This window comes from Copadichromis virginalis, linkage group LG16 (assembly GCF_057382275.1).
Source record: "Copadichromis virginalis isolate Kocher_CV1m ecotype Utaka linkage group LG16, C_Virginalis_male_GT1.1, whole genome shotgun sequence".
In the NCBI taxonomy this organism is placed as follows: Eukaryota; Metazoa; Chordata; class Actinopteri; order Cichliformes; family Cichlidae; genus Copadichromis; species Copadichromis virginalis.
Genome location: NC_140633.1, coordinates 13,241,997 through 13,386,175, shown reverse-complemented (window position 1 = coordinate 13,386,175; position 144,179 = coordinate 13,241,997). Strand labels below are relative to the sequence as shown.

Sequence of the window (144,179 nt, the reverse complement as noted above, 5' to 3'; positions counted from 1 at the left end):
TGTAATACCTGTATGCAAAAATTCCACTCCGCCCAAAACATTTTATAGTTCAGCAACACTGATCAATCAAATAAACTTAAACCTACACCATCCTCCCTATTCTGGCATTTTAAAGAGTACTTACCTACCTAACTAGCAGGGTCCCAGTGAAAATATTAGGGAACCACCCCCCGCCCTTAATGGATGTAATCAACTTTCATTTAATGCAAGTGTAAAACAAATGCACAGAAATCAATTATTTTTCTACAATAATTTAATAGATTCCACATCTTTCTTCAACAGAATTGCAGACTTCCTTTCCTTCCCAAAGGAAAAAGTACTATAGCTTAGGGCTGCACGATTTTGCATAAAATGAGAATCACGATTTCTTTGGCTTAGAATTGAGATCACGATTCTCTTTTCCAGTATAAGTATTTAATTAACTTCATTTAACTTTAATTAACTTTATTTCACTCACTATGTAACTGTATTACAATCATTCACTGCAAGGTTTTAAAGGTACCGTATTTTCACGACCATAAGGCGCACTTAAAAGTCTTAGATTTTCTTCAAAAAGTGCGGCGCGCCCTATAGCGCAGTGCGCCCTGTGTGTTGTAAGGAGGACGTAGTAGAGAACACCATGAGAACGTTAAAGGGTGAAGTGTGGGCGTTGATCGTATATACCGGGACAATCGCACATACCTGTATAAAAGAACAGGTATGTGCATTATGCAGGACATCGTTGTTTTAACAACCCTGAAAATGGCAAAGAGACACGCTTACGAAGCACAGTTTAAACTGAAGGCCATCAGCTACGCGGAGGAACATGGAAATCGAGCAGCGGCGAGAGAATTTAAGATTAATGAATCGATGGTTTGCAAGTGGAGGAAGCTGGAAAACAAGCTCCGGCAGGTCAAGAAAACGCAGCTGAGTTTCCGCGGACATAAGGCGAGGTGGCTCGAGTTGGAGGAAAGACTCGAGCGGTGGATCATCGAGCAAAGAGCGAGCGGGAGAAGCAGTTTCGACGGTCACCATTCGGCTAAAAGCAGTTTCACTTTCACTTTTTATGAAACGGTGCCATTTTTCCATCCGGACCAGGACTACGATAGCGCAGCAACTTCCAGCGGATTATAAGGAAAAGCTGGCCGTCTTCCGCTCCTACTGCAGCAAACACATCGGTGACAAAAACATCCAGCCCAGCCACATCACTAACATGGACGAGGTCCCGCTCACTTTTGACATCCCGGTGAGTCACACTGTGGAGAAGAAGGGGACCAGCACGGTAGCGATACGCACAACGGGGTATGAAAAGTCTTCTTTTACTGTTGTGCTTGGCTGCCATGCTAATGGACAGAAACTGCCGCCTATGGTGATTTTTAAGCGAAAGACTTTGCCTAAAGAGAAGTTTCCAGCAGGAATCATCATTAAGGCAAATGAAAAGGGCTGGATGGATGAGGAAATGATGAAAGAGTGGCTGAGGGAGGTGTATGTAAGGAGACCAGGTGGTTTTTTCCACGCATCACCATCGCTGTTGATCTGTGACTCTATGCGTGCCCATCTCACAGCCGATGTGAAAAAACTAGTGAAACAAATGCACTGTGAGCTTGCTGTCATTCCGGGAGGCCTGACAAAGGAACTCCAACCGCTGGACATCGGTGTGAACCGCCCGTTCAAAGTAAGGCTGCGAGCGGCCTGGGAGCGATGGATGACCGGTGGAGACCACAGTTTCACCAAGAGTGGAAGGCAGCGCCGGGCGAGTTACGCCACAATTTGCCAATGGATTGTAGATGCTTGGGCTAACATGTCTGCTGGCACTGTTGTTCGAGCTTTCGCAAAAGCCGGCATCGTTTCCGAGGAGCCGCACGGCACGGAAAGTGACTCTGACAGTGAAGAAAGTGAACCTGGCATGTTTGATGGAGATTTAGCGCAGCTGTTCAGTTCAGACACAGAGGATGAGGACTTCGATGGGTTTGATTGATGATAAAAATGTGAGTACCAAACTCAGTTTTGCTCCTGCTTTATTTTTAAATATGCACACGTGTATGCTTGTGTGTTGTTGATGATGACGATTACCGGCAATAGAAATGTGAGTAAGGTACCGAACTCAGGTTTGCTCCCGCTTTATTTTTAAATACGCATATGGTACTTGTATGCGCCCTATGATCCAGTGCGCCTTATGTGTGTGTTAAATACAGTAAGGGCACACATAACTGAGACTGCGCCTTTTAGCACAGTGCGCCTTATGGTCGTGAAAATACGGTACAATAAATAAACCAGAAAAATATATTTTTGTTTTAGCAGCCACCTTTATTGTTCAGAGGAAACAGTATGGTACAATATAAAAACTGGAATCACCATGTATGACACCTGTAAATCAAATGCTTTACAACAGAAAAGCTCTTTGGCATGAATTACATGAGGTCCGTCTCTTTTACACAGAACTTGAAAATCATTGAAATGCTCATTGAGACACGCTGTTTGCAGTGCAAAACAATAACCTCTCATCCTTCACAACAACATGGTAGAACTTGGCATTTCACAATGGACTTTTATACAAACAACTAAATCTGCACAATAAATATTTCCATGGTGTTTTGCCCATCTAACATTTAACACCTTGGTGTTGATTGGTAGCTGAAGAGTCTCTGCCATCTCACAGCCCCAGTCCAACCCATTTCAAGAAAGCATGTTACCTGATCCAGTGGTCAGTCTCTTGGGGTCAAATGTCTGCCAACTGAAAGCAATAGGACTTTGATGTTTTGTTGCCAATATTTTAATTACATTTTTGAAACTTTTCAATTTTTTTTCTTTTTAAGAAGCTGTATTTTGCTTCATTGCGTATGCACCAGCTATGCAAAAGTGGTCCTGTTTTAAGTATACATGTAGGATAATGCATCATGAAATGATGCTTGGTAGCAGCTTCTTGTGTGGAAATAAACCTTTGAATAACCTGTGGTGTTTGGCGATCAGGTGTTTCAAGAAAATAGTGATACCTTTTGATAACACTGCTGAAAATACAATATTCACTATTTGAAACAACAGCAGTAGCAAATACCAGTGCTCAGTGCTGATCGTTTGGACAAACTAAGTCTCCAAAGATGAGTAGTGGATGCCGATGTAAACACCAGGACTGGATGGCATTTAACTCAAAGTCATTTGAGTCCTCTTCCAACTTCACTGTAGGTGGTTTGTTGTTTTGTTCCATTTAACCATAGTTAAAGCTCTTAATTCTCATGTCCACTTCCTTTGATGTTGTATACTGATCTATTGCATGTAACATAATCAGTTTCATTTCATATTGTGCAACTCCCTCCAAGATATTGTGCATAATATCAACAGAGAAATTTTCACATGTATTGAAGTACTGCATTGAGTTTAGAATCCAAGACTGTTTAACACCCATCACATAAGGCAGTCTGGGATTTGCCTCCAGTTTTTGGCAATGATCAGTATGAAGGGCTTGAGTTCGCATGATTATCTTGGGTCAAGGCTGGACTGGGAGAAAAAAAATCGGCCCACCAGGATAAAGATTTGAAAATGTGACGTCATTCAGGGGTAAAACCGCAAAGGATTCTGGGAACTTGTGGCAAAAGGTACTAGCACACGCAGGCTTTCAATTGAACTCAGTTACACAGCGATAAAAAGAAACACAAAAAATGGCAAGAAGCTGTTGTATTATTAACTGCAACAGCCGGTCGCATGACAGCCACAGGAAGCCGACGGGTAAAGAGATCGTTTTTTTTCAATCGGATTACTTCGTTGAAGAGAAATTTTTTAAGCCATGTTTCCGAAGTAAGAGCCGACGGATGGTCTGGATATACCAAATATAACGTCCCAGAACACTCCAGCTCACATGTTAGTCTGCTCCAAGCATTCCACAAAGGTCAGAGTTTTGTAGTAGTTAATGCGTCATTTTTCTTAACATAATTGGTGATACAGGTTACAAGCAAGTCTGGCGCTGAACAGAAATTGTCGCGCTATGCTCCTTTGTTTATTGTGCATAAATAGTGAATTGTCCTGACACAATATTGCGTTTTGCTTCTGTTATTACCATGGTACATTGACAAAAAAATATACTTTTATTCACAGGATAAAACAGTTGTTTTGTATCACTAATTGTCCAGTGCGATTACAACATACAATATTATTGTCACTGCTACATTTCTGTAATGCTACCAGAAATTATTTCCACTACTAATTAATTACCGTTGAGCTCAAAGGTCCTATTAATAAACGGTTAACAAATGTGTATTTATGACGACGATTTGTGAGACTGGTAAACTTACCTTTGTTCGTACGATGGTCTTTCGTTCTACACGGTGCATTTCAAGGTCCTGTACCCATCCGTCGGTAAACTGTACCTGGGCTTGTTGCAGTGACCTGAAGTTACTAAACTTCATGAGTGTATGTACTCACTCCAAGAACCGTATAATTATAAATCTGAGCGTGGTGAAAGTTGGGCAGCACGCTAACGTCTTTTGTCCACTCTGTGTGCTCGTAAGAGTCTGACCCTTTCACTCCTTTGATTTTTTCCTCGTATCTTTTCTTTGTCTTTTCGTCGAGTCTGTCTTTGTACGGACTAGTGATGGGATTTCCGGCTCTTTTTAGAGATCCGGCTCTTTCGGTTCGGCTCACTAAAAAGAGCCGGCTCTTTCGGCTCCGAACCGGCTCTTCAGGTTGTTTTGTTGCTTTAATTAATTTATTATTAACAATATTATAAAATTATGCACAAAAGGAATTACTAACGTAAAAAAAGTGGTTTTATCTATATATGTTTATATATAAATATATGCGGTGGTCCCTAGAGACAAAACACGTACAAACTCCAAGACACATTTCTAGCATGAACTGAACTTCCAAAGCAGAGCTACTAGATCACTTGAATGACACAATTGAAAGCATGTGTGTATTCTTTGTGTATTTATACACAAGCACTCATATATATTCAAATAATTAAAAAAAAATATTCATTTACCTGTTACTACCACACAGCAAATCCAGTCATTGGTACTTGCTGGCTTTGTGTAGTCACTCGGTAACAAAAGTTCAACACTGCCCCTAGCATCCTGGAGCACTTCTGTTGTCTTTTGTACGTGTTTTGAGTTTTTATGTGCTTTGAGTTTTTACGTGTTTTTGGAGTTTGTATGTGTTTTTACGTGTTTTGGAGTTTGTACGTGTTTTTGAGTTTGTACAGGCTTCAGAGTTCGTACGTGATTTGAAGTTTGTATGTGCTTTGTCTCTTGGGGCCACCATAAATATACTTTTATTTATTCACTCCACATAAAATGTAATAAATAAATCATAATACAAAAATCAACTATTCACATTTCAACTTTTAACTATTTAAATTTTCAGCTTTTTCCTTTTACAAATTTAAAGTGAAACAACACAAAACACTGCAAACCATAACACATATGAAAACAAAAAGAAACATGCACATTCTCTGTCATATGGACCTGCATGAATAAACTTTCTGAATCCTTTATCATCTGCAACCGAAAATAGTTGTGGATGATTACTATACCTTTCTAAAGTGATGTTGTTGTCCCTGGCTCTCTTTCCCCCTCTGGATCTGTTCCTGTGCTACTGAGTGTAATTACCGCCCCTCCCCCCTCTGCCCAGCGTAAAGCACAAGGCTCGCTTGCTGAGTGAAGCAGAAAAAAAGTGCGAGAGAGAGAGAGAGGGTGAGAGAAAAAAAAAAAAAACCACGTGACGGCTCGCGATAAGGAGCCGGCTCGTGTCGTTCACGTTAAAGACCCGGCTCTAAGAGCCATTTCGTTCGCGAACGACCCATCACTAGTACGGACCGGCATTGTTCTCCTTTTGTTTTGTACGTTCCTTTTTTGTGCAGCAAAGAAAAAACAAGAAGGTATTGGAACCGGAGAATGAACGTTTTGCGGTGCTGCAAATGCTTGCATTTGATGCGCTACTTCGATTGTTTTGCCACGAGTTCCCGGCATGCAATGCGCGAAAATCACGTGATTGCTAAACAAGGGGTAGGGTGCATCCGGCCTCCTCGGCTGTAATTGGTCCAGCCCAGAGTCGATCATGACCAATTGGCCAATCCAACACCTTTCATTATATATACCCTTCCTAAAAAAAAAAAAAGAAAAAAAAATCGCCCATAAAAACAAAAAGTCGCCAGCGGCCCACCGGGCAAATGCCCGGTATGCCCGATGGCCAGTCCAGCTGTGTCTTGGGTGAATCCTCTGTAAACACTTTCTGAAAGTCCTCTTTCTCAGCAAGACAAAAGTGGCAACAATATCTAGCACTAAATGACTCTAGAAAACCAAACAGACAGTGAAGACCAAGGTTGTCAGTAGTAACTTGGACAATAGTTCCATGTACTGGGTCATTATGCAGGGCAATCGTAATTCCATCCCCTCCAGGATTTTCATATCCTTCACAATTGGATCAAGTATCTTAGATCCAACGAGCTGGCCCCAGTGCAACGAGCTGGCCCCAGTGTTTTCTGGCATTTTCAACTCCTCACTGCAGACATGTCATGTGCTTGCCTGCTTCAAGTCCTCTACCATAATCCCTGTCCCCAAGAAACCTAGGATCACTGGACTAAATGACTACAGACCCGTGGCTCTGACATCTGTGGTCATGAAGTCATTTGAGCGCCTGGTTCTCTCCTATCTCAAGACCCTCACGGCCCCCCTCCTGGATCCCCTGCAGTTTGCATACAGAGCCAACAGGTCTGTAGATGACGCAATCAACATGGCCCTACACTTCATCCTGCAGCATCTGGACTCCCCAGGAACCTACGCCAGGATCCTGTTTGTGGACTTCAGCTCTGCCTTCAACACCGTCCTTCCAGACCATCTCCAAGGCAAGCTTTCCCAGATGAATGTGCCTGATCCCATCTGCCGGTGGATCACTGACTTCCTGACGGACAGGAAGCAGCATGTGAGCCTGGGAAAGAATGTCTCGGACTCCCGGACCATCAGCACCGGCTCCCCTCAGGGCTGTGTTCTTTCTCCTCTGCTCTTCTCCCTGTATACCAACTGCTGCACCTCCACCCACCAGTCTGTCAAGCTAATCAAGTTTGCAGATGACACCACCGTTATTGGACTCATCTCGGACGGGGATGAGTCTGCCTACAGGAGGGAGGTTGAACGTCTGGTGTCCTGGTGCAGCCACAACAACCTGGTGCTGAATGCCCAGAAGACAGTGGAGATTATTGTGGACTTCAGGAAGCACACAGCTCCACTCCCCCCCATCATCCTGTCTGACACCCCCATCACCTCTGTGGACTCATTCCGCTTCCTGGGTACCACCATCACCCAGGACCTGAAGTGGGAGCCCACCATCACTTCCGTCATTAAGAAAGCCCAGCAGAGAATGTACTTCCTGAGGCAGCTGAAGAAATTCAACCTGCCAACACGGACGATGATGCAATTCTACACTGCAATCATCGAGTCCATCCTCACCTCCTCCATCACCGTGTGGTACGCTGGAGCCACTATCAGAAACAAACAGAGACTGCAGCGTGTTGTGCGCTCTGCTGAGAAGGTGATTGGCTGCAGACTCCCATCTCTGCAGGACCTATACACCTCCAGGACACTGGGGCGTGCAGCTCGGATCTCAGCTGACCCTTCGCACCCTGGACACAGACTGTTTGACCTGCTCCCCTCAGGCAGGAGGCTCCGGTCCATTCGCACCAGAACCTCTCGCCATAAGAACAGTTTCTTCCCCTCTGCTGTTGGACACATGAACAATAACCGTATGACTGTTCCCACCACTAACACATGACCCTACGCTGTGTTCACTGCATCATTCCATGTTTGGCACTGATCACCACCTGCACTCATGTATATGTCATGTATATATCTATCTACTTAGCACTTTTAATTCTTATTTTTATATTTTTATGACAGTATGTTTGCACTGAAGCACCACAGCAATTTCCTAACGTTGTAAACCTGCTCAACATTTGGCAATAAAACCCTTTCTGATTCTGATTCTGAGAAGCCATATGTTTGGGATGTTGAACTTCTTGGCAACTGTGAACATAATAAAATTGCATTATATATTTGAAATAAACACCAGAACAAGGCAAAGAAAGTGAAATTAAATAAATTGAGCAAAATAAACCTAAACGGTTGGTATAGCAGACTGCGTGTTTCACACTATGAAATACACAGGAAATGTTGACGTTTTTTACTCAACACATGATCTGTAGGTCAGCTGGCCCTCAAAATTCATGTACTTCTGTTGTTCTCTGCACTTCACCTGCACAGCTTGCATCCTTCATGATATGAAAGGGATATTTTTAAATAATTAGATTTACTACAAATACTTACAAAATTGAACAAAACACAGGCACACACAAAACACATAGGGCTTAAGAAACATCTAAAACTGCACACTTGTGCAGGCTGCAACCATGTATGCTTTTCAATTCGAGTAAAACACACGTGCTTGCTAAACTAACAGCAGTACACATACAAGATTCACTCCATTAAACACACATGCTCCTAACCAAAGATCATGCGAAAACAGTCGTGTATGTGACTCAATTCAGAGTAAACCACACGTGCTTTCAAACTGAACTGGTGAAACATCCACAAACGTCAATCCTCGATAAAACACACATATTACTAACAGAACATCAGGTAAAAAAAGTCCATTTTCATGACTCAGTTTGGAGTAAAACACATGTGCTCACCGACCTTTTTTGGATAAAACATTGGTGCACTGGATTTGCTAAAAACACACTACTCTGGTCAATTATACTACCCAAAGCAGCTATTGAGCAATGCTAAACTTAGTTTAGTGATATATACCTTAATGCTGTCTGTGAGTAGTCTAATGACATTACTTTAGCAGAAGCTAATGTAAGCATCAACCTTGCCAATTATGCAACTTTTCAATTGTTTTTTTTAAAGAAGCTGTATTTTGCTTCATTGTGTATGCACCAGCTATGCAAAAGTGGTCCTGTTTTAAGTATACATGTAGGATAATGCATCATGAAATGATGCTTGGTAGCAGCTTCTTGTGTGGAAATAAACCTTTGAATAACCTGTGGTGTTTGGCGATCAGGTGTTTCAAGAAAATAGTGATACCTTTTGATAACACTGCTGAAAATACAATATTCACTATTTGAAACAACAGCAGTAGCAAATACCAAGCTGTAATGTTACTTACAGACCTTTCAGATAAACAGAAATTCCCCATTTTATTCTAAATTCTAAATCTGTAACCTAAAATGGAAACATAGTAATACGGGCAAAAACACAATATGTCCTGGCTCTTATAATGCCGATTTTTGTTGTTGTTAGAGTCACTGAGATCTGCAGTGAGACAGCTGTAACCTGAGAGCCCATGGCATGGGCCCTAGATAGCAACTCTTGCAATGAAGTCAACACAAAATATACATTCTCCTGCTAACTATTACCATTTCTAGTACCCCCAAAACCCGATGACGGTGCTAAATATTTAGTGCACTGAACACAGAAGAATAATAAAGACACAGAATAGGACATACCATTTAAGAATTGAGTAGGTATGATAAACAGAAGTCTAAATAACAGAAATAGAAGTTCTAATCTAAAGTAATGTGCATCACTGAAGAAGGCAAAATGGCTTGATAAAAAAGATTCAGATGGCCAAGCGGGGGAGGCAGCTAATGTTTAATGGGTTGGGAGCCCAGAAATTTGAGCAGGAATTGATTATTTAGGATGCCTAAAAAAAACTTACACAAGGTTCACAAATTGATTATCCTGCCCATGTCATGCAATTCCACACACAGTATGATGAGGCCTTTATTCAAATGTGTGATAATATTGGACCCTGCCAACCAGTACTGTCATCATATCCAAAGAATGAAGAGGGATGTGTCATGGCCTGGGTCTAGGGACCCAGGGCTCAGGCATTTTCAGTGTATGTTTATGTTTTCCGTGTGTTGTATTGGTTTGCTCTCCATCTCTCCATGTGTCTCTGTGTGAGCTTCCGGAGGTGTGGGTTCGCTGAGGAGACTGCGAACCCGGAAGTGGTCTACTCGAGAGACGGCCGCACCTGCCGCTCGTCGTCCTCTGCCAGCTGCAGCAGATTACGCTCGTCTAGGAACGGCATTTAGGACTGCAGCTGAGCTGAGGCCGACGCTGGATCCTTGAGTCAGAACTCGTCAGTACTGCCGTGAGCTTTTACGTAACCTCCGCGGAAACAGATCCCCTGCTAACCCTCTGCCTTTTGTGTTACCAGGAATCGGGAGCGGAGTACGCCTCTAAAGTCACGGTGTGGGAATTGGAGTTTTTTGGAGTCGCCACCTTTCACTTCTCACGGACATCTGCACTGTGTGGGATTCAGGGAGAATCACCACGGGACCACAGTGCTGGGATTTTGTATATAGTTGTGTGTTTTTCACCTCCTGTAAATAAATCCACTGTCCTTCACTTAGAGTCTCGCGTTTGGGCCCTGCTTTCACTGTCACTCCACGGTCTGCCATCGCAGCCCGTGACAGGATGATAATTTTAAAAGAAATGGTATTAGAATAATCCATGGCTAGAGTATTCTCCAAGTGCTGATGATATGTTTTGTTTCAGCTGCCATCTTTTCTTAAATTACAAAAAGTACACAAGTCACAAAACCCGGGAAACGGGTTAAATCGGTGGAGAAGGGCTTTAGAAAAGATTAAAGAGCATAGTGCCTCAGATTCTCACATGTGTGGTATGGTAAGGTGGAACTCATTAAAAAACAACAACCTTGAAGGCAGCTTTTAAAGTAGCTGACCAAGTGTCACAAGCTGCAAAAGACAAAGAGAGAGAGAGAAACAGAGAAATGTTGTCTTGTTTCATAGCCATCACTCTCTACCTTGCAAGACAGGGTACGCCTTTCAGGGGACATGATGAGCCAAAAATCGAGTTGAATTGTTCAGTAAGTATGACAGTGTGATTAAATTTCATGCCATAAAAGAGAGACAGGGACCTGGAAAAAGACCTCTCACTCCTCTCAAACAGAAGCCAAAACAGCATAATCAAAGCTTTGGCCACATCAGTAAGATGTGGCCAAAGCCACGCATACTTATAGTTATAGAATATTCACAGCATACTTCATACCGTGTACATTATAACATACCATAATAGACCCATTTCTGTAATATACTTTCATATCTATACTATTGCTAATATATATTGTAATATATCTATATCACTAAAGCACTTCTGGATGGATGCAAACTGCATTTCGTTGCCCTGTACCTGTGCATGTGCAATGAGAATAAAGTTGAATTCTATTCTATTCTATGTGTCATCCAAGAGTGTGAAATCTTTTCTATGTTGATGGATGAAACCACAGATGTATCGCAGACCGAGCAGGTTTCCTTTGTTGTCAGACGTGCACAACATGGAAAGTAGTAACCGCTTCCTTTAGGTAATTTGGAGTCAACAACTGGAAATTGCAAGAACTGCAAACATGAGCTGGTGCTTTACTTAAGTTAAGAATACAAAAAAAAAAAAATCCAAAGGCCTTATATGTCCACTGTCAGGCAAATTGCCTTAATCTGGTTTTGGTAGAGAGTCAAACGTGTTTTGTCAGCTTTTTCAACGTAATTGAAAAGCTTTTCACTTTTGTGGCCAACTCATCTAAACAACACTGTATTTAAAATGCAGGAGAAGTTGTACCATGAGCAGCACCCACTGGAGCTGTTAGATACTAGGTGGACTGCAGAGAAACTTTCCTCAACACAATGAGGAAGATCCTCCCAGTTGTCATGCAGTTTCTGAGGGAAATACTACAGCAAGATCCCCCCAGACTCTTCAGCAGGTGATGCAATGATCCTTCTCAAAAGCATCAATTTTGAATTCATCCTGTGTCTGGAGATCACCTGTCCCAACTTCCAAATGAATGCTACTGCATCTGATATATTGCAGAAGAAAGACATTGACCTGGCTGCAGTAAACAAGATTGTTGACGGAGTTCTGAAGAGGCTGACCCACACCAAAGTTCACAGGAGTTATTGGCCAGTTATGTAAATAAACAAAGATATTTTAACTTTGAACTGGATTCTCCTGTACAGGGATTTGAGGTTTAAAATAACTACAACAGTATCTACAATCATTCCAGAGCATTATTTCTGATGGCCAGGGGTGTTGGGTTTTTCTAAGAGAGAAAACAAAATGTTGAGTCTAGTTTTTGTTCATCTATGTCTCCTGATTTATGAGTCTTTTCCTGTCCTCTATGTAGTCCATTTTGTCCTCAGCGTTTTACTTTCAGTATGCCTGTGCGTTAGTCTCTCCCCGTGTTCCATGTTCTAATTGTCAACCTGGTCTTGTCATGTCTGTATCTCTCCATGTTTCCTGTTGCCATGTTTTATTTTTTTCCCTGTGGCATTATGATCGTTTGTGGCAGCTGTGTCTCCCCAGGTGTTTCCACTTCCCTTGTTACCCTCCTGTGTATTTAAGTCCTCTGTCTCCTCTGTTCAGTGTTGGGTTGTCTGTTTGTCTTGCTTCATGTTTCTCCAGGTTTTCTGCTCCAGTCCAGATTCATGTTTCTTGTCACAGTTTTCATAGTTAACCTTAGTTTATCCCAGGATAGGTTTTAGTTTAAATTTTCCCTCGTTTTCTGTTCATGGTATTCAGCCAAAATAAAGGCTCGCTTTTTGTTATAGTGTGTTTTCTTCCATGTCTGCACTTTTGGTCCGCTTTTTAAACACACGACAATCCCTGCTGTCACAATCTGTATCAGAATACACAATTCAAGTCATTTATTATTCAGGAACTAAAATTAACTTCTACAAAATAACCTAACAGATCTTTTGTCTCTGAAGGGACGGAAAAAAATGAAACCAAACAAACACACTGGATTTCTGCATACCCTAAGGCTACATTCAAACGTACACGGGTATTTCTGAAAACTGAGATTTTTGGTTTTTTGTTAAAAAAAAAAAAAAAAAATCCCATCCACACGAGCAGTTTAAAAAAAATAAAATAAAAACTGTCCACATGAAATTGAAGTCAAACGCTGTCAAAAACATGCTAACTGTGTAGATATGTCACAAATCACAAGTCTAGAAGAGTGGGAGGGAAAGAGTAAACAAGGTTTTGTTTTTGTGTCACACAAAACCTAAAGTACTTCTGAAAAGTTTTTGTGTTTTTCTGCAAAGGCAGGTAATTTTGTGTTACTTTTCAAGTGCCTTTTTTTCAAGTAAAGAGGGGGGTGCTTTACGGACCTTCAGGTCCTGGAAGGGTAACACAGTTAGAAGATGGAGGACAGCGGTGGCGCTTCTGCGGCGCAGGTAAGCTTTAATTTATGGTTTACTGGAACAAGCTAATTGTCCAGACATAGGTCGTGTCCAAATTCATGAGCTGCATCCTCCTGAGGACCCGGCCTTCGCGGTCTACGTGGGCCGGGTCCTCAGAAGATCGGGTAGGCCGGAAGTAAACGGCCGTGAAATTGGACGGTCTAGCCTTCTGATTAGCGTCACCGCTGTCTCGGTGGAGTTTAATAAACTCAGCCGTCTGCTCCTTGCTGTCTAAAATATAACAGGACACTGGAGTAAACTCTCGGCCATCTCACACTTCTGTTTAATCAGTTTTCTGTTTGACGTTTAGTCAGCTGTGTAAAAACCAAGGAGGAACCCACCCGGGGGATTAATAAAGTTTTATTTTATCTAATCTAATAACTTTAATCTCAGCCAAACCGATTTACTCACGAACAAACAAAACACTGAAAAAAGCCCAACAATAACATTTTTAGGTTGTCTAAGTGACTTATATATTACGTTTGTCACGGCTGGGCGGGTTACACACAGTAATTCGGCGTGCCCGTGTGGCGTGCTGGCTAGACCCAAGCGCGGCGAAGGCTAGCGGTGGGTTTGGAGCAGGCACGCAGTTATTCTAGTAACGATCAGTGCACGAAGCGTGGCTTCGGAACGGTCGTTACCGACAGAGAGCGAGCGGAGCCGGGAAGAGAAAAAGGATTGAAGGGATAATCACTCACGGTTGCTGAATCAGGCGGAGACTGACGTCGGCAGAGTTTCGGAACTCCTGACACGAAGAGAATGATGTCTGAGCGGCGAACAGGTGGGTGGCGTCTCTCTTTTAACCCCGGCCCCGTGATCAGCTGATCACAGCTGATCACCGGCTGACAACGTTTAACCCGAGCAGCAAAAGTCCGCGGTGATCTGAAAATGATGTGCCGGGAGTTGGGCCATTCTCGGCCGCATCAGTAACCCTCGAGCTCCCGGCTAGCTATCGAGCTGGTGGGTAGCAGACGTCTCCGAAAACGTCGAAGCACTTTAGCAAAGATGCGATATCTTGATAAACCGAGCAGATATTTGATGTTTACACAGCTACTTTCTCGCCTGAAAATATGTTAAAAGTTTATTTTGTGACCCAGAAAGATTAATAAGAGTAATTTTAAAACTTAGTAGCGGCCGCCATTAGCCGGAAACTGGAGCTTGGCTGGGCCGCGCTATGAATTCTGGGATATGGTGGGCCACGAAGGACACACCCGACCCATCCTTCAAATTCGGAAAAAGGAGCACGCATTTGTCGGCTGCATTCGGAGGGGTCTACGAATTTGGACAGCCTTCGGCACGTCGCTGTGACGTAATCGGTCTACAAATGCGGCCTCAGGAAAATGCAGCCCATGAATTTGGACACAATATATTTTTGAATATCATGTTCGGTTACTAGACTGTAACTTTTTCACGGTGCCAAAAGCTAGCTTAAAAAGGGCTCTCAACATTAGCCCTAGTGTTGCATGTGTTCAAATAGATGAGATGGCGTTTTGGTAATAATTGTGTAGATGCCTAAATAGGCATTTATGGAGCTCATCTTCAGCTGCATCAAAGGAGCCGGGGGATGCAAAAGATCCTCTGCTTTGGGAAAAAAGCTCTTCGGACACACACTGGGCAGAGGACTTGAAAAATTGTGTGGAGGCACTAATATAAATGCTATAGGGGGGAGCTGTCCCTCTTAGCTCGTGCCCTTTTATTATATAGGAAAAGCCTTACTGCACTTTTGATACAAAAGCCTCATACAACGTCACCTTAACAACAATCTTCCCATCAGAGAGGGCTGCCACCTTGTTACGCTTTGTAGTGACAGCTTTTGCCACTCATTTATGTCCCATTTAGTCACCCTTGCCTGTTCACTAACTTTAAGCACACAGACATGTAACGCTGGTGGCCGGAAATAAGGGGTCTCCGGACGAGTATTGATGAGTTGCATCAAGGCCATTCTGAAAGAAAAAAACAATATATTTACACACAAATTTATACATATCTGCTAGATACACTTCTGATATTACAATAAAACATTTTGCATTCATGCAGTCTCTGTATTTTCCCCAGACAAACCTCTTCACCTCTTACACCAGGTGTGGGCTACTGCAGGCCTCTAAGGCCAGTGTCCTGCAGCTTTCAGATATGACCCTGGGCCAACACACCTGAATCAAATGATTAGTTTATTACCAGGCTTCTGGAGAACTTCATGACATGTTGATAATGCAATTGTACTCAGCTGTGATGGATGAAGGACGCATCTAAAACACCAGCCCATAAGGCCTGGAATGCCCATCCCTGCCTTACACCCCAAATGTGTTTCTGAAGTTCCTGAAGTTCAAAAACTACAGCCCACAAATCATTACAGTACTTCTGTCAAATTACCATCATCATAAAATATTCTCAAAATAAACTTCACACTTATCACCATTCTTTAAATACATACAAATAGTAAGTGAAAATACTGGAAAAGTAAAATCACAAGCTGAAAAAATGCTGAACATGCTGAGGGTCCCTCAAATATACTTGTTAAATAAAAAAAAAAATCGGCAAAAAAATATAAGCCACACAATCACAAATATGGACACATAAGGACACACACACACACACACACACACACACACACACACACACACACACACACACACACACACACACGATCCAATTCAGTCAACCAGTCTAAATATATTGAATTTAAATCTTACAATAAGATCATCCCATAAAAAGGCTCTCTCTCTCTGTCACACACACACAGACACACACACACACACACGAACACAAGATCCAATTCAGTCAACCAGTCTAAATACAGTGGGGCAAAAAAGTATTTAGTCAGCCACCGATTGTGCAAGTTCCCCCACTTAAAATGATGACAGAGGTCAGTAATTTGCACCAGAGGTACACTTCAACTGTGAGAGACAGAATGTGAAAAAAGAATCCATGAATTCACATGGTAGGATTTGTAAAGAATTTATTCCTAAATCAGGGTGGAAAATAAGTATTTGGTCACCTCAAACAAGGAAAATCTCTGGCTCTCACAGACCTGTAACGTCTTCTGTAAGAAGCTTTTCTGTCCCCCACTCGTTACCTGTATGAATGGCACCTGTTTGAACTCATCATCTGTATAAAAGACACCTGTCCACAGCCTCAAACAGTCAGACTCCAAACTCCGCCATGGCCAAGACCAAAGAGCTTTCGAAGGACACCAGGAAAAGTATTGTAGACCTGCACCAGACTGGGAAGAGTGAATCTACAATAGGCAAGCAGCTTGGTGTGAAAAAACCAACTGTGGGAGCAATCATCAGAAAATGGAAGACATACAAGACCACTGATAATCTCCCTCGATCTGGGGCTCCACGCAAGATCTCATCCCGTGGGGTCAAAATGATCATGAGAACGGTGAGCAAAGATCCCAGAACCACACGGGGGGACCTGGTGAATGACCTGCAGAGAGCTGGGACCAAAGTAACAAAGGTCACCATCAGTAACACACTACAACGGCAGGGAATCAAATCCCGCAGTGCCAGACGTGTTCCGCTGCTGAAGCCAGTGCATGTCCAGGCCCGTCTGAAGTTTGCCAGAGAGCACATGGATGATACAGCAGAGGATTGGGAGAATGTCATGTGGTCAGATGAAACCAAAGTAGAACTTTTTGGTATAAACTCAACTCGTCGTGTTTGGAGGACGAAGAATACTGAGTTGCATCCCAAGAACACCATACCTACTGTGAAGCATGGGGGTGGAAACATCATGCTATGGGGCTGTTTTTCTGCCAAGGGGACAGGACGACTGATCCGTGTTAAGGACAGAATGCATGGGGCCATGTATCGTGAGATTTTGAGCCAAAACCTCCTTCCATCAGTGAGAACTTTGAAGATGAAACGAGGCTGGGTCTTCCAACATGACAATGATCCAAAACACACCGCCCGGGCAACAAAGGAGTGGCTCCGTAAGAAGCATTTGAAAGTCCTGGAGTGGCCTAGCCAGTCTCCAGACCTCAACCCCATAGAAAATCTGTGGCGGGAGTTGAAAGTCTGTGTTGCTCGGCGACAGCCCCAAAACATCACTGCTCTCGAGAAGATCTGCATGGAGGAATGGGCCAAAATACCAGCTACTGTGTGTGCAAACCTGGTAAAGACCTATAGTAAACGTTTGACCTCTGTTATTGCCAACAAAGGTTATGTTACAAAGTATTGAGTTGTATTTTTGTTATTGACCAAATACTTATTTTCCACCCTGATTTACGAATAAATTCTTTACAAATCCTACCATGTGGATTCATGGATTTTTTTTTCACATTCTGTCTCTCACAGTTGAAGTGTACCTCTGGTGCAAATTACTGACCTCTGTCATCATTTTAGGTGGGGGAACTTGCACAATCGGTGGCTGACTAAATACTTTTTTGCCCCACTGTATATTGAATTTAAATCTTACAATAAGATCATCCCATAAAAAGGCTCGCTCTCTCTCTCTCTCTGTCTGTCACACACACACACACACACAGGAAGAGAAAAGCAACTTTAGTTCAGTCAAGCAGCCTGAGAGCTGCTGAATTTGAATCCACCAATCAGAGAGGCTGTGTACTTTTTCCCGCCAAAACAGGTGCATGCAGCACAGAGACAGAGAGACACAGGATTTTTGCAGTCTATTTCTCATAGTGAGGACTCCCCTCAAACAAATGACTATAATTTCCTAACCGTAGGGGCTAGAGCGGTCATTCTTACACCGTTTTGTTCAGAAGAGATGGGGGAATCTTCCAGTGTTGAAAATTTATCATTAAAATATGAATTATTAAAGATATTTGACTTCTAATGCACCATAACTGAGTAGAGCGAAGCAAAAACTACCTTGACTTGCCCCCAAACAACGCTTTTTAACTCTAAATCTGTTTGGAGTATCGATATCATTCTTTCACCGTAAGAGACAGCAGGCTTTGGTGAACAGTCATGAAAATTTTCATGTCTCTGTGGAAATCCAACAAAAAGTTATGACGAGAGAAAAAAGTGGTTCATTTCCAGAGTTTGAAATCTTAGCAAAGGATGAATTTCCTACCCTCAAAAAAGTAACTCATTTCAGAACAGTAATAGGTGAGAAAGAAATTCTTGAATTGTGAGCATCACGAGTGTCTGAAGATATACCGGGACAAGCCTCATGTCTTAACTTTGCTTCGTTAAGGAGATATGACGATTCGAATATGCCTCTCATTACAGAAATTCAGCGATGATTTTGAACAAGCTCTCCATTGACTTTCTATGCAGAGTTTTGAGACCTTGTGTTGGTCTGAGGAGATTTGCCAAAGTTCTATAAATCCCACAACAATGATAGTGACATTTTCTGAAAGCCAGCAAAAATACCTACGTTTTGATGTATAATTTGTGGAAGTTGAGTGGAAATTGAGCAAGTAGCAAACAGTTGTTCGGACATGAAGAGAAGACTGCAAAAGCTTCAGTGGCACACTGGTTGCCAAGAGCATAGCAACCCTAACAACGCATGTATTTTGTGAAAAATCACAATTTTGCAACTCAAAACTTTAAGAGGCATAAAAGTAAAACGGTAAAAGATTTGAAAAAGCTGATTTATACCTGAATAGCCCAATAATTTGAGAAGATTTTAAAGTTTGAATGGTTGTTCTAGGTGAAAATATGAGGAAGTAGTTAAGTTTCAAATACAAGAAAATTTTAGCAGAATTGCAGAAGTTTCCCATTCATTTCAATGAGACAAATTAAGCTTAATATTTTAAAAAGTATAATAGTGAAAAATACCAAAAGACATAGCACACATTAGCAGAAAATCGGCTGAAAATTGTGGAAGTAGTTAAGTGCCAAAAAGTGTACGAAAGTCCCAAGAGGAACTCAACTAAGAAGAACCAAATCAAACTCACCTCAACTGCAATGGGACTGAGATGAAGGAGCTGGAGGTGAGTGCAGTTCATATATAATGTGTGCCAGGTGTGTTCAATGAAAGCACAGACTGCAGAGGCAATCAGTGGTGAGAAAATAAATGAGGAAACAAGGTCAGTCTGGTGAGGTGAGGGAGAGTGAGGAAAAGGGTGAATACAACTAAGAGTAAACATTTCACTACACATTTTAAGGGTGCCAGTTAAACACATCCTTATGAAGCAGACAGAAGCAGTACCTCTAATTGGTGAAATTGAGCAAAACCAGGTTGTTCTGCCTCTTTTCAGCTGAAAGTTCAGTGTTTTTACCACTTATCAGCACTATTTCTAGCATACAGTTCTGCTTCTTCACCTCTTTTCACAACAATTCAGCTTCTTCGCCCCCCCCTGCATATTTTTTCTCTCATCATATCTCTTGTTGGGACAAAAACTGCTTTGGCTCAGTGAGATTAGCAGCTGCTGTGATTGCTGTGATATCTGTTGGTGCAGGTTTGAATACTACTACTGATTTTCCTTGCTGGGTTGAGGTGTGTTTTAGCTCAGTGAGATGAGATCCGTTCTCAGACTGGGAGGCCCGGGTTAAAATCCCGCTCATGGCAACATTTCTTTCAGTTAACACTTAAACTTTTTTAACTCTTTTCGACACAAATTTAAGCTTTTTCACCCCCTTTCAGAACATTTTTCAGTTTTTTCACCACTTTTCAGCACAAATACCAGCTTTTTCAGCAAAAACCTTTTCAGCAGAAATTCTGCTCATTCAACTCTTTTCAGCAGAATTTTCACCTCGTTTCTACAAAATTTGCAGCCTTTTCACCTCTTATCAGCACAATTCTCAGCCTCTTCTGCTCATTTCAGCACAATTGTCAGTCTCTCCACCTCTTCTTTGTGAGAAAGAGTTTGGCGCAGTGAGATGAGTACCTGCCTTGAGTACCAGAAGGGCCAGGTTCGAATCCTCCTCAGGGCAACATTTTTTTGTTTGTTTTTTTCAACTTTTTTCAGCAGACATCTTCAGCGTTAAGGCATCCACACAGCATTTTCGCAGGAAATGCAAATTTTTCTAGTTGGAACTGAAATGCTCTGACTTGACCTTAGCACTGGTCCCTGGTCACCCCTGAGTTTGTGTTACAGTAATACTACAGTAATTACAGTATACAACAACTTTCAGCAGCTACTGAAAGTTAGGTGACCTAGCTTAACTTTCAGTAGCTGCTAACGCATTAAGGAGCAAACCGCGCTAATGTGTTACCCTGCGCTAACTTGCTAACGGAAAATCGGTTAACGTCATTTTAAGGAGATTACCACTGACAGCACAAATATGTGCGTGTATAAAGTATTTGATTTAAATTTTCTTCTACCTCTGTAACTATGGCCTAACGAGCTTCCTTAGTGTTCTTTTAAACTCTCACTTGTGACTATTAGTTATACTGTTAACTATTTTAATATTAGGTTAGTAAGGGAATAGGGATATATCCGGAAACCATATGGTATTGTTTAAATGAAGATGCAGATGTTCAATAACATATAAATATATTTTCAACAGGAGCAGTCTTTGGCTCCTGCAGTCTTTAAGTTGTATTCTTTTTACTACTTTCAAAATGCAAGGACAGAATATTATGCTTTACCCAAGACCACTTTGGGTGAATTTCCATACATGCGTCAATGTATGTGCTGAAATCAGTCGTAATTTTTGCTCTAAATGTCTGTGAAGTTTCTCAATCATCCCAGTCATTGTAGTCTAAAGAGTTTTCAAAGAAAACATCTGGACTTCTATAAGTTTCCTTGAAAATATGCCACCTCTCATCTGAGAAGCTTCTTCGTTTCTTTAGAGCAATTGGTGGAGAGTCCAAAACTTTATGCCCTATTGGAGTGTCCCCATGAGGGACGTTGATCCCCTAGTTTGCTCTAAATGACAAATCGTGAGCAGCATGTACCTACCATAAATGTGTAATGTAACATTATATTCCTTTACCAGGAAGCTGCGTGTGAAAGCATGACTGACCAGGCACATCAGAATGAAGTCCAATTGGAGGTGAGTTCCCAGATATATTTAACATTGTAATATGGACAATACAAAATTCCAAGCGGATCTTTGTTCAACTGTTTCATTATTTCCTAATTACCTGTGGCATTCTGTGCTAGATTTGGACTGTTCATCTTTGCTAGGACTAAAATTAATACACTTTTTAATTGCAATATCCTCTTCAGCCTTCTTGTCCTGTTTGTAGTGATGTGCGATTCCACTGATTTCCTTTCCGATCCGATACCAAGTAATATTCAGGGTGGTATCGACGATACTGATCCGATACCGATACTTTATACAAAAAAACGTATTTTATTTATTGTATCTCAAATTATAGCGTCATAATGATTACAGGACATCAGATTACTTGTTCTTATCACTTAATAATGCAGAGTTCATCATATAGAAATAAAAAAAAAAAACCTGAAGTTGTGTGCTATTTGAACACGTTGCCTGCCTGCAGCATTAAAGGACTCCATGAGAGACGTCTGTCTCGCCCTAGCAGCACCTGTCCCTCTCCTCCTCTTCAGTTCCTCTCAACAGACACGCCTCATATTCTGTGATATGATTTACTCTGAGGTGTTTGACAAGGTTAGTGATGTTGCCACAACCATACATGCCAACCCTCCCGATTTTTCCGGGAGAATCCCGGAGCCACCATTCTCCCGAATTTCCACCTGGACAACAAAATTGAAAAACCATATTGCAGAATTCATAGAGCGGCCGAGCCAATTCCAGTTTCCAACAATGGCGGCAGCTACTTAGTTTTAATATTACTCTTATTTCTCTTTCTGGGTCGCAAAAAAACCCCCAACTTTTAACATGTTTTCAGGTGAGAATGTAGCTGTGTAAATTTCAAATATCTGAGCCGATCGACACATCGTTTTCAAACCCCTGCGGCCTTTCGCTACTCGGAGTTAAACATGATATACAAGTCACTTTGATAACTTAAAAATGTTATTGTTTGGCTTTTTCAGTGTTTTATTTGTTCGTGAGTAAATCGGTTTGGCTGAGATTAAAGTTATTAGATTAGATTAAATTAAACTTTATTAATCCCTCGGGTGGGTTCCTCCGGGGTTTTCACACAGCTGAATAAACATCAAACAGAAAACTAATTAAAGAAAGTGTGAGATGGTCGAGAGTTTACGCCAGCGCCAGGTTATATTTTAGATAGCAAGGAGCAGACGGCTGAGTTTCACTCCACCGAGGGAACTCATGCCGTACTACACGGCTTTCTTTAGACCCCGAAGGGCGGGTCCTCAGGTGGAAGCAGCCTCTGAATTTGGACACCCCCGCTGTTTCCGGACCAGCTAATAATAACGGTGACATTTAACGTATTTTATCCGATAAATAAACACTGTAAAATGTATTTATCACCCCCCCAACAGCCCTTTTGAATGTCTCCCTAATTCTGAGGTCTCAAGGTTGGGAAAGTATAGCCACAACACCTCACTCTTGGAGCACTTTTTTGCCACATGTATCGCAAACCATGTCTCAGCTGTTTGTGGAGGTAAAATACGTCTGCACAATTACGCTCAGCTATTGTTGTGAGTGCGCGTGCCAAGGGGCTGCGAGACATTTATACAGCCGTATTTCGCACATGACTATGAAAGGCGGAAGAGGAAGTAGTTCCTTTGAATGTAGACAATCCGAATGTTATATTTTCTTTCCACTGTGTTGCTGTTAATCATAAACTACAAATTAACCCTAAATTACTAAAAATATCGATATTTTAATGTGAGAATCGATTCTAGAACATAAATGACTGGTATCGGAGGAATTGATATTTCAGGATCGATCCGCACATCACTACCTGTTTGTGGAAATCGTTATCCTCCAGATGACTTGGTCTTGCATGCCAGTACATGTGGTGATTGGTAAGTTCATTTTAGTTGGACAACACTAAACAAATACTATGTGTAGCACAATTATAGATGCTCTTGCTTCTGTCTTTGCATCATGTCATAACAGGGGCTCATCCTTACCTAACCTGTTCATCTTCTATGATCATGTTGACCACATGGATGAGCTTTTATCAGTGTTCATCCTGGCATTTTGACAATATACTTTTGCTTCTTTAGAGTGCATTATTTAGGTGACCTTGTCTTTTATTGACAGTATTCCTGCATCCATCTATCTATCCATCCATCCATCCATCCATCCATATAGATAGATAGATAGATAGATCAGTGTATATATGTTTAAACACTGATCTTTTTTTTTTCTTTTGCACCACTTTGGTTAAAGTGAAGTGGATGACCTTCATCACACAGCACATGAAGTCAGAGACACACTTCTCAATTTTGCTGCTGAGATGAACACTGACATCCCAGCCAACAATAAGGATGGTGAAAGGACACTGGACCACTGCTACACTACGGTCAAGGACGGCTACAAGGCACAATCCCGCCCTCCGTATGGCAAATCCGATCACGCCGCCATCTTCCTCATGCCAAAATACAAACAAAGGCTAAAACAGGAAGTTCCGGTTCAGAGGAAGATCGCGCGCTGGACTGATCAATCGGTGGCCGCGTTAAAGGACGCACTCGATGACGCAGACTGGGGCATGTTCAGAAACAGCTCCGATGATGATGTCAACGTGTTTACGGAAGCGGTTGTGGGATTCATCGGGAAACTAGCGGATGATACCGTGGAGACAAAGACTATCACAACGTTTCCCAACCAGAAGCCGTGGGTGGATAAAACCATCCGCGACGCTCTGAGATCCCGCACCGCTGCCTACAACACGGGACTCACGACGGGGGACATGGACCCATACAAAGCCGCGTCATATAACGTGCGGAGGGCGGTGAAAGAGGCGAAGCAGCGCTACGGGAGGAAACTAGAGTCACAACTCCAACAGAGTGACTCTAGGAGCCTATGGCGGGGACTAAGGACAATAACGGACTATAAAGCACCAACGACCGGTATGACGAACGCGGCCGTGACTCTGGCAGACGAGCTGAACACTTTCTATGCTCACTTCGAAGCTGCAGCTAAGGACTCCAACAATGCTAGTGCTAGCGGCGCTAACGGCTGCAGACAGGAAGATACTGCCAGCACCGGAAACGTGCTCGTCATCTCCGAGCATGAAGTTAGGAGAGCCTTCAAGAGAGTGAACACCAGGAAAACAGCAGGACCAGACGGCATCCCAGGTCGTATCCTAAGAGACTGCGCATACCAGCTAGCTCCTGTGTTCACTGAGATATTTAACATCTCTTTATCTCAGTCGGTGATCCCCACATGCTTCAAAGAGTCCATCATTGTTCCTGTCCCGAAGAAACCCCACCCTGCTTCTCTCAATGACTATCGCCCTGTAGCCCTCACCTCAGTAGTGATGAAGTGCTTTGAACGCCTGGTCAGAGACTTCATCATTTCTTCACTACCAGACACACTGGACCCACTACAGTTTGCTTACCGTCCAAATCTTTCCACAGACGATGCCATCTCTCATCTCCTCCACACATCACTCACTCACTTGGAAACTAGAAGGGGGAATTATGTTAAAATGCTCTTCATAGACTACAGCTCTGCATTTAATACCATAATTCCCTCCAAACTCACCACCAAGCTGGAGCATCTGGGACTCAGCTCATCTATGTGTCAGTGGATCTCCAACTTCCTAACTGGCAGACCACAGGCAGTAAGAATGGGCGGACATGTCTCAGCCTCCACCACTCTCAGCACTGGAGCCCCCCAGGGATGTGTTCTGAGCCCCCTGCTGTACTCTCTGTACACATGACTGCGTGGCCACTACCAGCTCCACCACCATCATCAAGTTTGCTGACGACACCGTCGTGGTGGGCCTGATCTCTGATAACAACGAGACGGCCTACCTGAAGGAGATTAGGAATCTGGAGAACTGGTGCCAGAGGAACAACCTCCTTCTAAACGTCAGTAAGACAAAGGAGCTGATAGTGGACTTCAGCACTAAGCAGGAGAGGAACTACCAGACCCCTGTCATCAACGAGTGCCCAGTGGAGAGAGTGTACAGCTTCAAATACCTCGCAGTTCATGTCATGGTCCTGTCACATCAACTCCGTGGTGAAAAAGGCCCGTCAGCGTCTCTACCACCTCAGACGCTTGAGAGACTTCCAACTGCCCTCCAAGGTGCTCAGGAACTTTTACTCTTGCACCATAGAGAGCATCCTGACGGGAAACATCTTAACCTGGTTCGGGAACAGCACCATGCAGGACAGACGAGCTCTACAGAGGGTTGTGCGGTCAGCTGAGCGCACCATCCGCTCCGAGCTCCCTTACCTGCACTCAATCTACAGCAGGCGGTGCTGGACCAAGGCCAGGAAAATCGTGAAGGACCTCAGCCATCCCAACAACAGACTGTTCTCTCTGTTGAGGTCAGGAAAGCGATTCCGCTCCCTGAAGACCAACACAGAGAGACTGAGGAGGAGCTTCTTCCCGCAGGCGATACGGTCTCTCAATCACACCACCACACAGTACTGACCCACACATATAGTTCTTACACACACACACTGGACATTGTTATCACTTAAATCACTTTAAGCATATTTGCACTGCACAAGACATAATGTGGATTACACAACACTGGTCACTATATTCTTCATTTCCAGTTAATACTTATACAGCTGCTGTTATTGTGTGTGTGTGCGTGCATATATTTATTTATTCATATTTCTTCATACATTCTTATATAGTTCTATACTGTGTATTGTGTATTTTGTTGTACAGTTATTTTATTTTCAACTTTAAATTATATATCTTATCTTATTCTTTCCCAGTTAAATTTACCCTTTATTCTAATTTGTGTTATACAGTTATTTCATTTTTAACTTTAATTTTTCATATTTATTTCCTATCTTATTCATAGCCCCTTTTTTTTATGAATTTTATGAATTTACTTTTCATACCAAATGTCAGAGTATATTTAAAATTCCATATTGACATGCTTACCAGAAAGTGTGCTGGGTCTTAATTTTTTGGCTTACTGGGTTTACAGTACAAAATGTTATTTTTGCATACAATGTACTTTATCTTTTAGTAGAACAGTGGAAAAAGGCCAGTGATCCCCAAGATCAGTTTTGTTTAAGAGGCATCTCTTAAAGGAAAAGGAGGAGAACCCCAAAATCACAGCTATCATTGACATTTGACAAGATCAAACATCCCAGAGCCGAGAGATCACTTCTTTCTACAAAAGACCACAGATTGATTGGGCAGGACCTTTTCGTTGTTCTTTACAAGGTAATGCTTATGGTGAAGCATAGAGTCAGTTAGTTTCTTTAAAGGCGGTTTAACATTCCAACTTGGTAAATGAGAATTTTCCATTAAAGGGTGCTGTAAAGTAGTTTGTAACTTTACTTGTGTTGTTGTTTTTTTTCCTTTTCCCAATTTTAAAATAGGTGACACAGCTGTTGGCACTGGGGTCCAGAGACATTTTTTCAGCATGGCAATGCTAAAGTTGCAACATGGCTTAAACATCCATAGCGGTATGTTTCTATATCCTTTTCTTAATTAATGTGAGATGAGTTTTTAAAATAATCCCTCGAAAAATTTACTCCAGAAATAAAATAAAAGATACCATTGAAGTATTTGCATCATGTTTGACAACTACTTACGTCAATAGATAAAGCTATAGCTTTTTTATTTTGCTTGTACTGTTCTTCTCCAGGTGCAGCAAACATGACCCTTGTCTTTGAGGGACAAGAGAACCATCTAGTGCCTTCTACTTCTCAGATTTTGGCAGAGAGTAGTGATGGGATTTCCAGCTCTTTTTAGAGAACTGGCTCTTTCGTTCGGCTCACTAAAAAGAGCCGGCTCTTTCAGCTCCGAACCGGCTCTTCAGGCTGTTTTGTTGCTTTAATTAATTTATTATTAACAATAATATAAGATTATGCACAAAAGGAATTACTAATGTAAGAAAAAAAAAGTAGTTTAATTTATATATGTTTATATATAAATATGTGGTGGTCCCCAGAGACAAAACACGTACAAACTCCAAAACACATTTCTAGCATGAACTGAACTTCCAAAACAGAGCTACCTAGATCACTTAAATTACACAATTGAAAGCATATGTGTATTGTTTGTGTATTTATACACAAGCATTCATATATAGTCAAATAATTTTTAAAAAAAAGTTCATTTACCCATTATTACCACACACCAAATATGGTCGTTGGTACTTGCTGGCTTCTGTAGCCAATAGGTAACAAAAGTTCAACACTGCCCCTATCATCCTGGAGCACTTCTGTTGTCTTTTGTACGTGTTTTGCGTTTTTATGGGCTTCTGAATTTTTACGTATTTTGGAGATTGTACGTGTTATGTGTTTTGGAGTTTTTACATGCTTCAGGGTTTGTACGTGTTTTGAAGTTTGTACGTGCTTTGTCTGTAGGGGCCACCATAAATATACTTTTATTTATTCACTCCACATAAAATGTAATAAATAAATCATATAATACAAAAATCCACAATTCACATTTCAACTTGTAACTATTTAAATTTTCAGCTTTCTCCTTTTACACAGATTTAAAGTGAAACAACACAAAACACTGCAAACCACAACACAATTAAATATAAATTATAATATGAAAACAAAAAGAACATGCATGTTCTCTGTCATATGGACCTGCATGAATAAACTTTGTGAATCCTTTATCATCTGCAACTGAAAATAGTTGTGGATGATTACTATACCTTTCTAATGTGACGTTGTTGTCCCTGGATCGCTGTCTCTCTCTCTCGCTCCTGCTCTGTTCCTGTGCTACTGAGTGTAACTACTGCCCCTCCCCCTCTGCCCAGCGCAATAGTGATGGGTCGTTCGCGAACGAAATGGCTCTTAGAGCCGACTCTTTGACGTGAACGATGCGAGCCGGCTCCTTATCGCGAGCCGTCACGTGGGTTTTTTTTTTTTTTTCTTTCTCTCAGCCTCTCTCTCTCGCACTTTTTTCCGCTTCACTCAGCACACGAGCCTTGTGCTTTACGTTGGGGGGGGGGGGGCGGTAGTTACACTCAGTAGCACAGGAACAGAGCAGGAGCGAGAGAGAGAGAGAGAGACAGCGATCCAGGGACAACAACGTCACATTAGAAAGGTATAGTAATCATCCACAACTATTTTCGGTTGCAGATGATAAAGGATTCAGAAAGTTTATTCATGCAGGTCCATATGACAGAGAATGTGCATCTTCTGTTTGTTTTCATATTATAATTTATATTTAATTGTGTTGTGGTTTGCAGTGTTTTGTGTTCTTTTCACTTTAAATTTGTAAAAGGAAAAAGCTGAAAATTTAAATAGTTAAAAGTTGAAATGTGAATAGTTGATTTTTGTATTATATGATTTATTTATTACATTTTATGTGGAGTGAATAAATAAAAGTATATTTATGGTGGCCCCAAGAGACAAAGCACATACAAACGTCAAATCACGTACGAACTCCAAAACACGTACAAACTCCGAAGCACGTAAAAACTCAGAAGCACATAAAAACTCAGAAGCACATAAAAACTCAAAACACGTACAAAAGACAACAGAAGTGCTCCAGGACGCTGGGCGCAGTGTTGAGCCTTTGTTATCTTGTGGCTACACAAGCCAGCGAGTACCAACGACCGGATTTGGTGTGTGGTAGTAACAGTTAAATGAACTTTTTTTTTTTAATTATTTGAATATATATGAGTGCCTGTGTATAAATACACAAAGAATACACACATGCTTTCAATTGTGTAATTTAAGTGATCTAGTAGCTCTGCTTTGGAAGTTCAGTTAATGCTAGAAATGTGTTTTGGAGTTTGTACGTGTTTTGTCTCTAGGGGCCACCGCATTTATTTATATATAAATAAAACCACTTTTTTTTACGTTATTAATTCCTTTTGTGCATAATTTTATATTATTGTTAATAATAAATTAATTAAAGCAACAAAACAACCTGAAGAACCGGTTCGGAGCCGAAAGAGCCGGATCTTTTTAGTGAGCCGAACCGAAAGAGCCGGATCTCTAAAAAAAGCCGGAAATCCCATCACTACAGTGCAAGGCTTGCATGCTGAGTGAAGTGGAAAAAAAGTGCGAGAGAGAGAGAGGGTGAGAGAAAAAAAAAAAAAAAAAAAAAAAAAAAAAACAACACGGCTCGCGATAAGGAGCCGGCTCGCGCCGTTCACGTCAAAGTGCCGGCTCTAAGAGCCATTTCGTTCACGACCGTCCCATCACTAGCAGACAGTGACTTATTTGTGGTAGCAGGCAGAATAATTGGGCATTCATTTTTGAACGATGGGCCACGATTGCATGGCCTCAACAAGGCTATTATTCACATGTTGGTCCAAGCTGATAGAGACACTGTCACTGTCCAGCCCGATGATGTGCCAGATCTAGATATCCCCCCCCCAGAAAATGCAGATTTTTTAGGCAATATATTTGCAACATACTAAAATGGAACTTTTCTCGTCCATAAGCTTGATGGTAATAAACACCTCACTGAGCAGCAGAGGGATGACATTAACAATTTGGCCATTTCCTGGGACTTGCCACCCGTCAGTGCAGAAATCCGCAGATGGCTGTTCCAACAGCTTCTCCATCATGCAGTAAGATTCCCCTTCAAAAATTGTTTTTAGATTGTCATCACCTAAGAAAATGTCATGTGGTTATTTTTAATTATGGTTTTAGGTGATAGGCCGAACTAAAAGGCAGACAAAACACATCAGAAAAAGGTCTGAAGGACACCGGATTGTTGACCATGCTTCAACAAAGACCTGACACAGTGGTCTTTTTCCCCCAGCATGAAGACAACATTCTTACTGCACAGGTATTTCAATGCATTTCTAACATGCTGACTACAGTGACAAAGCTAGATTGCATGACAGTTAATGCTGCTTTTAGAGGAGGCTGCAGAGTTCAGGAGTTAGAGCAGGTCATCTACTAATCAGCAGCTTGTTAAGATCCCTGGCTCCCCGCTCTGTATGAATTTTTGGTAGGAAGTACTGAAAATAAGAATGTGATTGTGAGAATGATAGTTATTGTAGAAAAATCTTTGAAGGGTCTGGGAGAGTAGAAAAGTAAGAATCAGTCCTTTTACCATTATACGTTAAGTGAGACAAAATGATTGATTGATAATACTTTATTCATCCTGAGGGAAATTCTTTTAAAGGCTGCCAGATAATCCAGTGCCATCATGAGCCCCCCATAGAATACACCATATATAAATGCCAAGTGTCGGAAAAAAGTCCCTTCACAGATTTAACATGTAAAAAACTGTTTTTAAGGGAGTTGCATTCTTAAGTGTGTCTCTGAAATCTCATTTTAGGCTGTTCTTAGCCACATTGTTTGGCCAGGAGATAAGGGCGATGATGAAGACGATGATAATCCACCTTAGCCACTAAGCATCCAAATGCAAACAGTGGGATTTCTGAAGACCTACATTGAAACAGGCAAGTGTAATTACATTGTGATTCAAAATTTGAATCTAATTTGATTTCTAATGCATTGATTATTTTTACAGCCACTCCATTCCAGCTCAGCCAGCTGATGAGGTTTTAGGTCGGGTGGGAAATTCCGACTGGTACCATGAAGGTTGAAGTAGTCAAAGCAGACTACCTCATATCCTCTACATGTTTTGGAACGTTGCGTGTGCCGGGCACTTCCACAAGTACAATGTCTTTTCCAAACATGTTGATGATTGCATTGCAACTTGTGCCACAGGTTTCGGCCTTATTTAAAAGCAATTTGTAGACACTGGATGTTGAATAAACTTTACCATGCTTGAAAAATGTTTTACATAGCCAAAAGTTTCACTGTTACTTAGGCTTATTGATTTTTTGGGAATATTGTTATGCGAGTTTAAATATAAAAATTAAAGTTACAGTTCCCACCATTAACATTTATATTTGAAGTTAAGGAACTAATGATTGTTATTTAGGGTTGTTTTGTTAACTTAAAGTCGTTGTCATGCATCCGATTCACATCATCTCTTTGTTTGAAGCAGTTTCATGGATTACAAGAGGTGAAAAAAAGTAGATTAATACTAAAGCTGTATTAAATGTTACACACAGTCCAATGCTGTTGAATATACTGTTACTTAGCACGCAGGGGAATTCACAGAGTATGAACACAGACGACGCGACGAGGAACAGAGGCAAACACACACTATAAGTACACAGAGAGACACTGGGAAATCACACACAGGTGGGAGACACAGCTGGACCTGATTAACCTGACGAGACAGGGGAACACTAACACCAGGGACCAATAGAGGGAACACAACCCCAGAACCCAGTATCTAAAATCCCAAAACACAAACCATCCCAAAACAGCCCACGAATAATAATGAAAATAATAACAATAAAAAACACAAAATCACTGAGTCATGGACGCAGGACCATGACAATAATTGATATTCGGCCCCCAAAAAAACATATTGGTGGATCTCTAGTTTAAACAAACGATATCATCTAAGTTGATTGTCTGTTTCAGATGTAAATAACTGGAAATAAAAGCTGGCAGGTAAAACTCTTGTCTGATTTTCATCTTTGAGGTCCAGCCTACACAAGAAAAAATATCACCATGGCTCTTGAGTAAATTGTAAAAATAGCTTTCACAGGAGTATGTTGTGACCGAAGGGCCTGTTTATAAAAAACAAAACATTAAATTAGAAACTTCTCTCCAGACAGCTTAGACATTATTGACTATGTCTACACTAGTAATATCTCAAATTACATAAAGGTAAACAAACTGAAACCGAAATTTATAACCTGTAAAAGTTAATTTTAAAAAGAAATCTTTACATTTTAACACTGACTGCTACACTGATCTATCACAGTTGATAACTTTTTGTTTTTGTAGTTAATTCTAATGTGTCAGGTGGGAGCAGTTTGAGTGAATGGATGAAAGAGCAAACAAGTCAAATGTTAATTGGGTTGTGCAGAATGTGTGTGTGAGCCTCTAAATGCTGGATTTTTCTTGAAGATGCAGGTACTCTCAGACATCTAAATATTCTTTGAGCTGAAAGGCTATCACATATTTCTGGATAATATTGTTTACATTATTCGCTTATACATAAAAAAAACCAAAAAACTATATTATTAGCACACAATAGCAGCCCTTTTTGAGAAGTACTTAAAGTGTAGTATAAAGTTTGGGAAATACAAGTTCTGGAGGGACACTTTTCAGGCTCCATTGTATGCTTTTATTCTTCAATCTGGTGGTTCCTGGTAATAAAATTAAGAGTATTTTACAAGATGTCAGACAGAAAAAAGCACTTCTTTTCCTTTTGTCTACGCTCTTCAGGGGTCTCCACAGCGAATCACCTGCCTCCATCTAACCCTATCCTCTGCATCCGCCTCACTCACAACAACCACCCTCATGTCATCCTTCACTAAATCCATGAACCTCCTCTTTGGTCTTCCTCTAGGAGGAAGAGTTCATGCTGCCTTTCTGGCAGCATGAACCTCAACATCCTTTTACCAACATAATCGCTGTCCCTCCTCTGAACGTGTCCAAACCATCTCAATCTGGCTTCCCTGGCTTGATCTCCAAAACATCCAACCTGAGCTCTCCCTCTGTGTATGTCCCTCGTCACTCCTAAAGAGAACCTCAACATCTTCAGCTCTGCTACCTCCAGCTCCAGTTTATTAAAATAAGATAGCATTAACAGTTTGAGCGTAGTTACAGTCAACAGTGAATACAAATGCTAAAACTGAATATATTGCATAGTGTCCCCGCCCCTCCACCATTTACAAATGGTTCAGCCCATAGTAGGACCAGCTTTTTTCTTGTTTTCAGTAGCAAGCAATATTTATGATTGTGCCAGAGCACATTTTGAACAACACCATGGGAATTTTGCTTTTTACACAGGTGGTTGGATGTTACACTCTGGAAATGGAAGAAGGTGAGTGTTATTAACCCTCCGTGGTCCAGGGACACACTGCACCTCCAAATCACATGACTGATCTAAGCTGACATAGCAACAAGCTGCAGCCACGCTGAGTCTCTATTTCAGCCCACATTGAAAGTTCGGACTTCAAAGTTTTTAAATTTTAATTACAAGCCAGTAAATCAAGAGTTATGACAATATATATAAGACACGCTTTTTTCTAAATACTGTAGTCACATTTTTGTGTGTGTGTTTTAAGCGTTTTCTAAGGACAGCGAGAAAACAGGGGGAAAAAAAGCCACCTCTTTCCTATCAGTGGAAAGATGTACCATGTCGACCAATTTAACACATAGGATTTGGTTGTTCAGGAAGAGGGGAAAGTTTTGGGAGTGACGGTAACAGCAGCGAGACAGAGCGACCTAGTGAGAGACAGAGAGTTAGTTTTTAGATGTGGGAGATTTGTGACGTTTAGTGTGGAGTGTATACTTAGTGTGTTGTGCTGTCTTGTGTAGTTGTTCTGTTGTGTAGAAGTAGAGCTGGGCGATACAAGATTTTTTCATATCACGATATGCTTTTTTCATTTCAGGCGATAATGATATATATCACGATATAAGCCAAATAACTATATATGTAAGATTTAAAATGTGCTGTTGCTCACAAGTAAAATGTGAAATAATCAGCAGCTTGTTTTGATTTAAATATTTATTTCCCATAATAAGTTCAACAGGGTAGATGTACTTAAAATGAGGCTTCAGTTTAGGCAAAATAAAGGCAAATATTACAAACTACACAAAAGGTAGCCGCTAAACCATTTAAGTTTCAAAATAGAACAAACAAAACAGACTACTAGATTGTCAGTTCCACTTAGAAACAAAATATTAATTCTAAAAATAAATCTTAGTTTATTTTACAGAAGAAGAGACAAAATTGACTAACTTATTTAATATTGCTTTGGAAGCGCTGTCTGAGAGAAATGTTTATGTCCAAGGAGTTGGAAACAAGGATCCATTACCTTAATTAGCTGCTTGAATCCTTCATTTTTGACCGTGTTTATTGGTAGCATGTCTTTAGCAAGACAGTAAGCTATGGCATTCGTTATGTTGCTATGTCTCTTAGCTTTTTTGTCATATGGTAAGACGCTGGAGAAAGCAGACTCAATTGACTGTTGCTGCTTCGCAGGGATTCCCCTAGTTGTTTTCGATGACAAATGACAGACGATGACAGACTTGGGAACATGCTTTCGGCACAATTTACAGTGCGCGTTACTGTTTTTTGTCAGACTTCAAATAGCCGAAATACCTCCACACTACGGAACTTCTCTGGCCTTTCCTTTCGACAATCTCTCCTGCATTGGAACCGTCATCTGTGTTGTCTTCGGTAACCTGGTCACCCAAGCTCTCGGTTGATTTTTCTCTAGTCATTTCCTCGATTACCCAGCCGCATGGCAGCTGGCTGCTTCCCAAACAAATACACATGTGCGGCTTGGCACTTGAGCTGTACGTAACAAGTTACGTGACGTGACGCTGCGGCTGTGATTGGTTTGGCTCTGTGCAGCTTAATTTGTATTGGTCTATCGCAATAGTTTCATTTTTATATCGAGAAAAAGTTATTTCACGCTGGGAAGAGGGGGGAGGGGCGGTAATTACACTCGCAGTAGCACAGGAACAGAGTGGGAGGGAGAGAGAGAGATTGAGAGCCAGGGACAACAACGTCACATTAGAAAGGTATAGTAATCATCCACATCCAATAAAGGATTCAGAAAGTTCATTCATGCAGGCCCATATGACAGAGAATGTGCATCTTCTTTTTGTTTTCATATTTTAATTTATATTTAATTGTTTTGTGGTTTGCAGTGTTTTGTGTTGTTTCGTTTTAAATTTGTTTAAAAGGAAAAAGCTGAAAATTTAAATAGTTAAAAAGTTGAACTGTGACTAGTTGGTTTTGCATTATATTATTTGTCACATTTTATGTGGAGTGAATAAATAAAAGTATATTTACAGTGGCCCCTAGAGACAAAGCACGTATAAACTTCAAAACACGTAAAAACTCCAAAACATGTACAAAACACAACAGAAGTGCTCCAGGATGCTAGGGGCAATGTTGAGCTTTTGTTACCTAGTGGCTACACGAGCCAGCAAGTACCAACGACTGGATTTGGTGTGTGGTAGTAACAGGTAAATGAACATTTTTTTAAATTATTTGAATATATATGAGTGCTTGTGTATAAATACACAAACAATACACATATGCTTTCAATTGTGTCATTTAAGTGATCTAGGTAGCTGTTTTGGAAGTTCAGTTAATGCTAGAAATGTGTTTTGGAGTTTGTACGCGTTTTGCACCTTTTGTCCACACGTAAACGGCGTTTTTGGTCACTGAAAACGGAGATTTCTAAACACGCCTGCCAGGGTGGATATTTTCGAAAACTCAGTTTTTTGCATTTACGTGTAGACGAGAAAAAATGCAGCGTCAAAGGTGTGCGCCTTTTTTGATGTCACACTGTGCGCCACGTTATTGTTTCGGTGAAATGAATTTCTACGATACTTTTACTGTTAATTTTACTCTCTGCAGTGTTTAAATGCATACATATACACATACGGTTACTAGGGGTGCAACGATACTCGTATCGATATTGAACCGATCGATAGAGTGCTTTCGGTTCGTTACGCATATGTATCGAACAATACAAAATTTTTCATTTATTTTATCAATTTTCCTTCTGACGATGCTGTCTGTGTTGAGTGCTCAGTGGATCTGCGCTCGACGGTGCAACCTAGGCGGAGTAGTCGAACCCAAATTCACTGAGCGCAGGGCAAGCTAGCAAGACAGATGTTAAGCTCTCCTTGCAACATGGCAAATTGAACCTCCCCCACCCTCATTCAGATGTGGCATTTAGAACTATTTTGGTTTTCATGTGACGTATGACCCTGAAGGTAAGCGCGTCATGGACAAAAGTAAAACAGTATGTTGGATGTGCCACGCAATGCTCAATTACATTGGTGGGAACTAGTGCGTTAGCGCAGTTAGCTCATTAACGTGTTGGCCGTCCAGCCCCACGCACGGGGCGATCCGCGGTAGCTCGTTAATGGAGATTTGCCGTGTTGTGGCATTAACGTCATTTCAACGCAGGGCTCTAGAGTGCAACCAATTTGGTCGCAAATGCGACCAAATTTTTCAGTGGTGCGACTAAAAAAAATATTTGGTTGCACCTGTGCGACCAACTGTTCGGGTAGCAAAAAAAAAAAAAAATCTGCAACCTTCCCTGTGGTCAACAACAGACACACATTTTGCCCCTATCGTGGACTAAACCAATCAGAGATAGTCAGGGCCGGGACCTCTCTGATTGGCCGTGGTCCAGTGGAAAGTGCAGGTGGAAGTGGGAGGTGAGTAGCTTGAATAAAGCCATATCAATTCATTAAATCCTGAATCGACTTTTAAATATAACTGTGTTTTGCCAGAAACGCCAGATTCTCAGATTAAAGCTCACAAAACCAGTTCAACAACAACCAAACAGCAAATGAGAACAGGTACACGGACTCCACACAAAGACGTAAACACAGAACAGACCCGACGCATCAGAATTAACTTTGTCTTTTTCGGCTTTCTCACCTGATGGCCCGTAGACGGACACGCTGTCGGAGCTTAGCGAATCCGATGCGTCCGGTCCGCGCTGTGATTGGGTCTTTTTGCGCTGATTCCGAGCTGAATTTTGCTGTTTTGCTTCCACGACTATTAAAATCGCACTTCATGCACAGCTAGCTCTCTCTCTCTATCTCTCTCTGTACTTCAAGAACAGTTTCCCGTCTCCAATCTCTGTTTTCTGTGTTATTCATCCGCTTATTACCCACCAGTCTACCGTTGTTTACAGCGCTGTGGCTGCTGTCTTTTTCTTTTCTTTTTCTTTTTTTCACTTAAATGACCTCGGACAAGAAAGCCTATTTTTTCTGTTGTTCAATACTGAAGAAATTTAAACTTTATATGCAGAACATTGTAGAATATTTTTAAGGTTATCTGCTAGAAAAAGCCAGACCAGGAAAATCTCCTTCATGTTTTTCTGTGTTTTATTCTCAGTTACTTTCACACAAAGGCATCTGCTGTGATGTTCACAATTCTGAGGAAGTCAGTACTGATAAATGATCAGAATTATAATATTTCTGACTGTCTGAGGCTAAGTTGAATCGAATCGGAACTTTGAAAACCGGAATCGAATGGATTATAGAAATCAGTGATGATACCCAGCCCTAGTGAGCAGCCTAGTGTGACCAGGAGATATTTTATTTTGTATTCTTATGATCACAGTTATAATCAGAAGTATCAATCATTAATCATTTACCATTGTTGAACCAGTTGACAGAATAATCTTTGGGCCATATCTATGTTAACATTAATCTACACAGATTATCAGTACTTTAATCAGTCTATTGTTGTTCTGTACTATTCATGTTATTTGCTTAAAGCTGTTTCACAGTTCTGTAATCACTCAGAAGCCTGTGGGGCCGGCTGGACCCTGCCTTGGTTCTATGTTCAGTTCTGCACGTACACAGGCCTTGAAAGTACATGCACGCTCTTATACAACACATGAATGTGTACACACACCCTTAGTAAGAATAGGAGGGTTGTCTGAGGACAGTTTTCTGATAGATATACTTTCACAATAGACACGAATAGATATACACACAACACACACTGGTTTTCTCTGAGTGCTGGGCTGAGTGGAAACATCTGGAGGCCTTATAAGGAGAACTTGTGGAGTGAGGGGAACTTCCTGAGTTCTGAGAACTGACTGATACTTATCATGGGACTTGACGTCATCATTGTAATAAAAGCCTTGTGAGATGCTTGTTCGGGGGAGATCGGCTCTGAAAGGCTTGTGATGCTCATCTTCCCCATATGTACATATGTATAATAAAATCACTATTCTGACATCTACTGAGACCATGCAGTTGTTTGTCTCTTCCTCAAATTCGAACCTTAACAATCTGGTGCCGAAACACCGGTTTGAGGAGGGATATTTTAAGGAGCCTGGCTGACGGTCTAGTGGTGTCAGACGGACGGCCAGGAGCTTCACTGAGTGATGGGCCCCGAAATATGAGAGGTAAGCACCGCCTGTTGATGGATCTCCAAAGGTGCCGAATTGGAAATTGAGCGCTAAATCAAAGGTTCACTCAGTGGGGCTTCTGTTCTGTCCGAGGTGATTTTGGGGTAATTAGTGTTAAAGGCAGGCAATAGTGAACTGAATAAATTTATTGCTGTTTATTTTGGGGGTGAATTTTGAGTTAAGAAGTTATGTGTTTGAGTTAATACGGTTTAAGGTGTGTGGAAACAAATAAATACGGTTTAAGAGGTTTATCTGTGGGTTGACTGGGATGCCAGCCAGTCAATCGGTAGTGTAGGGTTAATTTGGTTTTAATAGGGTAGCAGAGACGGTCTCGGGCTTCAGATAATTAAACGGGGGGGCTCAGAGCTCACCGTGAGGCTTTTAAACAAGTAAATTCGTTTAGGACTGAGAAGCTAGGCTCTCTAAGAATGCAGTTTGTTCAGCAGGTGGCGCTGACCCCGGACGCGTGGTTAGGTTCTAGCCCGGTTTTGGCCTCCCGCTGGGGACTTGGGACTCCCGGTTAATTGGCCAGGTAATCTATGAGTGATTGCCTTCTACTGCATTGATTGATTAAGAAGGTTAGACCTGGCTGCCTCCTATTTAAACGTCAGGAGCTTGTGAACTTTAAGTATAGCCAAAAGCGTGAGCCAGGATTTCATTGCCTTTCACGCAGCTGGTGGAGTTCCAGGTGTCGGGCGGGGAAGCAGTTTTAAAGTACTAGAACTTAGTAATGAGGCCGTTTTCAAGGCGGCGTACTTGAAACGGTAATTGATCAGCAAGAGCCGGGCTCTGGGCTGAAAGATGCTTTTAAATTAGTCAAAAATTTAGCAACACCAGCAGAGAAATAGAGAAGTGAGATAAAGTTGTTCTGGCATATGGTGTTTTCTTAGGAATTCGAGCGCTATCGGGAGGGCGTTCCCGAGGCGTGTATTGACCAGCAAGGCTAGGCCTGGGCTATAGGTGCTTTTAAATTAGTCAAAAAAGTTAGGTGTAACCTCTTCTGGCATATGTCTATGCGGGCCCGTGTGTAAATAGAACATAAATTACCGGTGTGTGTAAATAAGTTGTATAAATCTGTTAGATCTGAAACTCCTGCTAAAAAACTTCCTCTCTACAACTCTTTTCTCTTCTCTCCCTCTTTCTCTCAGTTGAGATTCTGTGTGTGTATGTGTGCTGGAGAAATAAAAAAAAAAAGGAAAAGGGTCTCTCTCTCTGTCTCTGTGAGAGAAAAAAGGTGGGGGCCGAGCAGGTCCGCGGGAGCGAGCGTGTATGCTGTATGAGGAAGAAGGGAGTGAGAGGGAGCGAGTGAAAAGAGTAACCGAGTATTTGGTGATTTTTTATTATTTCAGAGGCACTGGGTAAGAGTTTTGACTTTAGCTGTGAGAGTTGTGAAAAGAGCAGGTTTTTCTTTTATTGTAGACTGTGAGTAATTGGTGTTTTTCTGCCTATTGTGCTGCGTGGAAGACACAGAAGTGTAGAAATGTTTGTGGTTTATCTTTGTTTGACGTTTTATATAGAGTTGGTTGATTTAGGGTGATTTCTCCCGTTTAAGGGAGGAGTTGCATTGTGGTTATGTTAAAGCTTTGCTGTAGGGGTATGTGTGTGATTTTGTGCTGGCTTCGCATGTTTAAATGGATGCATAGAAGTCTCTCAGTGAGAAATTGTTATGGTGGGGTTTAAAGTTAGTAAAGAGTCAAACAACGCCCACTGTTTTAAAAGGCCCAAAACATCATAAAAGACACCTCACATCCTGGCCACTCCCTGTTCGAACTGTTGCCCTAAGACAGACGGTACAGGGCAATCAGAGCAAGGACTAATAGACTCAAACACAGCTGTTATCCAACTGCAATAACACATCTGAATACTACAAAAATGTCCACCATGCCACTCTTGTGTTAATCTATGCACGGTCTGGAGCATGACTGTGGGAATACTTAGTATGTTAAGTATTCTATCTATTTTATTTATTGAAGTTTATTGTTTTGTTTATATTTTGATATTACTAGGGATGATGCAATGATCGGGGACCATTCTTAATGTCGTCGGTCTCATGATAATGACAATAAAGTTTTTGATTTTGATTCTGATTCTGAAATCCACCCTCCTCAAGAGTTCAATGATTTAGGCAGTTATGTTTATACAAATACTAAATGTATGTTTAGTGTCTTCATACAGGTGTTTTTTCTTAACCTGGAAACCTGAGTACGGCAGCAGAAGACAGGCCAAGCTTTGGCTAAAATTCACGGTTGGACACCAGAGTTGTCCCCACCCCTCCCGGAAAAACAAAAAAGAGAGAATGTAGTTTTAGGCAGGTTTTTCTCGCTGAACTGCTCTGGGTGCTGTGTCCCTGAATCTCACCAGTGTTAACCTCTGGCGGAAGACATGGAGAAAAGGAAAAGATGTTCCTGGTAAATCACTGAAACAAATAAAACCACACACAACCAGAGAAAGGTATGAGAAGTGTGTGGAACAGACACATGTGCGTGTTAGAGAAATGCCTCGTTTGAGAAAAAGTTAAATTAACCCATATACAGACGCACCCATACATGCAATGAAGAAACAGCTTACATACATGTGCACGTACATGCAAGGTTAAAGTCGCGACACTTAACATACACCTGTTTTTAAATGATATAGTTTATCCACTACTGACAAATAAACCCTTTGGGTTGCAGGACAACAACGTAACGTCAAAAGACAAAGACACTGGTCTGATGATTAAGTGAGGACACGACAAATTTAGTGGTTAAAAGGGTCGACTTGGGACATGTTTTTGTTGATTGTTTAAGACAAATGACTACTGAATGATAGGAAATTCCTTTTTTAGGTTTCTAAACAGGATCTTAAGAATTTTAACACGTACCTGTGTTGTCCTGTCAACTTGAGGGGTTATGAGTTGATTATATGGTGAAAAAAAAAAAAAAAAACAAAAAAGGGGGGAGACGAGATCTCAGCCAACACAGCACAGCCAACACAACATCATTTTCCTGTTCGCCTGTTTTGTTTTGTTTTTGTTTTTTCTGAAAGCCGAAGCTGACCTGGACTCCTACCCTCCCCTCTACCATCGTTGCCCTCTCCGCGGCCATCTTTGACCCTTTGACCCCTGAAGGCCACAGCAGCTGGACTCACAACAACAATTTGAGGATGTCAACAGTGCTGCAAAAGAGCGATCTCATGCAGCAGAGACGGAGAGCACTAAACCAAAAGCCCGTTTCACTACACGGGGGAAATTCCCAGGCTGCGTCAGCTGACAGAGCTGTGACGAGACGCGCATTAAGCCCGGAGGAAAAGGGAGGGTGAGCAAAAGAATGCTGACCTCTGAGAAGAGCCGAACGGAAGAGCTGCAGAAGGCCGTGGAGCAGAGTAAGGACAACATAAACAGACTCCAATCTGACGTGGAAGGAAAAGACTCTGAGGTGTTTGCCCTCAGTAAGAGCTCAAGGCATCAGAACAGAAATTGAGCATGGCTCCGGAGGAGCTGGCTGCTAATTGAACTCATCAGTCAGACTTGGAGTTTCACGTACAGGACTTGTAATCAGGCGGAAGCTTGCTGGAGCAGGAGGTCGTCAGACTTGACGCAAAGCTCCAACAGCAGGAGTAAACCCTGAAAGACCATACAGAAGCAAAAGGGTCAAGGTACAAGGAGATGATGCAGGCAGCTGCAACAACGGATGAAAACAGACCCTAAGAGGAGGGGAGGACCCTAGGCCATCCTTCAGGCCGCTGGTTTACCTAAACTACAGAACAGGAAGGTGATGAACACAAACATACACCAACACACGAATACACACTTCTGCATGCGCCGACTTAGAATGAAGAGAAACACACACATGAACACTTATGCACTCGCTAAGGGAGTAAAAACTGATACATACCCATGCACTAAAATCAAAATGTTGATTTAATTTACTAAGAAGTGACACACAATGCTCCAGCTGCTGCAATGAAGAATGCTTTACTGACAAAGGCTCAATGCTGCACACAACAAAGTCAAATACAGAATTTGCTATAATAATAAGCCCAGAGGGCATTTGTGTGGTCTGGGGAGCAGAGTCCGGAGCGGTTTGGTTATGAAAACGATGCCTGTGCGAGATATCCGGGGCTTAAGGCCTCGACTCAATTGTTTACTGTACACTAAAAAGAAAAGAAAACACTCTGAGCAGTGGTGCAGAGTGAAAACGAGGAATTAACAGTGTGAGTTTTATTTCAGAGCGCCACGTCATTGTGATGGAGATTTAATAAAGGAGGAACACACGGACAAAGAAGAAGAGAAGGGGGGACAGCCTTTGAGCACGATTGCCTGGGGCATTAAAGTTCTGTACTAAATTCTGGTTTCCAGTGTGAGAAAAAGTCACGCAGTGCCAGTAGTAGAGCTAGGTTGAGTGATGATTCTAAATTACTGTAAGTAAATCATCGTACACCGTTCAAGTTTCATGATAACGGGGATCTAGACTTTGTTGAACCCTAGGCAATTTGAACAGGTAAAATTCGAGTGACCAAGTAGCAGTTGAATAAAAGTCATTGAATAAGTGTTGAAATAAACTGGCAGAATTAAGAGAATTAAAACATTTCAAGAGCTCAAATTACTTAATGGTTCAATTTTGTTTCACGAACGCAAAACATATAGGTTTATGAATATGAAAAGGTTGAGGTGGTGTTGATTTGACTCTGTGTAGGTTTAGGTTGGTATTTTTATTGATGGGAAGAATATTCAGTGACAAGTCCTAAGACCCGGGCGTCTGGATTTTGTTTTTGTTATTTTTCATTTTATTTTGTTTTTACTGATTTTGTTTGTGAATCTTTTCTTTAAGCAGATCTGCACATCGGAAATTACAAGCATTACACGTCGGCGAGAAAATTGTTGTAAGTGAGTTTCTCCGCATTGAAATGGGTTCTGGAGGAAACACTTGTGGGGACAATTAGAAACGAGAGTCCCTGTTTAAAAAAGGATTCAGCGAGGTAATCCAAATTCAAGTTCTTGTTTTCTTTTTGAGATGACGTCATTTTGCTGAGGGCGGAAATCTAAATGCGGCGATGGTTTCCACAATCAGCAAAGAAAGAAAGAATGGATGAAAGACTGGGAATAAAAACAAACGGACTGACTGGTAAAAGATGACAAGACTTGACCATGACTCAAGGTTAACCACCTCCACCTAGATAGGATAAACGGGTGGATGAATTTATGTGTGTTTCTTTTTACAGGAGTAGAAGGATGACAAAATATTCGAGGATGAGTGAACCTGTAAATGCCATTTTTGTGTCTTGTGTTGTTTACAGAGGTAACTGCGCAGCGTTACCATTTACATTTTCTTCCCTACAGGGTTACAGTTTTAATGTTTTTCTATTACAGGATTTCTGGGCGGATGTGTGAAGAAACGGTGTTTATGGGTTAGGAGTTGGGGATGCTATTACACTGTATTCTGGTGAGAGTGTTGGGGGAGACACACCCTGTCTGGAAAACTGTGATTCTTTTACAGGAAATGTTTTTATAGCACCTATGGAATGAGGATGGCTGACTACGGTCAATGTGCTGCTAATGTTTGCTTTGCTTTGGTGAGAGGGGTGCAGTAGAAAACAGACAAGTGACATGAAAACAAGTAATAATAACAAATAACAAATTTGGGGACAGTTTGACCTAGAGCCCACTAACTGGCCATTAGGGGCTCTCTCTCGCTCTCTCTCTCTCTCTCTCTCTTGGAATAACATTGCCCAAAGGGTGAATAAAGCAAATTGTGGCAATAATAGTGATTTAATGATTGGAGAAACCTGAACATGATACTTGTCTGTTGTGCTGAATCGTTTATTACTCTTATGATTTGCAGGTGGGACCATGAAGATTTTTTGGTACAGATTGCAGGTTGTTGCTCATTATTGAAGTGTGCTCATAAAGGTAAAAGCTATATAGGGGGTCTATCATTTGGTCTGTGTTTTAATAATTTAGGTATGGCTAAATTAAAGGTTTCTAGACAATTTAGGGAACGAGTGAGAAGCATAATTAGATGATCAGAAACGGAGTACTACACTCAAGTTAGAATTAAGAATGCCCAATTTGTTTGAGGTCTGTTGTTCATTTTTATACAGACATTGCAAATGTGCTTATAAGGAGCTGGCACTTAGTCTGTGAAGGTCAAAAGCTTCATCCGACAACGGATCGGATTGATATATTGGAGCTATTGACTTCACGTGCAGAGGGTTAAATGCATGCACGCTTACACACATAAGCATGGCATAGGATTGGAATAAACAAAGTCAACGACATTAGGTTAGGAGAGCCAGCGCAGGAGAGGTGTTGGCTTTCTGTCTCTTGCAGAGAAGGGAACAGACACCAGACGGGGACACGGAGATATGGGGATCCTTCACAGCAACTGGGGTCAAGTGTCATGGCCTTGGGGCTCCTTGATAAGATGGATCCCATAACCACAGCGATAACCAGGAAGGGGTTGGCTAAAACTAGGAACACCAGAGACCAACGTGGTTCGAGAGGCTTTTGGCAAAAAGGGGGACACGGCGGTCACAACGGACAACAAACACACAGATCTGTGTAGCGACTGAAGGGTGGTCTAACCCCGGAAGTCGAAGAAAGAAGAATCCGAGGGCGTTTCTTCACTCCAAGAGGAGGTGGTAAAGGGGCCTGAAGCGTGTCAGGCTGAAACTCGAGTCCGAAGCTAAAAGAACAGCTGGGTTGTGGGAAAATTGGAAAACAACGGAGGCGTTGGGGTTGATAAGGGTCATAACGTGTTTGTTTGGTTTGGAAATAAATCCTGGTGTGAGTTGGGCTGGCAAGCCAGCCCAAAGAGGAGGAATGTGACCAGGAGATATTTTATTTTGTATTCTTATGATCACAGTTATAATCAGAAGTATCAATCATTAATCATTTACCATTGTTGAACCAGTTGACAGAATAATCTTTGGGCCATATCTATGTTAACATTAATCTACACAGATTATCAGTACTTTAATCAGTCTATTGTTGTTCTGTACTATTCATGTTATTTGCTTAAAGCTGTTTCACAGTTCTGTAATCACTCAGAAGCCTGTGGGGCCGGCTGGACCCTGCCTTGGTTCTATGTTCAGTTCTGCACGTACACAGGCCTTGAAAGTACATGCACGCTCTTATACAACACATGAATGTGTACACACACCCTTAGTAAGAATAGGAGGGTTGTCTGAGGACAGTTTTCTGATAGATATACTTTCACAATAGACACGAATAGATATACACACAACACACACTGGTTTTCTCTGAGTGCTGGGCTGAGTGGAAACATCTGGAGGCCTTATAAGGAGAACTTGTGGAGTGAGGGGAACTTCCTGAGTTCTGAGAACTGACTGATACTTATCATGGGACTTGACGTCATCATTGTAATAAAAGCCTTGTGAGATGCTTGTTCGGGGGAGATCGGCTCTGAAAGGCTTGTGATGCTCATCTTCCCCATATGTACATATGTATAATAAAATCACTATTCTGACATCTACTGAGACCATGCAGTCGTTTGTCTCTTCCTCAAATTCGAACCTTAACAATCGGCACGACAGATGTGGATGTAGCTGTAATAGGAAAAGAACTATTGTTAACTTTTCTGTTAAGTTAAGACCTGATCCTTCTGAAATTCATAGCCAGTGCTCTGACACGGTGTCATCAATCTTTGAACGCTGAAAAAGCACAGTGTATCCAGAAAAACACATTATATTATATAAATTATTATAAAATTTGTGTGCGCCTAACTTTTGTGCCGGTACGGCTAACTTTTTAAAGTTAGGCGTACTGGTACGCCCATGGCGTTAGTCTAGAGCCCTGCAACGAGATTTACGCTGACAGCACTAGTGGGAACACAACGAATATGACTGCACATTTACGCCGACATCATCCTAGTGCAAAGACAAGTGGAAGCAGGCAAAAACAACAAGCACGCATGCTACAAACTTTACCCGAGTCATTTAGACAGCTGTTAGCACATGATTCTCCTTATGGGGACCGTTATAGTATAGCTTTTATTTTGGAAAGAGCCATTTCTCTGTAATAAACTCTCTTTTCCAAAGATGAGTGATTTGTCGATCAGATAGATTTATTATTTTATCCCTTTGTTGTTTCAGCAACATTAAGTTTAAAAACTGTATGTTTGAGTTAAAATATATATTTATAATTTTAATAGATGACAAATTAAAAAAGCATGAACATTTTTTGTATCGAAAAAATATCGAACCGTGACACCAAAGTATCGAACCGAACCGTTAATTTTGTGTATCGTTGCACCCCTAACAGTTACTGTCCCTCCACACATACGACTCGGTTCTGCTTCTAGCAGCGTTTTCCTTCATTTCTGCGTTTACGTGTGGACGGGATTATTTTTTAAAACAAAAACGGAAAACCTCAGTTTTCAAAATTACCTGTGTACGTGTGGACGTAGCCTTATTGCGACACTTGATTGTTCTCTCATTTTAGTTTTAGTAATATTTTTAAGTGGCTGTACAAAATGAAAAAAAAAAAAAAAACGGCAGGTGTATTGGCTGCATTTTCAGATAAATAGTTGTATATGTATATGTTTACAAAATGTACATTTTATATTTGCATTTCAAGTTATAAAAATTGACTCAACATGTCTGTGGGGGGTTTTTTACAGTAAAAAACAGTACAAGTTCTGGTGGGACAGAAAAAAAACAACTAAATTCAGTTGAGCTGAAAAGAATGATACCAAACCAGGCAAGGGGGAAAAAAATAAAATGAAACAATTTGAGGGTGAAATACAAATGTAAACTCAAAAGGAGTCAAAAATGGCCGGTTGTATTTCAGACCTCGGTGGGTTAATCCAACAAATCATGAAAAATTAGGTTTAAATTTTTGTTCATGACAGTGCAGATTTCTGACATTTTGTGTAATTTAAGCATGTAACAATGTGATTATTTTCTAACAAAAAACAGTGTGAAACTTAAGTTAGACTTGTGTTTGTAAATGAACCGCCCCATGTTGTGTAGCTTTCTGGATTTTATACTTATTGGGCTACACATTTATTTATTATACAGGCTATACAGTACATAAAATCAAAACTCACATGTTTTATGTAACTAAAGTGTTTAATTATGTAGGCTACAGACAATAATTATGTTATAGACTATATTTATATGAAAAACGTGTATACTTACGTGAATTATTTTAACCATATGTAACCACCTGCATATGTGTTTGGAAAAAAAAAGGCTTTGATTTTGCCACCCCATTTGATTTCTATGCCACCCTAAGAAAATTTCTCTAGATCCACCCCGTAGCCACGGTCTTTATCAGTATCCATGTCCTGCTGATGCTGTGACTCCATTCACGCAGTCACAGCATAACTGACACCCAATCACCTGATTGGTTGTCGTGGCGCGACTTGATGCTGGAGTCCAGATTTTTCCAACTTGAGTGGCAGATGCAATAAGCACGAATGCACAAAATAAAATGCAGCGCGTATTTTACTTTGCGCTTCAAACGCATCATTCGCGCTAATTGTTTGTGCAAATCGGGCAGAAAAGCATTTTCACCACGCAAATCTGCTTCTGATTTGGCATGGGACCCACAGTCGCACTTCATCATCCTTCTTTATCGACGTTACATGCAAACCTGACTCTTTGGTCTTCTATTGCGTTCTGTGTGTATGCACCGTTATACTAGTAGTAATATAGAATCCACTTTCTCCAGTTTGCATATTTCTGAAAAACCTCTTAGTGGTGTGGCAGCCGTCGATTGAGCCAGCCCTGCAAACCCGTGGATGGACCATGCAGTGGGAGGAAGCGTCCTAAAACACTCTTTGCAGACCACCCTGTGTGATTCTCCACTCTCCAACCAGAAAAGACAAACCGCGGGTCTTAGTCGCAGCACCCCATCCACGTCTGATCTTGCTTCGGCAGATCCAGCAACACTGCCAGAGACTTTCTGTTTGTGTGATCTATCAAACTATATTAAAAAACGGTCCAGGAACAGGTCACTTAGGTTAATCCTGTGTGAAAAATTTTAAATATTTGTATATTTTTGTTCCTTTTTTAACTAATACTCATGTTTTAGAAATATTGTTTTATTTTTATTTACCTTTAATAAATATAATTTTAAAACTGTTTGATTAATGTTCATACATGTTAAAAATAACTGTAAATGAAATGAGTTCAGTGAAAATTGTTTTCATCAATTTATTCATAATAAAAAACACAGAATAACACAACAAATAGAAAAAAGTAAGAAATGTATTCAAATAAAAAAAAATATCTGAAGGCACAACCGATTTGGGAACAAACTTTCATTAATCAAAAACTTTCAGAATGAAACAACAAACAGAACAAAGTAAGAATATTATTTGAATATATTTGTAACTTATTTAGGAACCAATCTTTCTAGTATAGAAAAAAGTGTGTCCATCCTGTCCCTGCTCTCCTGTTCTCTCCTCTCCTCAGCCTCCCTTTGGTATCTCATGTCCTCTCATCCCCCCTATCCCTTCACCTCTTCCTCACTGTTGTGGATGGCTGATCTTCTTCCTCATCTGTCTCTTCTTCCCCCTATTTTTTGTCACCCACTGCTGTACTTGGCCCTGGATTGTCCAGAGGGAGAGAGGAAATTAGGACAGGAGGCCTAATGGAAGGCCTCTGCCCTGTCACCTCATCCATGAGGCCAAACCAGAGCCAAGTAGCAGCAGTGGGCTTCCCACTGACTCCCTCTCCTGACCCTGGATACTTGCAATCCTAAAGGCTGAGGAAATCAGAAATGACAGACAAATAAAAACAACACAACTTTTAGTAAATGTACATTTTAATGTACATTATTAAATTTTGTTCTTAAAAATCTTCTTGACAACACACATACTTTGTATCTTTTCTTTAAGTTGTCCTATTTCTTTTTGGCCTGCAAGGGGGTGACTTTCCCCTGCAGGCCCATCTTCTCGAGAATTGTCCTGATCGCACAAAAAAAATAAGAGAAGAGAGAAAACCATGACAACTATGATAATCCCTAAATCCAAAAGTTTTCACAGCAGAGCACAAGAGGAATACCGTCTGGACATCACAGGTTCTGTACAGAATGAGGGTTATTGAAACCGTACTAAGATGAATATGATGTGTAAATTGATTTATTCTTGTACCTCCATCCCACAATGCCTGAATTTTTTACCCCGGTGAATAGGTGATCGTTTTCTCCTCTAATTTTTATGAAGTCCACTGTTTGCTTTTTGGTTCCTATAAAAATATCACAAAAAAGCTAATTGCGAAAAATCAAAATTAGCTGTATGTAAGCGGCAATGAAAAACCGCAGGACCCACAAGCTAGTTTTCGGTCACTTTTTACGAAGATTGTTTAAATAAATAATACAAGTCTATGCAAATTCATAAACCTACCAACATAACCGCTATAAAATTTAACTTTATCTTCTACTTGTGCCGCCATCATTACATGAAAAGTTCCACATTGAATTCTGGGCCGGCTAGCTATCCAGCTGGTGGATAACGGATGTCTCTGAAGACGTCGGAGCACTTTTGCAAATATGTGATATCTTGATAAACCGAGCAGATATTTGAAGTTTACACACCCACATTCTCGCCTGAAAATATGTTAAGAATGTATTTTGTGACCCAGAAAGATTAATAAGAGTAATATTAAAACTTAGTAGTGGCCGCCATTGCCGGAAACTGGAGTTGGCCAGGCCGCGCTATGAATTCTGGGATATGGTGGGCCACGAAGGACACACCCGACCCATCCTCGAAATTCAGAGAAAAGGAGGACGCATTTGTTGGCTGCATTCAGAGGAGTCTACAAATTTGGACAGCCTTTGGTGCGTCGCTGTGATGTAATCGGTCTACAAATGCAGCCTCAGGAGGATGCAGCCCATGAATTTCGACACCCCCACTGTTTCTAGTTTTGCTTCCCATTGGTCTCGTCATGTCTGACTTCTCCCAGCTGTGCTCTCCTCCTGTGTCTCATTCCCCTCGTTATTCCCCAGTGAATTTAAGCCCTGTGTTTCTCTGCGTCAGTGTTGTGTCTTCCCTTATGCTGTGTCTTTCCTTGTGTGCCTCTTGGTGAAGTTTAATGCTGTTTTGAACTGTTTGGCATGGGTGGCCCAGGCAAGGAGGACTGAGCCACCCTTCTAAAAACCCTCGCAGCTTGGTTTGCTCAATCATTAGCTTCGCCATTAGCCGCCCAGCCTGTAGCCCAGTTAGCCGCCCGGCCTTCTGTTCAATTGCCCTTAGCAGCCCAGCCATTAGCTCTACTACCAGCAGCTCAGTCTCTAGCGCAGTCATTTACTCAACCACCAACTCCACTTTCACCACAACCGTCACTACAATCACTAGCTCAGGCTCCTGCTCAGTTGTCAGTTCAGTCAGCTGCCCAGCTAACCTCAGTTCAGTCACCTGCGTCTCCCGCAGCTCAGCTTCCCCTAGCTCAGTCTCCAGTGTCTCCTGCTCAGCAATCAACTCCACCACTAGCTCCATTTTCACCTCAACCATCACTTCAGCCACGAACTCAACTTGCTATTCAGCCACCTGTGTTGTCATTAGTCCAGTCTGCTAATCAGTGTGCAGCTTGACCTCTAGTTCGGCTGCCTGTGCAGTCCATCGCTCACCTACCTGTTAAGTTCCTAGCTCAGTTTCCTGCGCCACCAATAGCTCATTCATTAGTTCAGTCTCCTACAGCTCTGTCGCCCTTACTTTAGTCCCCAGTTGCTCTGTCGCCAATCTACAGGGAGTGCAGAATTTATTAGCCAAGTTGTATTTTTGAGGAATAATTTTATTATTGAACAACCATGTGCTCAATGAACCCAAAAAACTCATTAATATCAAAGCTGAATGTTTTTGGAAGTAGTTTTTAGTTTGTTTTTAGTTTTAGCTATTTTAGGGGGATATCTGTGTGTGCAGGTGACTATTACTGTGCATAATTATTAGGCAACTTAACAAAAACCAAATATATATACCCATTTCAATTATTTATTTTTACCAGTGAAACCAATATAACATCTCCACATTCACAAATATACATTTCTGACATTCAAAAACAAAACAAAAACAAATCAGCGACCAATATAGCCACCTTTCTTTGCAAGGACACTCAAAAGCCTGCCATCCATGGATTCTGTCAGTGTTTTGATCTGTTCACCATCAACATTGCGTGCAGCAGCAACCACAGCCTCCCAGACACTGTTCAGAGAGGTGTACTGTTTTCCCTCCTTGTAAATCTCACATTTGATGATGGACCACAGGTTCTCAATGGGGTTCAGATCAGGTGAACAAGGTGGCCATGTCATTAGCTTTTCTTCTTTTATACCCTTTCTTGCCAGCCACGCTGTGGAGTACTTGGACGCGTGTGATGGAGCATTGTCCTGCATGAAAATCATGTTTTTCTTGAAGGATGCAGACTTCTTCCTGTACCACTGCTTGAAGAAGGTGTCTTCCAGAAACTGGCAGTAGGACTGGGAGTTGAGCTTGACTCCATCCTCAACCCGAAAAGGCCCCACAAGCTCATCTTTGATGATACCAGCCCAAACCAGTACTCCACCTTTTTGTTTCAGCAGCCTGTCTCCCCTGGAGGCTCCGAGGGGCCTGTCCAGCCATCTCCTGCACCCGCTGGAGGATCCAAGGGGCCCGCATTTTTATTATATCTTCTGTGAAAGGAAGAAGCTGTGGTGTGTTCCATTTCCCTTCACTCAGAGTTCGCAACACACGTGATGAAATGCACACATCCCACTTCTTTTCCAGTAGACTTCTCGTCCTTTTTATGTTTTCAAGAAACTGGTCATCAACATGCTCCGACATCTGTGTCTCACACTCCAAAATATCAGCAATCTTTTTCAAGCTATGACCTAGTTTGAGAGCCAAAGACTGAATTTTGTGTTTGTGTCATTATCAAAACCAAACACCTTTTTACCATTTCCACAACCACATTGAAGTTGGAGTGTTTATAAAAAAAAAACCCCACCTCCATTCTTTGAATTTTACCCCCTTTTCTTGAAACTCAAACCAGTCTTCCCATCTCTCTCAATTTCTGTCTAATGTATTCATGTTTGGACTTTTCGTGGCCATACTTAGCTTACAGCTGCTCTCAAAGCTCTATGATTTTTTTTTTCTCCTCATTTATAACTTGTGAGATCTCTTCCTGATCCATCACATTTAGTAGTTCCCAAATTTTATGGCTCACACCTTCTGGTGCAGGCTGTGCGAAGGCACAGACTGAATTCGACTTCTGCCTGGCTTCTGTTTACTGCACTTTTGTGAGAGTCTGCATAGTAACACATGTCTCCATAATACTTTTCTTTTGAGCAATGCCTCACAGTTAATACAGTGCATGTAGTCAAACGCATTCTCTGGTTTGGAAGCCTGCTCACTTGGGATCAGGGTATCACCTCCTTATTTAAGGACCTCATTATTATGAGCATGATCTCCTTTATTTCTGATGAGGCCAAAATGTAGTTTTCTTTGTCTTGATGTCAAAGGGTAGCTTATTGCTTTTGCAACCACTGTTTCAGAACTGTGTTTCCACAACAAGTGCCTTGCCATTTTGTGGCAACTAATCGTACAATAAAGACAATGCTTCTTACTGTAAATTCACCATCCTCCTTTTTCTGCAGCTTCATGGCAGACACCTTGCCTGTGTTAGTTTCCTCCTCATTCTCTGTACTCCTGGAATCTTTGTCTGAGCAAGTAATTGTCTGTTTGGCTCTTTTGGAAGTCCTTAGACCTTTTTTTTTTTTTTTTTTTTTTTTTTCTCCTCCTTTCATTGGGGCCTGAGCAGGAACATCAACAGATCCTTCAGAACTGCTTTCCTCCATCAGCTCCTGTGGTGGGACAAATTCATTGTCAGTCAATTCGACGCAGCTTAAAGGATCTCAGATTAATTCAACACCTTGGATAGCTGGTCAAGGTAGTCTTGTGGCATATACAATAAAAAAAAAAAAAAAAAAAAAAAAAAAAAAACCCACATTGTTCCAATTTTTTGCAGTAGTTTAGGTATAAACAATTAACAGGACCAAGGCTCAAGCTTGTGCAACAGTGGTAATTAAAAAAATATCTTGGAAAATCAAAATCAAATTAAACATGTTTTTTTTTTCACAACTTGAAAAAAATAGCATTTCTAGAAGTCCACAGAGATGACTCAAATGTAAGACATGTTCAAACTAAGTTAGTTTTCCACTCAAACCGAGGCCAACAATTATTTAACCTTGTATTCTAAATGTTAAACTTTAAAGCAAAAACAAGGATGTTCAAGTACCAATTTAGCATTAACAGTATTTCATGGATTAAGCATTATATCTAAGAAAAGTAAAGATAATCCTGGTGTTGTGTAGATGTCATAAAGCAAACTTGCATAGACGCTGTCTGTTCTCATCAGCGGGGGAACCTCAGGATCTTCCAGCACAGGAGGCGGTTCTTCTCTGGTAACTGCCATTACATTGCTGTCAGAATCTTGTTGTGTTCCAGCAGTAAGAAAAAACAAAACAGGTCAGAAAAAATAAGCCTTTAATAACTTCATATTAGTTTAAAAATGTACTTTCTACTTAAAGTCTGTTACAGGCTTACTGTTTGATTTGCAATGTTACGCCCTAGCTGGGCCTCCTGAAACTGCCCTTGTGTGGGCGTGGCGTTTTTCTCCACCTCCTCCTCTCTTGCTCCACCCCTCTGTCTCTCTCTTGCTCTTCTCTCTCCCCGGGACACAGCAGCTGCTCATTGGCCTCATTTACCACCTGGGCCCAGTCAGCAATCACCTCTCTGAGGTTATATAAGCTGGGGATGGGCTGGATGTGGCAGGGTGGCTTTCTCTGGTGTCTCCATGTTGAATGCTAGGTGTGTGAGTGCCCTGCCTACGGTGTGGAGTGGTAGGAGCAGGTGGGAGAGGTAGTGATGGCCAAATTAGCTTTCTGAAGCACTGAAGCTTGTATTGAAAAACGGTTCATTACTCGAAGCTTTTCAACACAGTCCTCCCCGGTGACATCTGGTGGCGAAAATTATGAAGAGCAGCTTGAATCTGCAAAATAAAACAGACTGCTTAGTTATCACTGCTCATTCCACAGGGTGGAGTTCTCTCTGATATTTTGCCACCGTTGCGTTGCTTTGAACATGTAATTGTTTTTTTTTTTTTTCCTCGATTGGGGGGCTGAAAAAAAATGTAATGCTTATTTGCATTTTGATCAATAAACTTTCCCTATTTAAACATGCACTATGGTGTGGCCTTTCTTTGCTCATGACTCCTTGATGTTGGTAAATACAATAAGTGAGCAATATATATAATATACATATGATAATGCACAGCACATGATGGAGTATGCTCCTGCTGTGAAGTCCTGCCTCCATTTACTTGTGCATTTAATCACTGGACAGCTGGTCAGGTTCATACAAACTATTAGATTAGGCCAATTGTCCTATACATATTTTTGACCTAGGGGTAGGATTGATTGTGAACTGGAAAGGGGAAATGCTTAGGGGGTTGAGTACGGCTGCATCGTCACTGATTTGTAGAATCATTTTGATTCGATACAGGATCCGATTCAATTTGATTGGAATCTGGAAAGTTTTGCCTCAGACAGTCAGAAATATTACAATTCTGATCATTTATCAGTATATATCCATAATTTCGTATCTATTAAAAGAAAGCTGACACTTGTGAGACTTAGAGATGTAAACAGAGATTTATGAAAGCTGCAGAAGCCAGCGGGGGAAAAAAAAAAGAGGTAAACACAGGGCGGACCCGCCGACACATTAAAATCTGATTCTGGTTCTGTTTGGTGTTTGACGACATTTTGAGGTTTAACCTGAGATGCTGGCGTTTCAGGCATAATAACGTTTAATTTACAAATCGACGCAGGATTTTAATGAATCAATATCACTTTATTCAGTTTAGTATGGATTGTAATCAGAAAAGTGATAATCAAAACCCACCCCTAATCATGAACTTGCAAAGTAAAAACATGATCTATGTAAGGTAGCCCTTTTGTTATTTTCATTTAAAAAGAGGATTAGTTTTACTGTGCACTGGCCGAGTCTGTTTCTTTTCTTAGAAATAGTTTCTCCTGCCCTAGAGAAAATCCTCTCGCATGGAACAGAAGAGGCTGTGGAGTGCCGGAACTGCTTCCTGCAGACTATCACCTGAAAACAATAAACAAAATGATTTTCTAAAATGTGTAGCAATGTAATTGAATCTAACGTATAGTGTCAAATACATTTTTTTTTTTTTTTTTTTAGTCTTTATTAGCTTTAATTCACATGGAAGTGTTTTTAAAGTCATATGCTGTAATGATATTTACATTAAGGTAACATGATTTTGGACGTTTCAAGTTTTTCACTTCGGCAGATAAAATAAATTGAGCAAAATCAACTCAAAATCCAGCGAATGATTCACTTTCCTATAAACCAGCGGTCACCAACCCCCGGGCCTCAGACCGGTACCGGTCCTTGAGTCGTTTGGTACCGGGCCGCGAGAGTTGAGGCTCAAGTGTGAAATGTATGGTTTTCAGGGTTTTTAACGGTTTTCAGCGTTATTTTGTTATCGTTTTTATCGTTAACTCTGTTTTCCTGGGTCTTTTCACGTGTGTTATGAATAAATCTTCTTTTTTTCGGTACCGGTACTAGTTTTATTTTGTTGTATTTATCCGCGACTCCTTAAAGGCCGTGAAAAAGGTCCGTGAAAATATTGTCGGGCATTACATCAAATGTGAATATTCAAATGTAAGTGATACTAAACATATCTAATGAAATGTATATTTTGACAAACAGATTTTAGTTTTGTTAAAAAACTTCTTGTAGTCACATATCTCCAATAACAGAATTGAAACTTTGGGATATTAAAACATATTCTTACTGTTGAGACATTTTTTTTATTCTTGTCCCGTTTGGATCTATAGCCATCAGAATTGTTGTCTTAAGGCCAAGAAAGATGCCAAGCGGATTTATTTTACCAAGTGGATCATCATGGCCTTGCCATATTGGTCCATTTGACTGACCTTGATTATAATTATGAACTTATTTTATTTTCAGTTGCTACAAACAGGACAGACATGACTGTGGGATAGGACAGGGGGAAAGAATGAAAGAAAGAGAGGGAGAGAAAGAAAGAAAACCAAAGGGGAGAAGAGACTGTGAGAAGGGGGGGAAGAGAGAAAAACACAAACAAAAAAAAAAAACAACTCCTGGGTCACCTGTATGGAGGGGAAAAAAAAAACAGAGGGGAAAGCAAACAACAAAGAGCAACATAATAAGAAAAAAAAGCACCATCACAATAAACTAGCTAGCAGTGATATCAATAGTTACTAAATAATAAACGATATTGTGCAGCACGCAAGATAGACAGCGCACAGTGTGCTTTGAGGCAGCAGCCAAGAAAGCTGTAGTCCGCGTCTGTGAATACCCATGTGTACACCTGTGTGCATACCTGTGTGGATCAGCATGCTTGCATTCCAAAGGTTTCTCCATGTAACGATCTGCTAGGGAGTGTGGGGAGCCACAGCCCTGTCCTCTATGGTATCAAGCAGATATGGAGGAGATCAAAACTCCAGACATCCAGAGGCCCCCAGAGCACAAGAGACCAAGGAAGACCCACAGAGGGGCAGCCGCGCCACTGTCCCAGTAAGAGCTAAGGAGAGTCCCAGATGAGGGCTCATTCAGCAGCCGCGGAGCAGAAGCCAGGGGGAGTTGCAGTGACGTGCCCGTGAGCTCCGCCGGCAGCCAGCTGTGCCTGAGTGACCGAGCCCCAGGCCGAGAGGCCGGGGGCACCCCACCTCCGAAGTGGCCCGAGCAAGCCCCAATAAGCGGCCGCCAAGGAGTGAGCCGGCGTGTACCCGGACGCCCACCCCCAGATACAAAGAACCACCAACGCACCGACACCTGAGGGAGTCCGCCACCGGCAGGGGAAGTGGTGGTGGGTGGAGATAGGCCTCCAAACCTTGGAGGGCCCGAGATGTCCCCAGAGAGGTGGCGTCTGATACCCAACCTGACATATAGACACAGACATACAGGCACACACAGACACAAACATCCATTCCCACCCTCATGCTCTCATATGCACTTCACACTCAACCGACGTGGAGACAGACATAAAGAGACGCTGTATACACGATCACACTCCCCAAGCGTACTCTACGAACCGGGTCTAGGTACCCTTGCCCCTGGAGGGGGGAACTGCACCCAGACCCAGGTGGTGTTACCCTTTTCCCTGCGGTGGGGAGAGGCAGACCGCCCCGACTCCGCAGCAGCAGGGAGGCCCCACACCCCAGACCGCAGTCGGACGGCCAACTCCTCCTAGCCCCCCCGCTCCAGCAGGCCGCAGAGAACGGGGGTGAGAGAAGACTCCAAACCTCCCTCCACCCGCTCATTGTAGTGTTGATGCATGTGTGTTCTAAGGTGCAATTAAAACCCAGGAGGGCATGGAGCTACCTGCCAGAGAGCAGCAGGTAAGCGCATAGTCCCTCCTGCTAGCCCTCAATGTCTACGTGTATTTAAAATTGAGACATTTTTAGAATAAGCTGGAACCCTTTCATTGTGTTATGGACTTCAGGTCAACAAAAGCCATACCTGACTGAGTTGCAGAACTGGTTGCTGGCTCTGGCTGTGACGAGGTAGATGGGACAGGAGGGACAGGCATTATCTGGTCTTTTTCATTTTCAATGATGGTGGCACATTCTGCAGTCAGACGTCTCACTGCAGCTTGAGCATTGGTCTGACTGCAAAACCCCACAGCCTTGAATCTTGGATCAAGCAGGGTAGCAATGGTCATGACACTCATTGTTTCCAAGTAAGACGAACATTCACCCAGCATTCTTGTGAGGTTCATGCACAGCTGGCGGGCTTTGTCATCCAGAACTTTTTTTTTTTAGCAATTGCTAAAATTGCTAAATACCGCAGCATGCAGACAAGTGGAATGACTTTGGACCCAGATACTCTCTGCTCTCCAGAAAGTTCAGTAGTGGCTGTGTAAAAAGGAGAAAGCACCTCCAGGCACTCTTTAACTGAGAGGTACTCCTCAGCAGTGACAGGTGTGAGATCTGTTCTCATTGAGACAAGGGCAGCACTAACTGTCTCTCTCTCCTCATACAGACGCTGCAGCATAGTGTATGTGCTGTTCCACCTGGTGTCAACCTCCTGAAGGAGCTTTAGATGTGATCTGCCCATCTGCTGCTGCATTTGGCAGAGCTTCTCCTTTGCTGTTGCGCTAGATCGGAAATAGCTTACCATTTTACAAGCCTTACCTCTGATCTCCTCAAGCCCAGGCGTGTTGTCAATTGATTTTCTCACAATGAGGTTCAGAGTATGTGCAATGCACTTTGTGTGGCGCACTTTCAATATTTTAGATGAGGAAATCATGTTTGGTGCTGCATCAGTGACGAGGCATCTGACTTTATTTTGGATGCCCCACTCCTCCATCAAAACCTTTTTCACCTCAGCAATATTTTCGGCTGTATTTGCCTTGGAGAAATGTCCCACTCCTAGCAATACTGTGGACAGTGTATCTTGTTCATTGACAAAATGACATGTCACAGCCAAGTAGGCATCCATATGAATGGATGTCCACATGTCACTGGTGAGACTGACAGCTGTAGCCTTCTCCACTTCTCTCTTTGCTTTCTCCTTTTCCTCTTTGAACTTTTCCGCCACCATTTCCTTTAGAGCCTTTCTGGTGGGGATTGTGTAAGTTGGGTCCAAGACACCAACAAACTGTCTGAAACCAGCATCGTCAACAATGGAAAAGGGCTGCGAGTCCTTCACGATCATGTTCACCAAAGCAGCATCGACCACCTTAGTGGGCTTTGTGTTCATGATCCCTTCAATACACACAAACATTTGAATATGAGGATAAAAATAGGCTTAACATGTTGTATAAGTTGATTAGGCTTTAATGCCATTATTCGCAGGTAGTTCAATAGTCATTATGTGTTGTGGGATCAAGTAAATGGGTCTCCCATCTTACCAATAGCCTGCGGACATTTCATAGGAAGCGGAAGAACCACTAACCAGTACATCCTCTCACCCAAAAAGTGAAGTCAAACGCAATTAGTGACATTTTGTGCTAGTGATGGGAGACATGAATGAATGACTGACAGTTGATGTCCATACCATAAATGCTTGGATTCACTGTCATTGTACTCGTAGATGGGACCGCATCATGCTTAGCACGGAAATACCTCAGCATTGATGAGGTGTTGTTGTTGTAGGCCAGCTGCTGGTCACAGACCAAGCACTGAACCTAAATAGTACATAAAGTAATTCTAGTCTTATTTATACACACTACCCCCACCCACCCACCCACCCACACACCCACCCACCCACCCACACACACCCTCACACACACACACACACACACACGTTGTGTCCAAATTCATGGGCTGCATCCTCCTGAGGACCCGGCCTTCGCAGTCTACGTGGGCCGGGTCCTCAGAAGGTCGGGTAGGCCGGAAGTAAACGGCCGTGAAATTGGACGGTCTAGCCTTCTGATTAGCGTCACCGCTGTCTCGGTGGAGTTTAATAAACTCAGCCGTCTGCTCCTTGCTATCTAAAATATAGCAGGACACTGGCGTAAATTCTCGACTGTCTCATACTTCTGTTTAATCAGTTTTCTGTTTGACGTTTAGTCAGCTGTGTAAAAACCAAGGAGGAACCCACCCGGGGGATTAATAAAAATTTTATCTAATCTAATCTAATAACTTTAATCTCAGCCAAACCGATTTACTCACGAACAAACAAAACACTGAAAAAGGCCCAACAATAACATTTTTAGGTTGTCTAAGTGACTTATATATTACATTTAACCCGAGCAGCAAAAGTCCGCGGTGATCTGAAAATGATGTGCCGGGAGTTGTGCCGTTCTCGGCCGCATCAGTAACCCTCGAGCTCCCGGCTAGCTATCGAGCTGGTGGGTAGCAGACGTCTCCGAAAACGTCGAAGCACTTTTGCAAATATGCGATATCTTGATAAACCGAGCAGATATTTGATGTTTACATGGCTACTTTCTCGCCTGAAAATATGTTAAAAGTTTATTTTGTGACCCAGAAAGATTAGTATGTGTCACGGTCCGCTGTGTGTGGAGGACTCAGGTGCAGACACAAGTGATACGGGAGTGAACTTAAACAAAAGCGAGCCTTTATTGTGGCTGATGAACACAAAAGAAACAAACAAGAATGAGGGCAGCGCAAGAGCAGTAACTAAACAGAAACCTAAACTGGGAACAAACTATGGTAAGGCTATGGCTTGGAATACAAAAGACTGGGCATGGAAACACGGAGGGTGGGAAGACAGACGGCGCGACACAGACTGCATGAAACACCGAGACTAAATACACATGAGGGATGATTAGGGGAAGTGGCCACACATGGGAGCACAGCTGACACACATGAACCTAACGACAGGACAGGAGAGGTGAAACTAAATACACTGACATTGAATACAGACTTTCAAAGTAACACAGGAAACATGGAGATTAGACATGACCTGAACTAAACATAACCATGCAGACATGACAGGTAGACGCACGAACCAGGGAGACGGAGTACAGGGGAAGATGACAGAAGCGACAGCATGAACTTAACACAAGACACACAGACATAAACACATGAAGGGCTAGGGAGGCTCAATACAAGGGTAATATAATTACAAATGAGCTGGAATAACTTAATGAACCTAACAAACAATAAACATCAAAATAGACTAAACACAAAACACTGGGTCGCACGACCCAGGACCATGACAGTATGAGTAATTTTAAAACTTAGTAGCGGCCGCCATTGTTGGAAACTGGAGTTTGGCTGGGCCGCACTATGAATTCTGGGATATTGGTGGGCCACGAAGGACACACCCGACCCATCCTTCAAATTCGGGGAAATGAAGGACGCATTTGTTGGGTGCCTTCGGAGGAGTCTACGAATTTGGACAGCCTTCGGCGCATCGCTGTGACGTAATCGGTCTACAAATGCGGCCTCAGGAGGATGCAGCCCATGAATTTGGACACGACCACAGATAGATATCTCTCTCTCTCTAAATGTAAAAAAATTCCCCACTCGCCCCCTGTGGGCAGTCAATTCTTTTCTATATATACACACATATACAGGGTGGGCCATTTATATGGATACACCGTAATAACATGGGAATGGTTGGTGACATTAAAGTCCTGTTTGTGGCACATTAGTATATGTGAGGGGGCAAACTCCTCAAGATGGGTGGTGACCATGGTGGCCATTTAGAAGTCGGCCATCTTGGATACAACTTTTGTTTTTTCAATAGGAAGAGGGCCATGTGACACATCTGTCACAGGCTGGGTCTCCGACCCAGCACTCTGAGTTTTCTTTGTATTTTTTGATATGTTATTAGTTTGTGTTATTTCCTATTTTGCCTTTATTTTAGGCAGTTATTGGTTATTGTTCCTGGGTTTTCTATGTTTTGGGGTTTGGTATTTATTCATCACGTGTTGGGTCTGTTGAGTTGTGTTGTCATGTTTAGTTGTTAGTATTTCCTGTTTTATTTTGACAATGTCATGTGTTCTTTGTTCATTGTATTTAGCTTTCTCTCCTGGTCCTGTCATTAGGTTTATGTCTGTCAGCTGTTCCCCCATGTGTCCCCACTTCCCCTGATCACCTCATGTCTGTATTTAAGCCTTTTGTTTTCTTCATGCCATTGTCGGTTCGTCTGTTTATCTCACCAGGGTCACAGTTTTAGTCATGGTCTTAGCCTGTTTACCTCACCTCAGTCATAGTTCTAGTTTTCATCTGTTATGTATTATTAGTCTTAGTCATGGTCTTTGTTTATTATTTTTCCACCACAGTCATAGTTTAGGTTTTGGTCTCAGTACCATTTAGTATTTTGTTTCTTAGTGTTTTGCCTGTTTGTTTTTGGTCTCTTGGTTCATTTCCCTGCCGTCATCGCATTAAAGGTTCACCTTTCTGTTAATCATTACAATTCCTCGTCATCATCTGCTTTTGGGTCCTGTTTCCACACACATCGGTGCACCCCGCCGTGACAACATCAAACTTATTGGTAATGGTAATATCACATATATATCATATATCAAGGTGATCCCTCACGTGATCCAAATGTTTTTTTTAATCTGGTTAGTGTGCCAATTAGAAATGAGAAAATTACATTAAATACACATACATGCAGAGGTATCACAGTAAAAGCCATGCTTACTGTATTTCTAAAAAGGCACAAGTTCTCACCAATAATAAACTGAGATGATTAAACAGGTTATTTAAACAGTTTCTATTTACATTTATGTTCTCCCCCTAAATCCATAGCTGTGTTGTTGTAAGCAGTTATCCTGTAGGTGAACAGTACTATCCCCCCACAGCAAGTGACCCTCTCCTTAACTCATATTTAAATATTAACGGCAGGCTCCCCACACAGGTGTATGCTCCACACAATCATCAAGTATGTTAGCATGGAAAAAAACAGCTCTGACAGAGCCGCAGCTCTTGCACGTTACACACATGGAAAACCCACAGTTTTGTCCGTGCGTTTTGTTTACCTCTCTAACTGAGCCCAGGACTGAGACTAATTTTACATATGTGCGTACTAATGCTGAAGGCGCTGCCATTAAAGACTGCTGCGGTCTGGATCATCTAAAAAGGTCCATGGTGCTGGCCATTTACCAAACTTCTCTGTGGATCACAGAGAGACAAGAGACAATTACTGTGTAGCAGTGGGCAATATAGCTTCAAAAGTATATTGCAATACTTGGGCAAATTTGCGATAATGATAATTCTGATGATATACAAACAAAATGCTAATTAGCAATGGGTGAGTTCAGATTACAGGTAGCAGCATTTAATAGGGCCAACATGAAAAATATTTTCCATCCTTCTTTTCCAACAAGTTACTGTCATCGATGACACAGTGATACTGACACAGCATCATTTCCAGCGCCACAGAATAACACAAATGGAAGCCCAAAAGTAGCCAACCAGTAGGGCAACAAAATAACTCAACAATTGTTCAGTGTTCCTTTTATTTGTTTTTTTTTTTTGTTTTGTTTTTTTTACAGAATGCTAATCTCACAGGAGCCAGGCTGCAGTATGTGTAAAGAGATTATGAGTTTCACAGCTTTTCTAAACCAGGGGTAGAGCAGTGCATAGATCAAAGGGTTTAGACATGAGTTAAAATAGAACAGATAGAGCAAAAAGGATACAGATGAACTATTGAGTAGGTCGTCCCTGGCAAGAGTAACACAATAATAAGGGCAGAAACACAGTAGAAACACAACTACAAGAACACCCAGAGTCCTGGCTGCTTTTAACTCTGATTTCTTTGTTGTTAGAGTCACTGAAAGCTGCAGAGCAGCAACTGTAACATGAGAGCGCATGGCTCGAGCCTGAGACACAGCCACCACAAATACTCTCAGATACAGAACTACAATGACAGTAACTGGAACAAAAAAGGTTAAAAGAAGGTCAATCGTTCCTGTAATTAAGTCAACATCAATTGTACATTCTCCATAGCAGGAATTATGCTTCCCTGGTTGAGTTAGATCATCCTTTACAAACAGGCTGCTATAGAAAACAGAGCAGAGCCAACACAGACAAACACAGAGTTTCACTCTTCTGTCTGTGATTCTGGTGGGGTAATGCAGAGGGTCACAAATAGCCACATAGCGGTCAATTGATATTAACACCATGTCTCCCACTGAGGTAGAGGTAACAATTAAAGACATATAATTGTACATAGAACAGGTGAGGTCACCGAGAAACCAGCAGGCTGTATTTCGGAGGATTTCTCCAGGCATCAACAGGAGACCAACAAGAAAGTCTGAGACAGCCAGAGAGAGGAGGAGGATGTTAGTGGGTGTGTGGAGCTGCCTGCAAGAAGACACAAAAATTATTAAATTAACAGTCCTCAAATCGCTAAATTAAAGCAACCCAACAAACAATAAAACATTAGCTCTTGGTAAGAGAAAAACAGTTTTGATCATTTCTTGTCGACCACTTCTATATCAGATAGTTTAATTGTATACACCACTGAGGTCACAAAAACATCTTAAGTCAATTAGCTCACAGAATGTATAAGCTACACACAGCTATTAAAAAAATAACAACAACTCTGCCTGTAGTGGGAGACTGAGATGATGATGAGCAGGTTGAGAGTCACAGTTAGCAGCGAGATGGAGGACAACACAACATGAAGGAACACAAATTCTGACAGAGGAGGTTTCTTGCAGGAGGTGTTGAAGAGTTGTGGAAAACAGAGCTCTGCCACATCCTGTGTATCCATTTTCAGAGAGACCTGTAGCTCTATGTAGCATTACAAACTGAATTAGTTATATAACTCACCCCTTCTCACTCCGCCCCTCGTCTTTTTCTCAATGTCAGTTGGATATCTATGTGCTCCATCCCTCACTGTGGATTTCAATTTCTTTTCTGCAGTACCCTTAGCTGTGTCTCTCTCTGATCTTTCTAACTGGTATACTCAGCCTTCTTCACCATTTACAACTTCTTTTTCTTCTAAAAAAGAATGTCCTGTCTGATGCCAATATTTTCAGACTAAGTGACTTCTTACATTTGTGTGTCTCTAATGGCTGCTGAGGAGCACTTCCACTTACATTACAAATTTTTGTTTGCCAAGACCAGGGTGAAATTTGTGCCAGAGTTAAATTCTACTTCAAGTTGGCACTTGTTTGCCATTTGACTTACAATGTAATAATGTTGAATTTCAAAAGCAAAAATGTTCTCAGTAAAAAAAAAAAAACCCACATACATATCAAACTTGGAAAACAGGCTGCTTTGATGGTGGACTATTTCTGCCTTTTATGGCATATCACCTGTAGAATCTATACTCCTTTGAGTTGCTGGAAGATGTTTCACCTGAAACATCGTCAAGCAACTCAAAGAAGTTCAGACGCTTGTCTTTCCAAGCTCCTTAGACTACAAAGACCTGGATGACTGAGAACCTACACAGACATATCTATACTCCGCTTTTACCCATCTCTAAATCTCTGTACAGGAAGTGAGTAAAGTCTGTTTATTGAGATCAGCGGCAGCACTTTCAGAGTTTGAGAGCTAATAAAATTCAAAAACGATCCAGAATCTCATAAGTCAAGACTGTGTTGATGTGGCCAAATAATACTGTTTGAAAATACAGCTGTTACATTATCTGAGCTTTTGTTTCATTGCGTTGGCTAAAATAATTTTATGTTCACAATATTATTGCAGTATCTAGAGAAAATGTAAAAGATAAAAATTAATTTCACCCAGAGCACTTTTTTTTATTTTGTTTATTGCAATGTTGGATGGATCAAGAGGTTTAGCCTGGGGCAATCTGAGCTAGTTAAACACAAATTATCAATTGAGAATAAACAATTTAATAGAATGTGTTGTGTCTTTTTTGAAGGTAAAAAGATGAATTCTATGACGACCACCAGAATATCCAAAAATATGTTTAAATTCTCTACAGTCCTTTGTTTTTGCTTTTTCCAAACATATCTTGCCCCGAAATCAGTTGTGATTACAAGAATAAAAAAACCAAACAAACAACCAACTGTAGTGGCTATATTATTCTTGCTGAGTTTTCATTTTATTGTACATTTATAACCTTTGGTAGAACCTCAAAATCCCATCCTTTCGTGAACCTCGGGACCAAAAATGGTCCCGCCCCAAAAGTGCTCTAAAAATGTTATATATCAATATTTTTTTCTACTTTAAATTAGTCAATCTTTTAAAACTACTTCTGCTTAAAATATCCATGCCAAGTTTTAATTATATTTTCATTGTTTTAACCCTTTAAATCCCAGTTTTATTACATGAGCGCCCTGTTTTTTTTAGCCCCAAAAAACAAAAAAACTAAATATTTTCCAAAAAAAACATTTGAAGTAATATTTGTTTGTTATTATAATTAGGCCTTTAGATGGACTAAAGATTGGCACCAACAGTCATTTCGATCGCCTTTTATTTTTTTTCCAGGAGCGCATTTCATAAAATGCACACTATCGACCACGCCCAAAAAGTGCTATAAAAAATTTATATATTAATATTTTATTCCACTTTAAATTAGCCAATCTTTTAGACCTACTTCTCCTTGAAATATTCATGTCAAGTTTTAATTACATTTCGCGGATTTTAACCCTTTATATCCCGGTTTCGTCACATGAGCGCACTGCTTTTTTTGCCCCAAAAACATAAAACATAAAACATAAAATATTTTCCAAAAAAAACATTTGAAGTAATATTTTATTGTTATTATAATTAGGCCTTTAGATGGACAAAAGATTGGCACCAACATTAATTTCGATCCGTTTTTAATTTTTTTTGCAGAAGCCGAAAATGTCCCCAGGCGGCGCTGCTGCTCCTGCTCCCCCGGGGAGGAGTGCCTCTGCCGCGGGTGTGTTTCGCGCAGCGCCGGAGCATATGGTTCGGTTCCCGTGTCTGCAGCACACACTTCCGCTACCACGTGAAAACAAATACGTCATTTCCTGTTGATTAAAAAAAATTAATGCACCCTCAAACGATCCTAAGGGCAGAAAATGGTCCGGAACGAGCAGCGGGCCAAGCTGCTGCTGCACGCGGGAAATTAGTCTGCCTTTTCCGGGTATCTGTCTCGAGCAGGCCGCTGGAGAAGGTGTGTATGTTCCAGCAGGCGTCACATGTGGAACAAGGGCGCCACCCGGTGGCCAAATAAAAAATGACAATTCTAAGGCCCTGAGTCCAGAATGAAAGTGAAAGTTAAGCCATCGCCACGACGTTAATGGTAATAATTGTACAGTGAAAAATAGCGTTTATAATGGGTTTCAATGGGGCACAAATCGGCCACGAGGTTCGATAGTGGATGTATGCCTTTTATTCAGCCATTTAAGCTCATTTAAAAAACTCAGACTGAAATTTTAAAATAAAATGGGAAAAAAATACATGTTTGAAAATTTGGCTATACTCCATTAAACACAGTGGAAATGGCGTGGAATTAAAAAACGGAAAGGCCACGAAATGGTCCCAGGTTCTACCAAGGGATTTGGGACAGACAAACAACTAGTTTTATGCCTCGGTTTGTTAGCAACAACGACGGTGAAACCATAGTGTTGGCTCCGCCAGCCACTTGTTTATTTTCCACATAAACCTTTCACAATAAAGCTCAACATCCTTGAGATTTTTCAAAATAAACTGAAATAATGATAAAATGTAAAATATTCTCAAACATCAATTTTCTGAATATGCATCAAACAAGTTACCTCAAGTATGAACATGAAATGTAAATGTGTGTATAGTGCGTGTGGCACGCTCCTGACTCATTGTCAGGTGGTGAAAAGAATACCACTGGCATGTCTTTGTGGCGGAGGTGTGGTCCCGGGCGCGGCTGCAGGGGAGGAGTGGTGCAGTGAGCTCAACGGGGCGGTGCTGGAGATGCCGGTGAGAACAGCTGATGGCGATTTGGACTGATGGTGGTTTCCTTCCCTTTTTATAGTGAGACGGAGCGGAGGGGGAGGGAAATCAGCTGGGACCGACAGCTGTCAGACTGTGTTCAGTCATAACCCAGGGAAAACTATAAATAAATGTGGAATCTGGTGATAAAGACCTGTGTGTGTGTGTGTGTGTGTGTGTGTGTACCTGTGTGTAGTGCATTTCACAGTCTTCTTTGGAGGAAGCAGTCTAGGGACAAGGGCAATGACTCGTCTATCTCCAGGGTGAAGCAGTTAAACAACAACTCCTTGGTGGCAGGGCCCCTGGGGTGGATGAGGTTTGTCCTGAGTTCCTGAAGGGTCTGGATATTGTAGAACTGTCTTGGTTTACGCGCGTCTACAATGTTTTGTGGAGATAAGGGGTGGCACCTATTGATTGCCAGACTAGGGTGTTGGTACCCATTTTTAAGAAAGGGGATCAAAGGGTGTGTTCCAACTATAGCCAACCCAAAAATGCTGATTCTGCTCATTTGGAAGTACAGCTTTCAGTGGGAGAAACTTTGGGAAGGTTGGGGAAACCTGCAGTCAGCTCAGACTGAAGTTGGATGAGTGATGAAATGTTTCTCCCAAAGAAAACGCTACGTCCAGATGTACAGAAAGAACCTTTTGGGATTTACTCATCTGGATGATTGAGCATGCATCAAGATATAGATTTTGTGCGCAACCAGCGTGAGGCCTGTTACAATTGCTCCTGCTTTTTTCTCTTTAGTTTAGCTTTTTTCTTACTTATTCTTTTTCTTTACTTGGACTTTGGTCTGTTTGAATATCTTTCGTTCAGTCATGTGGATCAAGAGAACTTTTGTTCTGCTTGTGACCGCAGAACTGTTACCTTTATTGAGCAATGGGACCACAACACAACTACTACATACACACAGGCTGCTTACTCGAGAGATAAGCTGATCGCACTGATGTCGCCTGCTCAACGGTCAGAACCACAGATGTACCAGCTGAAATCTGGAGGAAAACACACCGAGGATGCAGAGGTGGAGGACAGAAGAGGACAAGGAAGGAGACGGTGAGACAGGAGTATTTCTGACTTCTCCACGGAGTCAGAGGAAATACCGGGAGTGTAGCTCGATGTGTTTCACTGAATCATGGATGCACCAGGATATTCCCGACCACAACACATTCGTGGAAGGGAAGGCTTCCACGCTGTTCGGGCAGACAGGGACAGCGCCGCAAACTAATAGCCAAAGTGAAAGGACGGGGGCTTCCTGTTCTTGTTGACAACCGTTGATGTAACCCTGCCCACGTAACAATCAAAGAAAGGATTTGCTGCCCGGACATTGAACTGTGCACTGTCTCTCTCTCTCTCTCCACATAGTTGCCTCCGGTGAAAGTCCTGACACCTCTCCCCCACATATTACTGTCACTCATGACCGGGTTCAGAAGCAAATGAGGAGACTCCACTCAGGCAAGTCTGCTGGACCAAATAGGGTGAGTCCCCATGTCCTTAAGGCCTGCACCTCCCAGCTTTGTGGAGTCTTTCATAAACTGTTCATGTTGAGTCTGAGTCTACAGGGGGTCCAAGTGCTGTGGAAGACATCATGCCTCATCCCTGTACCAAAGACGCAGTGCCCCCCAGCATTACAGGCCTGTGGCACTGACCTCCCACATTCATGAAGATTCTGGAAGGACTTATCCTGGACCAGCTCCAACCCATAGTCAGACCACATCAGGATCCCCTTCAGTTTGCTTACCAGCCCCGCCCTGAGGACACCATCATCTACCTGCTCCATCATGTCTACACCCATCTGGACCAGCCAGTGAGCACTGTGAGGGTCATGTTTTTTTACTTTTCCAGTGCATTCAACACCATCAGGCCAACCCTCCTGGGTGATAACCTAACATAAATGCTAACCGCGAAGACCACAATATGTGCGTTTTCCACATTGTGTGTCTGACAAGGTAATCATAGGGAGGGAGCTCAATGGAGTGCTTTGGGGGCTTTGAGGTGGTGACCACCAGGGCCACCACAAGGGAATGTCCTCTCCCCCTTCCTCTTCACCCTCTACACCACAGACTACAGCCACTGCACAGACCTGCTATCTTCAGAAGTTTTCTGATGACTCTCTGGTGGTTGGATGCATCAGCAGGGGTGATTAGTCAGAGTACTGGGCTGACCAGGTTGATTCCTTTGTTACATGGTGCAAGCAGAAACATCTGCAGCTCAACGTGGCAAAGACCAAGGAATTGATGGTGGACTTAACCCCTGTTTCAATCCAGGGGATCAATGTGGACATTGTGGAGGACTATAAATACCTTGGAGTATACTTAGATAATAAACTGGACTGGGTTAAAAACAACACTGCACTTTACAGGAAAGGCTAGAGTCATCTCTATTTTCTGAGGCGGCTGAAGTCCTTCAACATCTGTCAGACAATGCTCAGGATTTGTCTGTGAGTCTGTTGTGGCCAGTGCTATGCTCTATGTGGTTGCATGCTGGGGGAGCAGGTTAAGATTCGCAGATGCCAACAGACTCAATAAATTGATCCACAAGGCCAGTAATGTTATGGGGATGGAGCTGGATTCCCTTAAGGTGATGTCAGAGAGGTGGATGTTGTCCAATTTAAAGACAATGTTGGATAATATCTCCCACCCACTCCATGACATGCTTGCTAGCCACAGGAGCACGCTCAGTGAGAGACTGAGATTATCAAAAAGCACCACTGAACAACACAGGAAATTATTCTGCTATTGGCCATCTCCCTGAACAACTCCTCCATCTTGTACACTGTAAACACTACAATAGTTTCATCCTTTTTGCACACACTCTTTTCTACTCAGTAATGTTGCTGTCAGTATTCTTGATATTTATTTACAAACCCCTCTGTCAATCCTTCATATATATTATTGAGTGATTTGTATGTATTGTGCTATTTCTTAAATTTGTGAATCTGCGACATATTGTATTGTTAAATAGCCTAGTCTGTTTCTGTTACTGTTCTGGAGCAACTAAACCTACATAATTTCCTTAGGGATTAAAAAAGTATGCTGATTTTGATTCTGATATAGGGGGATCACACTCCTCAGCCTCCCTTAGAAAGATACAGGAGGAACAATGCGCTCCACTTGGAGCAGAAACTCGTTCCTAACCCAGAGTGAGCACCCCACCCTTTTCCTGGTTGTGGAACATTGGGCCATCTCTTTATTCTCTTGAGGATACTGGAGGATGCATGGAGTTTGCCCCACCAGTCTATATGTGTTTTGTGGATTTGGAAAAGGCATTTGGCCGTGTCCCTCGGAGTGTCCGGTAGGGAGGTGCTCCAGGAGTATGGTGTGTGTCTGGTCATTGTTACGGGCAATTCAATTCGTTGCAAAATCTTGGTCGACATAGCTGTCAATACATTGGACTTGTTGCCGGTGGGTGATGGACTTCACCAGGGCTGCCCTTTGTCATCTTTGTCACTGATTCTGTTCATAATTTTCATGGACAGAATTTCTAGGTGTAGCCAAGTGGCGGAAGGCTTCCACTTGGGCAGTCTCAGAATGTCATCTCTGCTTTTTGAGATGACTTGGTTCTTTTGGCTTCATCAGGTAATGGCCTCCAGTTCGTACAGGAATAGTTCGCAGCCAAGTGGGAATGAGAATCAGCACATAGAACGCAAGTACAGACTTGCGTACTTGAGAATTGAGTCTTCGGCTGGAGTCTTCGAATTTGGACAGCCTTCGTCAGTCGCTGTGACATAATTGGCCTACAAATGTGGCCTCAGGAGGCCTTTTTTTCGGTACCGGTACTAGTTTTATTTTGTTGTATTTATCCGTGACACCTTAAAGGCCGGTCTGTGAAAATATTGTCGGGCATAAACCGGTCCATGGCGCAAAAATGTTTGGGGACCGCTGGTTTAGAGGGTCTACATTGTCTGCACTGTATATAGTGAAGTTTTTGAACAGTGAAATTTGTGCCCAAATAAATTTGCACATCATTAGAATGAGAGTTATTGGTCATGTTTGCATAGCCCTTTTTAAAAAAAAATATATATATACATGACATATTGTGTGTCGGGTGGTGGACAGGGCTATCCAGATTGACATCCTCCCCTCTCCGGTGGGGAGGGGACCTGAGATTTAAAATAAAATGGGAAAAAAATACATGTTTGAAAATTTGGCTATACTCCATTAAACACAGTGGAAATGGCGTGGAATTAAAAAACGGAAAGGCCACGAAATGGTCCCAGGTTCTACCAAGGGATTTGGGACAGACAAACAACTAGTTTTATGCCTCGGTTTGTTAGCAACAACGACGGTGAAACCATAGTGTTGGCTCCGCCAGCCACTTGTTTATTTTCCACATAAACCTTTCACAATAAAGCTCAACATCCTTGAGATTTTTCAAAATAAACTGAAATAATGATAAAATGTAAAATATTCTCAAACATCAATTTTCTGAATATGCATCAAACAAGTTACCTCAAGTATGAACATGAAATGTAAATGTGTGTATAGTGCGTGTGGCACGCTCCTGACTCATTGTCAGGTGGTGAAAAGAATACCACTGGCATGTCTTTGTGGCGGAGGTGTGGTCCCGGGCGCGGCTGCAGGGGAGGAGTGGTGCAGTGAGCTCAACGGGGCGGTGCTGGAGATGCCGGTGAGAACAGCTGATGGCGATTTGGACTGATGGTGGTTTCCTTCCCTTTTTATAGTGAGACGGAGCGGAGGGGGAGGGAAATCAGCTGGGACCGACAGCTGTCAGACTGTGTTCAGTCATAACCCAGGGAAAACTATAAATAAATGTGGAATCTGGTGATAAAGACCTGTGTGTGTGTGTGTGTGTGTGTGTGTACCTGTGTGTAGTGCATTTCACAGTCTTCTTTGGAGGAAGCAGTCTAGGGACAAGGGCAATGACTCGTCTATCTCCAGGGTGAAGCAGTTAAACAACAACTCCTTGGTGGCAGGGCCCCTGGGGTGGATGAGGTTTGTCCTGAGTTCCTGAAGGGTCTGGATATTGTAGAACTGTCTTGGTTTACGCGCGTCTACAATGTTTTGTGGAGATAAGGGGTGGCACCTATTGATTGCCAGACTAGGGTGTTGGTACCCATGATATAGGGGGATCACACTCCTCAGCCTCCCTTAGAAAGATACAGGAGGAACAATGCGCTCCACTTGGAGCAGAAACTCGTTCCTAACCCAGAGTGAGCACCCCACCCTTTTCCTGGTTGTGGAACATTGGGCCATCTCTTTATTCTCTTGAGGATACTGGAGGATGCATGGAGTTTGCCCCACCAGTCTATATGTGTTTTGTGGATTTGGAAAAGGCATTTGGCCGTGTCCCTCGGAGTGTCCGGTAGGGAGGTGCTCCAGGAGTATGGTGTGTGTCTGGTCATTGTTACGGGCAATTCAATTCGTTGCAAAATCTTGGTCGACATAGCTGTCAATACATTGGACTTGTTGCCGGTGGGTGATGGACTTCACCAGGGCTGCCCTTTGTCATCTTTGTCACTGATTCTGTTCATAATTTTCATGGACAGAATTTCTAGGTGTAGCCAAGTGGCGGAAGGCTTCCACTTGGGCAGTCTCAGAATGTCATCTCTGCTTTTTGAGATGACTTGGTTCTTTTGGCTTCATCAGGTAATGGCCTCCAGTTCGTACAGGAATAGTTCGCAGCCAAGTGGGAATGAGAATCAGCACATAGAACGCAAGTACAGACTTGCGTACTTGAGAATTGAGTCTTCGGCTGGAGTCTTCGAATTTGGACAGCCTTCGTCAGTCGCTGTGACATAATTGGCCTACAAATGTGGCCTCAGGAGGCCTTTTTTTCGGTACCGGTACTAGTTTTATTTTGTTGTATTTATCCGTGACACCTTAAAGGCCGGTCTGTGAAAATATTGTCGGGCATAAACCGGTCCATGGCGCAAAAATGTTTGGGGACCGCTGGTTTAGAGGGTCTACATTGTCTGCACTGTATATAGTGAAGTTTTTGAACAGTGAAATTTGTGCCCAAATAAATTTGCACATCATTAGAATGAGAGTTATTGGTCATGTTTGCATAGCCCTTTTTAAAAAAAATATATATATACATGACATATTGTGTGTCGGGTGGTGGACAGGGCTATCCAGATTGACATCCTCCCCTCTCCGGTGGGGAGGGGACCTGAGATTTAAAATAAAATGGGAAAAAAATACATGTTTGAAAATTTGGCTATACTCCATTAAACACAGTGGAAATGGCGTGGAATTAAAAAACGGAAAGGCCACGAAATGGTCCCAGGTTCTACCAAGGGATTTGGGACAGACAAACAACTAGTTTTATGCCTCGGTTTGTTAGCAACAACGACGGTGAAACCATAGTGTTGGCTCCGCCAGCCACTTGTTTATTTTCCACATAAACCTTTCACAATAAAGCTCAACATCCTTGAGATTTTTCAAAATAAACTGAAATAATGATAAAATGTAAAATATTCTCAAACATCAATTTTCTGAATATGCATCAAACAAGTTACCTCAAGTATGAACATGAAATGTAAATGTGTGTATAGTGCGTGTGGCACGCTCCTGACTCATTGTCAGGTGGTGAAAAGAATACCACTGGCATGTCTTTGTGGCGGAGGTGTGGTCCCGGGCGCGGCTGCAGGGGAGGAGTGGTGCAGTGAGCTCAACGGGGCGGTGCTGGAGATGCCGGTGAGAACAGCTGATGGCGATTTGGACTGATGGTGGTTTCCTTCCCTTTTTATAGTGAGACGGAGCGGAGGGGGAGGGAAATCAGCTGGGACCGACAGCTGTCAGACTGTGTTCAGTCATAACCCAGGGAAAACTATAAATAAATGTGGAATCTGGTGATAAAGACCTGTGTGTGTGTGTGTGTGTGTGTGTGTGTACCTGTGTGTAGTGCATTTCACAGTCTTCTTTGGAGGAAGCAGTCTAGGGACAAGGGCAATGACTCGTCTATCTCCAGGGTGAAGCAGTTAAACAACAACTCCTTGGTGGCAGGGCCCCTGGGGTGGATGAGGTTTGTCCTGAGTTCCTGAAGGGTCTGGATATTGTAGAACTGTCTTGGTTTACGCGCGTCTACAATGTTTTGTGGAGATAAGGGGTGGCACCTATTGATTGCCAGACTAGGGTGTTGGTACCCATTTTTAAGAAAGGGGATCAAAGGGTGTGTTCCAACTATAGCCAACCCAAAAATGCTGATTCTGCTCATTTGGAAGTACAGCTTTCAGTGGGAGAAACTTTGGGAAGGTTGGGGAAACCTGCAGTCAGCTCAGACTGAAGTTGGATGAGTGATGAAATGTTTCTCCCAAAGAAAACGCTACGTCCAGATGTACAGAAAGAACCTTTTGGGATTTACTCATCTGGATGATTGAGCATGCATCAAGATATAGATTTTGTGCGCAACCAGCGTGAGGCCTGTTACAATTGCTCCTGCTTTTTTCTCTTTAGTTTAGCTTTTTTCTTACTTATTCTTTTTCTTTACTTGGACTTTGGTCTGTTTGAATATCTTTCGTTCAGTCATGTGGATCAAGAGAACTTTTGTTCTGCTTGTGACCGCAGAACTGTTACCTTTATTGAGCAATGGGACCACAACACAACTACTACATACACACAGGCTGCTTACTCGAGAGATAAGCTGATCGCACTGATGTCGCCTGCTCAACGGTCAGAACCACAGATGTACCAGCTGAAATCTGGAGGAAAACACACCGAGGATGCAGAGGTGGAGGACAGAAGAGGACAAGGAAGGAGACGGTGAGACAGGAGTATTTCTGACTTCTCCACGGAGTCAGAGGAAATACCGGGAGTGTAGCTCGATGTGTTTCACTGAATCATGGATGCACCAGGATATTCCCGACCACAACACATTCGTGGAAGGGAAGGCTTCCACGCTGTTCGGGCAGACAGGGACAGCGCCGCAAACTAATAGCCAAAGTGAAAGGACGGGGGCTTCCTGTTCTTGTTGACAACCGTTGATGTAACCCTGCCCACGTAACAATCAAAGAAAGGATTTGCTGCCCGGACATTGAACTGTGCACTGTCTCTCTCTCTCTCTCCACATAGTTGCCTCCGGTGAAAGTCCTGACACCTCTCCCCCACATATTACTGTCACTCATGACCGGGTTCAGAAGCAAATGAGGAGACTCCACTCAGGCAAGTCTGCTGGACCAAATAGGGTGAGTCCCCATGTCCTTAAGGCCTGCACCTCCCAGCTTTGTGGAGTCTTTCATAAACTGTTCATGTTGAGTCTGAGTCTACAGGGGGTCCAAGTGCTGTGGAAGACATCATGCCTCATCCCTGTACCAAAGACGCAGTGCCCCCCAGCATTACAGGCCTGTGGCACTGACCTCCCACATTCATGAAGATTCTGGAAGGACTTATCCTGGACCAGCTCCAACCCATAGTCAGACCACATCAGGATCCCCTTCAGTTTGCTTACCAGCCCCGCCCTGAGGACACCATCATCTACCTGCTCCATCATGTCTACACCCATCTGGACCAGCCAGTGAGCACTGTGAGGGTCATGTTTTTTTACTTTTCCAGTGCATTCAACACCATCAGGCCAACCCTCCTGGGTGATAACCTAACATAAATGCTAACCGCGAAGACCACAATATGTGCGTTTTCCACATTGTGTGTCTGACAAGGTAATCATAGGGAGGGAGCTCAATGGAGTGCTTTGGGGGCTTTGAGGTGGTGACCACCAGGGCCACCACAAGGGAATGTCCTCTCCCCCTTCCTCTTCACCCTCTACACCACAGACTACAGCCACTGCACAGACCTGCTATCTTCAGAAGTTTTCTGATGACTCTCTGGTGGTTGGATGCATCAGCAGGGGTGATTAGTCAGAGTACTGGGCTGACCAGGTTGATTCCTTTGTTACATGGTGCAAGCAGAAACATCTGCAGCTCAACGTGGCAAAGACCAAGGAATTGATGGTGGACTTAACCCCTGTTTCAATCCAGGGGATCAATGTGGACATTGTGGAGGACTATAAATACCTTGGAGTATACTTAGATAATAAACTGGACTGGGTTAAAAACAACACTGCACTTTACAGGAAAGGCTAGAGTCATCTCTATTTTCTGAGGCGGCTGAAGTCCTTCAACATCTGTCAGACAATGCTCAGGATTTGTCTGTGAGTCTGTTGTGGCCAGTGCTATGCTCTATGTGGTTGCATGCTGGGGGAGCAGGTTAAGATTCGCAGATGCCAACAGACTCAATAAATTGATCCACAAGGCCAGTAATGTTATGGGGATGGAGCTGGATTCCCTTAAGGTGATGTCAGAGAGGTGGATGTTGTCCAATTTAAAGACAATGTTGGATAATATCTCCCACCCACTCCATGACATGCTTGCTAGCCACAGGAGCACGCTCAGTGAGAGACTGAGATTATCAAAAAGCACCACTGAACAACACAGGAAATTATTCTGCTATTGGCCATCTCCCTGAACAACTCCTCCATCTTGTACACTGTAAACACTACAATAGTTTCATCCTTTTTGCACACACTCTTTTCTACTCAGTAATGTTGCTGTCAGTATTCTTGATATTTATTTACAAACCCCTCTGTCAATCCTTCATATATATTATTGAGTGATTTGTATGTATTGTGCTATTTCTTAAATTTGTGAATCTGCGACATATTGTATTGTTAAATAGCCTAGTCTGTTTCTGTTACTGTTCTGGAGCAACTAAACCTACATAATTTCCTTAGGGATTAAAAAAGTATGCTGATTTTGATTCTGATATAGGGGGATCACACTCCTCAGCCTCCCTTAGAAAGATACAGGAGGAACAATGCGCTCCACTTGGAGCAGAAACTCGTTCCTAACCCAGAGTGAGCACCCCACCCTTTTCCTGGTTGTGGAACATTGGGCCATCTCTTTATTCTCTTGAGGATACTGGAGGATGCATGGAGTTTGCCCCACCAGTCTATATGTGTTTTGTGGATTTGGAAAAGGCATTTGGCCGTGTCCCTCGGAGTGTCCGGTAGGGAGGTGCTCCAGGAGTATGGTGTGTGTCTGGTCATTGTTACGGGCAATTCAATTCGTTGCAAAATCTTGGTCGACATAGCTGTCAATACATTGGACTTGTTGCCGGTGGGTGATGGACTTCACCAGGGCTGCCCTTTGTCATCTTTGTCACTGATTCTGTTCATAATTTTCATGGACAGAATTTCTAGGTGTAGCCAAGTGGCGGAAGGCTTCCACTTGGGCAGTCTCAGAATGTCATCTCTGCTTTTTGAGATGACTTGGTTCTTTTGGCTTCATCAGGTAATGGCCTCCAGTTCGTACAGGAATAGTTCGCAGCCAAGTGGGAATGAGAATCAGCACATAGAACGCAAGTACAGACTTGCGTACTTGAGAATTGAGTCTTCGGCTGGAGTCTTCGAATTTGGACAGCCTTCGTCAGTCGCTGTGACATAATTGGCCTACAAATGTGGCCTCAGGAGGCCTTTTTTTCGGTACCGGTACTAGTTTTATTTTGTTGTATTTATCCGTGACACCTTAAAGGCCGGTCTGTGAAAATATTGTCGGGCATAAACCGGTCCATGGCGCAAAAATGTTTGGGGACCGCTGGTTTAGAGGGTCTACATTGTCTGCACTGTATATAGTGAAGTTTTTGAACAGTGAAATTTGTGCCCAAATAAATTTGCACATCATTAGAATGAGAGTTATTGGTCATGTTTGCATAGCCCTTTTTAAAAAAAATATATATATACATGACATATTGTGTGTCGGGTGGTGGACAGGGCTATCCAGATTGACATCCTCCCCTCTCCGGTGGGGAGGGGACCTGAGATTTAAAATAAAATGGGAAAAAAATACATGTTTGAAAATTTGGCTATACTCCATTAAACACAGTGGAAATGGCGTGGAATTAAAAAACGGAAAGGCCACGAAATGGTCCCAGGTTCTACCAAGGGATTTGGGACAGACAAACAACTAGTTTTATGCCTCGGTTTGTTAGCAACAACGACGGTGAAACCATAGTGTTGGCTCCGCCAGCCACTTGTTTATTTTCCACATAAACCTTTCACAATAAAGCTCAACATCCTTGAGATTTTTCAAAATAAACTGAAATAATGATAAAATGTAAAATATTCTCAAACATCAATTTTCTGAATATGCATCAAACAAGTTACCTCAAGTATGAACATGAAATGTAAATGTGTGTATAGTGCGTGTGGCACGCTCCTGACTCATTGTCAGGTGGTGAAAAGAATACCACTGGCATGTCTTTGTGGCGGAGGTGTGGTCCCGGGCGCGGCTGCAGGGGAGGAGTGGTGCAGTGAGCTCAACGGGGCGGTGCTGGAGATGCCGGTGAGAACAGCTGATGGCGATTTGGACTGATGGTGGTTTCCTTCCCTTTTTATAGTGAGACGGAGCGGAGGGGGAGGGAAATCAGCTGGGACCGACAGCTGTCAGACTGTGTTCAGTCATAACCCAGGGAAAACTATAAATAAATGTGGAATCTGGTGATAAAGACCTGTGTGTGTGTGTGTGTGTGTGTACCTGTGTGTAGTGCATTTCACAGTCTTCTTTGGAGGAAGCAGTCTAGGGACAAGGGCAATGACTCGTCTATCTCCAGGGTGAAGCAGTTAAACAACAACTCCTTGGTGGCAGGGCCCCTGGGGTGGATGAGGTTTGTCCTGAGTTCCTGAAGGGTCTGGATATTGTAGAACTGTCTTGGTTTACGCGCGTCTACAATGTTTTGTGGAGATAAGGGGTGGCACCTATTGATTGCCAGACTAGGGTGTTGGTACCCATTTTTAAGAAAGGGGATCAAAGGGTGTGTTCCAACTATAGCCAACCCAAAAATGCTGATTCTGCTCATTTGGAAGTACAGCTTTCAGTGGGAGAAACTTTGGGAAGGTTGGGGAAACCTGCAGTCAGCTCAGACTGAAGTTGGATGAGTGATGAAATGTTTCTCCCAAAGAAAACGCTACGTCCAGATGTACAGAAAGAACCTTTTGGGATTTACTCATCTGGATGATTGAGCATGCATCAAGATATAGATTTTGTGCGCAACCAGCGTGAGGCCTGTTACAATTGCTCCTGCTTTTTTCTCTTTAGTTTAGCTTTTTTCTTACTTATTCTTTTTCTTTACTTGGACTTTGGTCTGTTTGAATATCTTTCGTTCAGTCATGTGGATCAAGAGAACTTTTGTTCTGCTTGTGACCGCAGAACTGTTACCTTTATTGAGCAATGGGACCACAACACAACTACTACATACACACAGGCTGCTTACTCGAGAGATAAGCTGATCGCACTGATGTCGCCTGCTCAACGGTCAGAACCACAGATGTACCAGCTGAAATCTGGAGGAAAACACACCGAGGATGCAGAGGTGGAGGACAGAAGAGGACAAGGAAGGAGACGGTGAGACAGGAGTATTTCTGACTTCTCCACGGAGTCAGAGGAAATACCGGGAGTGTAGCTCGATGTGTTTCACTGAATCATGGATGCACCAGGATATTCCCGACCACAACACATTCGTGGAAGGGAAGGCTTCCACGCTGTTCGGGCAGACAGGGACAGCGCCGCAAACTAATAGCCAAAGTGAAAGGACGGGGGCTTCCTGTTCTTGTTGACAACCGTTGATGTAACCCTGCCCACGTAACAATCAAAGAAAGGATTTGCTGCCCGGACATTGAACTGTGCACTGTCTCTCTCTCTCTCTCCACATAGTTGCCTCCGGTGAAAGTCCTGACACCTCTCCCCCACATATTACTGTCACTCATGACCGGGTTCAGAAGCAAATGAGGAGACTCCACTCAGGCAAGTCTGCTGGACCAAATAGGGTGAGTCCCCATGTCCTTAAGGCCTGCACCTCCCAGCTTTGTGGAGTCTTTCATAAACTGTTCATGTTGAGTCTGAGTCTACAGGGGGTCCAAGTGCTGTGGAAGACATCATGCCTCATCCCTGTACCAAAGACGCAGTGCCCCCCAGCATTACAGGCCTGTGGCACTGACCTCCCACATTCATGAAGATTCTGGAAGGACTTATCCTGGACCAGCTCCAACCCATAGTCAGACCACATCAGGATCCCCTTCAGTTTGCTTACCAGCCCCGCCCTGAGGACACCATCATCTACCTGCTCCATCATGTCTACACCCATCTGGACCAGCCAGTGAGCACTGTGAGGGTCATGTTTTTTTACTTTTCCAGTGCATTCAACACCATCAGGCCAACCCTCCTGGGTGATAACCTAACATAAATGCTAACCGCGAAGACCACAATATGTGCGTTTTCCACATTGTGTGTCTGACAAGGTAATCATAGGGAGGGAGCTCAATGGAGTGCTTTGGGGGCTTTGAGGTGGTGACCACCAGGGCCACCACAAGGGAATGTCCTCTCCCCCTTCCTCTTCACCCTCTACACCACAGACTACAGCCACTGCACAGACCTGCTATCTTCAGAAGTTTTCTGATGACTCTCTGGTGGTTGGATGCATCAGCAGGGGTGATTAGTCAGAGTACTGGGCTGACCAGGTTGATTCCTTTGTTACATGGTGCAAGCAGAAACATCTGCAGCTCAACGTGGCAAAGACCAAGGAATTGATGGTGGACTTAACCCCTGTTTCAATCCAGGGGATCAATGTGGACATTGTGGAGGACTATAAATACCTTGGAGTATACTTAGATAATAAACTGGACTGGGTTAAAAACAACACTGCACTTTACAGGAAAGGCTAGAGTCATCTCTATTTTCTGAGGCGGCTGAAGTCCTTCAACATCTGTCAGACAATGCTCAGGATTTGTCTGTGAGTCTGTTGTGGCCAGTGCTATGCTCTATGTGGTTGCATGCTGGGGGAGCAGGTTAAGATTCGCAGATGCCAACAGACTCAATAAATTGATCCACAAGGCCAGTAATGTTATGGGGATGGAGCTGGATTCCCTTAAGGTGATGTCAGAGAGGTGGATGTTGTCCAATTTAAAGACAATGTTGGATAATATCTCCCACCCACTCCATGACATGCTTGCTAGCCACAGGAGCACGCTCAGTGAGAGACTGAGATTATCAAAAAGCACCACTGAACAACACAGGAAATTATTCTGCTATTGGCCATCTCCCTGAACAACTCCTCCATCTTGTACACTGTAAACACTACAATAGTTTCATCCTTTTTGCACACACTCTTTTCTACTCAGTAATGTTGCTGTCAGTATTCTTGATATTTATTTACAAACCCCTCTGTCAATCCTTCATATATATTATTGAGTGATTTGTATGTATTGTGCTATTTCTTAAATTTGTGAATCTGCGACATATTGTATTGTTAAATAGCCTAGTCTGTTTCTGTTACTGTTCTGGAGCAACTAAACCTACATAATTTCCTTAGGGATTAAAAAAGTATGCTGATTTTGATTCTGATATAGGGGGATCACACTCCTCAGCCTCCCTTAGAAAGATACAGGAGGAACAATGCGCTCCACTTGGAGCAGAAACTCGTTCCTAACCCAGAGTGAGCACCCCACCCTTTTCCTGGTTGTGGAACATTGGGCCATCTCTTTATTCTCTTGAGGATACTGGAGGATGCATGGAGTTTGCCCCACCAGTCTATATGTGTTTTGTGGATTTGGAAAAGGCATTTGGCCGTGTCCCTCGGAGTGTCCGGTAGGGAGGTGCTCCAGGAGTATGGTGTGTGTCTGGTCATTGTTACGGGCAATTCAATTCGTTGCAAAATCTTGGTCGACATAGCTGTCAATACATTGGACTTGTTGCCGGTGGGTGATGGACTTCACCAGGGCTGCCCTTTGTCATCTTTGTCACTGATTCTGTTCATAATTTTCATGGACAGAATTTCTAGGTGTAGCCAAGTGGCGGAAGGCTTCCACTTGGGCAGTCTCAGAATGTCATCTCTGCTTTTTGAGATGACTTGGTTCTTTTGGCTTCATCAGGTAATGGCCTCCAGTTCGTACAGGAATAGTTCGCAGCCAAGTGGGAATGAGAATCAGCACATAGAACGCAAGTACAGACTTGCGTACTTGAGAATTGAGTCTTCGGCTGGAGTCTTCGAATTTGGACAGCCTTCGTCAGTCGCTGTGACATAATTGGCCTACAAATGTGGCCTCAGGAGGCCTTTTTTTCGGTACCGGTACTAGTTTTATTTTGTTGTATTTATCCGTGACACCTTAAAGGCCGGTCTGTGAAAATATTGTCGGGCATAAACCGGTCCATGGCGCAAAAATGTTTGGGGACCGCTGGTTTAGAGGGTCTACATTGTCTGCACTGTATATAGTGAAGTTTTTGAACAGTGAAATTTGTGCCCAAATAAATTTGCACATCATTAGAATGAGAGTTATTGGTCATGTTTGCATAGCCCTTTTTAAAAAAAATATATATATACATGACATATTGTGTGTCGGGTGGTGGACAGGGCTATCCAGATTGACATCCTCCCCTCTCCGGTGGGGAGGGGACCTGAGATTGTCTAAATTGGAGTCTGATCTATACGCAGTGCAGAAAAAATGTTTTAAGAAAGCAAATAAGTTGGTGTTCCAAAAAATATGATTGTTTGCTTGCAGGACACCAGGAGAGATGAGTCCTCCGTCACAGATGGTGTGGTCAGTGAAGATGGTCACCTGCAGGTTCAAGCTCATTGCATCTCCAATCCACATCCACTGCCACTGTACTTAAGGGAAGTTAAAGACTTTCTCCTGCACTTACATTTGGATCACCTCGATCCATGATAGTCACTCAGGCAATAATGCCTGGGCTGGAAACAAGCCATCCTTAAAATATTATAACATTCCAGCTCATGTTTTTGAATGAAAAAAAAAATGTGTTATGTAAAGTAGAGACTGCACTTGTGACTGAACAATAAATAAAAATTTTATTTTCATTATATAAGTAATGTAAGTACAAAAAAAAGCTGTGGAAAGCCTAAACTTAGTTTCATAATAATTAAATCTGAGACTTTGTTTCATTGTGAGATTATAACAATGATGGCAATATAATTGTTTGTTGTTCAGCAGAACAGTCTCCAGTACGTTGGCTATTATACTTTTTTGCATTTGAAAAAAAAAAGTTTGGCCGATTTTAACATCATTACAAAAAGTGTTGTTAATTATTTTTTACTCATATTCAGGTTACCACAAATTGGTTTTTAATTTAGTTGAACTTGAAATGTTTGTCAGTAGGGTAAACAATTAGTATTGCACAGTCAGAAATATCAAGTTATTCTTAATTCTGCAGACTTGCAATGAATAAGTTATCCTAACAGTCATCTTAAGTAAGCCTTACTTAGTTATGCATAGCTTTTTTGAGTTCTGGAAGCTAAATAGATTTTATACTCTGTACTCAAAGTGAATAAGTTGCAAAAACGTAGTCGTCTTAAATCAACTTTACTCAATTTTTTTTTGAGGCAACAAGTTTGCATAGTTTTTACAGTGCAGTCTTTCACATTGAAAGGAGCCAGTTTAGATTGCTTGGGCTTGACACACTTGGAGGAGACCCTGGAGCAGGCACTGGAAATGCTTGAGGTTACATCTCTCAGCTGGTTTAGGAATGCCTCTTAGAGCGTTTAAGTTGCTTAACAGGGAAAAGGGGGCACAAAGACATACTTTTCTTTCTTATTCTCATTTAAAATGTCAAGCTTTTAATAAATAATTATCTGACACCCAAAGTTTTAATTTGATGTAAAATGAATAGAAGTCAATTACTGTATATAGTAACTATTAAGTCTAATATATATACCCTAGTAAGCTATAGTACTTTTTCCTTTGGGAAGGTACCATCTGTGCAGTCTGCAATTCTGTTGAAGAAAGATGTTGAATCTATTTAATATTTCTTGAAAAATAATTGATTTCTGTGCATTTTTTTCCACACTGCATCAAATTAAGGTTGATTACGTCGATTAAGCATCATGAGGTGGAGCGTGAGGGGTGGTTCCCTATTTTTTATTTATTTATTTTTGTTGTTGCTGGGAGTTGGAACCCTATTAGTTAGGTTGCTTAATATTTATGCTAAGTACTCTTTAAAATACCAGAATAGGGAGGATGGTGTAGGTTTGAGTTTATTAGATTGATCAGTATTGCTGAACTATGAAATATTTTTTTTTGCATACAGGTATAACAGAATAGCTTTAGTGTAGTTGTTGTTTTAAACTTGAGTATGAACTTATACAAAATGCAGCAAGATATTTAAAAAAAAACAGTTTTGTTGATTAAAAAACACTATATCGGATTCATATCGGTATCGGCAGATATCCAAATTTATGATATCGGTATCGGTATCGGACATAAAAAAGTGGTATCGTGCCATCTCTAGTTTACATATGAGGTACTGCCTACATCGACCTTTAAGATTCAGACCTTTAATCATTAATTTGATGAATGATTTTGTGAAATGCTCAGAATTTGAGCCCTAAATGCCAAATGAATGTCTGTCTAGTTGAAGTGAAGAGACAGCTTCTCCTCGATGGTGCTCGGATTGAACCAGGAGCTTTTCTAGTAGGTGCTACATTATCTGGAAATAGCCCTTTCTGCACAATAAAAGGTGTAAAGCAACACACTGAACTTTTTAAAAATGTTTTAACAATTTGGGATTAACTCTTAAACTTATCCAGACTCTAACTTTAGATGTGACTTTAGAGGCTAATGGTGTTTTGATGCTTTGGAATGAGACCTCCTGTAATTGCATCTGCAGAAGTGCTGTATGTCGTTATGATTTTATCTCCGCTGGGACTTGTAACCCTGTTATCGGCTCCTCTTAAAATTCTTGCTTTATTACACAGTTTTGTTGTACTTGATGAAGAGCTCATTCAGGTTCAAAACAATGCAATAAAGGAGGAATTTAAAGGGAGCGCAAAACAGTGTTAAAAACCCATGGGGAGAAAGAAATCAGGTTTTGTGTACTCTGCACCTGAACAAGACAGATGTGTCTGTTTTTCGGTCTCGGCGTACGTTTCCAAACAAGTGAACATTACAAGTGTGACTGAGTCTCACGGTGCAATTATAAGAAAAAAGAAGAAATGTGGGGCAGGTGTTGTACGATAGCGTCAGCACAAGGCTCCTCACGAGTATTTACACCAAAACTTTGAATGCATGCGGATGAAGCTTTCAGTAACTGACTGGAGGTGGGGAAAAAAATCCCCCCAGGGAGGCCTGCTGCGACACACTGAGTCCTGGGTGGTCTCGACTTCCTGCCAAGAAATGTCTCTGGCACCTTCCAGACACCTCACACGCTCATTACTTCTGTCAGCTCCCATCTCCTCTGCTTCTTCCCTCAACCCTTCCTTCTATTTTTTCCTCATTAAAGCATTACAAAACTATATATTAACATAATCACAAGACAAATACTTTAGTTTTCTATTTGTAAAAAACAGACAACAATATTTTAGGTTTTCTGAGGAAGTACTGTACCTTTGGTCATATGGGTCCACATTTTTGTTGCTGTTCAGATAAACTTATTATGGTAGGCTGTCTTTTTTTTCTGTCTAATTGATTGTAAACGTTTCTCCTTCCTTAACAGGAAAATGAAAGTCTATAGACACAATTAATAATATTATCCTGTAAATTAACACCATCCACTATAAAGTCACAGGACTGAACGTCACAGAACGTTTGTTGCCCAGCTCCTTCATTACCATCTTTGGTTTACAATGAGCCAAAGCCACTAACCACAAAGCTACAAATAACATAACAAAACCACAAATACTTTTATATAGGGAATAATAACAGTAGTAGAAAGGTTGAATTCAGTTGGGTAATTCAGCAAAGTGCAGTGGAGTATTAGTCTTCTGAGAGAAATTAGGTTTTGTATATAGTGTTGTAAATAGTCTGGTCCACTTGTAAATGAGCACGGAAGCAGAAGGGGGTGAACTACCCATTTGTTGTTTTCTTTTGCTTGTTAAATTAGGGCGCTAACATTAGTGCTTGTCTTTTGTTTAGTTTTGTGTCATGCAGGGTTTAGGTAGCACTTTTTGAAATAGCTTCTTTTGTTTATTATTTTGACCCTTGGTAACCCTGGAGTTAATGCTTTCAGTTTTGGTGTTATTGGTGCCAATAAACCTCACCTTTAATAGTATATTGGCTATTTGGGTCTGGTTTTGGGGACCCTCTTTAGCCTTTATGTTGCACTTGTGTACCCCTAGACCGGGATGTAACATGGACTCAGGAAAATATATTGTATAAAAGCAAGCAAAAAGTGCCAGCAGTGCAATGTAGGCTTTTGCCTGTAGCTTGAGAGGAGTTTCATTCGGAGCTATTCAAGGGGCCAAAAACACAGTGACTTATTTAGACAAAGATTTCCAATAACAAACCACATGGCCAAAGGTCACATACTTGATATTATTCTATATTTTACAGCTTAGAGTTCAAATTGAAAATGATATATATATTTTTTTACATATTCTGAGTGCCTTATTCAGGAAAATGTGTTCTTCTGTTTTTAATCGTTGATAACACACTGATAGTGTACAGTAATGCCAAACAACTACATACCAGATGTTGAAAAGGGACCAAAGAACATACCGCTGATTTTATGACAATTTTGGAGCTAAAACAACAAAATGATTCCAGGCATCTTGCATAACATTATACGGTTTAAGGATAAAAATATATGTTCAGCAGATTTCACTTATTCACTCATTTAGGTCCTCTCTATAGTATGTTGGCCTCATGGGAGCCACTGTGAAATATCTGAAGCATGACAATGTGTTTAATAGCTTTTCTAAACCAGGGGTAAAATAGTGCATAGATCAGAGGGTTCAAACAGGAGTTAAAATAGAAGAGATAACGGACAATTGATGTGGATGACTCACTGAGTGAGTCTTCCCCTGCAAGAGAGATGCAATAGTATGGACAGAAACACATTAGAAACACAACTATTAGAACACCAAGAGTCCTTCCTGCTTTCAACTCAGATTTCTTTTTTGTCAGATTCACTGAAAGCTGCAGTGTGACAGCTGTAACATGAGAGCCCATGGCACGGGCCTGAGACACAGCCACTGCAAATACTCTCATATACAGAACTACGATAACAGAAATAGGAACAATAAAGGTTAACAAAAGATCAACAGTTCCTGTAAAGTTGATGACAAAAACACATTCTCCATAGCAGGAATTATGCCTTCCTGGTTGAATCAGCTCATCTTTTAAAAGGACTACTATACAAAACACAACAGAGCCAACACAAACAAACAGAACGTTTAACTCTTGTCACAGTAATTCTGGTAGAGTAATGCAGAGGATAACAGATCGCCACATAGCGGTCAACTGATATGAGAACCATGTTTCCCACTGAAGCCGAGGTAATGATGAAAGACACATAATTAAAGAGAGAACACAAAAGGTTACCGAAAGCCCAGCAGGCTATTCCTAGGACGATTTCTCCAGGCAGCAACAGGAGCCCCACAAGAAAGTCTGACACAGCCAAAGAGAGGAGGAGGATGTTAGTGGGTGTGTGGAGCTGCCTGGAATAAGTCAAAAAAGCACCATTACCAAAAAAATCTTCCCTTAAAAATAGAAACTTTATGTTAGTGCCACAGAACTTGCCATAACATTATGTTAAATTTAACTTTGTAAAACAATTAAAATAACCTGTTTTGGAGAAAGGTGTAGTGGTGGTTTTCTGTACATCAGGTTTTGCACGATCATATTTCGAAAACTTCCCAAATTAAATCTAATAGAAAATGGAATCTGCCTGAAGTAGGAGACTGAGATGATGACAAGGAGGTTCAGAGCTATGGTGATTACAGAGATGGAGCACAGCAGGGTATTCAGGGGCACAGCTTCAGACCAGTGAAATGCTGGTCTCCTGCAGGAAGAGTTGAAGACTTCTGGAAAGCATATACTGTCCTTGTTCTCCATCATCTAGATGAGGACAAGAGTATCAGCAGACACAGTCTGTTTAAGCTTTCAAATCTGATGAAATTAGCTGTTTCCGGACCTTCATTTGTTGTTGGGTGCCATCTCCAACAACGATGAGGCGGCCTACATGGATGAAGTGAAGAATCTGGCATCGTGGTGCCAGGACAACCACCTCCAGCTGAACGTCTGCAAGACCAAGGAGCTGGTGGTGGACTTCAGAAGGGGTCAGCACAGAGACTACAAGCCCATTATCATCAATGGAGCTCCAGTGGAGAGGGTGCAGTCCTTCAAGTATCTTGGTGTCCACATCTCCTCAGACCTGACATGGGCTGCCCACATTCAGGTCCAGACCAAAAAGGCTAGGCAGCGCCTGTATCACCTACGACAACTGAGGAAGTTCAGGGTCTCTCCAAAGATCCTCAGGATTTTCTATACAGGCGCTGTGGAGAGCATCCTCACACAGAACATGACATCGTGGTTCGGGAACAGCTGTGTGAAGGACCAAAAAGCTCTCCAGAGAGTGATCCGTACAGCAGAACGCTGCTGCAGGATTGCTCTCCCCCCGCTTCAGGACACCTACACCAGGAGATGCCGGACTAGAGCAGCGCAGATATTGAAGGACCCGTCCCATCCAGGCAACAAACTGTTCCAACTTCTGCAATCTGGTAGAAGGTTCTGCATCTTCCGGGCAAAGACAGAGAGACTCAAGAGGAGCTTCTATCCCCAAGCCATCCGTGCCCTAAACACACACACCCGCCCTCTCACATCATCTATAATTGACTGAGACAGGACTCTCTTCCAGACACTCTAAACCAAGGCACAATGTACATTTCAAATTCCTTTAATTTTAAATATGTTTATATTGTCTATCCTGTAAAATAGTCAGATGTCTATTCATATTAATGTACAGAATTCACCTGCTTGCTGCTACTACTGCACATTCACCCAGTGTATGTATATATGTATATGTATATATGTGTGTGTGTGTGTGTGTATATATGTGTGTGTGTGTGTATATATATATATATATATATATATATATATATATATATATATATATATATATATATATATATATAATGGCAGCTGGATAGCGTAGTGGTTAGACTACACGCCTTTGGAACAGAGGATCGCAAGTTCGATTCCTGCCTGGGGCGTCTGTATCCAGTAAGGGTCCTAAGGCTAGACCCCCTATGCTAAGCAAGCCTACCGCAGACATGAGCGAGACAGATAAATATGAAGGCATGCCGGCTCGGACGTCGCCCGGATCAACAAGGTCCGCGTCAGGTGTTGAGGAACCAGGGCACCCTGACGAAAAGTGGGCTACTGGAACAAGAAGGCATCGGTGGGCAAGGGACGAAAACAGGGCGTTGTTGGAATGCTACTACGCAAGTAACCCCGGCGGAAGGGGCTACATGAATAGGATGACGGACCTATGGATTCTTCGATACCCAACATCCACAATGACGGCGAAACAACTAGTAGCTCAGTGTTCCAACATTCGAAAGAAGGGACTGCTCTCACAGCTAGAGATTGACGAGGTACAACACAAATGCTACGGCAAGGAGGAGTCAGGACGCCAGGTCAGGGGGGAGATATCATCACCCCCACCCGAGATTGGGTACATAGCCCCAAGTGCAATAGGAGAAGGATCGTTGAGTGCCAGAGGAACTGACCTGAAAAATAGGATCATGGCCAAGCTTGAAACCTGGATCCCCCGTAGCCGGTTCCCAAGATTACGTGAAGTACCCTCAGAAGGTCTGCTAGATGATGTTAATGCAGCACTACGGGCAATACCTACAACCACGATTACCGACACTAACAAGCTGATCTACAATACGGCAGCAGTGATCAGTGAGATGCTTGGCTACAAGTTGAACAGCCACAAGGGGCAGTACCCTCCATGGAGAAGGAGGCTAGAGGGCAAGATCAAAGTAGCACGGAGGGAAGTTAGCCAACTAACGGAGTTGCAGAAAGGTGCGACAAATAAGGTGCCTAAGAAATACAGCAAGCTGTCCATACCTGAGGCCTTGGAAACTGCCAAGCAAAGACTCACAGCCTTGGCCAGCCGCTTGAGGAGGTACACCAGAGAGATAGAAGGCAGGAGAATAAACCAGCTGTTCTCCACAGAACCAGCAAAGGTGTACTCTCAGTGGCAAGGGAACAATAAGAGAATAGCACCACCAAGGCTGGAGACGGAGCAATACTGGAAGAGCATATGGGAGAAGGATGCAACCCATAACGGCAATGCTCAGTGGCTAGAGGATCTGAGGGCAGACCACAGCGACCTCCCTGAACAGGGTCCAGTAACCATCACAGTGGCAGATATCCAAGAAAGGGTCTCCAGTATGAAGAGTTGGACAGCACCAGGGCCCGACATGGTTCACGCCTACTGGCTGAAGAAGCTGACTGCACTCCACGAGCGTCTGGCAGCACAAATGAACCAGCTACTAGTTAACGAAAGACACCCGGAATGGCTAACTGAAGGCCGGACGGTCCTGATCCCCAAGGACCCCAAGAAGGGACCGGTCCCCTCCAACTACCGACCAATAACCTGCCTCAGTACTACATGGAAGCTCCTGTCAGGCATCATATCGGCTAAGATGAACAGGCACATGGGTCAATACATGAGCGGGACACAGAAAGGAATTGGCAAGAATACCAGAGGTGCAAAACACCAGCTACTGGTAGACAGAACAATCAGCCGAGACTGCAAGACCAGACTGACCAACCTGTGCACTGCCTGGATTGATTACAAGAAGGCCTATGACTCAATGCCCCACAGCTGGATACTGGAATGCCTAGAATTGTACAAGATCAATGGGACCCTAAGAGCCTTCATCAGGAACTCAATGGGGATGTGGCGTACAACACTAGAGGCCAACTCCAAGCCCATAGCACAAGTTACCATCAAGTGCGGGATCTACCAAGGAGATGCTCTGTCCCCACTGCTGTTCTGCATAGGCCTGAACCCCCTCAGTGAGATCATTAACAAGACTGGCTACGGATACCGACTACGGAACGGAGCAGTTGTCAGCACCCTGAGGCTGTACGCTAAGCGGAAGGAAGGGGGCCGGGGACTGGTGAGTGTCAGCACCACAGTCCAGGATGAGACAAGGAACATCCAAAAATACATTGGGAAGATGGCCCCAACTGACCGAGTGCTCAGTGAATACCTCAGGCAGCAGAAACCCAAGAAAGAGGAGGGAGACGAGGAACCATCATGGAAGGACAGGCCCCTGCACGGTATGTACCACCGGCAGATAGAGGAGGTGGCTGATATCCAGAAATCCTACCAGTGGCTGGACAAAGCTGGACTGAAAGACAGCACAGAGGCACTAATCATGGCAGCACAAGAACAAGCTCTGAGTACAAGATCCATAGAGGCTGGGGTCTATCACACCAGGCAAGACCCCAGGTGCAGGCTGTGTAAAGATGCCCCAGAGACAATCCAGCACATAACAGCAGGGTGCAAGATGCTAGCAGGCAAGGCATACATGGAACGCCATAACCAAGTGGCCGGCATAGTGTACAGGAACATCTGTGCCGAGTATAACCTAGAAGTCCCGAGGTCAAAATGGGAGATGCCCCCAAGGGTGGTGGAGAATGACCGAGCTAAGATCCTGTGGGACTTCCAGATACAGACGGACAAAATGGTGGTGGCTAACCAACCGGACATAGTGGTGGTAGACAAACAGAAGAAGACGGCCGTAGTGATCGATGTAGCGGTTCCGAATGACAGCAATATCCGGAAGAAGGAACACGAGAAGCTGGAGAAATACCAAGGGCTCAGAGAAGAGCTCGAGAGGATGTGGAGGGTGAAGGTAACGGTGGTCCCCGTGGTAATCGGAGCACTAGGTGCGGTGACTCCCAAGCTAGGCGAGTGGCTCCAGCAGATCCCGGGAAAAACATCGGAGATCTCTGTCCAGAAGAGCGCAGTCCTGGGAACAGCTAAGATACTGCGCAGGACCCTCAAGCTCCCAGGCCTCTGGTAGAGGACCCGAGCTTGAAGGATAAACCGCCCGCAGGGGCGTGCTGGGTGTTTTTTTTTTTTTTTTTTATATATATGTATGTGTATATATATATATATATGTATATATGTATATATATATGTTCTTCCTCTACACCCCCCCCCCCCCCCCAAATTTTTTTGCACATGTCGAGGAGCGTGTCAGGCTACATTTCACTGTGTGTTATACTTGTATAACTATGCATGTGACAAATAAAGAACCTTGAACCTTGAACCTTGAATCATTTCTCCCCTCCCCCTTTCTTATGTGTTCTCAATGGACACTGATGTAACACAGCAGTGTGACTTTAATTATTTTCTGTCCAGTGAACTCTCTTCTCCATCTTACACTGGTCCTTGTTCTCCAGCTTTAGTGTCCATGGAATTGGCAGCTTGCACATGTGGAAACACACCATTGGTGCTGACAGGTATGTAAAGGTTTTAGAGCAACATATGCTTTCTTCCAAATGGCATGTTTTTCAGGACAGGACTTGTATATTTCATTGAGACATTACTAAACCACATACTGCATCCATTACAGCAGCATAGCTTGGTAGTTGAACTGTCCAAGTGCTGAAGTGACTTGACTAAAGTACAGACCGTTCACGAATTTAAATTATTTGGAGCATGATGAAAAATACAAGAGTCATGTTCTGGGACTTTGATGGACAGCTATCGGACAAGGATAGAATAGATCCTTCTCCCATGATCCAGCAACTGGTTCTCAGATGTTTTTAAGAAAAGGGGATGTAGCAGCCCTTGGCATCAAGAACGACAGAAGAGTCTCTAACGGGTGCAGCCATTTATTTCATCACCACACACGGCTCATTCTCTGGACCTTGAGCACCGTGAAAACTATAAAATAAGAAAATATTGATACCCGTACAGTACCTTTTGAACTATAGATCTCTTTAGATCTCTTTGGCTCTCAGCGAAGGCGGTCGCACTTTTCTCCTCTCCTCCTCACCCTTATCTTCCCTGCTTAGCCTCTTATGTCCTTGCCTTGTCTCGTGTGCATTACTTTTCCCTAGAACAGTCTCTCACTGTCGTTCTCTAAAATCTAAAAGAGAATTATGGATTTGATCAACTGGTCTCTGAATGCTATTGACACCCTCTTCTCAACGAGAAGTCTGGGCTCGGGAGAACCCGAGTGCCCTGGAGGGACTTTCCCTGCCGGATACACGATGGATGGGTGGCAGAACTGGAGGATCTTGTGCCTGGCGGGACTGTCTATCGAGGACGCTGAAGATATCTACCTATTCGGAACCATGATAACAGGGTTCTTGCTGATCGGCGCTGGCTTGGCCCTGACTTATCGGAGAAATAAGAGAGCGGAACCGGCTGTTCAAACCCCCCCAAAGCTGACCGCTGGAATTGAAGCGATGGGACGAGGCGCGATCTCTCACACTGAACGCAGCATGGGCACCACCTTGGAGACGCTTACAGCTGCCGTGAAGACTCAAACCAACACCATTGAGCGTATGATGGGATACATCAGAGAGGGGCCTGCTCAAAATGACACCCTTGAGCGAAAGTTGGATCACATCGCGGAACGGCTCACTGCTACTGTGAGGTCTCAGAATCAAAAGAACGACAACACCACGGAACAGAAGCTTGATAACATCATGGGGAGGCTCGCGGCTCTCCAACGGGAGATCGAGAGACCAGTGTCAGAGTGCTAAATTCGCTGCTCGCATAAAGGAGAAATCAACAATATTCTACATTTGGACACCACGGCACCAGCTGCTAAGGCCCAAGGCTGGAGCCCACCAAAACAACTCCCTGATAACGACTGTGTGATGACCAGTGTTGGGTAAGTTACTTTAAAATAGTAACTTAGTTACATTACTAGTTAGTTCTCTCAAAAGTAACTGAAAGTAACGAGTAACTTGAAGTAACTGAGTTACTTCAAGTTACTCGTTACTTTCAAAGTAACTAGTTACTAGGGAAAGTAACTTTGGTTTTACTCAGAATTCTCTTGTTAATGTGTTGCTTCCATAACTTTGCCAGTCTTCTAGCTTGTTTACTTGCCACAAGTGCACTGTGCCACCTACCAATAGAAAGGAAAAGATAATGTGCATATTTCCACGAGAGAAATCCCACGCCTGGGCCGTCATTGACTGCTGCCATGATTCTAGCCTACGTCACAGCGCCATGTGCGCCTTTTACATCCAACACAAAAACTGCAGTCGTGGTGCTTTCGATTGTACTCAGAACTCGGAAATTCTGCCTTCTGAATAGGAAGATGTTGGTAACACCAGACTGCAGATGAGCTGCATACAGAGCTGGACTGGGACAGAAAATTGGCCCGGACATTTTGACTAGAAACTGGCCCACCATTATAGGAAAAATCATAAAGCCTTTGAATGAAAACAAACGCTGTTGTGACAGTGATGTACACTGTTTTGATGGTATATATGCATCAATCTATCAATCGTTTGTTGTAAGATTCAGATAATTATTTTTTAAAAGCTAGACATTTTAAATGAGAATAAGATAGAAAAGTATTTCTTTGTGCCCACCTCTCCCTGTTAATGCCCTACCTGGTCCCCTGGCAAAACTTTGCTAGATCCGCACCTGCACAGTTACCAGCTGTCAGCTACCTAAAAAAGGATCCTGGTGTTATTTGTCTCTCAGAAACAGTTCATAACTTCCCTTCAACTCATTCATGTCACTTAAAAGGTAAACCTGTTTCTCCATCACCTGTTCAGCTCTGATGATTCAGTAAGGACATCTCCTGGTTTCATCTTCATGTTTCCCTCTCACCAGATATCCAAACCGATATCATGACCAGCAGCTTTTTTGCAGCTGTGGCTCCAGCAAACATCAGCTGATACTAGAAATTAATATTAAATAAATTCTAACAACAGCTGATCAAGCTTAAACGTGCTGCTGTTGTTTAGCGCGACATCCGCTGGTTTCCTCTTTCGGCGCAAAGTGGGCGATAAACAAACAAGAGAGCCAATCAGCTGATCACTGATCAGTTTTCATGATTGAAGTAGAAACGGGAGAGGGAGGGGGGAGAATGAGAGGAGAAGAGGCAGCTGTGCAGCAAAGACACAGAATAACTCCAGCTTTGTGTCTTTTTCATTGTAGCTGAATTACGGGACAAACTGTTCCTTTTCACTTCAATAAGAAACGCGTAATATTTTCTCTGAATACCAGACGGGACGGTTGGCAACTCTAATAACTTATGAACAAAATAAAGTGCAACATCATTAACTTCATAGCACCCACCCAGCTGTATAGAAACTCTGTCATGCTAGCTAGCAGTACGGATAAAGTCAGAATAACGAAAATAAACTCCACCTAAACTTGGTTTATATCTGACCCAGATAGACTGCAGGTCATAACTTCTTACCTGAAGTTCAGTTCACACTTGGACCGGCGGCCGCCTCGGGTCTATTCTCCAGCCCGAGAACGTGTTGCTTTCTCTCATTCACCTGCTGGCCTCCACCACTTGCTAATGTTACTGAATCTGTGGAAGCTCCGCGATAGCCACCACACGAAGTAACGAGTAACGACCCTATCTAAATCCCAGTAACGACTAACGCGTTCCTGATTTTGGCATAATAACTAGTTACCGTGCTCGTTACCACAATAATAACGTAGTAGCTTATAGGTAGCGCAGGATTCAGGAACAGTTCAGCAGTTCAGCCTATTAAGAAGAGGAGAGGTCTCTGGAGGTTGATCTGGGGGAAAAGCAGAGGGGGCAGGATACTATATAGTCTAGATTAGTGGTGCAAAAGTCTCACGGTTCGGATCGGATCACGTTTTTTTCGTTATGGATCAGATCAATTTTTGGATCAGCAGAAAAAAAAGACAAAATTTTAACTCGTCATTTACTTATTTAAGTATTTTTTGCCTATTAAAAACATTCAACTCAAGACTCCGTATGTTTCGTGCTATAAGCCGCTACTTTTTGCACAAGCTTTGAACCCTGCGGCTTTTAGTCAGGTGCGGCTTTTCTAAGGATCGTCTATGATTTTTGTGATATCGTAAGAGGATTTGTTTTGGTTGTTCCGCTGTTGTACGGCACTACGTTGCCTGACGGAAGGGCATGTGATCAGACACACAAGAGTACAATGCTGGTCACATGTCCGTCCGGAGCGCGAAAAACAAACTTGAATAGCAAGAGCAAGAGGAGTATTACAGGAGCAAAGGAAGCTTTCATTCACAAGGACTGTTAACAAGCAAGGTGAATCAACCATCACGGTGAGAACCACTGGCCATGAGAGAACGAATTTCACTTGTGTGCTGGGCTGCACAGCATCAGGGTTTAAACTTCCGCCAATGGTGATTTTTAAGCGGATTACTATGCCAAGTGAAGAGATCCCGAGTGACATCTCTGTTAAAGTCAACAAGAAAGGGTGGATGGTGGAAAGCGTAATGAAGGAATGGCTGCAAGAGTGCTATGGGAAGCAACCTGGAGGATTCTTTTGCCAAAAAAAAGCGTTGCTTGTTGTGGACAGCATAAGGGCCCATATCACAGATTCTGTGAAAGCAGCCATTAAGAGCACAAACTCGATTCCAGCTGTGATTCCTGTTGGCACAACGAAGCACCTGCAGCCACTCGACATCAGAGTGAATCGTGCATTCAAAGTAGCACTACGCGTTCAGTGGGAGGTGTGGATGACGAGCGGCAATAAATCACTCACCAAAACTGGTCGCATGCGAAGAGCAAGTTTTGCCCAAGTCTGCCAGTGTATTCTGACAGCGCGGATAAGTGTGAAAACATCCAAGATCATCAACGGATTTCGAAGGGCAGGACTGCTGCGTGATGGAGAGGAGGACACCGCCACGGCCCTTCAGAGGGTGTTCAACTCTGACACTGACAACGAGGATTTCTTTGGTTTTGAAAGCGACAACGAAGGAAAGAAGCGGAGAGTGGATGATGAAGCCATCCTGAGCCTGTTCGTTTCCGACACTGGAGAAGAGGACTTTGGTGGTTTTATTGCGCAGGAAGAAGAGAAAGTTGGTGGTGAGTGACTGACTTTTCTTCTTGTTAAAGCCGTGTCACTGCACCTGAGCCTAAAAGGTAGACCAAATCTATTTTTCTGGTGTGCTGTAGGTTATTGTTATACACTACATTGTTACTCGTTTATAAAGCATAGTACATGTTTCGTACTTGTAATTACCGGTACTTGTACATATACATAAAAAGTTATACGAATATGTACCTGTAACTTGTTTTTCAAAATATTAATAAAAGGGATGTGTTCCCAAACAGCCATCTCTTTCCTGACAATCCCCTTTGTGCATATTCTCTTACATGGTAAGCAAACATTAAAACACCTGCGGCTTTTAGTCAGGTGCGGCTAATGTAGGTACGAATCAGGATTTTCCCCTGATTTTAGCTTGTGCGGCTAATATTCAGGTGCGCTTTGTAGTCCGGAAAATACGGTATATAAAAACAAATTAAGGTGCAATATAGGGCAGTACAGGGCTTTCTATCTACCACTCCACTGCGACATAATGAGCGGTCACGGTCATGTAGCTTTCCGTTGCCCTGGAGGTCCACCCATTTGTAGTTAGGGTGTTCCAGATTAACTGGCATCACAGATTAACTGGATTTGGTCGAACAGATGTGTGGCAGACTTGCGTTTCAGGAGCTGCTACTGACAAACCAGCAAAAAAACGCCAAATGTGTCATCTGTGACACTTGTGAGGTTTCTCAAACACACTCAGTCAGTCTTGATGCTGTTGAATAACAAAATGTTTAAAAATGTCGCAAGTTTACCTGGTGATATTCTCATGCAAGACGTGATCGCGAAAACAGCAAACAATAAACACCACGCCGATGTTGTTCACAGGACAGCAAGAGTAAACGATCGGGAGAATCTAGTTGTCGTTATTGTGGAGTGGGATCGTTTCGGATTACGGATCAACCGTGATCCGTTGCACCACTAGTCTAGATACTTGGGATCAGCTGACTCAGGCACAGGACAAACACACTCAAGGTAGACTAGCTCAGCAAGAGGAAACACATTTTTAGTCTCTTGAGCAGCTTGCACAGGTTCAACAAACAAAACCACAAAGCTGACATCCAGAGTTGGCTTTGAGCCTCTAACTTATGGTTTATGACCTCAGACTCTAGGATAATAGACTCTGAGGTGTCTGGCAGAACCACAGTTACAGAGGAAGCAGATTATAGCATCACTATTATCCTGGGTGGCTCAGAGTCCGTAGGCACTAATAATACCAAGAGTATCAACATTAAACCAGTTCATCATATGTTACTACTGAGAGCCATGTTTCTTTTTTGTTGTTTGTGGCTGATGGAAAGAACATGAAGACAGCTGCAAATGGTTACAGCTATGGAGAGGAGCTGGATAGCCTCAGCAGCAGTAAGCAGATGGCAGATGAATCATAGAGGCAGGGAGTGTAATTCAGTAATCCAGGGCTGGTAAGAGAGCACAGAGGGTTAAACTAAGTACGTGTTTAGCTACTGACACACAAAGGATTTCTCTCAAGTTTTTAAATTTTATTTATTTATTTATTTTTGTCAAAACAGCTTCAGTAAGGATCTATGTCCTTGAACATTGGGCCATCATTGCATTTAAAGAAATTGTAGACTGCTGGGTTTATAGTTTTATTCATGTTCCATATCATTTCTTATAGGAAAACAAACAGACTTTATGGTGTAATTATTTTACATGCAGTTGTTTTTTTTGTTTTTTTACTGTGTAAGAATATTCAAGAGAAACATTTTTCAAAAAATGCCTCTCTGTGCAAAATGGGTTTTAAAAACATAAAGAACTGTGGGATACTGTTTGTCAGTTATTTGGACAAGAGGACCAAACTTTGGCAGTTGTATCCCACTGTAACTTTGGTGTATAAAGAGCTAACTAGGCCTGGGTATCGTCACTGATTTCTACAATCAATTCGATTCCGATTCACAAGGTCCCGAATCGATTCGATCCACGATTCCATTCGATTCAATTGAAATTGAATCGGGAAATTGTGCCTCAGACAGGCAGAAATATTATAATTCAGATCAGTACATTTACATATTTTTGTATCTACAACAAGGAAGCTGACACTCGCAAGACTTTATCAAAGGAGTAAGCATCACAGCAGATGCCTTTGTGTCAAAGCAGCTGAGGATAAAATGCAGAAAAACATGAAGGTGATTTTCCTGGCCTGGGATTTTATAAAAATATTCTGCAGTACATCAAAAACGAAAGAAAACCATTAATCAACATGTGAACATTACGTCTGAAGTTACAGCGGTTTTATTAGAGACACGCCTAAGCGTTTTGCATTTTGCATAATTTTAAAAAGTTTAAATTTGTTCAGAAGCCGATTGAACAGCAGAAATTAGGTTTTCTTTTAGTAAGTAAAAGGAAGAAAAAAAAACAGCGGCCGACAGCGCTGTAAACAACGGTAGACTTGTGCGTAACAAGCAAGCGAATAATGCAGAAAACTGATTTTTAGACGGGAAACTGTTCTTGAAGAGAGAGAGAGAGAAAGAGAGAGAGAGCTGTGCATGAAGTGTGATTTTATTGTGGTGGAAGAAAAACAGTAAAAGTCAGAGGGAATTCATGACGATGTTTATGTCACGGTCGGGCGGATTACACACAGTAATTCGGCGTGCCCGTGTGGCGTGCTGGCTAGACCCAAACGCGGCAAAGGCTAGCGGTGGGTTGGAACAGACACGCAGTTATTCTAGAAACGATCAGTGCACGAAGCGGAGCTTCGGAACTGGCGTTACAGACGGAGAGCGAGCGGAGCCGGGATGAGAAAAAGAGTCGAGAGGAAAAACACTCACAGTTGGTGAATCAGGCGGCGACTGACGTCGGCAAGGTTTCGGAGCTCCTGACATGAAGAGAACAATGTCTGAGCGGCGAACAGGTGGGTGACGTCTCTCTTTTAAACCCGGCCCCGTCATCAGCTGATCACCGGCTGACAGGACCCCCCCCCCCCCCCCCAAAGACCGGCACCCGACGGTCCAGGACAGCGGCGACGAAAATCCGAGATGAGGGAGGGATCCAAGACGAAGCGGGACGGCACCCAGGAGCGCTCCTCCGGACCGTAGCCAGCCCAGTCCACCAAATACTGGACCCCGCGACCCCGGGGACGAGAGTCCAAGATCCGCCGGACAGTGTAGACAGGGCCCCCATCGACGAACCTGGGCGGGGGCGGGGCCGGGGGCGCCAGCGGAGAAGTAATGCGCCGTTTAAGCTGCGAGACGTGAAAAACCGGATGGACCTTCAAGGCGGGTGGAAGCTGGAGACGATAAGTCACGGGGTTGAGCCGGGCAGTGAGCTCGTACGGGCCAACGAACGGGGGAGCGAGCTTCTTGGACTCCGTGCGGAGCCGCAGGTGCCTCGTGGAGAGCCAGACGCGATCCCTCGGCTGAAAAGGATGACCCGGGCGGTGGCGGCGACGATGCTGCTTGGTGTACAGAGCGTTGGCTCGGGAAATGGCAGCCTGCGCCTTGATCCAGGCCTGACGACAGCGACGGACCATCCGTTCAGCAGCAGGCACGTCGACCTCCGCCTCCTGATGGCTGAAGATAGGAGGATGAAAACCATGGCAGACCTCAAAGGGCGAGAGACCGGTGGCAGAAGAGACATGAAGGTTATGAGACAGCTCAGCCCACAACAGGTAACGAGGCCAAAGCGACGGTTGGGCAGAGACAAAGCACCTCAGGAAGCGCCCCAGCTGTTGATTGGTCCGTTCAACCTGCCCGTTAGTCTGAGGGTGATAGCCGGACGAGAGGCTGGGAGACTCACCGATCAGGTGGCAAAAGGCTTTCCAGAACCTGGCAGTGAACTGGGGCCCCCTGTCCAAGACTATGTCCTTGGGGAACCCGTGAAGCCGGAGGACGTGGTCCAAGAAGAGCTCGGCCGTCCGTTCAGCGGAAGGGAGGCCGGCCAGGGCGACCAGGTGCACCGCCTTTGAAAACCGGTCTACAAAGGTGAGGATGGTGTCAAGACCATCCACGGATGGGAGGCGGTAACGAAGTCGAGGCCGACATGGGACCAGGGACGTCCCGGCACAGGGAGAGGGCGAAGGTCGCCAGCGGGAGGCTGAGAGGTAGACTTGGCCCGAGCACAGGTGTCGCAGGCGGAAACGAACTCACGGACGTCTCGAGTCATGGAGGGCCACCAGAAGGCACGACGGAGGAGTTGGAGGGTCCTGTCCGGCCCCGGGTGACCAGAGAGCGGGGAGGAGTGAGCCCAGAGCAAGGCCTCCTGATGGCACCGGGATGGTACATAGAGCCTCCCAGCAGGGGTGTCAGGCGGAGGCGGTTCGGCGGTCAGGGCATCCCGGATGGAGTCCTCCAGGGGCCACTGAAGGGGGGCAGCGAAGCAATGAAAAGGTAGGATAGGACTCGGGTCTGACGTGAGGCCGTCCTGGGCGAACTGCCTGGAGAGAGCGTCTGCCTTAGCGTTCTTGGAACCAGGGCGGTAGGCGAGGTGGAAGTTGTAAGGCTCAAAGAACAAGGCCCAACGAGCCTGCCTTGGGTTGAGCTGCTTGGCAGAACGAATATGGATCAAGTTCTGATGGTCAGTCCAGATCAGAAAGGGGTTTTTCGCTCCCAGGAGCCAATGCCACCACTCTTCTAAGGCCCACTTAATGGCCAGGAGTTCTCGGTCGCCGACACCGTAGCGTTGCTGCGTGGGAGAGAACTTCCTTGAGAAATAGCAGCATGGGTGCAGTTTTCCATCCGGGCCGTGTTGAGAAAGGACGGCACCAGCGCCAACATCGGAGGCATCGACCTCCACCACGAAATCTCTGGCAGGATCAGGGTGGAGCAGGACGGGGGCCGTAGTGAACCGGTGGATGAGGTCTCGGAATGCCTGTTTTGCACCAGGGGAGAGGCAGAAGGGTTTAGGCAGGTTAGCTGGTTTGGTGAGGGATGTCAGTGGGGCGACAACGGCGCTGAAATTACGGATAAAGCGCCGATAGAAATTGGCAAAGCCCAGGAAGCTCTGTAGTTGCTTAAGGCTGGAGGGCTGAGGCCACTGGGTCACGGCTTGGACCTTTTGCGGCTCCGTGGTCAGGCCCTCGAAGGAGATGGTGAAGCCTAGGAAGGTGGTGGACCACTGATGGAAAGCACACTTCTCCAGTTTGCAGAACAGCTGGTACTCGAGCAGCCTGCTCAGCACGGCCCTCACGTGGCGAATATGGTCCACTTCGGTGCGGGAGTAGATCAAGATGTCGTCTAGATAAGCAAACACCCACCGGCCTAGCATATCCCGCAAGACATCGTTGATCAGATGTTGGAAGACAGCAGGGCTGTTGCAGAGGTCGAAGGGCATCACCAGGTACTCCCAGTGCCCGTTAGGGGTGATGAAGGCCGTCTTCCATTCGTCCCCTTCCCTGACGCGCACCAAATTGTAGGCGCTGCGCAGGTCCAGTTTGGTGAAGATGCAGGCCTGGGAGAGGGAATCGAGTGCGGTGGATAGCAGAGGAAGAGGATGGCGGTTCTTGATGGTGACTTTGTTCAAGCCCCGATAATCTATGCAAGGGCGGAGCCCGCCATCCTTCCTCTTGACAAAGAAGAACCCAGCAGCAGCAGGAGAGGTAGAAGGGTGGATAAAGCCCTGAAGACCAGGAGACGTAGGGGTCATGTTGACGGAACCAGGGGTATCCAAGGATGAGAGGAGAGGACGTGGCCGAGACTACTAGAAACCGGATCTCCTCCTGGTGATCCCCGATAGACATGCAAACCGGCTGGGTCTGGAACTGGATCAGCTAGGGTTGGAGGGGTCGCCCATCTACTGAGGTCACCGGGAGGAATCGATCAACAGGGGTTAACGGAATGCGAAGTCGGGATGCTAGTTCTTGGTCGATGAAGTTCTCAGCGGCTCCGGTGTCCAGGAGGGCTTCAGATGAGAACTGTCGGTGTTTCAGGTGAAATAGTACTGGTAACAGAAAACGCGAGGGTTCAGAGGAGTGTGAAGGGCCAGGTGAGACTCCCCCGCAGTCTACCTGGCATCGTCGTTTCCCGGACGTAGTGGGCACTGGGGACGACGGTGTTGGGCTGATCCACAGTAGGCGCAGAGGCCCTCACGCCAGCGTCTCGCTTTCACCTCTTTTGGGAGCCTACCCAGCTGCATGGGCTCCTCGGTGGATGTACTGCTTGGGCTAGCAGCAGCTCCTCCAGAGGGGGGAGGAGGCTGCGAAGACATGGCCATCTGAGGCTGGAAGAGTTTGAAGGCCCAAGGGGTGTGGCGTGGCCGTGACATCACTCGTTGGTCGATCTTCAGGGCAAGGTCCACGGCCTCATCCAAAGACTTTGGGGCCTCACGGCCGGCCATCTCATCTCGGATGTAATCAGCCAGTCCCTCCAGAAAGATGGAGCGCAGAGAAGCATCTCCCCATTGTAGCTTAGCGGCCAGGGTACGGAATTGGGAGGCAAAGTGCCCTGGCGTAAATGCCCTGGCAAAGTGCCTTGGCGTAAATGAAGCAGCTGTGACTCCACTTCACTGCTCGGGGGAACAAAAGTCTTTTTTAACTCCTCCACAAACAGGGTATCCGGGGTTCAGCGCTCACCGGCGCTAGCTGACGTTGCAGCGAGGTGACGGAAGAGGAAAGCTGGAGGACAGTTTTGGTGAGAGACTCCATCTTTGTGCTCATCCGATCTACCACACCGCGAAGATATAATACTTCGGCTTTCAGCTGTTCGAATTCCGCTGGGTCTATATGCGGCTCAGACATCCTGTCACGGTTGGGCGGATTACACACAGTAATTCGGCGTGCCCGTGTGGCGTGCTGGCTAGACCCAAACGCGGCGAAGGCTAGCGGTGGGTTGGAACAGACACGCAGTTATTCTAGAAACGATCAGTGCACGAAGCGGAGCTTCGGAACTGGTGTTACAGACGGAGAGCGAGCGGAGCCGGGATGAGAAAAAGAGTCGAGAGGAAAAACACTCACAGTTGGTGAATCAGGCGGCGACTGACGTCGGCAAGGTTTCGGAGCTCCTGACATGAAGAGAACGATGTCTGAGCGGCGAACAGGTGGGTGACGTCTCTCTTTTAAACCCGGCCCCGTCATCAGCTGATCACCGGCTGACAGTTTATGTGAAGCTTAGTTTGGATCTTCTTTTGCTGCTGGTTCGGTCAATATTGTTTGGAGAGAGATCAAACTAACAGCTTTAGAATCAGCGCAAAAGGGGCGTGAACACAAAGCGCGGACCCGCCGAAACATCAGAATCAGCGAACTGTCGGCTTTCAGCCCTGACCGTGTCCGTGCCGTCGGATGAGAAAGGCGACATCTCACTGATTCTGATCCATCGGCGGGTCTGTGCTTTGTGTTTACGTCTTTGTGCAGAATCCATGTACAGTACCTGCTCTCATTTACTGTTTTAGCTGTTTGGTGGTTGTTTAAATTTTGTGAGGTTTAACCTGAGATTCTGGCGTTCTGGGCAAAATAAATTTATATTAAAAAATCGATGCAGGATTTTAATGAATCGATATCACGTTATCCAAGTCTGAATCGATTTTAATCGATAAATCAATTATCAAAACCCACCCCTAGAGCTAACATGTCCAAAATTTCAGGAGTAGTTAGTTATTATAAGAAGCGTTTGTGAACTAAAAATCAAGACTGTTGGATACTGTTTGTCCGTGATTTGAACAGCCCAGCGTGTGCTCCCAACACAGGAGAAACAAATTCTACTGGGGAAACCTACCTTGGCACCACCGTTGTGCAGGTGAAGCCAAAGGCAAGATATGCTTCATTATACTTTCTATTCTTGTTATATCTTGTTGGAAACATATTTGGTGATGCTTCATCTTTTGTTTAGCATCCATTATGCTAGCAGTGTCCAAGTGTTCTTTTTTCTTTATTCATACCCCCCACCCCCCGCAATGGTTCCTCACCTCCCACATTAACATATTTTATTGTGTAAACTGTTGTCGGAACCATACTGAATTTAACCAGATACATATTTTATATAGTGAGAGAGAGAGATTATGGAAATGGCTAACAAAGAGCCATTATGATTCATCATACATTGAAATAGCAGACAAATCAACAATACAGTTCTTCCAATTAATGGCTAATTAATCTTGAGAAGATCTTGCTCTTGACGAAGGCGGTCGCACTTTTCTCCTCTCCTCCTCTCCCTTAGCTTCCCTGCTTAGCCTCTTGTGTCCTTGTGTAGTCTCGTGTTTTTTGTATTACTTTTCCCTGGAACACTCTCTCACAGTCTGTTCTCTAAAACCTAAAAGAGAATTATGGATTTGACAAACTGGTCTCTGAATGCAATTGACACCCTTTTCTCAACGAGAAGTCTGTTCTCGGGTGAGCACTGAAGATATCTACCTATTCGGAACCATGATAACAGGGTTCTTGCTGATCGGAGCTGGCCTGGCCCTGGCTTATCGAAGAATTAAGGAAGCCGAACCGGCTGTTCAAACCCCCACAAGGCTGCCCACTGGGATTGAAATGATGGGACGAGGTGTGAGTTCTCAAAATGGGCTCATTGAGTGCAGCACGGATAAGATCTTGGAGAAGCTTACGGCTGCCGTGAATACTCAGAATAAGACCTCTGAGCGCAAACTGGATCACATCTTGGAGAAGCTCACTGCGGTCTTGAGTTCTCAGAATCGGCTCTTTGAGCACAAGAATGACAACATCACGGAGCGTAATGTTGATAACAGTCTGGGGGGAGTTATTTTTTTCTCCTTATCTTTCCTCCTTATCTTTCCTCCTTATCTTTCCTCATGTTGTGCTTTTTCCATGTTATACCCCTCTGACTTGTCTTCCCCATGTGATGTTTGTGTAATGTACAGTGGGGCAAAAAAAGTATTTAGTCAGCCACCGATTGTGCAAGTTCCCCCACTTAAAATGATGACAGAGGTCAGTAATTTGCACCAGAGGTACACTTCAACTGTGAGAGACAGAATGTGAAAAAAAAATCCATGAATTCACATGGTAGGATTTGTAAAGAATTTATTCGTAAATCAGGGTGGAAAATAAGTATTTGGTCACCTCAAACATGGAAAATCTCTGGCTCTCACAGACCTGTAACGTCTTCTGTAAGACACTTTTCTGTCCCCCACTCGTTACCTGTATGAATGGCACCTGTTTGAACTCATCATCTGTATAAAAGACACCTGTCCACAGCCTCAAACAGTCAGACTCCAAACTCCGCCATGGCCAAGACCAAAGAGCTTTCGAAGGACACCAGGAAAAGTATTGTAGACCTGCACCAGACTGGGAAGAGTGAATCTACAATAGGCAAGCAGCTTGGTGTGAAAAAATCAACTGTGGGAGCATTCATCAGAAAATGGAAGACATACAAGACCACTGATAATCTCCCACGATCTGGGGCTCCACGCAAGATCTCATCCCGTGGGGTCAAAATGATCATGAGAACGGTGAGCAAAGATCCCAGAACCACACGGGGGGACCTGGTGAATGACCTGCAGAGAGCTGGGACCAAAGTAACAAAGGTCACCATCAGTAACACACTACAACGGCAGGGAATCAAATCCCGCAGTGCCAGACGTGTTCTGCTGCTGAAGCCAGTGCATGTCCAGGCCCATCTGAAGTTTGCCAGAGAGCACATGGATGATACAGCAGAGGATTGGGAGAATGTCATGTGGTCAGATGAAGCCAAAGTAGAACTTTTTGGTATAAACTCAACTCGTCGTGTTTGGAGGACGAAGAATACTGAGTTGCATCCCAAGAACACCATACCTACTGTGAAGCATGGGGGTGGAAACATCATGCTATGGGGCTGTTTTTCTGCCAAGGGGACAGGACGACTGATCTGTGTTAAGGACAGAATGAATGGGGCCATGTATCGTGAGATTTTGAGCCAAAACCTCCTTCCATCAGTGAGAACTTTGAAGATGAAACGAGGCTGGGTCTTCCAACATGACAATGATCCAAAACACACTGCCCGGGCAACAAAGGAGTGGCTCCGTAAGAAGCATTTGAAAGTCCTGGAGTGGCCTAGCCAGTCTCCAGACCTCAACCCCATAGAAAATCTGTGGCGGGAGTTGAAAGTCCGTGTTGCTCGGCGACAGCCCCAAAACGTCACTGCTCTCGAGAAGATCTGCATGGAGGAATGGGCCAAAGTACCAGCTACTGTGTGTGCAAACCTGGTAAAGACCTATAGTAAACGTTTGACCTCTATTATTGCCAACAAAGGTTATGTTACAAAGTATTGAGTTGTATTTTTGTTATTGACCAAATACTTATTTTCCACCCTGATTTACGAATAAATTCTTTACAAATCCTACCATGTGAATTCATGGATTTTTTTTTCACATTCTGTCTCTCACAGTTGAAGTGTACCTCTGGTGCAAATTACTGACCTCTGTCATCATTTTAGGTGGGGGAACTTGCACAATCGGTGGCTGACTAAATACTTTTTTGCCCCACTGTATGTATGGTCGGAAGGGTAAGAAGACGCTGGCACGACTGGCAGCCTTAACCCAATTTCCCTCGGGATGAATAAACTATGATCAATCAATCAATCAATTAATACTGTGCTGAACATGGTCCAAAAGATTCATAAGCCACATCAGTGTCTACTGTCTGTCTACTGTTTGCTATCATATCAAGTGGCTAACAAAGGTAAACAGACGTTTTCCCAGTCCCTATTAATGAATGCTATCTTGTTTCAGGATACATGTCATACATAATACCTGCCATTATCTAAAGACACATCTGCTTACCTGCATCTTTTGCTCGTTTCTCCTCTTCTTTTTTCTAAACTGAGGACCTGATGGCTGTGACCTTTCTTGTCTATCTTTCATCAGTATTTTTGCACTATAAAAAACCCCCAGTATCAACATCCTACATCATTATGAATGAAATGAACAACCATTATGAATGAAATGTGCACTATTTGGAAGCAGCGTGCCCCCCTCCCCTTTCGAACGGTTATGTGTGAGCAACAACAGCAAGCAGGCGCACCGAGGGCCCTCACGCTCACTTTTCACGTGTAAGTGTGTGATGGAATTTAGAAAACACATCTGTGCAAATTATAAATCTATACCATATTGTCTTCTGTTTTTGTGTTTGTTGTAGGGCTGTCAGTTTTACCATGTTAATGCCTTCATCACAATTTAAAAATTTTTTTTTTACGCAATAACCCATCTGGAGCCCAGAATGGACAAACTAAAAACGGGACAATTTGGTCGCTACCACTGTCGGGTGTGATGCTTTATAGTTTTCAGTAATGCAGTACCGTAACTTGTTAGTATACTATAGATAACCCCTCCCCCCTCCCAAAATGGTTTGTTCCAGCTCGCCTCTCCCCTACTCTGGCTCTGGCAGGACAATGCTCCATCACACGCGTCCAAGTACTCCACAGCGTGGCTGGCAAGAAAGGGTATAAAAGAAGAAAAACTAATGACATGGCCACCTTGTTCACCTGATCTGAACCCCATTGAGAACCTGTGGTCCATCATCAAATGTGAGATTTACAAGGAGGGAAAACAGTACACCTCTCTGAACAGTGTCTGGGAGGCTGTGGTTGCTGCTGCACGCAATGTTGATGGTGAACAGATCAAAACACTGACAGAATCCATGGATGGCAGGCTTTTGAGTGCACTGTAATCCCTAACAGTTGTTCTAGCTCATAACTAATAAGCTCATAACACTCAAATGTCGTTTTGTAGTTGAGCAAACTATAAAGTATTGAGCTCTGTTGGCTTTTATGCAGCTTTAATTCAACAGGGCTCAATATTTTTTAGCTAATTTTTTTGGAACGCTCAAAAAGTTTAAGAAGCATATATTAGTGACGTTCTGGTGGGTGGAGTCTTGTCGCTCCTTCAGGAAAGCTGAGTCAGCCATCTTGAATTTACCTTGATGCGGGGAAGATTTGGCCAGCGTCATTAATTAATTATTTTTTTAATTAAGTTGAAAAATATTGAACATTTTGAGTTTATTACTCCCTAATTATAAGTTGAGGAATATCAACATTTATGAGTTAACATTGAGGTAATTTAAGGCAACTGCAACTATAATTTTTAGTTAAACTTAAAACTTTTAAAAACATCACTAAAAAATTGTGTAATCTGTTACACAACAATTTTTTTTTTTTTTTTTTTTTGGCCTGTCCCGTTTGGCTCTTTTGCCATCAGAATTGTTGTCTAAAGGCAAAGAAAGATGCCCAACGGATTTACTTTACCAAACTGACCATCCCAGCCTTGCCGTAATGGTCCATTTGATTCACCTTTTATTGTTTATTTTATTTTCACTTACTGAATACGGGAAAGACTTGACTGGGGGAAAGAAGGGGAGAAAGAAAGAGGGAAAGAGAAACAGCTGAGAAGAGGGACGGGGGAGAAGGGCAAAAGACAAAAACCAACAGAACGGGCAGAGAAAAAAAATGCATATATCAATCACCTGGATCACCTGCTGAGAAAGAAAAAAGAAAGCAAGCAGAAGAGAACAAGAGTAATAGAATAAACAACATCACAATGATATATGGGAATATGACAGTAAATACTAAATGTTAAACATTATTGTGCAGCACATAAGATCAACAGAACACAGTGTGCTTTGAGGTAGGAGCCAAAAAGGTTGTAGTTTGTGGATGTGATCACCCGTGTGTACACCTGTGAGCATGGACGCGCTTGTTTTTTGTTTTTTTAAAAGGTTCCTTCATGTAATAATCTGCTAGAGGGTGTGGGGGGGCCACAGCCCCGTCCTCCAGGGCGTGAAGCAGGTGTGGAGGAGATCAAAACTCCAGACATCCAGAGGCCCCCAGAACACAAGAGACCAAGGAAGACCAACAGAGGGGCAGCTGCGCCACTGTCCCGGAAAGAGCTGAGGAGAGTCCCAGATGAGGGCTCACTCAGCAGCCGCGGAGCAGAAGCCAGGGGGAGTTGCAGTGACGCGCCCGTGAGCTCCGCCGGCAGCCAGCTGCGCCTGAGTGACCGAGCCCCAGGCCGAGAGGCTGGGGGCACCCCACCTCCGAAGTGGCCCGAGCGAGCCCCAGGCTCCAGGCCCCGATAAGCGGCCGCCAAGGAGTGAGCCGGTGTGTACCTGGACGCCCATCCCCGGACACAAAGAACCACCAACGCACCGATGTCTGAGGGGTCCGCCACTGGCAGGGGAAGTGGTGGTAGGGGGAGATAGGCCTCCAAACCTTGGAGGGCCTGAGATGTCCCCAGAGAGGTGGTGCCTGACACCCAACCTGACATATAGACACAGACATACAGGCACACACAGATACAAACATCCATTCCCACCCTCATGCTCTCATATGCACTTACTCCACACTCAACCAACGTGGAGACAGACATAAAGAGACATTGTACACACGATCACACTCCCCAAGCGTACTCTACAAACCGGGTCTAGGTGCCCCCGCCCCTGGAGGGGGGAACTGCACCCAGACCCAGGTGGTGTTTCCCTTTTCCCTGCGGTGGGGGGAGGCAGACCGCCCCGACTCCGCAGCAGCAGGAAGGCTCCACACTCCAGACCGCAGTCGGACGGCCAACTCCTCCTCCTAGTCCTAGCCCCCCTGCTCCAGCAGGTCGCAGAGAACGGGGGTGAGAGAAGACTCCGAACCTCCCTCCACCCGCTCATTGTAATGTTGATGCATGTGTGTTCTAAGGTGCATTTAAAACCCAGGAGGGCTTGGAGCTACCTGCCAGAGAGCAGCAGGTAAGCGCATGGTCCCTCCTGCTAGCCCTCAATGTCTACGTGTATTTAAAATTGAGAGGTGGGCAACAATGCCAGGGGTGGGGTGTACACCCTGATGGTACTTTGGACTCCGTGTATCGTGCCCACCCCCAAGATCCTATATGTATGTGTAATGAGAGTGTGAGTAATGTGAATGTCTAAGTTGTGGGATAAAATTGAGGCAGAGGCAGCCAGAAGGGGACAGAGGGGGGGGGGGGGGGGGTAGCCTCCTCTGCACCCTGGTGACATACCCCTACTCCAAGGCCCTGCATGTGTGGGTGGTTGTGGTGGAGCGGGAAGAGGGAGGCAGCTGGAGATGGGGAGGGAAGGAAGGGAGGGGCAAGTGACCCCTCCCTGGGGCCAGCTCCCCCGCTGACCCCAGTAGGCACCCCCATACTCCGCGACCCGCCAGGGAAAGGGGGCCCAGGCCCATCCAGACCGGGCCCAGTGCAGCAGCGCCGCCCGGCCCCACAGAGCCCGGGACAGTCCACCCAACCCCACCACAGAGAAAACTGCACCCACCCCACCATCCACTCATCTTCCAGACTACATAAGACAATAAACACCCAGGCTGAGATCTTCCTCCACCTCTCCTGTATCTCCCCCTCCTGCAGAGGCAGCTCCTGAGGAGAGGAAAGCTCCTGCAAGATGTGACAATCTCCCCCACCAGTTGAAGAGCCCCCCAGGTGGCTCGACGCACCGGTGGCACCCTGCTCCAGGGCTGGGCCCCCATGCACCCACCCGCCCACAACCCCGGCAACACACCAACCAGGACCCAAGCCCCCGAGGCCCGGTCCGGGTCCCAGCCCAGAGACGGAGCGCCCCCAGAACCTCACGCCCATCCCGGACCCACCCAGGAGCAGCCAGGCTACCAGGTCAGTAACCCACGTCCGTCAGCACAGACCCTCCCCTAGCCCCGCTGCACGCAGCCGCGAGGAAACAGTCACCGGAGAGCCAACAGAGCCCCTAACCGGACATGACCGCTACCCCGGGTTGAGCCCCCCAAGGAAGATGCCTCCGGGGAACCCCCCGACGCCCTAAGCCTGTCCCTACCCCCACACCAATCACAACAGTGAAGGCGGGACCAAACTATGACCCCCCACCCCCACTAGGTGATGGAGCTGATCAAAGGAGCCCAGAGCAATTGATCTGATGTGGTGGCAGAGGCTGTATCAAGACTAATGTAATCTAATAGATAATTTCTATATTGGTTAGAATTAAGATTATTTTTATTTTTCCAGTTCATGAGGACTGTTTTCTTGGCTATGCATAGGGCAGTGAAAACCATATGGGCTATATTCTTTTCTGAAGTGACATTATCTAAGCTGCCCAACAAACACACTAAGGGGGAAGTTGGAATGTTACATTTCAGACACTTCGATAAGTCTTCACATATCTCGCGCCAAAACTTCTGAACTGGTGGACAGAACCAAAGAGCGTGGATATAATTGTCCGGTGAATTGGTTTGGCAGTGTGAGCAGTTGTTGGTAGACGTAAAGCCCATCTTGAACATCCGATGACCTGTATAGTGCACTCTATGTAATATTTTGTATTGAATTAATTGAAGACTGGGATTTCTAATTAGATGAAAGGTTTTTAAGCAAATCTGAGACCAGAAGTTTAGGTCTAAGTTAACTGATAAATCCGCTTCCCATTTTGCAATAGGAAGTGATATTGATTCATCTGTTTTAGAAAGCATAGACTACTCATACAGTAAAAACCTAGAAACTACAATATTCTCTTTAGACGCAGAAAAAGCATTTGACAGAGTTAACTGGAAATTTCTATTTGCAACTTTACACAAATTTGGTTTTGGATCCTCTTTCATAAACTGGTTAAAAATATTATATAATTCCCCAACAGCTTGTGTTAGAACAAATGACCAGACATCCTCCAGCTTCTGTCTCTTGAGGGGCACCAGGCAGGGATGCCCACTCTCCCCTTCACTATTTGCAATTTTTATTGAACCACTAGCAGCAGCAATTAGACAGAATTCAGTAATTAAGGGCATAAAATGCAAGAACGTGGAACATAAAATCAGCCTTTATGCGGATGATGTGTTACTCTTTCTCCAAAATTCACAAACCAATATCTCTGGGGTGATTGAATTGATAAACTCTTTTGCAAGAATATCAGATTACTCAATTAACTGGTCAAAATCTACAGTCCTACCGATTAATTGCTCCTTCCATAATTCCTCTTCTACACCACTGCAATCGGGAAATATAAAATATTTAGGTATTAATGTTTCTCCCAAGCTTGCAGATCTAACTAAATTAAACCATATCCCACTTTTAAAGAAGGTAGAAGATGATCTGGCTAGATGGAAATGTCTACCCATATCACTCATGGGAAGGGTTGCCGCTATAAAAATGATGGTCTTACCAAAAATAAATTATTTATTCTCAATGATCCCAACTAAACCGCCACAAGATTGGTTCAGATCTCTAGATTCATGTATGTCCAAATTCCTTTGGAAAAATAAACCCCCACGTATAAGCTTAAAAACACTACAAAAGACCAAGGATAAAGGAGGACTAGAACTGCCTAACTTTCAGCACTACTTCTTAGCCAACAGGCTTCAGTTTATCTCAGGATGGCTAAAACACACCCTCTTAGATGAACCTTGGCTAGATGTAGAACAAGCACTCTGCAATAATCTAGAGATCTCAGACCTACCATTTATCAGCTCAAACATCCAACGACATGAATGCTTTAAAAGCATCAACATCAGCTCTTCTCTGACAGCATGGTGGGAGTTTCTAAAATTGACGGCGTCTTCATTAATCCCATGCAAACGTACACCTATCTGGAACAACCCTGACATATTACAAAACAATAATATGATAAACTTTTCAGATTGGAGTGATAAAGGAATCAAATATTTAGAACATATACTAGAAAGAACAGAATTTATTTCATTTAACGGACTAGTTACACAATATGGGATCAACAAGAAAAGATTTTTAGAATATCAACAAATTAAATCCATAGTAAAAAAGAAATTTAAACCGGGTCAAGTTGAATTACAAACACCACCAAGTGTGGTTCAATTTCTTAGTCTTAAACCCCCCAAATTACTATCCAAAATATACACAACAATTTTTGAATTCTGTGAACTTATTAGGTTTTACAGTGTGTCCTTGCAAAGAAAGGTGGCTATATTGGTCGCTGATTTGTTTTTGTTTTGTTTTTGAATGTCAGAAATGTATATTTGTGAATGTGGAGATGTTATATTGGTTTCACTGGTAAAAATAAATAATTGAAATGGGTATATATTTGTTTTTTGTTAAGTTGCCTAATAATTATGCACAGTAATAGTCACCTGCACACACAGATATCCCCCTAAAATAGCTAAAACTAAAAACAAACTAAAAACTACTTCCAAAAACATTCAGCTTTGATATTAATGAGTTTTTTGGGTTCATTGAGAACATGGTTGTTGTTCAATAATAAAATTATTTCTCAAAAATACAACTTGCCTAATAATTCTGCACTCCCTGTAGGCTGCTGGGGGATTACCATGATGAGTTTTTCCTTTCCAGTCACCTTTCTCACTCACTATGTGTTAATAGACCTCTCTGTATTGAATTGTACCTGCTATTAATCTTGGGCTCTGTTCCACAGCATGTCTTTTATTCTGTTTTCCTTCTCTCACCCCAAGCGGTCGCAGCAGATGACTGCTCCTCCCTGAGCCTGGTTCTGCTGGAGGTTTCTTCCTGTTAAAAGGGAGTTTTTCCTTCCCACTGTCGCCCAAGTGCTTGCTCATAGGGGGCCATATGATTGTTGGGTTTTTCTCAGTATCTATTATTGTAGGATCTACTGTACAATATGAAGCGCCTATGTTGTGATTTGGCGCTATATAAATAAAATCGAATTAAATTGAATTGGTGCTGATGAGAAAGGCTAATTAGAAATATGGATTATTGTGGCGAGCACTGGAGTAAAGTGTAACTGATAAAGTGGTTGCTGAATGTATGTACAGGGTGGGCCATTTATACGGTACACCGTAATAACATGGGAATGGTTGGTGATATTAAAGTCCTGTTTGTGGCACATTAGTATATGTGAGGGGGCAAACTCCTTAAGATGGGTGGTGACCATGGTGGCCATTTAGAAGTCGGCCATCTTGGATACAACTTTTGTTTTTTCAATAGGAAGAGGGCCATGTGACACATCAAACTTATTGGTAATGTCACAAGAAAAACAACGGTGCGCTTGGTTTCAACGTAAGTTTATTCTTTCATGAGTTATTTACAAGTGTCTCTTTGTTCACAGCCATTGACATGTCGAAGAGGTTAACACATGAGGAGCGGATCGAAATTGTGTTGATATCTGGTGAACGCAGTAACCGGGTCATTGCAGCAGATTTCAATGCAAGACACCCTACGAGACCACCCATCTCCCATGCTACAGTTAGCAAACTGCTTGCTAAGTTTCTATATATATATGACTAGGGATGGGTATCGTTTAGGTTTTATCCGATACCGGTGCCAAATCGGTACTTTTGAAACGGTGCCGGTGCTCAAACGGTGCTCAAACCGGTGCTTAAAGAATGGAGAACACAAAATTGGTCCAAAAACCTCTCATGTTCAGCTGTTTTTTGTAAAAATATAACAATGTTAGCCTTTTCTGCAGCTATGGGGCATATATGGTATCACTCTTGGCTGGAAGCAATGCTTAAACAATGGAAAAAACACAAACTTTGTCCTAAACCTCTCATGTTTAACTGTTTTCCACTTTTTCTTTGGTCATTTTAGCCTTTTTAGCCAGGGTGAAGAGAGTATCTGCCATCAAACAAGAAGACAGCCGCATGTAGCTATGATGATGTTTGCTAGTTCACCTTACATGCATTAATGTAATAACGTGGTTAGCCTACTCACGCAGAGAAGAACGGCTGCTGCTGCCATCATCATCCGTCATCATTTCTGCTACACTGGCAGGGCTAGGGGCCAGGACTCTCCTCTTCATGTTTTTGGGGGATGTTGCATAACAGGCAACCCACCCGCAGTAGATGTGCTCGGTGTGAGGTCTCGCAGCAAGCTATCAAATACGGCGCATTTCTCGGCTTTTAAAAAAAACGCTATGCGTCGCCAGGTGTTTCATCGGATTTCAGGTGTTACCTCCTTTGACAGTATCACAGTATCAGCTTAAAGCACTTGTTGCAGGCTGATAAGTTTGCATATTTTGCTATGAAGTACAGCCAGACTTTTAACCGCTTCGCCTTGGACATTTTTAATCTGTAGCTCTGCTCTAAAAGAACGTACGTACCTGGCCCCGCCTACTATCCTCGGAAACGTAAAATGATTGGCTAGAATCTAAAGTGTATCACAGCTCAGGAAAAAAAAGCACCGAAATAAAGCACCGAAATGTGCGCTGCTTTTCGGTCTGGTTACTACCGTTTATGTCAGAACCGGTGCCATCATGGCACCGGACACCGGTACCCATCCCTATATATGACTGACATAAAATGGTGCTTACAAACCAAAAAAATCTAACAGCTGAAAATAATGACAAAAATTAGTTGGAGAAGAGTTCAGAGTCTTTTATAGTATGTTGGCCTCACAGGAGTTATGCTTGAAGACCTGCAGAGTGACAATAAGTTTAACAGCATTTCTAAACCAGGGGTAAAACAAGGCATAGATCAAAGGGTTTAGACAAGAGTTAATGTAAAAAATAATGATAACAGTAGATGCAGATGGATCATTGACCACATTTTCTTCAGCAAGATAATAGCAGTAAAATGGAGAGTAACATGACAGAAACACAACTACAAGAACCCCCAGAGTCCTGGCTGCTTTCAGCTCAGATTTCTTTGCTTGATTGCTTGAATGCTGAAGTGTGACAGATGTAACATGAGAGCGCATGGCACGAGCTTGAGACACAGCCGCCACAAATACTCTCATATAAAGAACTATGATGACAGAAACCGGAACAATAAAAGATAAAAAAAGGTCAATAATCCCTGCAATATCACTGCTGACAAACATACACTCTCCGTAGCAGGAATTATACCTGCCCGGTTCAATCAGGATATTCTTTATATAAAGACTCCAGTAGAAAATAGCATAAAACCAACATAAGCACACACTGAGTTTGGTTCGTTTCACAGTAATTCTGGTGCGGTAATGCAAGGGGTCACAAATAGCCACATAACGATCAACTGATATTAGAACTATGTTCCCTATTGAAGCACAGATAATGTTGCCGGTCAGATACCAATAAACAGAACACATAAGATCACCAAGTACCCAGCAGGTCGTGCTTCTTAATATTTCTGCTGGCATCAACAGAAGACCCACAAGAAAGTCTGAGACAGCCAGAGAGAGGAGGACGATGTTACTTGGTGTGTGAAGTTTCCTACAAAGAGAAAAAAAAAAGTAATTCATCATTTCAAAAGGTCTTCAGTAAAAATTCCATCAGTGAAAAAGTCCTATTAATAAGGCATGATTCAATCGAGGCAAATAAAATATTTCAGTTGTGATTAAAATACACCAAGAACATGCAAAATTGATTCCACTCATCACTAAGCAATTTCAGTTTGAAGTGTCTGAAGTGTAAGATTAGGATGAAAATAAGACTGCTGACAGCTGCACTGAAAATGTTTTGTCAATCATGTTAAAACCATCTTAGTGAAAATGTTTCATTATTAAGACATGAAGAAGCCTATTCAACTTAACAGTGATAACTGAGACAAAGATATTTATTTATCTAACAAAACGAAAGTAAAAATTAAAAACAGAGATATTTATCAGTTGCATTTCATTATTGTCAATAAAAAAAATCATCTGTGCCTGAAGTGGGAGACTGAAATGATGACGAGAAGGTTTAGAGCAGCAGTGAGCAGAGAGATACAGGAGAACACAATGTTCAGCAGCACGGCTTTCGACCAATGAAGTGTCGGCTTTCTGCAGGAGCTGTTGAGAAATTGTGGAAAACAAAGCACGGGCACTTTCTGTATCTCCATTAGGCATGTCCAGCTCCTGCTGCTCTGTGATCAGAGCCGTAGGGTGGATTTATCAACCCCCACTCCAATCCCCTCGTCTTCACTCACATACACACACGCGCACACAAACACACTGTCCCTCCTATTTCTTTGCGCACAATCGGCACTTCCACTTTGTCAGACTCACTATGTCACGCAAAGCGTATTAATGTCTTCTTTATTTGAACTATTAAAACCAGTCCTACAGCTTGTCACTACAGAAGTTGTCATGGTTTAATATCTTCTTAATACACAAGGGTCACAATTATTAATCAGCTTCAAACCATATTCTTTTTTAATAATACTAATCGGAGGTAATTCTCTTTTTTTTTTTTAAGTGTATTTACCACAGATGCTGATGGTACAGGGCTAGAACAGCAACTTTGTTAACCAACTATTTCTTCATATCCATTTGCTTTAACTTTTCTGGTAAAAATGACTGTATTGGGTCCAATGATGAAATGGGAAAACAAGTCCAACAACATGCAATCAGTCTGCTATTAGTTTTTTGACAAGACAAGGTTTCATTGGCACTTTCATGCAGTCTGTTTGCTATGATACTGTACTTATTTCTGATAAATCTTAAATCTTTTGACGTTTGCATCAGATGTGTAGTGCTCGAAAGAGCCAGGGGCTGAAGCAACACCAGCATGAAAACCATACATTGGGAGGAACTCTCTCACCCACGGACTAGGGCGGAATAAATGGAACAAATTTGTAATTTATAAAGTTTGTTAGTTAGTTCTAGTTAGTTCATTATATTAAGCTGATCTAATGTAGTGTTAGTCTATATTACAAATACCAGTTAATTGGGTATTATGGCACCTGTGGTTGGCAGTGTCATTGCCAGTGTTTCTGCAGGTGTCTGTATTTGTGGTCTTTTTCTGTGTGACCTGTATCGCTGATTTTTGATGAGATTGCAACTTCCTTTGTTTTTGACTGACACACTGTTTCAAGTCCACACTTTTAGCGCAAGCTGAAACTGTCACGGTCCTGGGTCTCCTGACCCAGCGTTTTTAGTTCTTTGTGATTTTCGTATTATTGTACTTGTGTGTGATTTTATTTTATGGCTTCTAGTTTTGATCCCTTGCCCTTCATGTCTCCCTGTGTGCCCCTCTGTGTATCTGTGAGCCCTCGTCTCTCCTTATGTTTTATTCCATGCTCCCCCTGCCCATTATGTCTAAGTTCTCCCCGTGCTCTCTCTTCCCCCTGTGTGCCCTCTATGTATTTATGAGCCCTCGTCCCCTTTCGTGTTTATTCCGTGTCTCCCCTGCCCGTTACGTTGGTGTTCTACTCGTGCTCTCTCTCCTCTGTACTTCCTGTTTCACCTCTCCCGTCAGTGTTCAGTTCACCCCGCCCTGTCTCGTTATGATTATCAGTGTCACCTGTGTTCCCCATGTGTTCCCACTCCCCTCGTTAACCCTCTGTGTATTTCTGTCTGCGTCTCCCTCTGTTCAGCGTGACGTCGTCCCTCATGTTGTGTGGATCTCCCTGTGTCTCTTCGCGTATGTTAGTTTACTTTTCCCAGTTTAGTTTTGTATTTCCTATGTTCGGCCATTCCAGCATTAAAGCTGTGATTTTGAGTTCATCCCCGTGTCTGTGAGTTTTGCGTTTGGGTCCTCCTCCTGCCTGCCACACAGCCGAGCCTTGACAGTACGACGTCACCAGACATGGACCCAGCAGGCTCCTCCCGGGAAAGCGATTTGGCCCGCATCTTCGGCCTGTGGGAGCGAGTTTCCCACGCCTCGGACATTAAAGCCGTGTCCATTGGGATAAACGCCATCGAGGCTATTCTCAAAGGGAATCCCCATCTCCACGAGCTCTCAGGATTTTCGGGCCTACTGTCCAATCTGCAGAAAGCCAAGGAGACAGTACAAATTCGCGAGCTCGTCATACCGCAACAGCGACCGCCACAGTCGGGAAACGTTTCCACGTTACTGCCACTGGACTCCTCTCCATCCACCCTCCACTCTGACTGTCACTCACCCGCTGCTTTTCTCGCAGCAATGTGGTCGGAGGATGAGGAGCCGGCCGCGATCTCTCCGTCGTTGCCGGTTTCCTCCATCACCGCACCTCCGGCTTCCCGAAGAAAACGGCATTCACGCCGCCGACGCGCCACCCCACAGCCGGACATTCGGCCTTCTAATTCACCTACTGTGGTGAGTGAGAACTCTGTGTCTTTTCCAGACATTATGACTGTTCATTCAGGGGCTGTGTTTTGTGTGGCGGAAGTCAATGCGAGCTGCTTATCGCCTGCGCAGCCCTTCACAGCTCCGTTAGCTCCCTCGCAGCCCTTCACAGCTCCGTTAGCTCCCTCGCAGCCCTTCACAGCTCCGTTAGCTCCCTCGCAGCCCTTCACAGCTCCGTTAGCTCCCTCGCCGCCACCCTCAGTTCAGTTAGCTCCCTCGCAGCCACCCTCAGTTCAGTCTCCTGTGTCCCCGCTAGCTCAGCCATTAACTCCACCACAAGCTCCATTTTCACCTCTACCATCGCTTCAGTCATCAGTTCGGTCTGCCACTCAGTCGCCCTTAGCTCCATCATCCACTCTACCACCTGTTTCTCTTCCACCACAACCGTCACTACACCCAGCCACTCAGGCTGCTACTCAGTCAGTCATTCAACCCATAGCCCTGCCGTTACCATACCCTGTAGCTGAGCCACTAGCCGTCCGACCCACAGCCACTTCAGCCACTCCTTCACCCGTTACACCTCCACTACAACCATCACTGCAGTCTCCAGTGTCCCCAGTGCAGTCTCCAGTGTCCCCAGTGCAGTCTCCAGTGTCCCCAGTGCAGCCTCCAGTGTCCCCAGTGCAGCCTCCAGTGTCCCCAGTGCAGCCTCCAGTGTCCCCAGTGCAGCCTCCTTTAGCACAGTCATCCACTCAATCACCAGCTCCACTTTCCCCTCAACTATCACTACCACCTCTAGCTCAATCTCCTGCGCACTCACCTCTGGTTCATTCTCCTGTGAAGTCATCTACCCCACTGCCTACTCCACTCTCACCACCTCCGTTACAACAGACATCAGTTCAGTCCCCTGTGCCAGTGCAGACGCCCTCAGTTCAGTCCCCCGTGCAGTTATCTACTTCACCACCATCAGTAGCTCAGCTCCCACTCTCATCCGCCCCTCCAGTAGCTCAGCTCGCACCTGAACCATTGGCCCAGTCCCCGATAGCAATACGGTCTTCTGTTCGGCTTAACATTCAGCCAGGGGTCCCAAACCTCTCTGGCTCTACATCAGCTCCTGCTGGAAGCTCGGATGAGCTCATCCAGGACTCCGTGGCTCCCACGCCGCCATCTGCCTCATCCGCTGGGGGTTCCAGTGAGCCCGGCCAGCACCTCCTCGTCCCCGCTGGAGGGTCCGAGAGGCCCGTTCAGCCTCCTGTCTCCGCTGGAGGGTCCGAGAGGCCCGTTCAGCCTCCTGTCTCCGCTGGAGGGTCCGAGGGGCCCGTTCAGCCTCCTGTCTCCGCTGGAGGGTCCGAGGGGCCCGTTCAGCCTCCTGTCTCCGCTGGAGGGTCCGAGGGGCCCGTTCAGCCTCCTGTCTCCGCTGGAGGGTCCGAAGGGCCTGTCCAGCCTCACGCCGCATCAGCTGGAGGGCCCGAGGAGCCTGTCCAGCCGCCATCTGCGACCGCTTCATCATCGCCTGGGCCAGCCTGTGCTTCTGCAGCTCCGCCTGGTCCGGCCTCAGCCTCTGCAGCTCCGCCTGGTCCGGCCTCAGCCTCTGCAGCTCCGCCTGGTCCGGCCTCAGCCTCTGCAGCTCCGCCTGGCCCGGCCTCAGAGTCTTCGTCCTCGTCTGGCCCGGCCTCAGAGTCTTCGTCCTCGTCTGGCCCGGCCTCCTCAGAGTCTTCGTCTGCCGCAGCCTCCTCAGAGTCTTCGTCTGCCGCAGCCTCCTCAGAGTCTTCGTCTGCCACAGCCTCCTCAGAGTCTTCGTCTGCTGCAGCCTCCTCAGCCTGTGCTTCGCCTGGTCCCGCCTTGACTGGTCCCGTCTCGACTGGTCCTGTGCCCTCCGGGCCTCGGCCGGTGCGCCTGACTCTGGAGAGCCGCCACCGCTGCCTTCTGCGCGGCCGGCCCCCTGAACTGCACCGTCATCGCCTGAGTGGCCGCCGTCGCCTTCCGCACGGCCGGCCCCCGGACCGCCTTCGCCTGAGTGGCCGCCGTCGCCTTCCGCACGGCCGGCCCCCGGACCAGCGCTGTCATCGTCGCCGCCGCCTCCCGCGCGGTCGGCCTCCTGAACTGCTCCGTCGTCTCCTTCACCGCCGCCGTTGCCTCGCGCACGGCCGGCCTCCTGAACTGTTTTCACGTCTCCGCCGTTGCCTTGCGCACGGCCGGCCTCCTGAACTGTTTTCACGTCTCCGCCGTTGCCTTGCGCACGGCCGGCCCCCTGAACTGCTCTGTGTTTGAGTTATTTTCTTGGGCTCCGGTGTTTGCTGTGCTCTTCTTTTGTTTTCTGTTCCGAGCCCTCCGTCCTGGGCCCCCGCCGCCCGCCCTGGGTTGTTTTCTGTTTGGTTTTGTTTTTCTGTGTTTGGGCTGTCTGGAGCCAGCCCTTGAGGGGGGGGTACTGTCACGGTCCTGGGTCTCCTGACCCAGCGTTTTTAGTTCTTTGTGATTTTCGTATTATTGTACTTGTGTGTGATTTTATTTTATGGCTTCTAGTTTTGATCCCTTGCCCTTCATGTCTCCCTGTGTGCCCCTCTGTGTATCTGTGAGCCCTCGTCTCTCCTTATGTTTTATTCCATGCTCCCCCTGCCCATTATGTCTAAGTTCTCCCCGTGCTCTCTCTTCCCCCTGTGTGCCCTCTATGTATTTATGAGCCCTCGTCCCCTTTCGTGTTTATTCCGTGTCTCCCCTGCCCGTTACGTTGGTGTTCTACTCGTGCTCTCTCTCCTCTGTACTTCCTGTTTCACCTCTCCCGTCAGTGTTCAGTTCACCCCGCCCTGTCTCGTTATGATTATCAGTGTCACCTGTGTTCCCCATGTGTTCCCACTCCCCTCGTTAACCCTCTGTGTATTTCTGTCTGCGTCTCCCTCTGTTCAGCGTGACGTCGTCCCTCATGTTGTGTGGATCTCCCTGTGTCTCTTCGCGTATGTTAGTTTACTTTTCCCAGTTTAGTTTTGTATTTCCTATGTTCGGCCATTCCAGCATTAAAGCTGTGATTTTGAGTTCATCCCCGTGTCTGTGAGTTTTGCGTTTGGGTCCTCCTCCTGCCTGCCACACAGCCGAGCCTTGACAGAAACAGAGACACGATGATGGTCCTTTTTCCTCAATCGGTCATGTGATTTGGATGCACTTGGTGAGCTGGTCAAGAACTGTTCGAGACTGAACATTAAGTAATATGTAATATGGCTCTATTAGTTAAATAGAGCCATATTACTCATCGAGGGTGGTTAATATAGGAGGGACTCAGCATAAGTGAGCAATTCACACTCCCCAGAGCTTTTCCATGCCATCACAATAAGCTGTGGGTGTCACGGCTGGCGGGGTGAGCCGTGTGGTGTTGGAGGAAAGGAGGACCCAAAATGCAGGCAGCCGACTGATGATATGAGTGAGGGTTTATTTACAGGTGACAGTGGCAGAACAGACAACGAAGCATGAGAAAACAACTGAAGAAACCTAAATTGGCAGAACTAAATGACAAACCTGAGAGCATACAAAAGGGGTGTGGGGCAGAGACAGGAACGGAACACCATAGAACGCAGACGAGCCGACAATGAACACAGACCGACACCCACTAAATATACACATACAAGGTAATCGGATAATCACACACAGGAGGGAAGAACAGCTGAACCCAATACACATGAGGACCGGAGGAGACAAGCTGAACACAATGACAACAGACACAGACTTTCAGAACAAAACAGGAAATCTAGAACCCGAACCGGACACAAGGGGGGAGGGCACCGAAGAACTAGAACAGAGGAAAATGATCACAAAACACAAAACGCTGGGTCAACGACCCAGGACCATGACAGTACCCCCCCTCCAAGGGCTGGCTCCAGACAGCCCAAAACAAAAACAAACGACCAACCCAGGGCGGGCGGCGGGGGCCCAGGACGGAGGGACCAACACCGAACAAAAACAAGCTCCAGCGAACCAAGTGAATTGTCCAAAACACAAACACACATGCTGGAGTTCAATAACAAAACACAGTTCAGGAGGCCGGCCCGGAGGCTGACAACTCAGAAGTCCAGGACGATTCATCGTCTGAGGCCGGCCGCGTTGGCGACACAGATCCAAAAGCAGACTGCACGGAAGGCAGCGGTGGCGAAGTGGAAACAGTTCAGGGGGCCGACCGTGCACACGACAGCGGCGGCGACGGGGAAACCGTTCAGGCGGCCGACCGTGTGGACAGCAATGGCGGCGACAAGGAAACAGTTCAGGCGGCCGACCGTGCGGACAGCAACGGCGGCAGTGACACAAGTCTGGAGGCCGGCCACGCGGAAGGCAGCGGCGGCGTCTGGGAGGTCGTCCATATCGACGATGACGCCCAACTAGCGGCCTGGCAGATGACCGCCGATGTCGAGGTGGCGGTTCGGGACCCAAAGGCTGCGTGGCCCCTGCAGAAGCAGAGGCCGGACCAGGCAAGGCAGAAGCAGAGGCCGGACAAGGCGAGGCAGAAGCAGAGGCCGGACCAGGCGACGCTGAGGATGCTGAAGCCGGACCGGGCGACGCTGAGGATGCAGATGCCGGACCAGGCGAGGCAGAAGCAGAGGCCGGACCAGGCGACGCTGAGGATGCAGATGCTGGACCAGGCGAGGCAGAAGCAGAGGCCGGACCAGGCGAGGCAGAAGCAGAGGCTGGACCAGGCGACGCTGAGGATGCTGAAGCCGGACCAGGCGACGCTGAGGATGCTGAAGCCGGACCAGGCGACGCTGAGGATGCAGATGCCGGACCAGGCGAAGATGAAGCTGAAGCCGGCGAGGATGATGAGGCTGCAGCTGGCAGCTGGACGGGCTCCTCGGGCCCTCCAGCTGACGAGGCAGGAGGCTGGATGGGCTCCTCGGGCCCTCCAGCTGACGAGACAGGCGGCTGAACGGGCCCCTCGGACCCTCCAGCGGAGACAGGCGGCTGAACGGGCCCCTCGGACCCTCCAGCGGAGACAGGAAAGTGCTGGCCGGGCTCTCCAGAACCCCCAGCGGAAATAGTCACTGAACCAGCGGGCACAGGGGCCCCTGGCACACGCAGGGCTGAACCAGCAGGCACACAGGCCTCTGGCAGGAACGGATCAGAGCCAGTAGGCGCACGGGCCTCTGGCAGGGACGGATCAGAGCCAGCAGGCGCAGGGGCCTCTGGCAGGGACGGATCAGAGCCAGCAGGCGCACGGGCCTCTGGCAAACACAAAGCAGCCTGCAGCTGCACAGAGCATTGACTCAGCTCAGGCAGCGACAGCCGGGTGCAGTCCTCAGCTGGCTTCTTAACCTCCAGGGGTCCAGAGTCACACTCACAGTCTCTGAACTGGCCAGCTTTTGAGGACTGATTACAATATTGGGTGGTTTGTCTCTCTGCTTGGAATGAACAGTTGAAAAATACACTGAACAAAAATATAAACGCAACACTTTTGTTTTTGCTCCCATTCCCCATGGGATGACGTAGAGACCTAAAATTCATTCCAGATACACAGTATAACCATCCCTCCCAAACAGTGGTCACAAATCAGTCCAAATGTGTGGTAGTGGGCACATCTGCTATATTGAGATAATCCATCCCACCTCACAGGTGTGCCACATCAGGATGCTGATCTGACATCATGAGTAGTGCACAGGTGTACCTCAGACTGCCCACAACAAAAGGCCACCCTGGAATGTGCAGTTTTGTCTCACAGCAAAATGCCACAGATGCCACAAGCAATGAGGGAGCGTGCAATTGGCATGCTGACAGCAGGAATGTCAACCAGATCTGTCGCCCGCGCATTGAATGTTCATTTCTCAACCATAAGCCATCTCCACAGGCGTTTCAGAGAATATGGCAGCACATCCAACCGGCCTCACAACCGCAGACCTCGTGTAACCACACCAGCCCAGGACCTCCACATCCAGCAGGTTCACCTCCAAGATCGTCTGAGACCAGCCACCCAGACAGTTGCTGGAACAATTGGTTTGCACAACCAAACAATTTCTGCACAAACTGTCAGAAACCGTCTCAGGGACGCTCAACTGCATGCCCGTCGTCCTCATCGGGGTCTTGACCTGACTCCAGCTCGTCGCCGTAACAGACTTGTGTGGGCAAATGCTCACATTCGATGGCGTCTGGCACGTTGGAGAGGTGTGCGCTTCACGGATGAATCATGGTTCACATTGTTCAGGGCAGATGGCAGCTGAGAATGTCTCAGTTCTTGCATGGCCAGCATACTCACCGGACATGTCACCCTTTGAGCATGTTCGGGATGTGCTTGACCGGCATATACGACAGCGTGTACCAGTTCCCACGAATATCCAACAACCTCGCACAGCCATTGAAGTGGAGTGGACCAACATTCCACAGGCCACAATTGACAATCTGATAGACTCCAAGCGACGATGTGTTGCACTGCATGAGGCAAATGGTGGTCACACCAGATACTGACCGCTTCTGGGTCCCCAGACCCCCAATAGCGCAAAAAACTGCACATTCCAGGGTGGCCTTTTGTTGTGGGCAGTCTGAGGTACACCTGTGCACTACTCATGATGTCAGATCAGCATCCTGATGTGGCACACCTGTGAGGTGGGATGGATTATCTCAATATAGCAGATGTGCCTACTACTACACATTTGGACTGATTTGTGACCACTGTTTGGGAGGGATGGTTATATTGTGTATCTGGAATGGATTTTAGGTCTCTACGTCCATCCCATGGGGAATGGGAGCAAAAACAAAAGTGTTGCGTTTATATTTTTGTTCAGTGTAGTTCTTTTCGGGTTGGATTGACTCAACTTGTTGTACAGGAGGAGTTGGTGAAGACGATGGCTGAGCTGATAATAAGGCTGATGAGTCTCCTACCAACTGAGCTATTGACTGGGCTATGGACTGTAACATGGTGTCTAATAAGTCTGACTGTGACTGTAACTGGGCTATGGGTAGTGAGGCTGAATGAGATGGAGGTGACGGCTGGGCAGTTAACTGAGCTTCTGGCTGGGAAGCTAACTGGGGTAAAGACAGCTGAGCAGGAGAATGAACAGGCAACAAACAGTTCTCCTTGTCATCTGCTGCACAAAACAAGGCCCCTGAATAAACTGTCCCACAGTCCAAAAAAGGGTCCTTCTCACTCACCACAGCCGGCAGTTCTGAAGTCCTAATATCCGGCTGTGGGGTGACGCGCTGACGGCGTGATCGTCACTTCCTCCCTGCCGACTGCTCCGGCGGGCCGGGCAAAACCTCCGGCGGGCCGGGCAAAACCTTCACCGCCGGGCTGGGTTGGGAAGCGGTAGCGGCTGGAGGTGAAGCTCGTTAAGAATGAAGTCTTGTGCGAGTGGGTGAAGAGAGTCCAGTAGCCAGGAGTGAGAAGAAATTAGCTACTGTAGCCTGGCTTCTACAGCGCGGTGAAACTCCTCTCCCTCTCCACGTTCGAGCCACAGGTTGACCAACCTTGAAACGGAGTCGATTACTTCCTCCCGAAACTCCTGGGAAGGTGCGGATGCTGCTGGGTCCATGTTTGGTCGGCTTGTACTGTCACGGCTGGCGGGGTGAGCCGTGTGGTGTTGGAGGAAAGGAGGACCCAAAATGCAGGCAGCCGACTGATGATATGAGTGAGGGTTTATTTACAGGTGACAGTGGCAGAACAGACAACGAAGCATGAGAAAACAACTGAAGAAACCTAAACTGGCAGAACTAAATGACAAACCTGAGAGCATACAAAAGGGGTGTGGGGCAGAGACAGGAACGGAACACCATAGAACGCAGACGAGCCGACAATGAACACAGACTGACACCCACTAAATATACACACACAAGGTAATCGGGTAATCACACACAGGAGGGAAGAACAGCTGAACCCAATACACATGAGGACCGGAGGAGACAAGCTGAACACAATGACAACAGACACAGACCTTCAGAACAAAACAGGAAATCTAGAACCTGAACCGGACACAAGGGGGGAGGGCACCGAAGAACTAGAACAGAGGAAAATGATCACAAAACACAAAACGCTGGGTCAACGACCCAGGACCATGACAGTGGGTTGATGATGATGAGGTCTTTTGATTACTTACATACTAGTGTAACAAGATGGTTATGGCAGAACCCCCCACAGGACTCCATACACTCAGTTTAACTCTACCTAGTCAGGTAGACTTTCCTAGAGTAATATTGAGACAAATTAAGGGAGATGTGTTTAATTGATAATAGGCAGCATGACCTGGCACTTCCGCTGAAACCTCCACACCTCCCCTGCAGCTCAGCCATAAATCACACCGTGCCACACACACACACACACCCACTGATCACCTTGAACTTGAACAATTGCAGAGCTGGATACCAATGCAATTAAGGCAGTGACATTATTAATGCACTGGAATGGTCTGAGCAGAGGTTTGAAAGGCCATCTGGTACAGAGACATCAGTATCCACCAGCCTATGGACACAAACACCCATATGCATACACACTCAAACACACTGTCCCTTCTAACTAATAGGAGGTAACAATACTAATAGGAGGTAACTCTCTCTCTATCTTGAACTTGAATGTTGGTCACCCCCTGGATCGCCAAGCACTCTTTCGCTCAGACAACTTCTTGCTGTACACAGTTGATGTCACGGTTCGGCATGGCAAACCGTGGGGGGTGTGGAGAAGGAGGACCCAGGCGCGGTGCTCTATGTACAAGCAGTGCGTTTATTTACAGTGATGGAAGTGATACACAACAATAATACATCCCCGTGTGCTCCCGACTTCCACTCCGTGTCTTCTCCCAGTGTTTGTGCCCATGTGCCTGCTCCCTAGTGCCAGTGCACTCTGTGTCTGCTGCCCTCTCATCCAGCAATCCTTCCTGGGAAAATAGAGGCAGTAGTTAGTACCCTCAGTTCACTTGGTAAGCTCACACTCACAAACAGACCAGCTCGGGTGTGGCCAGTCCGCCAGCAAGGCCTCACCCACCAGGCCTGAAGGCGCCCGCAGAAACACATACACACACACACATACAAGCAGGGATAACGAGGGACAGCAATACAAAATATATATTATAATATTAGTCCACAACTGATCAGGGATCCTGGGTCGCTCAGACCCAGGACCCTGACAGTTGATCCTTTTGCTGACAAAACAGGTAGGTAAGGGGGCTGGTCAGTAAATAAAGTGATAGCAGCTGACCAGCCCCCCAAAACCGCCTCACCTCTGTTTTTGGTTTTGGGGGTCTGGCAGGATTCGATTGCCGCTGTCTTTCCTGTTTGAGGGTGCACCTGCCCATCCCCAAGTGGTACACCAAATACTGTACCTCCGTATGTCCAAAGCACACTTTTTGGGGGCAGCCAAGAGCCCCGCTTGCCTCAGAGACTCCTGCATCATGGCCATCATCTGTACATGCGCCGACCAGGTGTCATTGTCTTTGATAATGTCATACAAGTAGGCAGCAGCACATGCATGTGCGGTTGCAGCACCCTGTACATGAGAAAGTGGAAAGTGGCCTGGCTCTGAACAAGCAGAGCTGAAAATGAATTGGCAAAAGCCATACAAGATGTAGAAGGTCATTTTTTCCTTAGACTCTGGAGACTAGTTAATTTGCCAGTATCCCTTGGTCAAATCTAGTGTTGTGAAAAAAGAGCAGTGCCCAATCAGTCCCGGAGCTCGTCAATTCAGGGCATAGGATAAGCATTAAACTGTGTGTAGGCCGCACAGAACCATATAGACCCATTCGTAGGATATTCGTAAATTTCACCATGAATACATTTTAACTCCACAATTCTCCGGGCTGAACCAGGGTCTGAGCTCCTTCACCATCCCTCACCAAGTCTCGATGCACATACGAGAAAAAAAAAAAAACTGCCTGCAAACTCAGCAACTGGATAGTCATATGGAAAAAGAAGTTTTCATGAGTGTAAATAATCCTTTGAGATCTTATTTCAAAGGTTGCAATAGCTTAGTCAGAACATAAATTAATTTGTTGTACAAACTTAAAGTCACATTACCAAATCATCTTTACTCATGTTTTAGATAAAGCATATCATCTTCCATGAATTTATCCATTTGTAATTTTTATAACAACTCATTCAACTTTTCATAAACTATAGTCTTAAGTTTCATCATACTGGTGTTCCATGGTCAGTATGGGCAGATAATTATGAATAATTTATGGCAGTTGACAATAATTTTGTGACTGATTCAGGTATTTACATTTAATGGAAAAAGGTCAAAGCATGTCCTGTGACTGTTGGTGTGACGCTGTAAAATCTATTTTTATCATTTGATATAAGTCTTTACACATTACATTATATATGATTATATATTGTGTTTAAATGCCATTGTACATCTAAGGTCTATTTTTGCAAACCATGGTATTTTGGAAGTCATTTGGAAGATAATGGCCCTCAGTTTTCATGACATCTCTTTGGCATTTTTGCAGTTACATATGGGTCATGGATCATATAGATTGAAGCATCTCACCAGCAGTCCAAGGTTTCCAAAGAGTATTGGTACTGGCTGTTCAAACTGTTAAAAAAGCCAGGGATTCCTATCTGGCTCTTCTTGACTATAGATCTATCCCCCTTCAGAGTGGTTACAGAACAGCTCAGCTCAGCTTTGCACCACAGTGCTAATACTTCCTTCTCTTCTGGATCCTACCTGGCCCGACATCATTATGTTCACTAAGGTAGAAAAGTTGAAGAGGATGTTAGATGCTAAGGAGTACAACAGGCATCACACTGGCATAGATGGTCTTCCTGTCGAATTTTACAGATCTTTTTGGTCGGTGATGGATGAGGATTTGCTGGAGGTTATCACGAATAGTCTGCATAGAGGCTTTCTGCCTCTGAGCTGTAGAAGAGTGGTCATTACTCTGCTACCAAAGAAGGGAGCTCTATGCAATTTGAAAAACTGGCGACCAGTCTCTTTTCTGTGTTCAGACTGTGAGATTCTTTCCAAAGCCTTGGGGACTAAACTTTGGGATATGATGGCTTCTGTCATTCATGGAGACCAAACAAGCAGACTAATAAGTGATAATATCACTTTAATTCAAGATATTTTGAAAATCTCTAGCTCTTTGGACATAGATATTGGTCTCATTTTTATAGACCAACAAAAAACTTTTGACCGGGTTAAACACCAATATTTGTGGTAAACTTTGAGTGCTTTTTGCTTTCAGCCCAGGTTTTAAAGCAATGATTCAGGTTCTGTACCATGACATTATGAGTGTACTGAAAATTAATGGAGTCTGTTAAGGGTTCAATATTGAGGAGGAGAGTAAAAACGACCAAGCTCTTCTGGACCATGGTTGTTTTTACTCTCCTCCTCAATATTCTTAAGTGGTCCATTCAATTTTCTAATGGGGATGAGGCATGGATATTCTTTGTCAGTGTGATGGCTGCAGTTTCAGCCACACAGTGGCAATATCAGTGTAGAGGCTTATACATAACACTGGATTCACATTTGTCTGTCTTTAAATATAGGAATGAATTTAAAGGACAGTGAATAACTGGTTTTGGTTTAGAATTAGTTTGTTATGTTAGTTTCAGTTAGGCTTTGTGTGTTTTTACCCCTTTTTGTGTTTTTGTGGGCTAATCAGCCACTATTTAAGTTTCCCCTTCATCTTGTTTAGTTAGGTCAGTGTCAGAGTTTTACCCCTGATACTGCTGGATAAAACAGAAACTCACTCAGGAACAAGGTCACACAGAGCTCAAGTTTTCACTCGCGAGGGGGAAGCAGCTGTCTCCAACCCACTTCAACTTGCTTTCCCCCTGCAGGTTGTTTTTATTGGTTATACACATGAATATTCATAAAGCTTGTTGCTGTATTACCTATGAGAAATTACTATAACTAGATACAAAGTGTGATTGTGCTGTGCAAGCGTGATTATACATTGTGTGTGGTTATATGATGGGAGTGCAGCTCTCCCAGATTGTTGTTGGTAGAATCTGTTCTTCTCAAGGCTGCTTGTTCCCCTTATCAAAGTCATGTACGTAGTCATATGCTTAGGTTACCGAGATAGCAAACAGAAGCATTCTAGCTTTCTAAATGGCAACCTACAATACATACATTAAACCTAACAGTCAGCTTGTTTGAGTTATCAGTATTGTTTTTTTGTCAACCTTGAGTAGAGTTCTGTTACTTTGACCTCTTTTATGGGCTCAAGATTTAGATTTTTTTGGTCTTTGGTCAGTGGGTTTTGGTCAGTGGTTGTTGATCAGTGGTCATGAGAATTTGCATAATTATGATGAAGGAACTGACCTCCCAGCCCATTGTCCCTTCAGTGGGCTGGTTTCAGTCATTATGCAAATGTACTCTTAATAAGATTGGGGAAACCTGCAGTCAGCTGAAGAAGTCACTTGGGTGAGTGACGAAACGTTTCTCTCACAAAACGCTACGTCCAGATGAACAGAATCAACTTTTGGAGATTTACTTTTCTGGATGATTGAGAATGCATCAAGACTTTATTCAAGTAATTAAATCGAATGTTTTCTTCTTGTTTATGGAATAATAAATCACCTCACACAGGAAAAGAATTTATGGAAAGACCAACACATAGGTGGGCTTTCACTGCCAAACTTGCACACGTATTATTGGGCGGCAAATCTTAATGCCATCCCTTTATGGCTAAAGGACTGGAATGATAAACTATCAAAACTTGGTACGACAGGGGCATTCACAGCATTGAAGATTTGTATATTATTGATACTGTCACAGCCTGGGGGATCAGCAGGGCGCTCATCAGCTGTTTCTCTCTCTCTCTCTCTCTCTCTCTCTCTCTCTCGCCTCCTCTCTTTCTCTCTCTTCCTGTATCTCGCCGGGGTTCACGCCCTCGGCCCACGCCCCTTGGAGGAGGAAGCACCTGAGGCTTATTAACGCAACCAGCATTTAAGCCAGACGATGACTGCTGTTCTTCACTTGATCATTGTGTTTGACTCGCGTTAGTGTCATCAAGTTGCCAGCTAAGTTTTCCCTTCGTGTTTCTGAGCATTGAACTACCGAACATTTCCCTGTGTACAGACTCCCAGGACTGTTTTCCCGTTTCCCGTGTGGTGAGTGTCGGAGAAAGAGAGCCTGATCATGTGTGTGGATTGTTGCAAGAAGAGCGAAAGTCTGTTTCCCTGGATTTCCCTGGAGCCCCATCACCCCACTTTTGTACATAGCACTATTTCTGCAGATTTGTGTATACGCTCGGTGAACTGTGTAAATAAATTGCTTGTGAAGCTTCCTAATTCAGAGTCCTGCATGTGAGTCCTCATGGCCTTCTCCACCTTCTCACCAAGCTCTTTCAGTTTTCAAGATGAGGAGCCTCCTCTTTCTCTCAACCAAACCTGTTAACGCAACACAACTTTTTTTTATACTCACTGTCTCACACACAATTGGTAAATAGTTTTGTCATTAACCTGGTATTAATATTGCTCATTATAGTTAGATTATTGTCTTGTTATGGTGACCTCAATTAACATCAGGTTTCATCCACACTCTGCAATGAGCAAACAACTTTAACAAGCTGTTTCCCCCACAATTTGCAGAGGTTCAATTCTTCGTAAGAGGACACAGACATGCCCATCGCACAAATTGTTGATTCCAGTGGCTTGTAGTGAAGTTAGCTTCCAGACATGACAGCCAACTGTGGCCACAGATGGCAGCAGTCTACAGGATGGAGGCAACTGTAGGACATCCTTTGTGTGGCAGAACACTGTTTGAACAGGAACTGTAAACAAAAACAGCGGATCATACTGGAAACCACTACTAAGGTCTTACTGAAACTTAGCATGTTATTCATTTATGATTCCTAATTTTATATCTCTTGGAGATATATCCTTTATATATTTATAAATGCACCATGCGGCTTAGAGTGAAACAGCATTTTGGTACACTGTATACTGCAGGGGTCTCAAACTCGCGGCCCGCGGGCCATTTGCGGCCCACGTCACCTCTACTTGCGGCCCGCATATTGATGTGAAGAAATAGTTGTAAAAAAATATTATATGAAAAATTATTTAATATGAAGGCAGAGTGTTACAAGCACAGCCCTTTAAGACTGTAGCCTTTTTAAATGCACATAGACACTAAGGGTTTTCGGGAGGAGCCGGGCTGCTTTCTGAGAGGAAGCAGGAACCATGCTCTCCTGTGTTTTAAATGCACTTTAGAACAGCACACAGCAACACTACATATGAGCGGGCGTAGGGAGGTTTGGGGTCTTCACTCACCCCGGTTCTGTTAGCCGTCAGATTGGGGTCTGGGATGTGGGGCCTCCCTGCTACTGCAGATAAGGAGGTGGTCCGCTTGCCTCCACCCCAGAGAGAAGGGTTACATCTCCTGGGTCTAGGTGCGGCTTGCCCCTCTGGGGGCGGGGGTACCTGGACCCGGGATATAGAGTATGATTGGGGAGTGCGACTGTCTGTGCAGTGTCTATTTGTGTCTGTCTACACGTTGGGCGAGTGCCGAGTATTTGGTTGTGTATATGGGGGTGGGAACGCACGTTTGTGTCCGCGTGCGCCTGTTTGTCTGTGTCTATATGTCAGGTTGGGTCTTAGACTCAACCTCTCTGGGTACATCGCAGGCCCTCCAAAGTACGGAGGCCTATCTCCCCTCACCACACTCCCTGCGGTTCCCCCCCCTTTGGTGGTCCTCCTCGGGTCCTTGTACTCTGGGGCCTCTGGATATCTGGGGCCTGGATCTCCTCCATACCTGCTTAATGCCCTGGGGGACGGGGCTATGGCTCCCCACACTCCCTAGCAGATCGCTACATAGAGAAACCTTTGGAATACAAGCATGCTGATCCACGCAGGTGTACACACAGGTGTATACACAGGTGTTCACAGACGCGACTACACCTTTCTTGGCTGCTGCCTCAAAGCACATTGTGCACTGTCGATCTTGCGTGCTGCACAATATCGTTTATTTTCAGTATCTACTGTTATCTACTGCTAGCTAGTTTATTGTGATGGTGCTGTGTTTATTATGCTGCTCTTTTTTTGTTTGCTTTCTCTTCTGTTTTTTTTCTCCATACAGGTGATCCAGGTGTTTTGTTTGTTTTTCTTTCTTTCTTCCCCCCTTTCTCACCGTCTCTTCTCCCCTCTGTCATGGTGCTGGGTCGTTGGCCCAGCGTTTTGTGTTTTATGATTATGTCCTTCTGTTCTAGTTATTCTGTGTCCTCCCCCCTTGTGTCCGGTTTAGGTTCTAGATTTCCTGTTTTGTTCTGAAAGTCTGTGTCTGTTGTCATTGTGTTCAGATTGTCTCCTCCGGACCTCATGTGTATTGGGTTCAGCTGTTCTTCCCTCCTGTGTGTGATTACCCGATTACCTTGTGTGTGTATATTTAGTGGGTGTCGGTCTGTGTTCATTGTCGGCTCGTCTGCGTTCATCTGTGTATCTCTGCGTTTTTGGTATCCTCCGTCAGTCTGCATCTCTCTGCTTTTCACCCCGTGCCCTGAGGATTTCTAGTTGCTCTTTAGTTTTCCCAGTTTAGGTTTCCGTTAGTATGTCTCATGATTCGTTGCCTGTTCCTGCCACTGTCACCTGTAAATAAACCTTCACTCATATCATCAGTCGGCTGCCTGCATTTTGGGTCCTCCTTTCATTCCACAACACGACTGCTGCCCCAGCCGTGACAGTACGAGCCGACCAAACATGGACCCAGCATTATCCGCACCTTCCCAGGAGTTTCGGGAGGAAGTGATTGACTCTGTTTCGAGGTTGGTTAACCTGTGGCTTGAACGTGAGGGAGAGGAATTTCACCGCGCTGTAGAAGCCAGGCTACAGCAGCTAATTTCTGCTCACCCCTGGCTACTGGACTCTCTTCACCCGCTTGCACAGGACTTCCTTCTGAAAGAACTGCACCTTCGACCTCCAGCCGCTACTGCTTCCCGACCCAGCCCGGTGGTGAATGTTTTGCACTGCCCGCCGGGCAATCTGCGGCCCGGCCCGCCGGATGTGGAATTACCCGGCCGGTCGGAGCTATCCCCGAGAAGGAAGCGACGTTCACGCCGCTGACGCCCATCGCCACAGCCGGGTCCCGAGACTTCTGAGTTGCTGTGGTGAGTGGAAAAGACACTCTGTCTGTTTCGCCAGACCTTGTGACTGTTTATACCGGGGCTGTGTTTTTTGAGTCAGCTGCCCAGCCGTCACCTCCATCGCATTCAGCCTCACAATCCATAGCCCAGTCAATAGCTCAGTTGGTAGACGACTCATCAGCCTTATCATCAGCTCAGCCACCTATTCAGCCATCATCTTCACCAACTCCTCCGGTACAGCAAGCAATGACAGTTCAGCCCATAAAGGACAGGTCAACAACTTCCTATTCTATTTTATTTTTCTATATATTACTTTGGTTGTAACTATCTTTCTCTATAAAATTTAATTGACTTCTACGGTGGCCTGCTTTTGTTAATAGTAACATGAGTAACGTCCAACATTTTCTCCCCTTTAGCATTTGGCATCTTCCCAACTATATAATTGTTAGGGGTTCCGAAAGAGACTCAGGCGCAGGCCAGGGTTTTCCTTTAAGCGAAGGACAGTGCGTTTATTTACAGTGAACACATACACCAAGTGGCTATATACAACGTGCAGGGGAAACGGGTCCGGGTCGCCAGGGTCCGTGGGAAACAGGGTTGGGAGAAGGGTGTTCCACACTTTCTGTACAAAAAGTTCCCCCTTCAATCACTCCTCTCCGCATCGGGTTCCAAAAACGATCTACACAAAAAACGTCGGGTTAGCAGGATAATAATAAGAAATTCTCAAGGTGAAGGTTAGCCGAAACACAAGTCTAACTGACACTGATAGCTCAACGATCCAGCGAAGACTAGTGCAGACTCGCCATCTAAGTAGTGCAGTAATCAGCTGGGATCAGCGGCCGGTGTGGTGATGAGCAGGTGTGTGGGCCAGCAGCGGGAGCCCGCAGTGAGCATCGCCGTGGCGAGAGAGAGAGAGAGAGTGAGAGAGAGAGGGCGAGAGAGCAAACAAACCACAAACATATTGCCCAATAGAGGATTGACCAGCGGGGCACAGGGACCATGACAGTACCCCCCCCTCAACGGGAGCCCCTCGGCGACCCACCAGGCTTACCAGGATGAGACAGATGGAAGGCCCGCAGCATACGCTTGTCCAGGACAGCGGCCCGCGGAACCCAGGACCGCTCCTCAACGCCATAGCCCTCCCAGTCCACAAGGTACTGGAAGCCACGCCCGCGGCGGCGAGAGTCCATATTCCGCGTGATGGAATAGGCGGGCAAGCCGTCCACAAGCCGGGCGGGCGGAGGGGGCCCGGAAGGAGGGCACAGAGGGCTATTCCGGACAGGTTTGATTTGGGAGACGTGGAACACATTGTGAATCCTCATGTTGCGCGGCAGCCGGAGTTTCACAGAGACGGGGTTGATCAGCGCCGAAACCTCAAAAGGACCAATGAAGTTTGGGTTGAGCTTCTTGGACTCAGTCCTGAGAGGAACAAAGCGCGTGGACAGCCATACCTTTTGTCCCACGCTGTATGCTGGAGCTGGTGTGCGGCGGCGATCTGCGGTCTGTTTGGTTCGGTCCTTTGTGCGCAGCAACGCCGTCCGTGCGGCCCGCCAAGCTCGTCGGCACCTACGTAGATGGGCCTGGACAGATGGTACAGAATACTCACCCTCGACAGAGGGGAAGAGAGGTGGCTGGAAACCCAGTGAGACCTCGAAGGGAGACAGACCAGTGGCGGAGGAAGTCAGACTGTTATGGGCGTACTCAATCCAGGGTAGTTCATCACTCCAGATGGACTGGTTGGAGGACGCTGTGCACCGCAACATTGCCTCGAGCTCTTGGTTAGCTCGCTCACACTGACCGTTGCTTTGGGGATGGTAACCGGAGGTCAGACTGACCTTTGCTCCTAATGAGGAGCAGAATTCCTTCCAGACGCCAGACGTGAACTGGGGGCCTCTGTCAGACACAATGTCTTCCGGGATCCCATGCAAACGAAACACATGACGGGTAAGCAGTCGTGCGGTCTCCATGGCCGTGGGAAGCTTGGGTAGAGCTATGAAGTGGGCAGCTTTAGAAAAACGGTCTACGATGGTAAGTATGACAGTGTTGCCTGCTGATTGCGGCAGTCCGGTTACAAAGTCCAAAGCTATATGGGACCACGGCCTGGACGGAGTCGGCAGGGGATTGAGCTGTCCAGCGGGCGGCTGATGAGATGGTTTATTCCGGGCACAGGTCGCGCAGGCGGAGACGTACTCCCGAGCGTCTTTAGTCAGAGAGGGCCACCAGAAGTAGCGCTGGAGGAAGTTGATAGTGCGGTGGACCCCTGGGTGGCACGTAAAGCGGGCAGTGTGGGCCCATTGAAGTACTTGAGAACGTACTGATTGAGGGACGTAGAGCCGTTGGGCTGGCCCACCTCCCGGATCCGGTTCCGACACCTGAGCCTCCCGAATGGCTGCTTCGATCCCCCAGGAGATGGCGCCCACGACACAGGTGGCGGGGAGAATGGGAGCGGGCTCAGTGGTGTCCTCCGAGACTGAGAACTGACGGGACAGGGCATCGGGTTTGACATTCCGGGAACCGGGTCTGTAAGAGATGGAGAAGTGGAAACGGGTGAAAAACAGGGCCCACCTGGCCTGTCGAGCGTTGAGCCTCTTAGCTGATTGTAGGTATGCCAGGTTCTTGTGGTCTGTCCAGACGAGGAAAGGCTGAGCCGTGCCCTCCAACCAGTGCCGCCACTCCTCCAGGGCTAGTTTTATCGCCAGCAGTTCCCGATCCCCGACATCATAGTTTCTCTCTGCAGGGGACAGACGGTGGGAGAAGAAGGCACAAGGGTGGAGCTTACCGTCCTTCCGTTGCGACAGAACCGCTCCAACCCCTGAGTCGGACGCGTCGACCTCGACCACAAATGGCTGCGTGAGGTCGGGTTGGATCAGGATGGGGGCTGAGGCGAATCGTTTCTTCAGTTCTTGGAAAGCTGCCTGAGCTTCTTTGTTCAACTGAAAAGGAAGCTTGGGAGAGGTTAGCTGGGTCAGCGGCAAGGCAACTCGGCTGAAGTCCCGAATGAACCGCCGGTAAAAGTTGGCAAACCCAAGGAAACGTTGCAGTTGGTGCCTATTAGGAGGTTCCGGCCACTCAACAACGGCTTTTACCTTCACAGGGTCCGGGCGGAGGTTTCCTTGGTCGATTATGTACCCCAGGAATGCAATGGTGGAGACGTGGAACTCACACTTTTCTCCTTTGACGAACAATCGGTTTTCGAGGAGTCGTTGCAGGACCTGTCTGACATGGGTCTCGTGCTCGGATTGGTTTCTGGAAAAGATCAGGATGTCATCTAGATAGACAAAAACAAAACGGTTAATGAAGTCTCTGAGCACGTCTTTCACCAGGGCTTGGAACACCGCAGGGGCGTTAGTGAGACCAAAGGGCATGACAAGGTACTCGAAGTGGCCGAGGTGGGTGTTGAAGGCGGTCTTCCACTCATTGCCCTCACGGATGCGAACCAGATGGTATGCGTTTCGCAAATCCAGTTTGGTGAAAACAGTAGCCCCCTGGAGGAGCTCGAAGGCCGAACTGAGGAGCGGCAGAGGGTATTTATTTTTTACTGTGATGTTGTTTAATCCGCGATAGTCAATGCATGGCCGGAGGGTTTTATCCTTCTTTTCGACAAAGAAGAAGCCTGCCGCGACTGGAGAGGTGGAGGACCGAATGTGTCATGGTCCTGGGCCATGTTGGCCCAGTGTTCTTAGTTTCCTTGTATGTTTGTATTTTGTTCCTTGCTTAGGCCATGTTTTCTGAGTTGCCCTGTTGTGTTGTTCCCTAAGTGTTCTCCCTTCATGGCTTTTACCCCCTGTGTGCCCCTCTGTGTATCTGTGAGCCCTCGTCTCTCCTTATGTTTTATTCCATGCTTCCCCTGCCCATTATGTCTAAGTTCTCCCCGTGCTCTCTCTTCCCCCTGTGTGCCCTCTATGTATTTATGAGCCCTCGTCCCCTTTCGTGTTTATTCCATGTCTCCCCTGCCTGTTACGTTGGTGTTCTACTCGTGCTCTCTCTCCTCCTGTCTGAACCTCTGTACTTCCTGTCTCACCTCTCCCGTCAGTGTTCAGTTCACCCCGCCCTGTCTCGTTATGATTATCAGTGTCACCTGTGTTCCCCGTGTGTTCCCACTTCCCTCGTTAACCCTCTGTGTATTTCTGTCTGCGTCTCCCTCTGTTCAGCGTGACGTCGTCCCTCATGCTGCGTGGATTTCCCTGTGTCTCTCTCTCCGAGTGTTAGTTTACTTTTCCCAGTTTAGTTTTGTATTTCCTATGTCCTGCCTCTTCAGCAATAAAGCTGCCTTTTTGAGTTCATTCCCTCGTGCCTGTGAGTCCTGCATTTTGGGTCCTCCTCCTGCCTGCCACACAGCCGAGCCTTGACAGTACGACGTCACCAGACATGGACCCAGCAGGCTCCTCCCGGGAAAGCGATTTGGCCCGCATCTTCGGCCTGTGGGAGCGAGTTTCCCACGCCTCGGACATTAAAGCCATGTCCATTGGGATAAACGCCATCGAGGCTATTCTCAAAGGGAATCCCCATCTCCACGAGCTCTCAGGATTTTCGGGCCTACTGTCCAATCTGCAGAAAGCCAAGGAGACAGTACAAATTCGCGAGCTCGTCATACCGCAACAGCGACCGCCACAATCGGGAAACGTTTCCACGCTGCTGCCACTGGACTCCTCTCCATCCACCCTCCACTCTGACTGTCACTCACCCGCTGCTTTTCTCGCAGCAATGTGGTCGGAGGATGAGGAGCCGGCCGCGATCTCTCCGTCGTTGCCGGTTTCCTCCATCACCGCACCTCCGGCTTCCCGAAGAAAACGGCATTCACGCCGCCGACGCGCCACCCCACAGCCGGACATTTGGCCTTCTAATTCACCTGCTGTGGTGAGTGAGAACTCTGTGTCTTTTCCAGACATTATGACTGTTCATTCAGGGGCTGTGTTTTGTGTGGCGGAAGTCAATGCGAGCTGCTTAGCTCCCTCGCAGCCCTTCACAGCTCAGTTAGCTCCCTCGCAGCCCTTCACAGCTCAGTTAGCTCCCTCGCAGCCCTTCACAGCTCCGTTAGCTCCCTCGCAGCCCTTCACAGTTCAGTTAGCTCCCTCGCCGCCACCCTCAGTTCAGTTAGCTCCCTCGCCGCCACCCTCAGTTCAGTTAGCTCCCTCGCCGCCACCCTCAGTTCAGTTAGCTCCCTCGCCGCCACCCTCAGTTCAGTTAGCTCCCTCGCAGCCACCCTCAGTTCAGTCTCCTGTGTCCCCGCTAGCTCAGCCATTAACTCCACCACAAGCTCCATTTTCACCTCTACCATCGCTTCAGTCATCAGTTCGGTCTGCCACTCAGTCGCCCTTAGCTCCATCATCCACACTACCACCTGTTTCTCTTCCACCACAACCGTCGCTACACCCAGCCACTCAGGCTGCTACTCAGTCAGTCATTCAACCCATAGCCCTGCCGTTACTATACCCTGTAGCTGAGCCACTAGCCGCCCGACCCACAGCCACTTCAGCCACTCCTTCACCCGTTACACCTCCACTACAACCATCACTGCAGTCTCCAGTGTCCCCAGTGCAGTCTCCAGTGTCCCCAGTGCAGTCTCCAGTGTCCCCAGTGCAGTCTCCAGTGTCCCCAGTGCAGCATCCCTTAGCACAGTCATCCACTCAATCACCAGCTCCACTTTCCCCTCAACTACCACTACCACCTCTAGCTCAGTCTCCTGTGCACTCACCTCTGGTTCATTCTCCTGTGAAGTCATCTACTCCACTGCCTACTCCACTCTCACCACCTCCGTTACAACAGACATCAGTTCAGTCCCCTGTGCCAGTGCAGACGCCCTCAGTTCAGTCTCCCGTGCAGTTATCTACTTCACCACCATCAGTAGCTCAGCTCCCACTCTCATCCGCCTCTCCAGTAGCTCAGCTCGCACCTGAACCATTGGCCCAGTCCCCGATAGCAATACGGTCTTCTGTTCGGCTTAACATTCAGCCAGGGGTCCCAAACCTCTCTGGCTCTACATCAGCTCCTGCTGGAAGCTCGGATGAGCTCATCCGGGACTCCGCGGCTCCCACGCCGCCATCTACCTCGTCCGCTGGGGGTTCCAGTGAGCCCAGCCAGCACCTCCTCGTCTCCGCTGGAGGGTCCGAGGGGCCCGTTCAGCCTCACGCCTCGTCAGCTGGAGGGTCCGAGGGGCCCGTTCAGCCTCCTGTCTCCGCTGGAGGGTCCGAGGGGCCCGTTCAGCCTCCTGTCTCCGCTGGAGGGTCCGAGGGGCCCGTTCAGCCTCCTGTCTCCGCTGGAGGGTCCGAGGGGCCCGTTCAGCCTCACGCCGCATCAGCTGGAGGGCCCGAGGAGCCTGTCCAGCCGCCATCTGCGACCGCCTCGTCGTCGCCTGGTCCAGCTGCATCCGCGACCGCCTCGTCGTCGCCTGGTCCAGCCGCATCCGAGTCTTCGTCATCGCCTGGGCCAGCCGCATCCGAGTCTTCGTCATCGCCTGGGCCAGCCTCTGCCTGTGCTTCCGCTACGCCTGGGCCAGCCTCTGCCTGTGCTTCCGCTACGCCTGGGCCAGCCTCTGCCTGTGCTTCCGCTACGCCTGGTCCAGTCTCAGCCTGTGCTTCTGCTACGCCTGGTCCAGTCTCAGCCTGTGCTTCTGGTCCAGCTTCGGCTTCAGCTTCTGCTCCGCCTGGCCCAGCTTCAGCTTCAGCCTGTGCTCCCCCTGGTCCGGCCTCGGCCTCTGCAGCTCCGCCTGGTCCGGCCTCGGCCTCTGCAGCTCCGCCTGGTCCGGCCTCGGCCTCCGAGTCTTCGTCCTCGTCTGGTCCGGCCTCCGAGTCTTCGTCCTCGTCTGGTCCTGCCTCCGAGTCTTCGTCCTCGTCTGGTCCGGCCTCCGAGTCTTCGTCCTCGTCTGGTCCTGCCTCCGAGTCTTCGTCCTCGTCTGGTCCTGCCTCGTCTGGTCCTGCCTCGTCTGGTCCTGTGCCCACCAGGCCATGGCCAGCACGCCTGGGACTGGAGGGCCGCCGCCGCCTTCCGCGCGGTCGGCCCCCTGAACTGCTCCGTCGTCTCCTTCGCCGCCGCCGCCGCCTTCCGCGCGGTCGGCCCCCTGAACTGCTCCGTCGTCTCCTTCGCCGCCGCCGCCGCCGCCTTCCGCGCGGTCGGCCTCCTGAACTGCTCCGTCGTCTCCTTCGCCGCCGCCGTTGCCTTGCGCACGGCCGGCCTCCTGAACTGTTTCCACGTCGCCGCCGTTGCCTTGCGCACGGCCGGCCTCCTGAACTGTTTCCACGTCGCCGCCGTTGCCTTGCGCACGGCCGGCCTCCTGAACTGTTTCCACGTCGCCGCCGTTGCCTTCCGCATGGTCGGCCCCCTAAACTGCTCTGTGTTTGAGTTATTTTCTTGGGCTCCGGTGTTTGCTGTGCTCTTCTTTTGTTTTCTGTTCCGAGCCCTCCGTCCTGGGCCCCCGCCGCCCGCCCTGGGTTGTTTCCTGTTTGGTTTTGTTTTTCTGTGTTTGGGCTGTCTGGAGCCAGCCCTTGAGGGGGGGGTACTGTCATGGTCCTGGGCCATGTTGGCCCAGTGTTCTTAGTTTCCTTGTATGTTTGTATTTTGTTCCTTGCTTAGGCCATGTTTTCTGAGTTGCCCTGTTGTGTTGTTCCCTAAGTGTTCTCCCTTCATGGCTTTTACCCCCTGTGTGCCCCTCTGTGTATCTGTGAGCCCTCGTCTCTCCTTATGTTTTATTCCATGCTTCCCCTGCCCATTATGTCTAAGTTCTCCCCGTGCTCTCTCTTCCCCCTGTGTGCCCTCTATGTATTTATGAGCCCTCGTCCCCTTTCGTGTTTATTCCATGTCTCCCCTGCCTGTTACGTTGGTGTTCTACTCGTGCTCTCTCTCCTCCTGTCTGAACCTCTGTACTTCCTGTCTCACCTCTCCCGTCAGTGTTCAGTTCACCCCGCCCTGTCTCGTTATGATTATCAGTGTCACCTGTGTTCCCCGTGTGTTCCCACTTCCCTCGTTAACCCTCTGTGTATTTCTGTCTGCGTCTCCCTCTGTTCAGCGTGACGTCGTCCCTCATGCTGCGTGGATTTCCCTGTGTCTCTCTCTCCGAGTGTTAGTTTACTTTTCCCAGTTTAGTTTTGTATTTCCTATGTCCTGCCTCTTCAGCAATAAAGCTGCCTTTTTGAGTTCATTCCCTCGTGCCTGTGAGTCCTGCATTTTGGGTCCTCCTCCTGCCTGCCACACAGCCGAGCCTTGACAGAATGAGGCCGGCAGCCAGGGATTCCGTGATGTACTTGTCCATAGCGTCTCGTTCTGGAAGTGAGATGCTATATAGCCGACTGGTGGGTAAAGGAGCTCCCGGGAGCA

At 44.8% G+C, this 144,179-nt stretch overlaps 3 protein-coding genes, 3 long non-coding RNA genes and 2 pseudogenes across 8 annotated transcripts; 3 read left to right on the top strand and 5 right to left on the bottom strand.

The window, feature by feature from the left end:
- The first annotated feature begins 23,374 nt into the window (after positions 1–23,374).
- Positions 23,375–26,622, top strand: LOC146690389 (uncharacterized). Its single transcript, XR_014915833.1, has 3 exons — positions 23,375–23,474; positions 26,144–26,343; positions 26,502–26,622. It is a non-coding gene; the product is annotated as an uncharacterized LOC146690389 (long non-coding RNA).
- A 2,686-nt stretch (positions 26,623–29,308) lies between these two features.
- On the top strand, positions 29,309–30,980 carry LOC146690388 (uncharacterized). Its single transcript, XR_014915788.1, has 4 exons — positions 29,309–29,671; positions 29,754–29,892; positions 30,391–30,514; positions 30,586–30,980. It is a non-coding gene; the product is annotated as an uncharacterized LOC146690388 (long non-coding RNA).
- A 7,531-nt stretch (positions 30,981–38,511) lies between these two features.
- LOC146690387 (uncharacterized) lies at positions 38,512–45,537 on the top strand. The gene is made up of 2 exons (XR_014915794.1): positions 38,512–42,251; positions 42,399–45,537. It is a non-coding gene; the product is annotated as an uncharacterized LOC146690387 (long non-coding RNA).
- An 11,986-nt stretch (positions 45,538–57,523) lies between these two features.
- Positions 57,524–58,188, bottom strand: LOC146690386 (E3 SUMO-protein ligase ZBED1-like; annotated as a pseudogene).
- A 51-nt stretch (positions 58,189–58,239) lies between these two features.
- Positions 58,240–59,224, bottom strand: LOC146690385 (E3 SUMO-protein ligase ZBED1-like; the record flags this gene model as incomplete). Its single annotated transcript, XM_085435081.1, has 2 exons — positions 59,131–59,224; positions 58,240–58,808 (listed from the first exon to the last, which is right to left on the bottom strand). Coding segments are annotated over exons 1-2 (615 nt in total), but the record flags the coding sequence as incomplete, so codon positions are not given.
- Positions 59,225–63,010: 3,786 nt separating this feature from the next.
- Positions 63,011–71,738, bottom strand: LOC146690384 (trace amine-associated receptor 13c-like). 3 transcript variants are annotated; one of them, XM_085434949.1, is made up of 4 exons: positions 71,710–71,738; positions 69,160–69,184; positions 64,073–64,227; positions 63,011–63,827 (listed from the first exon to the last, which is right to left on the bottom strand). In XM_085434949.1, the coding sequence occupies exons 2-4, from the start codon at positions 69,163–69,165 to the stop codon at positions 63,011–63,013; spliced, it is 978 nt and encodes a 325-aa protein (XP_085291075.1). In that variant the 5' UTR covers positions 69,166–69,184; positions 71,710–71,738. The 3 variants fall into 3 exon arrangements, with proteins under 3 accessions (XP_085291075.1, XP_085291074.1, XP_085291072.1); XM_085434948.1 differs by lacking the exons at positions 69,160–69,184; positions 71,710–71,738 and adding an exon at positions 69,132–69,153 and having other exon boundaries at positions 64,073–64,217; XM_085434946.1 differs by lacking the exons at positions 69,160–69,184; positions 71,710–71,738 and having other exon boundaries at positions 64,073–64,239.
- Positions 71,739–86,951: 15,213 nt separating this feature from the next.
- LOC146690383 (trace amine-associated receptor 3-like) lies at positions 86,952–88,163 on the bottom strand (annotated as a pseudogene).
- A 28,161-nt stretch (positions 88,164–116,324) lies between these two features.
- LOC146690382 (trace amine-associated receptor 13c-like) lies at positions 116,325–117,745 on the bottom strand. The gene is made up of 2 exons (XM_085435080.1): positions 117,573–117,745; positions 116,325–117,138 (listed from the first exon to the last, which is right to left on the bottom strand). The coding sequence occupies exons 1-2, from the start codon at positions 117,743–117,745 to the stop codon at positions 116,325–116,327; spliced, it is 987 nt and encodes a 328-aa protein (XP_085291206.1).
- Between the last annotated feature and the right edge of the window lie 26,434 nt (positions 117,746–144,179).

What these genes read in the sequence shown, in the direction of transcription:
- LOC146690384 (XM_085434948.1), bottom strand. Translation starts at nt 69,153, where the DNA reads ATGATGGAGCAGGTAGATGATG. An exon ending in GATGGAGCAGGTAGATGATG is followed by an intron (nt 64,218 to 69,131) that starts GTGTCCTCAGGG and finishes AGGATGTGGCAG; the next exon opens with AGCTCTGTTTTCCACAACTC. An exon ending in ATCTCAGTCTCCCACTACAG is followed by an intron (nt 63,828 to 64,072) that starts GCAGAGTTGTTG and finishes GTCTTCTTGCAG; the next exon opens with GCAGCTCCACACACCCACTA.
- LOC146690382 (XM_085435080.1), bottom strand. Translation starts at nt 117,745, where the DNA reads ATGGAGATACAGAAAGTGCCCGTGCTTTGTTTTCCACAATTTCTCAAC. An exon ending in ATTTCAGTCTCCCACTTCAG is followed by an intron (nt 117,139 to 117,572) that starts GCACAGATGATT and finishes TTCTCTTTGTAG; the next exon opens with GAAACTTCACACACCAAGTA.